The sequence below is a fragment of the Thamnophis elegans genome, chromosome 2 (genome assembly GCF_009769535.1).
Source record: "Thamnophis elegans isolate rThaEle1 chromosome 2, rThaEle1.pri, whole genome shotgun sequence".
Lineage (NCBI taxonomy): Eukaryota > Metazoa > Chordata > Lepidosauria > Squamata > Colubridae > Thamnophis > Thamnophis elegans.
The window spans coordinates 60492520-60636698 of record NC_045542.1 but is presented as its reverse complement, the minus strand read 5'-3'; the positions used below and the strand labels follow the sequence as shown (position 1 = coordinate 60636698).

The following is a 144179-nucleotide window of genomic DNA, read 5'->3' as shown; positions in this document are numbered from 1 at the left end:
AGAAGAAATCTTCAAATAATGGTCTGTCACAGAATATGAATATCACATGAATGCTGTTAGAGATTTGTATTTTCCCTTTCAAGGATTAAGAGGAGCCCTGGTGTTCATTCCACAAAAACAAAATTATCAATAGATAACTGGCTCTGATGATATCTTTATCTAGTTACCCAAATTCTAAATTCTGTGCAAAACAGGAATGGAGAGGCATAGATTTGATTGACATGTTAATGTGGAGTTTTAATGTGTCTTCGAAAAGACAAATTTTGCAACACTTTTTTTTAAAAAAGGAAATGGAAATGTATGTATTCAAGAAAATGTGCAAAGCAATGCTTATTTTGATGAAAATAATATATGAAATGTGTTGTATCAGGGAAACTGCTTCTCAAAATATGCATAAGGAAATGTGCAAATGAAAATGCAGGTGCACAAAATTATGTATGAACCTTTTTTTAAGTGACAGAAATTGAGCAAAGAACAGAAAAACCTTAAAGTTGGAAAATTTGGGGGGGAAAAACCAAAAAAGAAAAGAAAGAAAATTTGTACATTTGTAAATACAGTATTCATAGTAAAACATTTTTGAAAAATTTTCATAATAAATTGGAGGAAACCTGTCTGTAGTTTCTTTAAAATGCTTCTTTCTTAATGACCAGGGAACACAAGAGGATGGAGCAATGATGAACTGTGACATGATACAAGTAAGAAGAACAGATCTGAGAGGTAGAGAGATTTAAGCACTTTAAGGCAAGCGAAAGCTATAGGAAGACTTAGCATTTTTTCTTCTTAGTTTTGCTGTCTGATTTCACAAGGAATCAGAGAGTCAGTGTGGGGTCATTTGCTTGTAGAAAATTTGAGGGGCTTTGGTGGATTCACTTATGAGTCCAGAGGGACACCCAAAGCAAGAACTGGCTAAACTAATACATCACCAATTTCAGTGTTAATTTCATTTCTTTCTTGCTGACCCACTGGAGAAAGCGAAGAAAGGAAACTGGAAACTGTAGCTAGTTTCTTTCCAATTGACAATAACCTCTCCCTGAGTCCAGTTCTATTTTGTAGGAAATAAGAGCAGGTTGATATGACAGCTGTTTCCACCAGGTATATTTCAGCCATGGGGCCAGATTATTTGTCTTCCCCCCCTTCCCCGGAAGCATCACGGCCGGAGTCGATTATAGCATTGAAGGGGGCAGTGTATGTTCTGCAGAGCATATCGCTGTTACAAATATCATGAGCAAAACAGCAAACAGATGTCATCCAAGGGAGTTCATAAATTTTGGATGGTGAGCCATGAGCCATGCAGGGAAAGAAAGACATGGCAGTTGCCTGATGGAGCTACTCATTGGAGCTAATTGACTTGCCAAGAAATACAATAACATTACTGACAGTGGGGCACAGCACAGTTCTTAATGCTATCGTTAGTTTCCTAGTGGGGACCTTCAGCTTTTAACTCCCCCCCCACCTCACTCAAGAAACATGGGCAGACAGTATAACTCAAACCTGTTTTTGCTTGCCTGCCTCTCCTTATTTGCTGAGAGTACTTATTTTATAAACATGAATATTCTAATTTTTCCACATCGATGATCTCCCAGGCTGCTTTTGATGGCCAGATTGAAAACAAAAAACATCAGGACATGTGGATGAAATATGTGATGCAGACTTCTATTAAGCGGCTTCTGCTTTTGAAAGGGTCTGGATGCAGGGTAAACTTTCTTTCAAATGTATTCCTCTATGATATAACCTGTATCCGGAACGTATCTTAAAATCAACCCATTTGGACATCTTGTGTTTAACGTTCCTGTGTGTGTACTTGTAGGGAAGATTCATTGATAGCTACAATGGCAGAAGGAACCGACAGAAGGTTGTAAGAAATCTCTTCCTACTTGCTTGTTAGAAATGCTAAAATATCTTCACTGTCCTCAGATGGGACAGTGCAATAAGTATGTTTGAGATGCCAAAATCATAAAGGGATGTCCCTTGGAAAACCTTGCTAACTATCATTCATATGATTTTGAGGGGTTGAAGAGGATGGCTTTCATTTAACCAGGTTATTGGGTTTTTTTTTCTTTTTGATTCTAAATTACTTTGAAAGTTCACTAAGCTAGAAGTGAGATTCCTATTCACAATCCACCCATCCTAGTGGTGGATTAAGGCTCACTGGTGCCCTAAGCACTGACAAATCTTGGTGCCCCCCCCCTCCATTGTACATACTGTACAAATGAAGCCAAGCTTCATTGGGTTCCCCCCCCCCTCAACTTTGTGGTACTCCCTTTGGGCCTGGTGCCCTAAGTATGTGCTTAGTCTGCTTAATGGTTAATACACCACTGATCCATCCATCCATCCATTCTTTCACATAATCAGGAATGGATAAAGAAAGAAGCCTTTTTAAAACCTGAAAAGTGTGTGGGTAGGCGGGAATGGAGGACCCCTTTATTCTCATGAGCAAAATGTTTGGGGGGGTTTGCCTCTTGTTAACCCATTTTAAAATCTAGAGTGGTTCCGAAGCACTCTAAATCAGCTGTGGGATTTGTTTTCCCAAACTGTTGTGAGGCAAAAAAAAAAAAATACATGCAACATTTCCTCTCAGAAGAAGTTCCAAGATCCAATAATAATATTAATTGGGTGCATGAGCTTTTCAGGGGTTTTTGGGTGCACCAGGCAGGGTGGAGAGGGGGAAAGAGAATGTTTGCTAGAGCCCCACTGCCTCTCCAACATAGCAAAGGCAACATACTTGAAGCATGCTGTAAGCTTTTTCTCTGCTGCTTGAGTAAACCATTTAAGTGCTGTTAAGAATTGCTTTATAAACTCAGGACAGGAAAGGGATGATTGATTATTCCCCGCTGGACATGACACGGCTCTCACACTTCCCTGTATTTATAATATCTCTGTGCGTGCTGTACCTAGATCCTGCTATTACCAGTCCCACTTTACAGGGCTAAGATTTTGGCACAGGCTGACATAGACTTCATTGTTCTGGGCCACCAAGGGAGAAAGCCATTGTTCTTTCTCGTATTTCTTCCCCCTTCTGCCCACCAACATGTCCCCTACTTACATTATTTCTTTACAAGCCAACTAGAACGGGACAAAATGTTTCACATCTGTTCACATCACCCATCTATTTGCATGAGAATCAATGGCCACAGCTCACTAGTTGAGGGGGGAGAGCTGAAACTAGTTGAGGATGGTTCCTCATTCCTATGCCAGATGTGACCACTTTTTAAATACATGCACATTCAGAGTTGGATGTGGTCTTATTCAGAATAGATTCATTGAGAACAATGAAATGCTAGGTTTTCTGATTAACATGACTAAGGCAAGTCCCTGCAGATTTCATGAGGCATATAAGATAAATTTTAGAAATTCTTTGGTGGGTTATTTATTTGAAGCTACTGTGTATGGATGTTTGTGTATATGTACGAATACACACACACACACAAACACACACACACACACACACACACACATTGCCTACCAATCTCTGGTACAAATATTTTAATACTAGATTTTGCTTCCTTCCCTTCTCTCCCCTTCCCTCCCCTCCTCTTTCTTTCTTTCTTTCTTTCTTTCTTTCTTTCTTTCTTCTTTCTTTCTTTCATGTTTTCCACTTTTGCTCTATGGATGTAATTCAATGACACCCTCAAAAGTTAACAGGACAATGTAATTAATCACCAAAGTTCATTTCAATAGTCTAGAACCATGATGGCAAAACTATGCCACGCATTGCCACAGGTGACACGTGGAACCATATTTGCTGGCACATGAGCTGTCAGATCCAGCACACATGAATGTGCCGGCCAGCTGATTTTCAGCCTTCCGGAGGGCCAGGGGAGGCTGTTTTCGCCCTCCCCAGGCTTCAGGAAAGCCTCCAATGCCTGGGAAGGGTGAAAACTCCCCCCAATGGGGGGCGTGCACACGTGCGCAGGTGGGTGAGGTGCATTGAATTGTAGATGTGGACACACACCAGTGGTGGGTTTCAATTTTTTTTAGAACCTATTCTCTAGGTGTGGCCTGTTTTGTGGGAGTGGCTTGGCAGTTATGTGACCGGGTGGGAGTAGCTTGGCAGTCATGTGACTGAGTGGGAGTGGCTTGACAGTGATGTGACTGGGTGGGAATGGCCAAGTCAATGTCACTGAATTCTTTGCCCCAAAGAATGACCTACAAAAAGAAGATATAAAAAAAGGAAATGTATTATTTTGTGCACTTACTACTTAAATAAGAATAAAATAAGTACACAAAACAATAAAACAGCTACTTACAGAGAAAATATGGCTGTTCCTTGCCTGTCTTCAACATTACTGACCACCTTACACACACAATTCCAGCCCCTCTGCCTCTTCCCTCTTCCTGGATTCACTCAGACGTTTTTAAGACTCACAACCTGTGCACACACATACACACTTCCAATACCTCTGCCTCTTCCCTCTTCCTGGATTCCTGGACATTTTTAAAAGAGTGGAAGAGTGTGTGCATGTGCAAAGGCTGTGAATTTTAAAAACATCTGAATGAATCCAGGAAGAGGGAAGAGGCAGAGGGGCTGGAAGTGTGTGTCCCTATAGCATCTTCCAGCCCCTCTGCCTCTTCCCTCTTCCTGGCTTCACTCAGACGTTTTTTAAAACCCACAGCCTGTGCACACCCACACACTCTTCCAGCAGCCCCTCTGCCTCTTCCTTCTTCCTGGCTTCACTCAGACATTTTTTAAAACCCACAGCCTGTGCACATGCACACACTCTTCCCTTTTCCACAACATCTACCCACCCAACCCCAGCCACTCACCAGTTCTTTCTTCTTCTGGTTTTTCTTCTGAGAACTTTTCAGCAGCATGGTGTGGATGGGCGGGGTGAGCGAAAGAGCGAATGAGGGGAGGGAGTGTTCCGGTACAGGGCCTCCTGACCAATGGGTATGGGAAGGCATGCTAAATTTCACCATCCTGTATGGCCGTACCGGTCTGTACCGGTTGAAACCCACCTCTGACATGCATGCATGAACACACACAATTTTGGCACACCTTTATAAAAAGTTTGCCATCACTGGCCTAGAATAGATATGATTGGGAAGATGTTTGTTGAACTCAGATTCTAAACTCTAAAAATCTGATTGTAACAATAAAGTAACAGTGCCAACAGATGAATCCCCAAGGTGTCTTAATATTCAAGATTTTCCAAGGCACCTGAGGGTAGAACAAGAAGCAATGGGTGGAAACTAATCAAGGAGAGAAGCAACTTAGAACTGAGGAGAAACATACAATTCAATTTGAATGAAGTATATGTAACAATTGTGGAAGAAACGCACGAAATGTATTTGTTACCAATCGACATGCTTTCTACAAGATGTAATGAAAGATGATTCTTTTTTGTGTTTTTGTTTAATTAAAACAATCAAACTTTTTTTAAAAAAAAGGAACTACGGAGAAATTTCTTGACAGTTAGAACAATTAATCAGTGGAACAGCTTGCCCCCAGAAATTGTGAACACTTGAAGTTTTTAAAAAGATGTTGGATAGCCATTTGTCTGAAACGGTATAGGGTTCCTGCCTAGGCAGGGGGTTGGACTAGAAGACCTCCAAGGACACTTCCAACTCTGCTATTGTATTGTATTGTATTGTATTGTAAGATGGCACACATGATCAGGTGACCAAAGTATGCAACACAAGGAGTGAGGCTTTAATTGTATAGTTGCAGCAGACATCTGGAATTTTTGTATGTCCCTGAATGCAAAAAGTAATGATTCAGCATTATATCATTCATATATATATATAAAACCCTGTAATCTCTTTTATTGGGGTGGAGTCAGGACAACTGAATGGAGCTGAGCATTTACTGGTTGGATGCCCTTCCTGATGCCTACGTAGAGTTTGCAGCAAATATTTTCTCTTTGTGCCCTGATAAACATCAGTCACTATCTACTAGGATTGATTTCTCAACTTTCTGAGTGGTAGGTGACTGCCTTCATCTCTCGTCCCTTATATAATACTTTATAGTGTTAAAACATCCCACACTGCACAAAATCCCATTCTAATTTCAAATCTATGGATGCTCTAGATGCTACTTCAATAAATGCTAAGGCTCCAAAAATCTTATATGAAATACTAGTACTATCCCAATCTTTACTAGTTATCCCCTCCCCATAAACATCTTTTCTTTAATTCACTAGAATCAACAAGGCTGGATCAAGATTTTTGTAGACACTGTTTATTCTCCTAGTCAGTGACCTTCAAGCCTCTATGGGCATGATCAACCTAAAGTCCAACCTAACCTTAATGGATCCCACTGACTTCAGAAGGTCCTTACTATCTTAAATTAAACTGTTGTAATCTTAAATAACTCAATTTCAATGAATTATTAAGCCATGTTTAAACTTTCTCCAGAGATGTAAACAGAATGCTAACAATGCTTAACATTGGCTAAGTTGTGGACCATTAATCATAAAGCTATTCACATCTCATCTTGATCATACCGGTATTATCTAGTGTATCTCCTGTATGATTTAGTGTGTCTCTAAATATGTATTTAGCGTGTATCTCCTGTATGATTTCCCTTAACGGCATTGTTTGAGATATGCATGATATAAAATTAATGGCAAACATGTTCCCTTCTCTAAAAATGTATGTATTATTAATTTTTTTAAATAGTTGGATAAAACTCAGGACTTTTGTCAATCAAAGAATAGCTTGCACATATTCAGCCGAAATTTTGTCAGAACAGCTGGACACAAAATGATCAGATGGGGTGAAAATGAAACATTTAGTCTTCATGACTCATTGGACGGGGCGAAAGAAACAGCTTTGAGTGTAGTGATGTTCTCTATAGTTATGTCACCATAGTTCTAGTACTTTATTTTAATTTTCAATTCACCACAGAGATGTGATGTTGGTTTAGGATTTGTTCCCCTTCTCTTTTATTTTTACAATCAGTAAAAAAACATAATGGGAAGCAGTAGCTCAGTGGCTAAGATGCTGAGATTGTCGATCAGAAGAGTCAGCAGTTCAGCAGTTCGAATCTCTAGCGCCACGTAATGGATTGAGCTCCCATTACATGTCCCAGCTTCTGCCAACCTAGCAGTTTGAAAGCATGTAAAAATGCAAGTAGAAAAATAGGAACCACCTTTGGAAGGTAACTGTCTTCGGACAGTGCTGGCTCTTTGGCTTTGAAATGGAGATGAGCACTGCCCCCTAGAATTAGGGACAACTAGCACATATGTGCAAGGGGAACCTTTACCTTAAAAAATAAGAGATCCAAATAGGCAAGAAGTGAAAGTGCCTGTCCTTCTACCTGTATTCTCTCAGTCAGTGGTCTTGTCAAGGTGGCTCTTTGCAAAGGATATTGAATATTCTCTTCTATTGGGACAATTTAAATCTTTGTAGGTCAGAGCTCCAGAGCCCCAGTCTGCCCCATCTCAGATCTGACATGTCCGGTCTTTAGAAGTGTTACTTGACTCTTGTGTGGTTGATCAAAGGGTTGTTGTTTGCAAGAGCTGGTAAACTCTCTCTCAGACGTTTTGGCTGGGATGAAACAACAGTGGGAGGTTTTAATCTTCTATTTACATCTACTGTATGTTTCAGTTTATATGGTGCTTGAGTTTGTTGTTAACTATTTCAGCAACAGCATCTCGTTTCCCCTGAAAAGAGGATTGCCCAGCTGCAACCTTCAGTTCTTCCTTGTCTTTTCAGACACAGATATATAAAATCCTTCCAGGTCCTACTTTGTACAAAGTGTTATTGGCACCGAGAAAACAAGGCAAAGTGGGACATTGGAGAAACTCTGAGCTCTGTTCTAAGATTAGTTCAGATTTTGAAGACACTCCCAAATGGGTGCATCTTTGTATCAAATTTCCACCTCTGCTAACACTTACTTGATTGCTGAAGTGGTGGCAGGGAAGTTAGAAAATGAATTTGATCAGAGTGTCTAATGTCAAAGGGTCTTCGTTCAACAAAAGCTAACTTACAACCATTCATGAAGTGACTGTTCAATGTTACAATGGTGCTGGAAAAAGTGGTTTATGACCAGTCCTTGCCCTTATAACTGTCAAAGCATCCTACAATCATGTGATCAAAATTCAGGTGTTCAGAAACCAATATGTATTAATGATGGTTGCAGTGTCCTGGGTCACATGATCATCCTTTGTGACCTTCTGATAAGAAAAATCAATGGGGGAAGCCGGATTCACTTAATGACTGTGTGCGTTACTGAACACATGCAGTGATTCGCTCAGCAATGTTGCAAAAAAAGGCTGTAAAATCAGGTGCAACTTACTTAACAACCGTCTTGCTTAGTGATGGAAATTCTGGCCCTAATTGTGATCCTAAGCTTACCCTCCTCACAGTGTAATGCAGCATTCCATAATCAATAGGTGTGATAAGCAACCCATGGGCTGCTTTAAGAGTACTGCTCATTTATTGGAGCCCTCGTGGCACAGTGGTTAGAATGCAATATTGTAGGCTAACTCTGCCCACAACCTGGAGTTCAATCCTGAGGGGACTGAAGGTTGACTCAGCCATCCATTTTTCCAAAATTGGTAAAATGAGGGCCCAGATTGTTGGGGGCAATATACTGACTCTATCAACCACTTGGGCAGTGCTGTAAAACATATAAATCTAAGTGCTATTGTTATTGCTATTGTCTCCCCACTCCAGCAAGGATTTTTATCCTTTTTTGATGATCATCTGAACAAGCTAATCTTATTTTTCAGTAAACTGATTCTGTCTGCGTTCAGAAGAAGGAAGGGGGGAAGGGAGGGAGGGAGGGAGGGATAAAGGAAGGAAGGTGGGAAGGATGGAGGGAGGGAGGAAGGAGGGAGGGATGGAGGAAAGAAGAAGGGAAGGAGGGAAGGAAGGAGGGAGGGAGGAAAGAAGGAAGGGAAGGAGGGAAGGAAGGAGGGAGGGAGGAAAGAAGGAAGGAAAGAAGGGAGGGAGGGAGGAAGGGAGGGAAGGGGGGAGGAAGGAATAAGGGAGAGAGGGAGGGACAGAGGAAAGAAGGAAGGAAGGAAGGAAGTGGGGAAAGAAGGAAGGAGGGAGGAAAGAAGGAAGGAAAAGGCAAAAATAATTTTTGGGAAAATTCCGTGCAATGCTTCTTAAGGAAAAAAGAAAGATAGAAGCATGTTCTCCTCTCCTTTTTTTCCTGCTCTGTATCTGTGGACCAAGTAACAGAGAAGGATGGGTGGACAGGGCATCTGCCACATACAGGCTTTAGCTACAGGATGCGCTTCCAACCAGCTTTTTCAGTATCCTAAAGCAGGGAGCTGTGAGCTCTTTAGCGCTATGGCACTGGGACTCTCAGTAGAATTAATTATGCTTAAATTGCAGCCCGATAGCAATCCGCTAATCGGCTTCACCAGAAGGATAATGATGTCTGACAAAAATCGAGCTGCCAAAAGAGAAGGCTGGGGGTGGACGGGTGGCGGCGAGAAATGTAGCTTATTAAGTTGGAACAAAAGAAAGTGCTTTTTAAAAACAAACATTTAAGTGCTGTGCTGCTTCATTACTCAATGAATGGGAGAGTCCGGCTCCCTCCTCCTCCTGCTGAAGAAGCATCAGTGCCTCTCGGGGTCTCCGCAAACAGCCAGCAGCTGCTACAAGATCCAGAGCTAACAGCCTTGCATTATTAGTTCTTCTGCTCTTTGAGGGGTTATGCTAATTAAGGACTGAAAGCTCCTTGAAGTGCTGGGCAAACGCTGCAATTAAGCTGCCCACCAAAACCTGGTCCCTTCTAGATGGCTTGGCCTGCCACTGCCATCATTCTCAGCTGTTGGAGATTTGCAAATGGATGATGGGACTTTCAGAACTACGCAACTGAAAAAGGCTGGGGGAAGATTGGTCTGTAACTTTTCCAAAACTGTGTTGAAATGTCAGCATATTTCAAATGTTGGGCAGAAAGAAGCACAGGTTCCAAGAGGTTTCTTACGTTTCCCTCTATCATGTTGCAGAATACATTCCTCTTGTCCCTGAATCTGATGAGTTCTGATTCCAAAGTTCCCTTATTTGTATCCTATAGGTCTCTGTTACTCTAACTTCTTTGTGGTAGGGAGGTCAATGCAGCTATCATACAAAAATACAGATTGGCAAACAGTACCATTTGATTATGGTACCATACTGATCAGTCTATTACACACGTTTTGTAAATTAACTCAGATTTCAATATTAGAGGAGTAAGGAAATGCATCTATTTTCTCAATAATTCAGAAATAATGTTAACTACATATGCAATAGATTTGATTTCTGCCCCAATTTGCCTTTCACCCCCTTCCTTCAAATTATTGCAACTTTTCTTCCTAGGGGATGGCATTACCATCTTAAAATTATTTTGATTGTCCTTTCCAACATTTTATGAAGAGTGGTGATTTAAAGTAGTTGTGAAGAATAAATGTGTACCTTAATGTGTATAAAGGCACTATCATTCTAATCATTTATTTGCTATCTTTTCCAGATTATTTCTCACCATCCCATGGATTTTGTTTTGTTTATAGCTGCTGTTCATCGATTTAATTTTTGCATTTTGTCTTCTGCTACAATCCCAGAATCTTTTCCTGATTAGTCCTTGCTAGTTCAAATGCCATCGTATATGAAAATAGGTCTTTTTGTTCTATCATGCATGTTTGCTCTTTTTTTCCTTAATCCAACATTTTAATACACGCTCTCTTTGAAAATTTTCATTTTTCATTTTTCGTTTAAACACTTCAAATAATTTTGCATTATTAGCAAACTTAGGAACTTTTCATCAGATCACTCCGGAGGTGGGTTGCTCCTGATTTGATCTGGTTCGGCTGAACCAGTAGTGACAATCTGGTCTGGGTCACAAAACCAGCAACGACCCAGGCTGCCCACGCCCCTGAACTCATTTATTACCTTTTAATGGTCTTTGCACAACTATTTAAAGCGAACTGCGCATACGCAAGCAATATGTCGCCAGTGCGTGTGTGAGCGAGCATCCTCCATCATTTTTGAATAATAAAGTTATCTTAATAAAACCACATAAATAGAACAAAGTAGAAAAACAGGAATCTCCCTGAGAGGAGAAGTATTCATGGTGTAAAGCAATATGCTTCATCAATTCAATTTTATCCATTGCACATTGACATATTATTTAATTTTGTTAAATTTACTCATGAGTCCTGCTGAGGATCAGATCCCCTTTTGGCCTTCTGGCTAAAATCAAGCACATATGAGCAAACTAAGTCAGTTGGTCTGTAGGCCAACAGAGAGACTCCATAGGCTGCATTTGGTGCATGGTCACTAGATCCTCACTTCAACATAAAATGTACAAGGCAATTTAAGTGATACGTTTCCAATGCCTTCAATTCAGTGGTGGGTTCCGGATCCCGTTGCAACCGGTATGGTACAACGGGGCCCGGCGTTTCCCACATGCACGTGCTCACACGCGCACAGCACACACATGCATTTTTACCTCTGCGATGCCTCTGTGATGCTCCAGCTGCTCGGCAGAGCATCACGCAGGTGGCGTATGCTCTGTGCATGTGCGCAGAAGTGCTGAAGAACTCAAATACAGGTAAGGAGCTCGGGCAGGTGGATGGGCCCTCCAGAGCACCATACTGGAAGGGTACCCGGTGTTCCCAGCAGGCACCAGTATGCCCGGGGCGTACCGGGGCGTAACACCTGCAGCCCACCACTCCTTCAATTGTTTTGGTTAAATGAAAACAACTTTCCTGATGAGACTTCTAATATTACATTTATAAAAATGGAAATGGAAAACAAGAGGTTCAATTGTTCCAAAGGTGCTTTTTTCAAGAAGCAACTGAACTTCCTGATTTTTATTGAAAGATATTTTGCTTCTCATCCAAGAAGCTTCTTCAGCTCTGTTAAATTATTTAGAGGTTACATTATTTTAGGAACATTTGAAAATAATAACATGAGCTATAGTTCCTGCATAATACTAACATTTGTCCAAACATTGTCCTTACAGTCTATGCATGCCTACTAAAAAGACCCATTGAATTTACTAGATCTGATGCTCAGCTAAATGTGTTAAGAACCACCACTGTAATAATTGTTGCAAAACTATGTGCAGCTGAAGAAATGCAAGATAGGAGCTTCTAATCTCTGATGAAATAATATGAGAATGCTCACTTTTAAGAAGGGGGCAAAGGCAGGAGATTGGAAAGCGGAAAGATGGGAAAGCAAATCTTGTGATATGGAAGATTGGGAACAGCTGGAGAAATCATTTGCTACCCAGCCATTCAGCTAAATGCTTGCCCATCCATATAGACACATTATGATTATTGTGATTTTATTTTGTGAAGCAATAAGGGCCAGATTTTCAAAACATTCCAGTGTGCAATTGCCTGCACAAATCGACCAATTGAACACAAAGTCATGGGTGCTGCATATGCAAATCAGGCGTGAAATTGCATCGACATTTTGTTGCCCTAAACTGTTGAACTACTGGCTGCAGCAGACACCCAGTCCCTGGAAAAGACCATTTAATCTTGGCATATGTGTGTTTTCTCTATTGGCAACGATCAGGAAATCTCATTGCCCTAAGGGGGAAAAAAGAGATTTGCAGGTTTCGAGACAGAGAAATAAACATAGTTCCTCTTTTGCTCTGTTTTTTCTCTCTCTCATAGCTAGTCATATATTAAAAAAATATTTATTTGTTAGATTCCCCCCCCCCATCTTTATTACAGGTAGTCCTCAACCTATGACCACAAGTGAACCCAAAATTTTCATTGCTATGTGAGAAATTTGTTATGTGAGTTTCACCCCATTTTATCACTTTTCTTGCCACAGTTGTTAAGTGAATCACTGCAGTTGCTAGTAGCCTGGTTGTTAAGTGAATCTAATTTCCTCATTGATTTTAATGGTCAAGTGGTTGAAAAAAGGGGATCACATGATCCTGAGACACTGAAGCCGTTATAAATATGAGTCGGTTGCCAATAGCCTGGGTGCAAATCACATGACCATGGGGATGCTGCAATGGTCATAAGTGTGAAAAATGATCACAAGCCACTATTTTTAGTGCCACTATTGTAACTTTGAACGGTCACTAAATGAACTGCTGTAAGTTGAGGACTATCTGTACTTTCATAACTAACTCAAGGCAGTAAACAGACATAATACATTTTTTCCTCCTGCTGTTTTTCTCCTCCTATTTTTCCCACAACAACAACAATGCTGTGAGATAGACTAAGCCAAGAGAGAGTAACTGGTTCAAGGTTGTTCAGATGACTCTCATACTTAAGGCAGGACTAATCTCATAATTTCTAGGCCAGCACTTTCACCATTACACCATTCTGGGTTTCATACATAACCTTTCCTTAGGAAAAAATTATAAATATCAAGATTAGAATGTACATTGAGATAGATGATAGATAGATGGATAGATAGATAGATATAGATTATAGATTGATAGATAGATATAGATTATAGATAGATCTATATATCTATATCTATCTATCTATCTATCTATCTATCTATCTATCTATCTATCTATATATATATATATATATATATATATATATATATATATATATATATATATATATATATATATGTCTCTAGTTGTTCGGGTTTTCTCCCGCGTAGAATTGGAGATGTCTTGGCGACGTTTCGACGAAGTCACATTCGTCATCTTCAGGCTGCTGCTGACTACTTCAGGTTTGGTGTTTCCAGGAGTAGTGTGGGATCTTGGCTGGCTGTTTGTTCCTTATAACTGCTGGTAGGGGATTAAATTTTAACTGCCAGTAGGGGATTAAGTTTTAACTGCCAGTAGGGGATGAAAACTGATTGAATGGGGGCTGGGTGTGTCTTGATTAGGTGGAAGTGTGTCCTTATTTGGTGGAGGGGTGTTCTGTTCTGATTGTTTGGGGGGTTGTGTTTCCTGTGAGGGTGGGAGGGGTTTTGAAGAGGCTGATTGTGCTTTAGCAGTCTGGCTTCTGGTTCTGGGTCGTGCCTCCTCATCAGTTTGTGTTTTTGGTTGTTTTCTTTGTGGATGTTTTTTGGTAGTATTCTGTGTGGCTATTGTGAGTGTGGGCCTGGTCTCATTCTTCATGTTTGGGATTCGTTTGTTAATGAGGGCGGGTTTCCAAAGGGCTGGCAGGCGGGAGGTGTCGTCTCGCCTGTTCATGCTATGTGGGTGTTTTTCTATTTCGATTGCTTCCCTGATTATACGGTTGTTGAAGTGTTCGGCCTTGGCGATGGTTCTGGTCTTATTGAAGTCAATTTTATGTCCTGTGGCTTTGAGGTGTTGGACCAGGGAAGAAGTTGGTTCTTCTTTTTTTATTGCATTTTTGTGTTCTTCAATGCGTGCACTTATTCTTCTGTTGGTCTGTCCGATGTATGTGGCGGGGCAAGTAGTGCATGGGATTTCATATACTCCTTGATTTTCTAATTCAATTTTGTCTTTGGGGTTTCTTAGGATGGTGGATATTTTCCGGTCTGTGCAGAATGCTGTCTTGATGTTGTGTTTGCGGAGGATTTTGCTGATTTTGTCTGTGGTGCCTTTTATGTATGGGAGGAGGGCTTTTCCATTTTCTTGTTCTCTGTCCTGGACTTTAGTGGGGGTTTCTTTTTGGATTAGGTTGGTGATCTTATTTCTTTGGAATCCATTGGATGTCAGTACGTTGGTGAGAGTGTGTAGTTCGGTTTTTAGGTGTTGTTCATCAGCTAGGCGTTTTGTTCTGGAGATGAGTGTCTTGGCTACGGAATTGATCTGGGCTGGGTGGTGGTGTGAGAGTGCGTGCAGATAGCGGTTGGTGTGTGTTTTCTTCTGGTAGATGGTGTGTCCTAGGGAGCCGTTAGATTTCCTGTAGACTAAGACGTCCAGGAAGGGGAGTTGGTTGTTTGCTTCTGTTTCCATGGTGAACTGTATTTTGGGGTGTAGGTTGTTGAGGTGTGTAAGGAAGATGTCCAGTTGTTCTTTCCCATGTGGCCAGATTATGAAACTGTCGTCTACATATCTGAGCCAGAGTTTAGGAATGTGACTTCGTCGAAACGTCGCCAAGACATCTCCAATTCTACGCGGGAGAAAACCCGAACAACTAGAGACCTACATACTAACACCCGCGAAAACCTCAGAAAACATATATATATATAGATATAGATATAGATATAGATATAGATATAGATATAGATATAGATATAGATATAGATATAGATATAGATATAGAGATAGATATAGAGATAGAGATATATATATATATATATATATATATATATATATATAGATAGATAGATAGATAGATAGATAGATAGATAGACAGACAGACAGACAGACACAGAGACAGACAGAGACAGACAGAGACAGACAGAGACAGAGAGCAATTAATATGTTTTAAACAGCATAGAACAAATAAAATGCATCAGAATAATAACAATCCAGTGCTAAACACATACCAGACAGAAGATTTTGGCTGCCATTGTTTGGGAGAATGAACAGAAGTGCAATTTTTCCTATATTTTTTCTTAACCTATAGCCAAGTTTTTGCAAAGAAAATCCAAAGTCATTAGAAAAGGAAAACAGATTTTTTTTATATTTTTTAAAACAAATCAGCTTCAAATAAACAAATAAGAGAAGGAAGATTAGTTTCCTCAAGAGTCAAAGAATTGGTGGGCTTTTCCTTTCTAAGATCAGAGGAAAAATGGTGTTAGAGGGGAAAGTCAACATCAAATTCTTCCTCCTCTCCTTCCTGCCTGTGGTCACTAAATCCTTCCAAAAGATAGAATGAAAGCAGGAGGGGGAAACCAACAGATCCAATAAATCTCTTCTGCCCCATCTCATCGTCCACTTGGAAAAATTGATACAAATACTTTCTTTCCCATTATATGCAGTGTGAGAGAAACAGCTTAATAAATTACATCAGCAAGAGGATCAGAAGATGCAGACGTCTTCTTGGCCTTAAATTCTTCTTTGTTGGTCTTTTGCTGCCAGATCCTGGGAACTATTGAAGCATCCTAGTGTCAGACCATTCCAGATGAAGAATAGGTTGCTCTGCCCAAGCTGCAATCAGGGGGAAAAAACCCACAAGAAAAAGAAAATGCCTTTGAATCTTTGCTGTCACTATGGCTAAAGTTGGGCTGAACAAGACAATCATGGCAAAATGAACACCAGCACCGAAGGACCACTGGGTCTTGAGGATTTTCATCACAATTCAGATGTCTAAGAAATATGGGGTCATACATCAGATATTACGAGATGATAGAGCATGGGTGTCAAACTTGCTGTGCCACGTTGCTGTCATATGATGTTTCGTGATGTTTTCCCCATTCGCGGAGCTGGGGTGGGCGTGGCCAGCACGCATCCAGGCCTCAGGCCGCCAGTTTGATACCCCTGTTAGAGGGAGGTTCATGTTGAAGATTGCTCCAGAACATCTTTCATCCAGAAGGTTCATGAGTCAATGAACAGGAGAGTTAAATTGAAACCACTGATTTAGAAGTGGGGTTGCAATGTCATAGGCAAAAGGACAAACAATGGTTGGAAGCAAAGTTCATGCAGTTCTCAGCAGCAAAAATGGAAGATTGTGAGAATGTAGAATGTGACAAACTTAATTAAAATTAAATGTTAGCTATTTTGCACAGTCCTGGAATGTGTAAAATAGTTTCAAAGGTAAAATGGCTTCAGAATAAATCAAATTGTTTTCTCTTTCTATTGCTTAACCCATATCAAAATATAGTTATAGGTTTAATTATAATAACTATTGGCAATTATAAACTTACATTCAGCCAATTTAAAATGACATAATTTCTTTCCAGATGTTAAAGACAATAAACGAGTGCTTGTTAACCACTTATCGAAAACAGCTAATTACATCTTCTCTCAAGGTTGTGCATCTGTTGTGAGAGAAGTGTACAATGAATGCGTTCTCCTTTATTTCTGGGAAAACATTCAGAAACCAAACAGTTCTTCTTGGTGCCATTTCGGGATGTACTTAACTTTCATGCTCACTTAGCTTTATTTTCAAAAATAAAAAGTAAATGAGAATTTCTTCTGCCACAGCAGTGCCGTGATATGACCGGTATGCCCCGGTATGGGCGCACTGGTGCCTGCTGGGAGCACCAGGTACTGTTCCAATATGGTGCTCCGGAGTGCTCACCTGCCCACCTGCCATCCTTACCTATATTTGAGTCTATCGGGGCATTTGCGCATGTGCATGGGGCATATGGTGCCTGTGCAACACGCCGCCGAGCAGCTGGAGCAGCGCGGGTAGTGTGTGTGCATGGGCGCATTGTGTGTGTGCACGTGGTGGATGCCCGGCCCCATTGCAGCATACCGGTTGCAACGGGAGCCTCAACCCACCACTGTGCCATAGCTTATTTTTCTGTAATCCTTTGAAAACTGTTTATTTGCCTTCTTCAGAAGAGCTAGAATTTATTTGGCTTCCAAAAGTAATGTACATAACATTTTATAATACATGTATTAATGCAATTATAATGATCACAACATAATATTTTTCTAACTAAATCACAACATAATATTTTTCTAACTAAACTAAATCAGCTAGCTGTATCTGATCACACTTGTAAGTGGATCATAAGCTTCCTAACAGACAGGAAGCAGCAAGTGAAGCTAGGCAAAATCACATCAGATACCTGTACACTTAGCACAGGAGTCCCCCAGGGCTGTGTGCTCTCTCTCCATTTCTCTTCTCTCTATATACCAATGGCTGCATCTCAAACAATCCATCTGTTAAACTACTGAAGATGAGACAACAGCGATTGATCTCATTCTAGACAATGATGAATCTGTATACAGATAGGAGGTTGAACAACTAGCCTTGTGGTGCAACCAGAACAATCTTGAACTAAATACACTCAAAACCATAGAAATGGTGGTAGATTTTAGGAGGAACTCTCCTATACTTCCACCTCTTACAGTACTAGACAACACAGTAAAGGCCTTCAAGTTTCTAGGTTCTATCCTATCTCAAGTCTTGTTCATGATTGTCTTGTTCATTTTTTTCAGTTCTCAAGAACTGAAAAAAATGGACACCTAATAATAAAGAATTCTTTTCTATTCTAAATAATTAATATCTTGATTGTTGTTAATTAGTAGGAGTTGAATTAGAAAAGAGTACTATTACTATCCCATAATTAAACCTAAGTATGGACTATATATGTAGTCCTTGACTTATGACCACAATTGAACTCAGAATTTCTGTTGCTAAGTCAGACATTTTATGTGAGTTTTGCCCCATTTTATGACTTTTCTTGCCACAGTTGTTAAGTGAATCACTGCAGTTGTTAAGTTAATAGCATGGTTGTTGTGAATCTCATTTCTCCATTAACTTTGCTTGTAAGAAGTTGCAAAAAGGGCTCACATGACCCCAAAACACTGCAACTGTCTTAAATATGAATCAGTTGCCAAGTGGCCAAATTTCGATGACATGACTATAGAGATGCTGCAATGATCATAAGTGTGAAAAAAGTCAGAAATCACTTTTTCAGTGCTGTTGTAACTTTGAATGGTCACTAAATGAATTGCTATAAGTTGAGGACTGCCTGTATTGATTTTTGGTTTTTAAATCACAAGTGCATGTACATGGGGAAAGGGGAGTAGAAATTCAAAGCAGGATTCATCTACTGTACTGTGCAAACGCCCTAATGCAAATTATGGAGATCAGAACTACATCATTCTTCAAACAAGGCTGTAATTTGAATTTTATTTTAACTCTGGAATATTTGTTCACATCTCATTTTTCCTTCTCATTTTCTAAGCTAGAAAAGCTTTATGTTATTGAAAAAGACAGGGGCAAGGAATATAATGGTAGAAGTTTCATAAACTGCAGTACTTGAAAAAAATTCCTTTAAAAATTGGATTTCCAAAGGGATTTGTAGCAGGACCACCAATCTAATCAAGCAAATGGCAAATGATATGAGAAGCATCAGTGTTCATCAAAAAAAAAACCCTTGGGAATTTAATTGTTTTAAGTACCTGGTAAGAAAGAATGTTCAATAATATGTTCTTACTGCCATCAAGATAACCTTGCTTTCTCAAGGTACAATCTTGCTTGTATTTTGCTTTTATTATTTGGAGAAGTTATTAAGCAGTACATAGAGATTTTATTTATTTATTCATTTTTAGGATGAGATAGAGGGCAATTGCTTAATCCCAAATATTTGTTATTAACTGTGGCAACGGTTCATATGTTGTGAGATCTTCATTGACTGCTCTCTATGGCTTGGGAGAGATAGTCTCCTATTCTTTCGACATAATTTAGAACAACATAAACTATCACAATTCATTACAAGTTTCTTCCATCAATGAAATGAATGGGAAGATAAGCAAGAATCAAGAGGATCCATTAATTTAAATGGGAATGCATAATAGATACACTATTCTGTTGGATAGCACCCAATATCAAGCAAGTCTTATATAACCAGAATATACTGTACCATCTTCTTTCTTTATTCTGATTGATTTCCAAATTTGTGGAATTATGCCTTCATAATTAGAAACTGGGCACTTTAATACAAGGTTGTTGGTCTGGGAAAGTGTCAAGTTATATGTAAAAGAAACATAGTCTTTAGATGACACTGGAAATATTCAGGATATTAGACTATAAATCTTCCTGGTTTATATGTCAGAGGGAGTGATTTTCTTGTTTGGTGCATTAGTTTATTAGCACCATAAATTCTTGGTGTTGACTTGTTATGAGAAATTGCACCAAGAGATAGAAAAATAATTGGCCAGAAGCCAAACACAGATGCTTAACATGAAATGGAATGCTCCAGAAACAGAAAGAGTGGCACAGGGAACCAAACTAACCTTAAGATAGCCCTTTAAAAATGGGATTGATATGAATCTATATTGCATTTCAAGTCTTCTTCAGATATTTTCCACTATTTTCAAAGAATGCATGGAATCAAACGACACACTTCATCATCAATACCTTTTGTCTTCACCATCTTCCATTCCGATTGTTCCTTGGGACATAAGGTTTCATTTTTAATATAAAGAGTTCAAAATCACTAACTGCATAAAAATATATTACAAGATATAATTGTCCAGCATAATAATATGGACTCTATACCAGTCCTGGATTGTTGAATGCTGACAGAATGAAAGCTATGTTCCAGAATAATGTTGCAAGATGCAATCTGAGTTGGTCATGGCACCAGAGATTAATTCTTCCAAGCTTTTGGACGCATGTTGAAGCCCATCGTCAGGGAACTTCTCCCTCTCTATGTGTAGAGAGAAATATTCCCTGAGGATGGGTTCCAATTCTGGAAACTTGGAAGACTAAATCTCTGGCCCCAATGTCTGACTTGGATTGGATCCTGTAATGCTGGCAGAATTGAGTGTGAGTCATTGAAAATGAAAAAATGCTATTAGCATGCTTAGGTGAACCCCAACATTTACAGGAAACAAAATCTTTGTGGAAAAGTCAAAAGGAGATCCACATTACAACCACTGTGATATCACAGTGAAATGCTCCCCAGAATGTGGAGTATCGGCAGGAGGAAAAATAAAGAAACGGAAAATGAAAATCTGAGGTGGTAATGAATTAGTACTTCAGAATAGTTTCATTCCTGAAGACTTGCTGGTGGTTGGGACACAGCACTGTGACATGATATACTGATACATCCCTCTTGTCCATGGATGATGGCAACTGGAATGCACATTCAATCAATGACACTCAAAGTTGATTATCACATATAAAAAGATTCATAATGGAGCCAAAGCCCTCTATTCTAGAGACAAATATGTTGCTTACCCAAAGTAAGGCAATCAAACTTGTAACCAGATCTGAAAGACATCCTGTTTTCATCGGGCGCACTGTTCTGACCTAGGATTCTAAAGAGCATGAAGCAAACTCCTGGTCCCAACAAAAAAACCTTTTATTAATTTACTGTGAATTCTGTTCAGTTTCTGAAGAGAAGGCATGGGGGGAGTAACAGTTGGGTATTAACCAAGCCTTCTTGCCTATTGGAGACTGAGGTAATCTTTTGAAGCCACACCTACGGACCTCCTCTGACTTCCCCAGATTAACCTCAGTCTACGGCCTGAAATGAGTGTTACTCTGACTCTCCCTTCTCTTCGAAGACTTAGGAGTTTTTCTTTCAGGAATTTTTAGCAGTGATTACCTTAGCAGAAAAGGATTTCTCTTCAGACCTTCTAATCTTCACCTCTCCTCCACTGTGCTCTGCGCAGCTGGGAAAAGCCTCGCCGCTGCCCAGTGTGTGCGTGCGCGCCCCGTGCAACCGGCTGGTCACGTAAGAAGGGGAAGTAGCCTCTGCGCTGCAAGAGTGATCGGAGTGACTGCGGAGCCTCAGGAAAGCAGAAGAGGACCTGCGAGGGCCGGGGATCCCTTGAGATTGTCCCTACGATCCCCAGCAACAGAGGATCGGACCGCAGGTCAGCGGGCTTTACCCCGCCGGCGATCCGGGGGGGGGGTATTCCAAAGCCGTGCCTGCTGGCAGCTAAGACCGCAGATCATCGCGGAAGGAAAAAAGAGCGGATTCAAGCCTCGGGAGAAGAATCCGCCCTCGCAGCCTAGGATTCTAAAGAGCATGAAGCAAACTCCTGGTCCCAACAAAAAACCCTTTTATTAATTTACTGTGAATTCTGCTCATTCACATCCAGCAAAGTCTTTCAAGGGAAGATTTACAGTCACAGACCTTATTTGGCATAGAGAGCTGCCAGGCCGTATCTGCAAAACTTGGCAAGGAGTCTCAGGGAGTCACAAACCAATTAAGTGAACTAATTGTCTCCTGCAAAGTCCACTCCCCTTTTGCTCCTCTTTTATTTCATCTGGGAGGAGCCATTCATTGGTTACTTCTCCCCTTATTCCCAAGTCGACCCTTGTTCTTTAGCTGTTCCCTTCATCTGGCAACTCTGCACATGCACACACTGAGAACAGGCTCCAGCTGTTCATCTGCCTCACTGATGTCTGAGTCTGAAGGAAGCTGATAACTGGCATACGGCGCTGGCCCCCTCTCTGCCTCTAAAAAGAGAGCCCTCATCAGAGTCTTCCCCAGACTCCAGGACTGGCCCATGTTCCTCCCCAACCTCCTCACTGTCTTGACTCTGCTGCCAGCTCTGCTGGTAGGCTACAACATGTACACAGATTTCAGTAAAAAGCAAAATGGACAGGACTGATCCTACCATAAGGCTGAAGGAATGAAAGTTTAACTTAGCAAAGCTATGAAAGCTTTTTCTGACCATTGCATTTTTTTTTCTACCACAGAAAGGGCATTTTCTGCCTCATATCCTAAAAAATAACTGGGACAGCTTTCTTGATTGGGAAAGATGGATGCAGACCATTTGCTGTTTGGCATTAGGTAGCATAATGTTTCTTTGTTTTGTTTTGTTTTAATTTGGAGCTCCAAAAAGAGCCTTATTAAAAGAAAAACCAACTGCTGAGGACAAAATGCCTTCATTATTTGTGGCCTGAGCTTTTGAAATATAGTATTAGGTTGATAGTGGAAAGATACTGTAGTTGGGCTCTACCTTGGAATTTTTATGGTAAATAATAAAATTCTGCATTTCATAGCCTCACTGGGAAGAAAAAAGGGTAATGTGTTCCAACTGGCTGGCACTGAGGGAAGAATAAAAACCATCTGGTAACCATCCTCCACCTAGACAGCAGCACCTGATCATGAATAAATAAAATAGCAAGAAAAGAAAACCCGAATAGGACTCAAAGTCGTTTGTGATCCATGATAGGTTTTTTCTCCCCCTTGATAAATCTTGCTGAAGCACAGGGTGATGCTATTGATGTAAAGATCAGGGGACCATGTCTTTTGACAGGAAGAAATTCCTGAATTGTGGAGGCTCACACACATGACAGAAAATTTAGCTGCGTTTCTGAATTATGAGCCACTATATAACATGAGCAAATGGCTCAAAAGAATTGATTCCTGTAAAGAAAAGCCATAAAACGAAATCTACTTTAACAAACAAACATTGGGATGAAAAGAGAGATAAGGCCAGAAGAACAGCTAGTTCTTTTACAAGATGCATCAAATTTGAATGATTTACTCTTTAAAATATTTTATTTGAGGGAGAAGCAAGACAAAATAACAGGATGGAGCTACCAGGAATCTAATTTCTCCATTTTTGGTGATTTCCCTTATCTTATAGGCTATTGAAAATTAAACTGGTGGAATGTGGAGCTTCATTGGTTCCTTTAGTCCTTTTTCTCTATAATTTGAGAATTGGGAAGAAGTCAACAGAATAAAACTGCAGGGAAAAAACCCTGCTCAACTGCACTTGAAAATGTCAAATTTGGCTCAGGCGCTCATATTTAAAGCCCAGAGAGATTAGTATCCTCTTTATTTTGTTTTAGAATATTCATCAATTATGTTGCAGATCTATGTCAAAATAAAACATAACAAAAGAAACTATAAAACTGCTATGTAAGCCCGTCAAGCTATTGCTTGGTTTCTGCTAGCAACCAGAACTGGAAGTGGCTAATCCCAAGAACGTATTTTCCAAGTTCTGATTAGCAAGATTAATTAACAAGTTTGAAGTAAGAACATAAGAATTCCAGTATGTATTCTACTTATAAAAGAAAAATCTCTATATAAGCAATTCAAGGTTGCTGGTTGTCACCTTGAAAGCCTTTCATGACTTGGGATCAGGTTATCTGAGGGGCTGTCATTTCTGGTTACATCTACCTGACCCACTAGAGCAGGTAGGCAAGGAATGTTGTGGGTCCCATCCCCATTGCAGATACATCTGGCTGGACTCAGAAAAAAGGCCTTCTCCAAAGCGGTTCCCTCTCTCTGGAACATCATCCCCCCCCATAGATTAGACTGCCCCCCCCCCCACTCTAACACTCTTTTAGAAAATGTGGTTCTGTCAGCCGGCCTGAGGAACCCAGAGTAAGATACAACTGATTAAATGGCTAGTATGATTGTGTTGTCGTGGGAGCATGGGTTATTATTTTATTATTTTCCTTTTTATTATTTTTATTTCTTTTATATGCTGTTTTTATATCCTTGTAAGCTGCCTTGAGTCGACATGTGCAAGTAAGCGGCAATATAAAATTTATAAATAAATAAAAGAAAGGATTTGAACTTTTAAGAATCAGCTCCAAATCAGGAGACTTCAATCAAAAATAGTATTCCCATTTTCTCTTGCTTATCTAGATATTTGCCCTATTTCAGAGACAGTGAAATCATCTTTATCCACATCATCCCAAATGTAGAAAGTAAAATGGACAGATGTATGGGAAGTAGTAAATTCTTCCCTACGTATCCAAATTCCTGAAATCTGTTCTCCCAGATTTTTTTCTCTCGCAGTACAATTGTAAGGGAAGAAGGCAGCTAAGAATATGAGAATTATCTAGAAACTTGACTTTTTTTAAAAAAAAATTGGTTGCTATTTGTAGTTTCCTAAGCAGGGTGTGGATATGATTGGCCTCTGTTACTTTATTCTCTAGAAACTGGTATGCAAAGACATGTTCTCTTTCATCTGAAACAGCATTAAAAAAATAGTATTTTTGGTGGGAAATAAAAATATTAGATTCAATGATTGACAGACACATCTGCCTATATTAGAGCAATCATTGGTCATATTATTTACAATCTTTTTCATAGACAGTGAGAACAGGTAGGGTCAAACAATGGGTTTATGTATTCAGAGTCAAAGTCTTGAATGATATGGGCAGCCATAGAAATTAATTGAATGAATGAATGAATAAACAAACAAACAAACAAACAAACAAGCAAACATTAACTTTTGTTGCAATCATCCCAGTTGCTTAGCTTCTCCCTCCAATGTGTGGTTTCTGTACAAAATGGTGCCTAAAATCTTGCTACTGTTTTTTTTTAAACTGTCCTTGAATTGGTTTGTTTATCTAAACTTCATTATCACTTATTTTTTTCCCTTCTTGCAGTTTTTTTTCTTTTGTTTTAAGTCAATACACTTTCAGAAGTACTACCGGTAGTTTATGTAGTGTTTCCCATCCTTAAATATCATGTATTTTGAATTTACTGCATGAAAAATTAATAGTCTAATTTTGTTTATTCTCTTCTGTCTTTTTGTCATGCCAGCAGTATTGATTTTAATCTTACCCCTAGATGTATTTGTGTTGGTGTATTATGTAGTGTGATGAGGGCAGTTAAGGAAGGATGTGGAGGCTGAAGATTAGTCATAGGAAACAGGGACTTGCAGAACCTAGATGCCTAGGGAATCTAGGTGATGTGATTGCAAGGGATTAGCAGACTGCAAGTGAAACTGAAAAATCACAACTCTTTATCTTGCTATTCTTTGTCATCCTTCGTTGCTTTAGCAAAATCATAGAACTTTAGTTACAGGTAATGACTAGACTAGCACCATCTAGTCTAGTTTAATCAGCTGGTCTTTCTAATGATCAAGAAGCTGCCCAGAGTCACTTTTTAGAGTGAGATGGGCAACATATAAATGAATCTGGTTTAAATTCGGATAATTTTCATCGTCATTTCTAGTGTATATAAATCAATCCCTTTATCTTTTCCTTATTATAACACAATAAACTTATTTTGGATTCCTACATTTGGACTCTGCAATGGTAGAAGTTAAGTGGCTGTGAAACAGGATTCTGATAATATTCCTCCATGTGACAACTGATCAGTCCTCTTAAATGCTTTCCCCCCTTTCATTGTTTTAATTTCTAAGATAGTAGAATCTGCCAACTGTACCAAATATTTTTTTTTCCAAAAAGGAAGCTCTAGCATTGCTTGTCCCACCTCGAACAAAACCAACTCTCTTATTTCAGATTGGAGGAAGCACTATTAGAGTGATTTAATCTTTTCACAGAAGGAGAGAGTTTAACAAGATCGCCCACCATTTATTAATTAACAAATTGGCTACATTGTACAGTCAGTTTCCAAAGGTGTCTCTTCGAGTTTTGTTTCACCTCTAGAACCTTCTCACACATGTTAAAAATAACACTAGAGAACTTCTCACGTGTATTTGGTGATGAAGTTTTGAACCTGATTTTTCTTAGGAAATGCCATTGTAAAAGGTGGCTATGAATCTTCACTGACTCTTTTGCTGTAGACATTTGTGTACTTGTGTTGCTCTTGGATCTTCTCATTTGCTGCTGTTGTTCCCATTTGATTTGAACAGCAAAGGAGCTTTTGTTGCATAAACATTAATGGATCAGATAAGCCTCTTGCTGATCAATCTCCTTTTTCTGCCCCCTCTCTGTAATTTCACTTTCTTCTCCTTTTTACTGCCGCATGAAAACAATACCATGTTTTCTTCTGGTTCTTTTTTCAAATAGAGGTGACTGCCTTTGGCTTTTAACCTTGTAATTGGTTATAAGGAAGTGTTAGCCTAAATGCCCTCTCAGCGAGTTTCACTTTCAACCTTTAGGGCAGTGTTTCTAAACCTTGGCAGCCAAAAGCTGTGGGGATTTCAGGCTTCAGAATTCCCAAGTCAGCAATGCTGGCTGGAGAATTCTGAGAGGTGAGAATTGAATTCCACCAGTGGTGAAATGCAATTTTTTTCCCTATGGGTTCTGTGGCTTGGTGGGGGGAGGTCATGTGACTGTGTGGGCGTGGCCAACTGTAGTTTTTTAACTTTTTAAAGCATTTTTAACTACCGGTTCAGATGAACCGGTAGCATTTTTACTATCAGTTCGGGTGAACTGACCTGAACCAGTAGCATTTCACCCCTGAATTCCACGCAGATTTTAGCTACCAAGGTTACAAACACTATTCTAGATTCCTCTAAAGAATCACTAACTCCAAGAATACAGTCAGCAAGCCTTGCAGTTTCCAGAGGAATAGGTAAGTATCCAGAACATTTGCACAGGTTTTTTTTTTGCCTAAAGGTCCTGACACTGTAGGGAAAGGAATAAGGACCACATTGCTTTACCACTTCTGTAGCAAGGCTCTCTTCTGAGCAAAATAATCAGTGCAACGAATGCCATAAATTGAACATCTCATTTTTTCCTCTCTTTTGTGGCATCCAGGGATTTGGCTCTTCTAAATATTCCAAACTCATATGCAGAGCTTAAACTGGTATCCTCCATTCGGGGAAAAGCTGCCAAAATGATAAACTGCCTTTGGGTTAAACAGATTCAGTACATTGATTTTTAATAAAGGGGCCCCCAAGTACAAATAGTTCGGTTTAATAGAAATGCATACAGAGTTTAAAACAACTTGTAGCTGTGCAATCCATTGGGTTAATAGTGGGTCAGGCAGCGAAGTGTGCAAGAGCAAGCGGTACAGAATTTTTGCATGGGAAAATCCCAAATTCTCAAAATAATTAGTGAATTCCATAATTAGAGGAATATGTTATACAAATATGGAAATATGAGTTTAATTCACAGGCAGCATTGCCTGGGTTAATCAGTGCTTGCTTTTCAATTAAAATTCACATTTATAAAAGAATGAACTTGGAGAGGTGACTAACTACAGCCACAGGTGAATTTGCCCCAAGATCTTTCTAGTTGATAAAAAGTGCCAGAAATGATTTGAGAAGTCAAGAATAGTGGCAAATGTCTTATTTGGAGAATACACTATATAGCAATAGCACTTAGACTTGTATACCACTTCACAGTTCTTTACAGCCCTCTCTAAATGGTTTACAGAGTTAGCATGTTGCCCCCAATACTCTGGGTCATCATTTTACTGACCTCGGAAGGATGGAAAACTGAGTCAACTTCGAGCCTGGTAAGATTTGAACCTTCAAATTGCTGGCAACTAGCAGTCAGCAGAAAAGTAGTCTGTAGTACTGCATTCTAACCACTGTGCCACCACAGCTCACTATACCATACAAAGTTGAATATTTTTACTCTTGGGGGCATTTTGTCTCCAAATTTTCCACGAAGTATATGAATTATCCAGATTAGAAAGATAAGGCCACAATCCAACACATTTTGCTCTCTGAGTCTTCAGTACCACCCTCAAAGTTTCTACAAAAGCTGCTCTTAAACTGTAATTTTAAAACTACTAAATCCACGTGCAGTTATCATACTATTTATATTTATTTAGAATAGACTAACAGAGTTGGAAGGGACTTTGAAGGTCTTCTAGTCCAACCCCCTGATTAGGCAGAAAACCCTACACCACTTCAGACAAAAGAATTTACTTCTGGAGGACTACACATTGAGAGTGGTTGGTGGGCCAGTTACAAATCCATCTGGTGATGATGCTATCTAACCCACATTTTTCTACTTTATCTAATAGTAGGTTATGGTCTACTTTATCAAATGCCTTACTGAAGTCCAAGTAAATTATATCAACAGCATTCCTCTGGTCCACTGATCTATTTTTGACATTTAGTTATCATTTTCACTAAAGTGTGTCCTGACCACTCTCACTTTAGGAAATTCAGTAGTCTGTACAAATTACTAAAAAAGCAAGTGTAGTACTCAGCGTGAAGTAAATTGTGTGTTCCTAAGCTAGATTAACTTCAATCTGGCTTTGATTTAAATTATATACTTGGTGGTTCTGCTAGTGTTCAGCAACTCTTGATACCACCAACTTTGGCATTTTTCTGGTCTCCTTTAGTTGAAATGGGAATTCCAATCCATCATAGTAGGAAAAGGAATTCAGTAGTAGAACCACTGAAAAAGTGAGAGAGTGAACATCTTTTCACTGATATGTAGGAGCAGAAACTGGACGTCTATCTACAGGGGATTCTTTCAAGTCAATCCTGAACTGATGAGACCCAGGGACCTAAATGACAGGTCTCAATGAATCAGGCAAAATCAGATAAAAATAGTTTCATTTCGGAACAGCAATTTTATTGCATGACTTAATAATTTCACTTGGGAAAATGATTTGATTTAATTAGAATTTAATTTAAAATACTAATTTCTACATATGTGCAGAATTAATTTAGACAAATCTGATTCAACTTGACAATTCAATTCAACTTTCTAACTAACTGGAGATTTGGTCGTGTAACATTCAAAACTGCAACAAATATGTAGTCTGGTTCTTTCAAACTTATTGATTCAATGGTTGTATAACCATAATCAAAATCAGAAAAGAAAATGGAGGGAGATTTCTATTCCTTCTCTTAAATGTTGGCCTACAACAGGGTGGAGGAGCTATTTTGGTCCAGAGACAAGAAACAACTCTGGACAAGCAATGTCAAGGACATCTATCATCTATCTATCTATCTATCTATCTATCTATCTATCTATCTATCTATCTATCTATCTATCTATCTCCTTTAACACTGTGTGTGTTTATGTGTGTGTGTATGTGTGTCTGTCTGTCTATCTATCTATCTATCTATATCTATATCTATATCTACATCTACATCTACATCTACATCTACATCTACATCTACATCTACATCTACATCTACATCCATCCATCCATCCATCCATCCATCCATCCATCCATCTATCATCTATCTATCTATCTATCTATCTATCTATCTATCTATCTATCTATCTATCTATCTATCTATCTATATCTTCTTTAACACTGTGTGTGTTTATGTGTGTATCTATCTATCTATCTATCTATCATCTATCTATCTATCTATCTATCTATCATCTATCTATCTATCTATCTATCTATCTATCTATCTATCTATCTATCATCTATCTATCTATCTATCTATCTATCTATCTATCTATCTATCTAATCTGTTTATTTACTATATATTGGACAGATATAGGTGTTGTTGTTTATAAGAGCATGCTGTTTGCTAAATTGTCCTGATCTGGTCAATGCAATCATGTTTCTAAATTGGCCATTCATCCCTCTACAAAATGTGTTCCAAATAATTCCAGATTCTGGAGGAGGGCATAAGACTATTCCCTGACCTTGCAGCTTGTTGTCATCCAGATTGTCACCATGGTAGCTGTATAATTGAGTGACATCATCTACTCAGTACTGCCATTATGAAATCACTAGTCCCACATGCAAGAACCTTGTCATGTCCTCCTGTGGCTTAGCCTGTACATGTGACAAAAAATGTGGGTAAAGCCCTTTAGGAGAGAAAGAAGAAAACAGAGAGCATAGTTATAGGTCTGTGTAGGATATTTATAGATATTTACAGTTTATAGAAATAGTAGTTTGGGATTTATAGTTTGTAGTAGTAGTAGTAGTAGTAGTAGTAGTAGCAGTAGTTTGGAATTTGGCTGGTGGGTTGTAGAAGATTGAAGTCAAGAGTTATTATCTGTAACATATCATTTCCATTGTCAAATTCTCATTTTAGTATCCTTATGAATGGCCTTTTTTATCTTGGCAGTATTTTATTTTTCAAAAAGTATTTAAGTGTTTTATGCCTGAATCTTGCTAATTTTACACAATATTTTAATTCCCAGACTCCTGAACAGATCAAATTAAGCTCTTTACTTTTCTAAAATGGCATTTTAATTCAAAAAGCATATAAGTGCTGCAGGCAAGAGCCTTGATCATCCAAACTATTATTTAGTTAGAAGGCTTGCTTCAGAACTGAAATCTCTCTTTTGTATTTGAAACATTTTGTTTTTAATTTTTTATTTGATCCATTATGTCCAAGCAGAAATCCAATACAAAAACAAATGACAAAACTATATTTACTTTTTTACATTCTGAAGAGGGAAGGCCAGACTTTATAAAGCCATTGGGGAAAAAAGAAGCACATGTATGCCTTTCATGAAACATGGACTTTTGATTTCTCACTACGTGTGAAAGATTGCATGAACTGAAGAGTCTTAGTAGGGTGAGGCATAGGGCAAATGCAGAAAAGCAAAGCAATGTAAAATACTCTAGGATGCTTGTAAGCATGTGGTCCGAGTAACAAAACTCACTGATTATTTTTTTTACTGAAGTACAATGGGCTATTTGCTACAAATGGCAAGTTCAGTAAACTGGAAGGCAGAATGTTTCCAGAAACATGAAACAACAAAGAAAAATGAATGGAGATGCACAAAAGCCAATCATCCCATCCATTCTAATGGGAAAAGAACACAGATGCAACCCCAAATTTAACATTACCGAATTTGGGTGATCTAAGTTTCTGACAAGAATTTTTTAGCCTGCAGCAGAGGAAAAAATAAGTCCCATATAACAAGAACAGAATAGCAAAATAACAGCATTGGAAGGGACCTTAGAGATCTTCTAGTCCAACCCCCTGCCCAAGGAGAGGACCCTATGCCATTTCAGAGAAATGGTTTTCCAATCTCTTAATTAAAACCTGGAACATTTGCAACTTCTAGAGGCAAGTCATTCCACTGATTGTTCTAACTGTCAATTTCTCCTTAGTTTTACATTAATTCTCTCCATGATAGGTTTCCATCTGTTGCTTCTTGTCCTGCCTTCAGATGCTTTGGAGAATTCCCAAACACAATTTCAGCCATAGCCAAAACTTGACCAAAAGCTAAAAATGTGTTTCATCTGTTTCATTAGCACCTGAAAAACAAAATATGTTTTTTTTTGGGGGGGGGGGGAATTAATAAATTAACTGTTGCATTACACGCAGCAAGGTTTGCCCCTCCTTCTGATCCTGATATATTGCAGAGCTGAGAATCACTTTGACAGAGAAAGGATGTTTAGCCTTTCCCTTCTGAGCAGTTTAAAAAAAAAGAAAGAAAGAAACCTCTCAAAAATTGCTCCCTGTGTAGCAATGAAGCATTCAAATAGCCTCTTTTGACAACAACTGAGGCTATTTTAAAGAATTGCAGGTCAGGGGAAAATTCCACTTTAATATCATGCTGAAAGGAAATAAGAATATCCCTTCCTCTTTTGTGGGACAACAAGTTTGGCTAAGAGGCAGAGTTTCAGGGAAAAGGACAGACCTGAATTTTGGTCATTCTCTTGGCTTTATAGGCTTGTGGGCAAAAGGTTCTTCAGGCTGGGATGAGGATGTCCCAGAGAATTCTATCTTGTTGTACTTGCTATTTAACAACTGTGTGAACCATACTGGCATTGGAGCGGAAGATTGCCAAAAGGTTTAGAGTCACTTCCCTTACTGGCCCGCTTCAAGGAGATCATTTGGAAACTGAGGTGTACTTGAGGTGTGCAGTGGAGAAACTGAAACTGAGATTGAGAAACTGAAGTTGAATGCAGAATTTTGGATGGAGTAGTGCACTACATTGAAGAAAAATATAATCAGGGATTCCTTTTGGATCTTTGTTTCTGGAACTGATAACAATGAAATGTTCTTCAAAGGAGATAAAGGTTCCCCTCACACATATGTGCTAGTCGTTTTTGAGTCTAGGGAGCAGTGCTCATCTTCATTTCAAAGCCGAAGAGCAAGCGCTGTCCAAAGACGTCTCTGTTGTCATGTGGCTGGCATGACTAAACACTGAAGGCTCTTAGATTCCCACCAAAGGTGGTTCCTATTTTTGTACTTGTATTTTTACCTGCTTTCAAACTGCTAGGTTGGCAGCAGCTGGGACAAGTAAAGGGAGCTCACTCCATTACGTGGTGCTAGGAATTCGAACCGCCAAACTGCCAACCTTTCTGATCAGCAAACTCAGCGTCTTAAGCTACTGAGCCACCGCATCCCCTTCAAAGAAGATAGATCTCTACAATCTTGACTCTAGGCACATGCTTAAGTCTTCACTAACATCTGCTGGACTTTGACAGGGCCTCCTTTGGACTTGTTTAATAAAGGAGTAGAAGGTATGTCATCCTGTATATTTTTTATACTGATAAAAAGCCTGCTAAATTTAAATTGCAAGTTAAACATGAGAGAATCTGAGTAAAAAAAAAATTCATAAATATCATTTGTCTAATATTCCAGAAATTATTAGAACCATTTCAAGTGACGTTTTTGTTGGTTTTGCTACACTTAATATCAGGAGTCTGAATCTAAAATGCAGTTAAACGTAATAGATCATTCAGTCTCCAAGAAGAATAGTGGAACAATAAGAAAAATCTAAAGACTAAGTGTATGAGCATGCGTGTACTGCTGTAGGAACTTACTCATAGGTGAAATGATTTATCTGTATTTTTACACGTTTTTATAAATATAATCCTATAATTTTTTTGGAGCCGAACAATTTATGCAAAAGATTGTTGGAGAAAAGATTAAGAAAATGGTGTCAGCTTTAATAAATGCTACTCTGTTGCAGAGATTAAGAATGAAATCCTGGTATGTGCAGGGAATCTACAATGAACTACTTTATGAAAATATAATGATATTATATTGTATGTGCATATATATATATATATATATATATATATATATATATATATATATATATATACATACATACATACATACATACATACATACATACACACACACACACACAATATCATATCATATATATATAGATTATATAATAATATATAATCTATGAATACTGTATATACTCGAGTATAAGCCTAGTTTTTCAGCCCACTTTTTGGGCTGAAAAAAGCCGCCTCGGCTTATACTCGAGTCAGTGAAAAATTTGCCCAAAATGGAGGAGAAAAAGGGGCGGGGCCATGCCGCTGGGTGACACTCGTGAATGGCCCAGTGCCCCTGTGAGTTTCCCCTCCCTCTGTGTCAGTTTGCCGCGCAGCGCGCACCGCACCATCCCCCCTCCTCACGTTCTAATGTAATGCAGGGCTGTCTTACGATTCCCCTTCCTCCCCCTCCTGCCGCTCTGCAACGATGTCCCACCTCCTCCTTGTTATGGCAAGCAGCCACATAGCGATGTCCCACCTCCTCTGGTACAGTGATCCAATGATAGGAATCACTGTGCCGTGTGTCATAGGAGGCGGACATCGCTCCCGCGGCTGCACGGGACATCATCATCACAGCGGGACATCAGCATCATGAGGTGAATGAAGTATTTCATTGAATACACCACTAGTTTACTGTTTTTCTTTGAAATAAATATTCAAAAACATTATTGGTATCTATTTTTATTTTTGAAATTTACCGGTAGCTGCTGCATTTCCCACCCTAGGCTTATACTCGAGTCAATAACTTTTCCAGTTTTTTGTGGTAAAATTAGGTGCCTCGGCTTATATTCGGGTCGGCCTATACTCGAGTATATACGGTATGTATAGATTCACTTAAGGATTTTTAACCACAGCAAAAGGATTCTGCTACATTTTACTTGCAAAATTTTATTTTCATCTTGAAGAACAACACTGCTTTGGAGGAAAATGTGTGAGATGTTTTGTGTCACTGTTTACACAAGCATCTGCTTCCATCTGCAGTGCAAACTGTGTTGAAGTGCCCGTTGCTATTTTGTCTTTCTGGCTGGGCTGTTCTATGATAGCCCTTTAGCTAAGATGCCAAAAGCTTTCCCTGTTGACTTACCAGCATCTGGTACCCTACAAAATATTAAAGAGACAGGACTCCTGCCTGGAAGTATAATCCTAACCTGGAAAAATATTATTATTATTTTTTTAAAAAAAATCCTTTGTAGACGTTGTGGGCATAGTTTTGATTCTAAATATTTGTGGTTACTTTACTGTGGAAATGTGTTGTACCCTTTGTTTAAATATTTCTGTTGGCTGTGTCCATTTCTCACTGGTTTTATTTTTCTTTCTTTCAAGGCGGTAGACTTTAATTTCTCTTGACTATCCATATAGTCCCCACAAATGGCCAACATTAAAGGAGAATCTTTATTAGATGTGTGTAGATCAGGGTAATTTTAATAAGATTGCATTCCTGTCTGGCAAGCTGGGAGCAAAGAATTCTCTTCTCAGCAACCACCAGAAGTAAAAATTCTTTACTCATCACTGCATTTAGTCAACCTCAAAGAGGGTTCCATGCACACGAGTCTACTGGGCAGCCCCCCTCCCCCCCCCACAGAGGCTTTGCTTCCCCTCCACCTTTTCTAAACAGTTTCGGTATCAGACTCAGAGCCAGCTTTATTCCAAGCCGTCACCCACAGCGCTTCCCATCTCTGAAATCGGATTCACCCTCAAAGATGCGGGGCGCCCAGATGTGTGCCTATCCCGGCATACATCTGAGCAAGTTTTTTGTTTTGGTGAGACTGCACAAGAAGATCCAGAAACCTTCACAGAAGCTACATTCAACCTTAACGAAACCTCCCTTCCTTCTGAACCGCAAAAGCAAAAACTCCGGAACCTGGCGAAGGGGCGTGTTCTTATTAGTTCTGGCCCCGCCTCCAGCCGAATCCCCTCAGAAAGGGAGACCCGCCTCTCTGTCTCTTTTCTCAAGCTCTTATTGGTTTCCGGGCACGTCGTTAAACAGCCCGGGGGGGTGCGTGGGGGGGGGGTGTTTGCCATTCGGAGAAGTTTGAGCTACAATCGAGAAGCTCCACGTGTGGCAGCTGCCAGAGCAGCCGGGAAGAGAGAATCCCTCAAGGAAGGTGACAGACGAACGCTCGCGAAGGACTTTCCGCCAGGCTGCCACGGCGTTCGCGCCAGGTGAGGACCTCTTTCCAACCGTACCCTTGGGCGGAGAAACCTGTTCCTGGAACCGACCGCCGTCGAGTCTTTCCATCTGGTTCTTCCTCCCACAGAAATCCAGAAAACTCCGCCGGCGCTGGTCCTGGAGACAGAGTCCCAAACCTGTGCTCAGTCCCACATCCCAAGCTTGGACTTCAAGCTTCAAGTATGCAGAGATCGTCCCGGCAGCCCAGATCTCCGCCTAGCTAGCCCGGAGAAGGGAGGGGATGTCTCAGCTGAAGACCCTCGCCCGGGTAGCGAAGTGCGTTCCGCCGGCTTCTCCGGATCCAGCGGCTTCTTAACTTCCCGGGTTCTCCTCCGTCTGGCTGCGATTTCAGTAGGGCAGAAGAGCAGTTTGGAAGGCGGCCGCCGATTTTTACCACCTATTAGATGCGCTGCTTCTTGGCTTAGCTTGGCTTAGTTTCCAGGCGGCCAACTCGACCGGCTGCCGAGACCTTCCCACCGTCCCCAGGAGCCGGGGGCGCGATGCTCCCGTCGCTGCCGGGCCCTTGCTTTAATCCCCCAAAGGCAGCCTTCTCCTTTCCTTCCCTTCCCTTCCCTTCGGCCCTTTTTACGCCGCTGGAGCAGAAGGCTTCCCGCTAGCGCGCGGGAATGAGGCGCCTGTGAACCCCACTTCCCGTTGGAGGAGGGGGGCGACCACAGCTCTCCTTCGCCATCCTTAAAGGCGACGGGTCCGGCTCCAGATCGCCCGTCCATGGGGCTGTCCGCTCCCCGCCGAGTGCCAAGCGGCTGAGAGGAGGGGGCGATGGCCCCTGCGCGGGGGGCCGCCTAGCATGGCCCGGGGAGGGACGCCCCCCGCCTCCTCGCCTGGCCCCGAACCCCTGCCCCGCCGCGCCTTGCGGAAGCTGCTGCTGGTCCTGGGCTCCGTGCTGATGTCGCTCTACGCCAGCTACTGCTTAGCGGGGGCAGCGCGCGTCCTCACCCGGGACCCGGCCCCGATTCCCGTCGCGCAGGGCGAAGAGACGCCCGGCACGCCCCGGGATCCCTTGCTGCAAGCCCAGCCGGGGGGAGAAGGCAACAAGCGGCTGCCGCAAGCGGTGATCATCGGCGTGAAGAAGGGCGGCACCCGAGCGCTGCTCGAGTTTCTGCGGGTGCATCCGGATGTGAGGGCGGCGGGCGCCGAGCCGCACTTCTTCGATCGCAACTACGGCCGGGGACTCGCCTGGTACCGGTATGTATGTGGCTCCGCTGCTCTCGAACGGCGCCAGCAAGGCAGGGCTCCAGCCTCCTTGGGTGTGTCAGGCGCGGCACGAAGAGAGGCCGGGAGCCCCTTCCTCCCCCTACCCGGGTGGGTCGGGGAGCTGGGAAAACTCGCTGGGAAACCAGTGGGCTCCCTTTTTTTGCACGTCTGAGTTTCCCAGATCTAAATTTAAAGCTTCGTTGACAGCCAGCCTCCCTCATCCAGTAGAGAGAAGAAGCAGCCAGCATACACATCTGGGAGGAATACTCAAATTAATATCTGGATTAAACTTGCACACCTTGGTATTTGTTGGCTTCTTGGGATGCGAAACCAAGCAGGGGGCCGAGAGGGAAGTGTTGGAAGTGCGGTTGTTTCGGAGCATGTGCAAAGCATCTTTGGTCTCACTCAGAATCTTAGGTATCTGTTCCTGGATTGAAATAAACTTGGTATTCAGGGACAAAAGGGCACCTGGATCTTTAAATATCTTAGGTTTATGTATGTGTCTTTGGGACTCTTATTGGGTGTATTTTCAAGTAATCCAATAGAAATCTGTCTCTTAAAACTGGGTCCTAGCAAGTCCCACTCCCTCCTATTTTGCATATTTATCACCTCCTTTTTCCTTGTAGGGTTATTAAATCTGTAATCCTTCCTTTCCTATAGTTCAAGGCAGCCTCTGCATTGAGAAGATATCTTATCCACTTGGATATGAAGTGGATAAGAAATCATCCCAATTATCAAGATCCAGTTGAGGACCTTGATTTCTAACAACCCCCCCAACCCCCCATGTATAACTTAATTAATTCTTCCCTTAAGTTCAACTCCCTCCAGTCCAGTTCTCTTTGTTCTTTTGTCTTCTGTCCCATAAGCAGTAACCCTCTCCTACCACTGTAATGATCTGGCACCCATTCTTAAACTCACCTATGTTTTTCTATCTAGCCAGCTCCTTTATAAAAATATTAGAAGAGGAAATTTTTTGCAACATTTACCCCAAACCTCTCATTTCAAGCCTGCTATTCAGTCCATGTTATTCTACAGGAAGAGAAAGAAGCTGCAGGCAGTATTTATTTTACTTTATTGAATGAATTAGGCAAGAGTATATTTAGAACTTTGTTTCTCCAATCTGTAATACCACCCTCATACTTGTCTGTGAACTCTTCAATTTAGGGCTCTTAGTTCATTGTTGCGTCCAGCATGGCATTCCCTACATGGGGAAAGGGAGGGAGGGAGGAAGGGAGGGAGGGAGGAAGGGAGAGAGAGAGAGAGAGAGAGAAAGAGAGAGAGAGAGAAAGAGAGAGAGAGACTCCACATATCTTTCAAAACCATTGCTTGAAATTAGGGTTACCAAACCTGGGCTGTGAAAATCTGACCTTGAGATGGCATTAAAGAGAGATGGGGCCTTTTTATATATATCTTTATTGCTCTTTACTGGAGATTTGGGTTTTTGGGCCCCAGAGCTAATAAAAAAAGCCCATGGTTCATAAATTCCTTGTGTAAAGTCATTGATCTGCTCTAAGTCCTGCTCTAGCACTTTTCATTTTATTGTAGCAGCTGCTTGTTTTACACACAATTTTACACCCTTTGCATCTATTTGGAAATGAAACAAACTGTATAGATTCCAATATAAGTTTTACCAGTTGAAGTGGTCCAACTGGTTTCAGATTGCCAGCTTGGCTCTTTCACCTACTCTGATCCTCTTGTATAAATACTGCAGACAAATTAAATTGACCCACAGACTTGTCCATTCCAGTAAATAAATCCTTAAGTAAACTACATTCCTTCCATGAATCTACTTTCCCCAACCCGACCAGCCATCAACCCTCTTCAAATCTGACCTTTTTCAGGCTCAGCATTGGAAATAACCTTGCATGGCATCTGTCCTAAAGTGCCTTCACCCTTATCTTCAGAAGTAAAGAGTGTATGAGCATGAACAACAGAATCAATCAAGGTCTCCATTTGGATGAGGAGGGAACAGACAGAAAAAGAAATAGGTACTTAACAAAATTTCAGAGCAGGAAGTTTTCACTAACAGTACAATGAGTGCCTGTATGAAATGGCTTAGCACTCCAGGAGGAGATAGAAGAGAGAGGCTTTAAATCTGCATGTGTATTCTAAATCAACCAATGTTTGTCCATATATCTTTACATTTGAGAAGCAGGCACTATAGAAATCTGACTTTACAGCAATAATATACAGGCTATATAAAGGTGAAACTCAAAAAAATAGAATATCGTGCAAAAGTTCATTTATTTCAGTAATGCAACTTAAAAGGTGAAACTAATATATGAGCTAAGACTCATTACATGCAAAGCAAGATAGTTCAAGCCTTGATTTGTCATAATTGTGATAATTATGGCGTACAGCTCATGAAAACCCCAAATCCACCATCTCAGAAAATTAGAACATTACATGCAATCAATAAAACAAGGATTGTACATAGAACAATATCAGACCTCTGAAAAGTATAAGCATGCATATGTACTCAGTACTTGGTTTGGGCCCCTTTTGCAGCAATTACTGCCTCAATGCTGCATGACATGGAAGCTATCAGCCTGTGGCACTGCTGAGGTGTTATGGAAGACAAGGATGCTTCAATAGCGGCCTTCAGCTCTTCTGCATTGTTCGGTCTCATGTCTCTCATCTTTCTCTTGGCAATGCCCCATAGATTCTCTATGGGGTTCAGGTCAGGTGAGTTTGCTGGCCAATCAAGCACAGTAATCCCACAGTCATTGAACCAGATTTTGGTGCTTTTGGCAAAAGTTGCTGTCATCAGAAAAGAGGACTTTGGACCACTGAGCAACAGGACTTTGGACTACTGTGCTTCATTAAGACCAGGGTCATCGCAGCCATCTACCAGGAAATTTTGGAGCACTTCATGCTTCCTTCCACAGGCGAGCTTTATGGGGGTGCTGACTTCATTTTCCAGCTGCCCACACTGCCAAAAGTCTTAGCTCATATATTAGTTTCACCTTTTAAGTTGCATTACTGAAATAAATGAACTTTTGCACGATATTCTAATTTTTTCAGTTTCACCTGTACATATCCCACAAATTACCCATAGTTTGCTCAATTAGACCAATTTTATGAATCATGCACTCAGCTAAAATGTGATTTGTATTTCATGAGACTTTTTTGTGTAAATACAGCCAGTGTCCTCTACAAGAAAGATACTGTTAGTGACTGACTCCTTCCTTCCTTCCTTCCTTCCTTCCTTCCTTCCTTCCTTCCTTCCTTCCTTCCTTCCTTCTTTCCTTCCTTCCTTCCTTCCTTCCTTCCTTCCTCCCTCCCTCCCTCCCTCCCTTCCCATTAACAGAATAGCAAAATTTTATATATATGACTTTTATTTATGCATGACTTTTACTCCTACATTTAAAAATTCAAAGTTAGGAATGGTAAGTGTAAAAAACCCTGGTTTATACTTTCAAGTATATGTGCCTGATATCCCACCTCTCTGGAGCTTTGGACAACATTTGGACAGATGGTAAGAAATTAGTGCAATTAAATGCCTTTCCTCTTCTGTAAATATTTCAGCTATTTGGTGAAATATACTGAAGAGTACTGCAGAAAATGTCTGCTACTTCCCAAACTAACTTTCTAAAAATTGTAAAGCCCAGTTTAGAAAATTTCATTCAAATTAGTAAAATTTAAATGAATCATTTGTCTCAGTAAAAACCAAACACTGTTAACTTTCCTTGGGTTGGGACATATGGTTTTCAATCAATAATTGATAGTTGAGTCAGATGTTCATTTTACAAAGAGCCAGATGTCTTAAGAGCCTAGGAAACTGTTTTATAGTCTGGTTATTGGTCTAGTTAGCTCAGTTCCAGCTCCTCTACATTAACTAAAAGGAGTTCAGATATCAGTATTTCCTAGCCTTCTATGGAAATGTCTGTCCATTTCCCCCTCCTCTCTCACTCTCTGTGTGTGTGAAACCTGGGAATTCAAGTGTGTAAAAGACTTGCTTTATCACTATCCAATAGTTCTTTATTTCAATTTCTATTCATTCAAGTGCCAATATTTTTTGCCTGAATAAAAGTATTATAATTGGGAATAGGTGTTTGTAGGCTACAATTGTAGAAGGGTTGCAGTCCCACTGGGAAAAAGAAGATGGATAGCCCTGTCTCCATCTCTCATTTCTCATTAAGATTGTTCAGACCAAACTTCTCTCTGTACTCTGAAGCAGCAACTTATGAGCACTCCGTTCCACTTTACTCCACAGGTTGTCCTCGTAGATGTCCACATTGTGCTTTGTGTTCTTGTGTTCCCACAGGTGTGTTAGTTTTCAGGTGCTTCCCTGCAGCTGAACTGATCAATTTATTTATTTATTTATTAGACTTATATACCGCTTCATAGGGCTTTCAGCCCTCTCTAAGTGGTTTACAGATTTTTAGCAAATTGAGTCAGCAAATTGCCCCCACAGTCCAGGTCCTCATTTCACCCACCTCGGAAGGATGGAAGGCTGAGTCAACCTTGAGCCGGTGAGATTTGAACCGCTGAACTGCAGATAACAGTCAGCTAAAGTGGCCTGCAGTACTGCACCCTAACCACTGCGCCACCTCGGCTCCATGTCTGACTCCATCTCCTGAGCTGCACAGACAGTTTGTAATGTTAATTACTAGAGTGGCAGCAGGTGCTTTCTCATTGGTACATCCTCACTCAGTAACTCTTCCTGCTCTGGACTAAAGTCAAGGCACTGTGTTGTTTGCTATCACTTTGGTAGGGCTGACTTTGTGTTCAAGAAAATACGATGCAGATTTAAGGCTGCAGTCCACTTTTACACTGATCTGTTAGTCATCTGGCAAAAGCCATAGTTGGATCATGGGAAATACAATCATAGAATTATGGAGCTTGAAGGGACTACAAAGCCACTCCAATCCTCTGCAACTTGGAGAAAAAAAGGTTAATCCACCTATGAAGGATGGCCTAGGTAGATACTCCCAGTGTTGTGCTAACATTACTGTCACAATGTCTTTCCTTTTATTAACATAAATCTGATAACTGCAACTTATGGCCATTATTTCTGTGCATTGTGTAGCATAGACACTGACAAGGTAAAGGTTTATAGGGATGATCTGTAGGTGTCCTAAACTTGTTATTGTTGTGTGTCTGTGTGTTGAAAAGATTCTTGTCATAAATGTCTATCTGCCTTGTACTTTCTAAAAATTACTTGTTGGAAAAGCTGGCATATGCCAGGATGGTATGACATAATGTGGTACAGAACAGTTAACAGCCTTGCTGATAGAGAGTCATAGTCTCAACTTTTGGGAGTTCTAATTTCCACACATCTGGGTGACTCTAGGCTAGAGCAGACTGCTATAGTGTCTAGGTTAAGTGGACAGAACAGTTAACAGCCTTGATGATAGAAAGTTGCAGTCTCAACTTTTGGGAGTTCTAGTTTCAACACATCTGGGTGGTTCTAGGCTGGAGAAGACTGGTATAGTGTCTAGATTAACTGGACTTCCCTGGGAATGGACATACATATTTCCATCCATATTTTGAAGGTAAAGGATAATGTAAACTAGGCATCTGTTAATGCTGAGCTAAAAGAGAATGCTTTGAATCAATATTTTGATAGCATTAGAAAATGTCTTCCCCCCAGGGTTTTTCTTAAACAGGCACAAGTGATTTGAATACTACTTTTAAAAAAATTACTAACAGCATGAGAGCTTGATTAATTTGCCTTGTTCTCAGGAACATCACCATGCAGCTTAAACATATTACCTGCAAATTATTAGACTGCTTTCCTGTTCCCTGATAATTGATTCAGAACACTGTGATTAAATGAAATCTTAGAGACACCAAGAACTTGTCAGAACTTTGACTTACGGTGACTAAGCAACTGGTTGGAGTTTATCACTTGGGCTTCTTCTATAAGAGGCAGTGGCTAAACAAACCATGGAAGTACTTTCCATGGTTTGTTTAACCTCTTCTAGCTTGTTCTTCTCCTAACAAGCTTGTTTGTTAGGAAGTAACACTATAGTCTTTCTGCTTTTGATGGCATGTTAAACAAACCGCAGAAGGAGCTTCTTAGGAGAAGCCAAGTGGAAACAATGGAGTTGTTCACAGCAGGCGGAAATGTTGGCTTAGTATCATATGTGAATGTAGCCAATACTGAATAATGCCAAGTAGCCTGAATGTATATTCACTCACTCTCCCATCACCTGCACAGAATTATCCTTTATAGTGTTTTGTGGAATTGTATGAACATCATGTTTTCTTGCTTTTGTTTTTGAACGATTTGGTGAAAGATTTGGAAAACTGCCTCCCTCTCCAACAGCTGATATATTTGTTGCGCTATGATCGGTCTTACATACCATGGTAAGTCATAAGGTAGTTGATTTGATATTGGCTTAGTGTAGTGTATGAATGCAGCTAATGAAAATAAGTTCAGCAAACCATGGTTAAGCAATTCACAATTCATTTTGAGCCAGTCACAGTGAGTAAACCCCTAGTTTACCATTTAGCATGTAATATAAACTCATACAATTATGTTTATTAATGCAGTAATCCTTTAATTAAAGATATCACTGTGTCACGGTGTAAACCAAGTTCAGCAAATGCGTTCATTCTGATATAGCCTATTTCGATAAAATGCTTAAAGCCAGTTTGATTCACAGGTTCACAATGGTGGGTTTCCTAGAGCAGATCAAGGCTTACTTTGGAACTGAAGCCATAATACTGGCTGCAGATTTAAATCCATGTTCTGCTTGGGAGAGAAAGTGACGAATTCTAAGAAAAACGTACTTGTGCTTTTAGTGTTTCTGGAGATATTATTGACCATATCTCTATCACTGTCTACACTGGAATTGCCAGCAAACTGATTACAGAATGTGCAATTGTTCACGTCCCAATTTGCTGCTTTGATTCCACTTCACACCAGGTACATGACCAACAGCAACCTTAGTACTCCCATTCCCAGAGTACAGAAGCATCTCTGCATGCTATTCATGCCTCTTGTTTCATTTTTAGCAAAACATTAATACTGGATAGGCCAGCCCATAAGTTTTAAGATCCATGTAGCTCAGCATAAAGCATACCTGGGCAGGTTACCATTGATGAAAATGTTGTTTTTTTTACAAGAAACCATGGACTTGCAAAACTGTCATAAATGCCCTGACAAAAGCAATCCCTGATGGTTCTCTGGAGTCAGAATGGAAGTATAGAACTTTGAGTCCACCGAGGAAGAATATTCCCAATTTTTATTAACAAATCACACTGGAGAGAAAAGAGTGACTGTTCCCAAATCTTCAGCATACTTTGCAAAGTCCAAAGAGCAGGACTCTAATTACTGCACCACATTAGCAGATGGGAAGTAGAAACATCCTAGGACTTTCATCTCTTACCTTCCCCAATACATAGCCATGGAAGCCAGGGGCTAGCAAAGGAGCCCTAACTGGAAGGGAGAGCTTTATGTTTTACATGCATGGACCTTTGACCTATGCTAGGAAAGGAGACAATACTCAACTTTCTGGGCATACAAAAATATAAACGTTCTCTCACTGACGCTATACAATATCCAAGTAGTTCTACAGGGAACAATGCAGAAACGGTAGCCATTGTTGTTTTCAATTTCTAATCTATTCTACACTTCTGGGATTATCTGATGGCTTTGTTTGTTTTTGAGATAAACCATGATCATCTAAATGCTTCCACCTGCTGCAATCTGTGACCCCCACTTAGATCTACTTACACGGACCAAGTGTGCCCTGACTAGTAGTGCATGTGTCCTTTCCAAGATCCACTTTGTGGCACTGAAAATTGGAATATATGTGTCTTGGACTAGTTGTAGATCAACTGCATTATTCCTGTGAACACTGGAAAAGAAAGCAATACAGTATGTTAATCTACTTCAGCCCTTCCTCCCCATCAGATTATCCCATCATAGTCATGAGATGGGCTTCCTTTCTGGCCTACATAGAAAACAGACAACATGGGGCCTAAGTCAGTGGAAGAACAGTCTGTGAATGGAACAGACAACAAGGATAAAATAGCAGGAGGTAACAGTAGTGCACACGTGCAATTGGTTATCATGGAGTGGAAGGCCAAAAGAATTGGGCCAATGTTAAGGTCTCAATCCCCCATTACAAGACATGGAGAAAGCATGGCTACATACAGTAGTGAGATTCTAAAATATTAGCAACTGGTTCTCTGCCTGGTTGCTGGGTGAGCGTGGCCTACTTGGCGTCCTGCACCACTAGCTCTGGAGGCTTCCCCGGGCCTCCAGGAGGACAAAAACAGCCACCTCCGAGCTCCAGAAGCCCCCCGGAAGCTGGAAACAAGCCTGTTTTGGGACTTCTGGAAGGCCTGGTTTTTGCCCTTCCAGAACCTCCGCACGGCCCCTGCATTTACCTGGCATACAAAATGTGTTGTGTGGAGACTCCTGGGAAGGGAGGGAGGTCCAAATCAGTGCAAACCAGCTGAATCCCACCACTGACTACATAACTAAAATAGATGGAAAATATTTATTTTGGACAGGTCTTCCTCAAGTTCCACCTCAAAGTCTTTCCAATTCTTTCTTCCTTTTTTAAAATCTGAGCCCCGCTCTGCAATTCCACTGGTATAGTGAGCCTCTACTTCTTCTGAATAGGACTGTTCTTCCATTTTCTGCAGCTGGGATACCAGCAAGTCTGTAGTTGTGACCAATTGAGTCATTGATTTAAACAAACCACTTTTCAGAATGGGAGAGTTTAAATTTTTTAAATAAGGCTTGGGTATAAAAGTTACCTGAAAAGATAGCTTTAATCAAGTCCAATCAAATATTTTTAATGGGCTTCATTTTTCATTCCCCAGGAAAGAAAAAAAGGAGCCACAATGAGGAAGTAAACATGAAAGCTATAGGGCAATTGCCTTATTTGCAATTTGCAGATGCTGCTCCCACATGCTTCTGTCATTTGAAGTTAATAAAGTTGTGTCCTCTGGCAAGTTAATATGAAAATAGCTTGTTGGCTCAGCAAGAAATTTGTCTTTGTTGCATGGCAAAAAATGTTTTGTTTCCCATCCAGCACAAAGGAGTAAAACAAAAGGGCTCCTGAGCTGGGATCAGTGTATATTTAGCAATGAAAGCTCCATGTTATCATCAGAAATCTTTTCCATTAGAAGGTCAGGACAGGAATGTTAAGGTTGCAGTTGTAGGGTTACTAGCTGTGGGAATCAAACTTGGTGGAATGCATGTCCAAGTGAAAATGGGCAACAATTTTTCCCCATAGAAATATATCCAATTTGCATCTACGAAATAATAGGTCAACCAAAAACATGTGAATGCTGAAACTCATTCCCCCCCAGATTTCTTCATGTTTCATTGATATATAAAATAATGTGAATATTGAAAAAAGGTCCTACAAGAACTAGAGTAATTATATTAAAATATTCACACAAACACATTACATTATATGGAAAACTCAGTGAAGTGTGGATTAAGAAAAATGTGTGCAAAGATGTATACGAATGTCCTTCTCCAATACCAAGGTGAAAATGGAGCCCAAACTAGATTTTAGAAATTGGGCAACATTTGGGGAAAAGTAAGAGAATGATAGTGAGCATACTAGCAAATAATCTAAATATTAATTTTGCTTTTTTTACATTCAGTTTTCTCTAAACCTCTGTTATAGAATGTATAATGATGGAGGCAAGAATAAAGTACATTATGGGGAGCACTATATCTTCGTTCTCTGAAGTTAGCACTTTTGGGTCCAGTGGGACATCACAATTGGACTATTAAGTTCAATGTGATTGCAGATATAATCACCTAGCTAATAGAAGGTTCCTGCAATGAAAAATGGGAGAAGATTGTATGAGTGGATGTCAATTTAAGTCCCTTTAATCCTACAGAGGCTGTGATATAGAGATGATTTTTAGAGAATATTTTTTTTTTATTCCTGAAACCTGAGCTTGTCTGTGGAACGGTATTTTCTTAACTGTGCAGTTATCCAATTTTACACGCTTTGAAAGATGATAAAAAAGGAAGCATTTAAAGTTCTGAGGCTTTTCACATGTATTTAAGTACTTTTTTTCCCTAGACTTGGAAAATAAACACCTGATTCTGGAGACACTGCATGGACATAATTTCTGGCAGCTATTCAGTGAAATTACTTATCTTCTGATCCTAAAGAAACATGGCATATATTCCATTGCCTTCAATGCAATATCTTAGAGAGGAAATAATTTTTGCATGCATCCCCAGAAATGTGCCAGTATAAGAATGCAGAAGCCAATACACATTTAGCAAAAAATAATAATTTTTGAAGTTTTCATGATTTTTAGATAGATGGATTGATCTTGAAAAACATTTCAGTGTGTGGGCAGTTTCACTGTATCCATCGTACATTAAAGGGAAACTCAGACAATAACCCTTTTGTTAGAGTACACCTCCATTCTTCTTTTTCATAGGCTATTGAACTCATCTTGAGAGAAGATGTTGTGTAACAATGTGGTTTAATTTGTTACCAACACTACTACACATCAGGAATGTACATGTACTTCATATGTTCCTTTTCAGGTTGTACTACAAGAGGAACAAAATGTGAAGGCTGGCTTTTGGCTGCATTTGAAAGTGCATTGGGAAATGTATTTTTTCAAGAGCATTGGTTTATTGCTTAAACATTCATTTATTCATCGTTCAGGTTTCTTTTGGTCATGATCTTCTTTGTTGGCTGTTGGTACAAATAAATTGAGAACCAGTTAGGTCAAGGCACAGGCTAGAAAGCAAGAGACTGTGAGTTCAAAGTTCCATGAAAGCCAGCTGGATGATTATGGGTCAATCACTCTCTCTCAGCCCTAGGAAGAAGACAGAGCAAACCACTTCTGTAAATCTTGCCATGAAAACTGTAATGACTCAGTCATGAAGTCACTGGAGTCAAGAATGGCTCATAGAGAAAATGGTAGGTTCTCTGATACCTGCAAAATTTGAATAAGTAGATAAGTTGGGAGACTACCAGTTCAGTGTGTGTTAATGTAAGATGGACATGCCATTTTCCTTAGTAAATTCTGGATTGACCCTAATGACTATAAAGAGGTAAAAAAAACCAAGAACCAGCCATACATCAAAGCATTTGCTTAACAGAATTCATGAAAGAACTCAGAATTCTGATGCTGGGAAATTCTAGGCATATATCTGTATCTGTATTCTCAGTCATCCAGGTCATAGTTGTCCCTAAGGTGCTTTTTCAGGAGGCAACTGGACTTTCCAGGTTTTTTTTAAGACACTTTAGTTATCATCTAAGAAGCTTCTTTGATGAGAAGTGAAATGTCTTCAAAGAAAAATCAGAAAGTTCAGTTGCCTCTTGAAAAAGCACCTTTGGGACAACTGTATCTTCAGTTAAACTGCAGACTTTGTAGAATGCCCATATGGAAAATGTAGCAATTGCTATCAACCTGGATCACTTTGAAAGGATTTAAACAAATCCAGAGTGAATATACATATAGGTGGCCATCAGTTATATTGGCTATGAATTCTTTAATATCAGAGGCAGTATCCTCCACAGTATATTTTTGGGAGTATAAGATGCACCTTTTCCCTCAAAAAAAGACGCTGAAAATCTGGGTGCAGTTTATACACTGAATACAGCATTTTTTTGCCTCATGTAACCCCGCCGTTTTGCAAGAATGGCCATGTATAGCCTTTAGGAGACTTCCAGAGTGCTTTTGGGGGCTGGGGAGGGCAAAAATGAGCCTTTTTTGCCTCCGGCCCCCAGGAGCACTCTGGAAGTCTCCTAAAGGCTATGCATGCTCCTTTTTTGAAATAAAGGACCCATTTTCATGAAAACAGGCCATTTTTTGCTTATTTCTGCTCCCCTCAAGCCCCCAGGAGCACTCTACAAGCCTCCTAAAGGTTATGCCTGCCCTTTTTTTGACACAAAGGACCCATTTTTGCAAAATTGGGCTGTTTTGGGGAGGTCTGCAGAATGCAAAAACTTTTTTTAAAAATTTGCCTCTTCAAAATCTTGGTGTCCAAACCGCCTCGATTAAAGCTTTCGCCGCCGGAATAATAAATGTTAAAGCTAGTTGAATGGCTAGAGGTAAACAGTACGTTCCCCTTGATTGGGGAGTCTGGTTTCGGTAATAGTCGCTAAATCAATATCAAATTTGTTGAGTTCATCGGCCAATAAGTCCATTTTGCTGGTTTGGCTACCTGAATGTATGTTCCAGGTGGCAATGTTCATGATTTTCTTTGCATTAAGAATTTTGTTCGCTGCTGCTGGTAGCATATTTTTCGAAGGGAGCCCAGATACCCCCAACGCATCGGTTCGGCCATGTGCGCTAGTTGTTGTTACATTATCCGTGTGTTGTCCTGCCATTGGGTTCTCAGCTTGTTTCACGGTTCCGTCGCCACGGGAACCAACACTCCCCATTTATCCGGGCTTGTGACCGGCTATGGTTTCTCATAGGCTGGGTTTGGACACGTTTGCCGTATGGACAATAGCCTTACCGATCGATTAACTTTCTGCGACCGGATGGGTGGAAAATCGCACGAAATGCCCCAAAGAAAACGTGGATATCCCAAGTGGCTCACGATCTTCAACCACTCCATTTCTCGATAAATGATGCCCAACAAGCCGCCCTAAATCGGAATCAATGGCGTGCTGTAATCCATGACGTTCTGCCCCTGGCCTTCACAATGCAACGGTCACTGCCTTATGGACGTTGACATTTACGAAGATTAAGTCCAAGTCCAAGTCCAAAATCTTGGTGCGTCTTATACTCTGGTGCGCTTTATACTCTGAAAAATACTACAGAAGATAATCTGTAGAGATTATGAGCGGGAAAGCACTGCTGAACTCCTGTCCTGTTTACGAGCTTCTTATTTCATTCTGGCCATCTGGAGAACATAATAATTGATCATTCTTTTTTTTTAAGTAAAAAAATATTTTTTCTTTTTAAAATATCAGCTAAAATATGGAGCACATCAGCATCAATTAAACTTATCAACCTACTTTTTAAGGATTCCCCCACCCTCAAAATAAAATTATTTCCTTTTTTTTTAAAAAAAAAAGAAATGATATCTTGTGGACAATTGAGTTTCTGCATGTTCTTGAGTCGTACAGTATAGATGTATTCTATTCATTTAGAACTTTTTTTCATATAGATAGGCCTTTAATACACCGTGACTTTAGTTTTGACTTGGTCTGATGTTAAAAGAAGGTACCTGCAAGTAGATCATCCACATTTCCTCTCTGTTGTTGGCAGGAGGCAACATCACTCCAACATCAACATCTTTTTGGGGGATCTGGTTTAACACGTATACCTGTAAGCAAATATACAGGGTATTTTTTAAAGTTTTAAATCAGGTTTAGCTACAGAGGTGTATATTCAGACTGAGCTTTTTTTTTTTAATATAAAAAATTTACCCGAAATTCAACTTGATACTTATTGCAAATGGAACTCTATACTTATGATTTGGGGCAGGTGTTCATTCAGCAATAGACATGACAGATTCTATTCCCCTATTGGGAAAAATATCTGTATTGATATACTAACTTAACATATTAAAAAGCAGATACAGTGCATTATTCATAAACGTGGCCACAGCATAGCTCTTGTGTATGGAGAGAGGGAGCAAGCACAGAGGGGCTTCTAAACAAAGGGGTGCCAGAATAAATTCTCTCTCAGATTAGAAAGGCTGTTCCACTGAGCCATCTGGATGCTTTTACTGCTTAGCTGAAGATCGTTTCACTCCATTATCAACTCTGGAGTTATTTGAATTCATAATGATGTCAGGTTATGGCAACTATATTCCTTGATTCAAACATGCCATGATAAGGAGTTCTCAACATGCTACCACAATTGAGCCCAAGATTTCTGCTGCTAAGTGAGACCTATGTTAAGTGAATTTTGCCCCCTTTTACACCCTTTCTTATAGCAGTAGATAGCAATAGCAGTAGACTTATATACCGCTTCATAGGCCTTTCAGGCCTCTCTAAGCGGTTTACAGAGAGTCAGCATATTGCCCCCAACAATCTGGGTCCTCATTTTACCCACCTCGGAAGGATGGAAGGCTGAGTCAACCCTGAGCCGGTGAGATTTGAACCGCTAACCTGCTGATCTAGCAGTAGCCTGCAGTGCTGCATTTAACCACTGCGCCACCTTGGCTCTTGCCACTGTTGTTAAGTGAATCAGTGCAGTTGTTAAGTTAGTGACATGATTGTTCAGTGAATCTGGTTTCCCCATTGACTTTACTCGTCAGGAGGTTGCAAAAGGGGATCACATGACCCTAGGACACTGCAACTGTCATAAATATGAGTCAGTTGCCAAGTGTCTTAATTTTAATCACATGTCCATGGGAATGCTGCAAGGTTGTAAGTGTGAAATACACTTTTTTCAATGCAATTGTAACTTTGAACAGTCACTAAATGAACTGTTGTATATCCAGGACTACCTGTATTCACTTTCATCTGTTCTTGAAGCTTGTATCTTTTTGGTAGATTTTTAGAGATTGTCTTCCAGTTCCCCAATGTAGCCACTATAGTAACATCCAACTGCAATAGCAGCTACTGGGAAGAATATCTGCTTACAAGATTACAATTACTTTACAATTCTACTTCCACAACTCAGAGAAGCTTTAAAATTCAAAGAAGAATAGCAGCTTAGTAACTGGAAATTTCAGTTCTATTTATACAGTACTCAATCTTCCTTTGTATAACAAAGTTTTATCTTTTGTTTCTGCAAATCAGAATGCTCATAAATAAATGTATTGGAAACATGGAGGGAGTAATTAGCATTTTGTTGCATGCCCCTTAGTTATGGGGTAGGATTACTGTTACTAAACCATTGATGATAGCTCCCAAGGCTACATCCCAAGGTTGGATGACTATTTTTGCCATTTTCTTCATCTGATCAGATGAAAGATAAGAATGTGATAACTTGTTTTTTTCTGCGTGTTGGCTACATTTTGGGGTTCACAAGAAGACCTTAGATCAATTTCAAACTTCTTTGTCAAGGTTTTAGGGAGTGGCAACTAAGGTTCTCTGGAAGAAACCTGATTTATCAGTATTTTTAAAGTCTCTTCTGCAATACATTTTGAGAATTGGAATTACAAAATGTGTTTTTTCCCCTTCTTCAAAGTCTAAAGCAATGTTTCCCAATGTGAGGCCCATACCCCACAGGGGAGCAATTTGATTTTTAATGGAGGCAATTTGAAACCTTGTTTAAACCAAGTTAATGACCTTCTAGGCTTCCTCCATGTGAGTAGAGTTCACTTTTTGGGTAAAGTGAGAATCATATGTCGTACACGGTGGCATCAGGATTTTAGAGATGCTTAGGTGGGGCATGGCCAAGAAAAGGTTGGAACCATTGGTCTAAAGGTAAAGGTTCCCCTCACATATGTGCTAGTCATTCCCGACTCTATGGGATGGTGTACATCTCCATTTCAAAGCCAAAGAGCCAGCACTGTTCAAAGACATCTCTCGGGTCACATGGCTGGCATGACTAAACACCAAAGGTGTATGGAACACTGTTATGGTCCCTATTTTTCTACTTGCCTTTTTATGTGCTTTTGAACTGCTAGGTTGGCAGAAGCTGTGACAAGTAACAGGAGCTCACTCCATTACGTGGTGCTAGGGATTCGAATCACTGAGCTGCCAACCTTCTGATCCACCCTGTCCCTTACCACTGGTCCAAAGGCTGTTATATTCATAGTAGTTAGATCTTTGTAATAGTACAAAGGAAAGGATATTTCCAAATTATAACTTGGAGATCAACCCCTATTTTATTTGGTATATTTGGTATATTTCCTAGGATGATGATGATGATGATGATGATGATGATGATGATGATGATGATTGATTGATTGATTGATTATTATTATTATGCCTGCTCCCTCCAATGGACTCTTGGCAGCAATTCCAATTACATAGTTAAAACAGTTAAAAACATAACATAAAATGTGGCAGCCAATCCTAAAGAGAACTCTTAACAATAAAACACGATAGAAGCCTCACAAACATACTAACTGTGAACAGAGCCAGAAGGACCTTCTGGAACACCAAGAAAGTAGAAAACTTATTTATCTTGGGGTACAAAATGTAGTTCCAGAGCTTTGTGTGGGAGCAGCTACAGGGAAGGTCCATTTCCTCTGTCATACAAGATGACAATGTTCAGTTGAAGGGACCTGAAGCATACCCACTCTGACAAAATAGAATGAGCTAAGCCAGCCTAAAGGTTTTGCTTATTGTGCGTGTCTCTTTCCCAACTTTCTGATAGTCAGCACAAAAGACCCCGTTTGTAATGAGGCTCAACACAATTAAACCAGACGAATGCGGTCTATGCATATTTATGCTAAAATATATTAGCAGAACCCAGTGTTAGGAATGTGCAATTAGAAGACAGCAGAGTCTTTAACATCAGCCTCTACTTCGCTTTTCCTTTTAATTAACAGAAGAAGACAACAGTGACCCCTACAGTTTTAAGCAGATTATGAGTGATAGCTAGTACAGTAAAGAAAGATGAAAGAAAAGTTTTTTAAGGGAAAAAAAACCAGAAAGATTTCCAGGTTGCTTTTTCTATGGAAGATTATAGTAACACTGAGGCAAAGTCTAAGTAAATATGATTAAACTCTTTTCAGCAGCAACAACAGCAGCAAATCTGCCTGTTAGTCAGTTAAGGCCTCTCTTATTTGCTTACGGATCAGGATAAGAAATGCAACACATGTTGACTCAAGGGGAACAAAGTCTCTGGCAGGTCACTTACAAACACACTTCTTTAAATCCCCGACTTGTGATTTAGAAGCTGCAACACCTAGGAGGACAGTTCCTTATGTGGGTTGAATATTAGAGGGAATGTGGAAACCTGCAGCAGTTTTCTTGGTTTCATGGCTGTGAGTTCCCAGGTTCACAAGGGAGTTGCCAGGAGGGAGAGGGAGAGGGGGACGGGAGCCATGCACAATGGTCTCATTGATTTAAAAATTGAACAAGTCTATTGAGCAGACAGAGTTCAGTAGCAGGTGAAGTCTTCCCCAATCCTTTCTGTGCACGTAATGTGACTTTGTTCAAAACCTGGAGGGGGGAGAGAATGAGAAAATCTTATTCAGGTTGTGTTAAAGTGCATGAGAACAACACAGTACTCTGGTGGTGGCGGCGGGTAGAGAAATTGCCTCAATAAAGTATATTAGAGGAAAGGACTGTTTCAAAAGGAACTGCTTTGTTCCTGTTCCTTTGTTGAATCAGCCATGGAACGGTTGCTTACTAGAATTCCACGATCCTATGAGTCAAGCCATAATATCTATTTTGTATACAGGTATTTACATTTTGCCTTTCTTTTTTTTTCTTTTTTTTTAAGGCCGCCACTATTTATTAAAGGAACAAATTATTCCAGCTTACAGGCAGTGTGAACAACTGAAAGATGGATCTTTGCACTGCTTCCATCTGAAACTTTGTGGGGGGTTAATGATTGCATTTGTTGGACCTGGGAATTTGCATTATAAATGCTAATTTGTCCACGAATAAAACTGGGATGGAAAGAATATGGAGAATGGTTGCAGGAATTGGGTATGTCTAGTCTAGGGAAAAGAAGGACTAGGGGTGACATGATAGTAGGGCTCCTACAAAGAAGAGAGGGTCAACCTATTTTCCAAAGTACCAGAAGGCAATACAAGAAGCAATAGTTGGAAACTAACCAAGAAGAGAAGCAACCTAGAACTAAAGAGAAATTTACTGACAGTGAGAACAATAAACCAGTGGAATAGCTTGCCTCTCAGAAGTTGTGGGTTTTCCATCCCTGGGAGCTTTTAAAAAGAGACTGGACAGCCATTTGAAATAGTATAGAGTATCTTTTTGAGCAAGACGATTGGATTAGAAGATCTCCAAAGTTTCTTCTAACTCTGTTATTGTGTAATTTTGTTATTCTGAATGTAAACCAAAGGAAAATTTTTGGTTTCCTAAAAGGACTGGGAGGAAAGCCTATTCCAGCAGCTGGAGGCAGCTGTGGAATATTGCTTCCTGTGTGTGGCTCCCCATCCATGATACTTCATGCTCTTACTTATGTAGAAAATTGAGACGGGACTTAAATTTTTGGACCTTGTCATAGGTCACACATACGGCAGCTGACAGGACTTGGCAGCAGTCATATCCTGAAGACCATAATTATAGGCATTATGGTTTTGGATGAAACAATCATGTGAGATTGTACTTGACGTGCCACAGAAGGAAACGATAATGTGCATTGCATTATTAAGAAAGGGATGTTGGTTCATTGGCCTATGGATTGCACTGAGTGGAAAGAGGACTGTGTTGTCCACATTTAGTTGGAGTTGGAGTTTATTCAATTTGTAGGCCGCCCTATTCCCCGAAGGGACTCAAGACGGCTGAACAAAAGCCAAGGGAGGGGAAATTACAAAAAGTAAGACAAAAACAATCAGACAATACGAACAACTTAAAAGCACAACAGACACAGCAAATTTGAGTAGGGGGATTTTATTTAATCTTAACACATAGGAAAGTCAATATGATGCTCTCAGGATGCTTTGCAGCAATTCCCATCAATGCTGCATAGTAGGATTGTGGGAATTATCATTCAGTCTGGTGAGACCAGACTGGTGTGACTGCCTTAAGGAATCTTTGAATGTTTATCATCATTTCATTACTCTCCTCATACTCTTGATAGAAATCTTACTTTTCATGCTCCAGATTCAGTTGAAATTCTGCATTCAGCCAGCTGTTGGATTTTCCACTCAGACTGACTCCCCCCCCCAACTTGGATAGGTGATTTTTTTATCAACTCATTTCCCCCCCCCGAGAATATAATTGGTTCCCCTTAAATGTATATGCTTAATATTTTAAATACTTGGTTTAATCCAAGAGGTGGTCTTATATTTTTCCTATCTGTATTATTTTTCCTTTCTTTCCATCTCTCTCTCTCTCTCCCTCTCTCTCTGTAAAATACAGATAGAAAATCTGTGTACATGACTTCTTGTGCTTGATCTAAATATCTTTACATCCAGATATCCCTGCATAGAATTTGTTAGAAGCAGTTGCTGAATTCTCGCAAATGGTATTAGAAATGCTGCTTTCTCGCAACTGAGTTTATGCCAGTATCTTCCAGAAGAGGATCATCAGCCTATGCATGTAAGATATCTTCCTTCAGCCAGATGGTGAACTCTTCGCCAATAGCCCTGATTTCAAACCACAGCACCCTATAAAAGCAGCTGTCGGTTCCTTGATGAGCTTTTGAACTGTGACCTGCATTTGCAGGGGTCGGGCTTTTCACAGGCCGGCGGTTGAGATGGTAGCATCCTTCAAATCGGACTGTAACCAGGACTTGCTGCAGCTGCAAGGTAACTCTGAGGGAATGATTCTGAGACTGCTACATAATACATCTTTAGAAGTCATTTAATTAGTTTATGGCAGGAATGAAAGGAGGTCCCAGCCCAGATGAATGCGACATCTGGGAATAAAACAGAGAAGGTAACAGGAGGTCAGATTTCAGTAGAAAACATTTGTGTTCAGGGTTTGGGGACCTTTGAATATTTGAGTGTCTTATCATGTATTTACATACATACATAATATAATAATATACAATATACAATATACAATATACAATATACAATATACAATATACAATATACAATATACAATATACAATATACAATATACAATATACAATATACAATATACAATATACAATATACAATATACAATATACAATATACAATATACAATATACAATATACAATATACAATATACAATATAATATAATAATGGTTTTTGTTATAGTACAGAACAGGGTGAATCATTTTCTCTTATAATGTCAGAAATCTAATAATCTCTCCAATTTCAGATGAAAGCAAAAGTCACCTTTTTGTAATTGGAAACCTCAAGATATTTTAAATTGACTCTCAGATCACTGTTGGCTTTCAGCATCAACTCTCATTTTACACAAGACTAGTGTGAAAAAAAGATTGGATTGAAATTTAAGGTGTTCCTTACTTAACAAGCACTCATCAGCCATTCAAAGTTATGACAGTGTAGAACAAAGATACTTATGACCGGTCTTCATATTTACGACTGCTTCAGTATCCCTACAGTCACAAGGTTTGCCTTTTGCGACCTTGAGTGCTAACTTCCAACAAACAAAAGGAAGCTGACAGGAAATTGTAAATGATGACTACGTGATGTCCTTGCTTAATGAATATGGTAATTCGCTTAACGACCATAATCAGGAGTGCCAGAACTGCTGTCATTAAGCAGCATGGCCATGTGTAGTTAGACTTTACTATTGCATTGCTTGAAATTCCAGTCCCAATTACCAGTGTTAAGCGTGAATTCCTTCCTTTATTGCTAATTCCATATTGACTAACCATTTAGATAGTCAATATTGCACAAGCTATTGAATCTTAATATATTGTTAGGTCACCCATCACTCACTCTTTTTGTTCTAGGTGGAGTAAACCTTCCTTGGCCAATAAAGGAAAGCTTTCTGGTTTGCTGATGTGTTTAGATATCTCAATAATCGAGATATGTGGCATCTTCTCCTTCATTTGACATTAGTTAACCCAGAATTATCATGGCTGACTCCTCTTCTCCTTTGCCCGTTTGTTTGTTTCCATATCATTTCTGACTCATATCAAAGGGGTCCCCTGAGGCCATTCGTATCTTTACAACTTGAAAAACCACATATGAACTTCTACATTTGAGAGGTGGCTGCCTTGCAGACATGGATCTATGTTAAAAGCCAAGAGCTTGGCTGGAAAATCCTGTTGAAAGGGGTGCTTATCATGTGAGAACAGGGCTTGGTTGAGTGGGATCTTAGTGACCCCCCCAGGGCTGTCATCTCTGTAGTAAGATTTTGGTATTTGTCATTCTGCCAGGTGAGTTTGAGTGCCATCTAGTGCTTATGCTTTGGGGGTGGGGGGTAGATAAAAACCAAAAATTCAGCACACTGTAAATTCTGCTGGAGCTTACAAGTCATCTGAGATAAAAGGCAAAAACAAAACCCACTTTTGAATAAATAATGCTGGTGCTCTTAAATTATGAAGGTGTTATTTAGAGATAAATAAACCTCGGGGTAGTTTCTGCAGTTGCTTTATGTATTCAAAGTCTGTCTGGAATTAACTCACTGAGCATTTCAATTTTTTTTTCTTTTGGAACTCTGCAATTGCATGGAGTTGTGTTGTTCAGAATAAGGAAGTTTCAGTTTTTCCTCCTCACTTGGTCTCCTTTCCAGAAATCTATATCCCAACATTACAACACACATACTGTATAAAACTCAGAATACTATCAGAATATGATACGCTTTGCAATCTGACCTACAATAACTAATGTTAAGAGTCTTCTACTAATATATAGCCTGTCTGAAAAATTCTGACCTGTATGAATTGTTATTCTGTCCCTTTTTTGTTTTATTTCAAGTAAAATACAATAAAATGCACATTTGGGCCATTCAAATAAACATTGTGCAAGCAAACCATAGCTGGAGGGAAATACTTCATTAAAAAAAAGCCTTTCTTTTTTGGCCTTGTTGTAAATCAGTGCGATATACTGTACATTTTTATTATAGGGAATTTTGAAAGTATGTATACATATTTCATGTTTATTGCGTTTATTGCTCTAAAATTCCATTGAAATAGCCACACGGGACATCATAACATAGAACAAGGGGGAAAAATGGGACCATACAAATTCACCTCATTGAATTCAGCCTTATCTACACTGTCAATGAGTTTCCAGTATTTCTGCATGAGAAACATCCTACTCTACCAAAAATTGCCAGGAATCTCATCTGGGACCTTCAGTAAAGAAAGCATTTCCAGCAGAGGTGGATTCCTCTTATTTCGAACCAATTCGGCTGAACCGGTAGTAACTTGGCGGCCTGGATCGCTGGAACTGGCAGTGACCCATGCCTGTCACCCCCCTGAACCAGTTCTCCTATGGGGCCACTATTTTGTTTTTTGGTTCTGCGCATACGCAGAACAATTTTCAGTGGAAAAATGTTTTTTTTTTCATTTTTAAAGTTTTTGCGCATTCACAGATCTTTTTATTTGCAAATGTGCATGCATGCGTAGCGCAAAATCTTTGAGGCACCGAACCGGCAGAAATGCTGGCAGCAACCCACCCCTGATTTACAGGTAATCCTTGATTTACAATCATTTGTTTAATGGCCATTCAAAGTTACAACGGTACTGAAAAAAATGGCTGATGACTGTTTTTCACACTTACGAGCATTGCAGGATTCCTGCGGTCACCTGATCAAAATTCAGGCGCTTGGCAACTGACTCATATTTATGATGCTTGCAGGGTCCCAGGGTCATATGATCACCCTTTGCAATCTTCTGAAAAGCAAAGGAAATCTGATTCAGCAAAGAGTTGTGTTACTCACTTAACAACTGCAGTGATTCACAAGTATGGCAAGAACAATTGTAAAATGGGGTAAAACTCACTTAGTAAGTGTCTTGTTTAGCAACAGAAATGTTGGGCTCAATTGTGGTGGTAAGACGAGGGCTACCTGTATTTGCAGAGCCTCTCAGGTACTAAGAGGATGTGAGCAAAAGAAGTGTTATCTGTTTGTAGGAGTTTAACTGTCAGAGAGCCATCAACCAATCAGTTCCTGCTCTTTCTGGCCAAAAGTTGGGCACCAAGAACAGTGAGTTAGTAATCTCTTCGCAGAGTTCCCTTCCCCATAAACATGGGAGGGAAAAGAACTTCCAGACCTCTATACATCCTATACTTGCATAAAAAGAGAAAGGAATCGAGTTTGTGGAGTTTAACTATTCTAGTTGAATGACTATCCCCTAGCTTCTTCCCTGAATTATAGTCCATTAGTTCACAAATTGCAACAGCAGGTAACAACGCTGAAAACTTGAGACCCATTAGTGTAATTGAAATACCCTTATCTCTTTGCCTCACACTGTAAAAGCTCTGTTCTTAAGATTCATCCACTTCAATAACAATTTTTACAGAGTGGTATCTTTCTCTTGTGAAATGCTCCTTCTGGAAGTCCCAGAGTTGGTTGGCAATTGCGACATAATTGACAAAAGGAAACTATGATACCATGGATGTAGCATGTCGGAGATCTTCCAGCAGTCAAGGAGCTACTCCTTCCTTCGCCCTTTTATATCAGAGAGGTTTTTAATTGTGACCGTTAGTATCGAAATTTATGCACACATCCACACCCTGGGTCTTTTGGAAGTTTTTATATGCTGCTACAGGGTCCCCCGAGGGAGATTTAAGGGACTTGCTCTTTTAAATAGGACTTTACCTGTGTGTAAAGATGCACAGCCCTCTCAAGGTCTGCCTTGTCAAAAGTATAATAAAATAGTGCCTGCAGGTAACATTTGCAGCAGTTGTAAGGACTGGTTTTTTTTTTTTTTTTGCTTACATTCATCATTGCTGTGCCAGTATTTCTGTTTTTGAAAATGAGCAGAGGAGGGGATGTCATTTTGACTTTTCACTTCAGGCATGGAATTGTTTAAGGCCAGCGCTGAGTCTTTCTACTCTGATAAATGTGCTCCTGGGCTTTAACTGCTCATTTTCAATCTGCAAGGGAAAGCCCACACAGAAGCATGTTTTGTAAAAAAAAAAAAAAAAAAAAAGGTAGAGGGAATAGCAATAGCACTTAGACTTATATACTGTAGAGGTGGGTTCCTATCAGTTTGGACTGATTCAACCGAACCAGTAGTGGTTTGCCAGCATGGGTCGCTAGAACCGATAGTGACCCAAGCCTGTCACACCTCCGAACCAGTTCCCTGGTCGGTGCAGCATGGTTTCCCCCCCCCCCATTTTTTAATGTTTTGCACATGCAGAGATCTATTTATGGGCAACTGCGCACACGCGTGGAGCGCACGTCTGATGCACACATGAGTGAAGTAAGCAAAATTATGCATGCACTGAACCGGCAGTAATGCCAGCAGCAACCCACCCCTGGGTTGCTAGAACTGCTTCATAATGCTTCACAGCCTCTCTAAGCAGTTTACAGAGTCAGCATATTTGTCCCCAACAATCTGGGTCCTCATTTTATCAAACTTGAAAGGATGGAAGGCTGAGTCAACCTTGAGCCGGTCAAGATCGAACTGCTGAAGAGGCAGCCAGCAGTCAGCAGAATTAGCCTGCAATACTGCGCTCTAATCTCTGCGCCACCATGGCTCATGGTAAGATGTTGTGACTTTGCAAACATTGTTGGCATTATTTATAGGGCTACCAGATCTCGATTCCTCTACCAGGCAGTCTGAAAACTCTTAACTCTTTGCTGATATCTAATGGTCACCTGGATGTTTCCAGCCTCAATTTTGCTAGAGAATTCTAACTCTATTGCTTCTTTCATCCTGCTGAATTTCTGATCATGAATATGACATTTTAAGAAATGTTTCTTCTATTTTGTGTTGCTGGGGAAAATAGCAATAGATTTAAAGGTGAGACCATAGCTTTGCAGGCAGAATCCTCAGCATCCCTGGGAAGAGTTATGTTTGGGAGAGTCTGCATCTCTTCCAAACATAATCTGCACTGAAAATATCCAGGTCTTTCAAAAATCAATAGTTCCGTTTTGCCCAGTAGTCTAGCTCAACATTTGGGAGTTTATACTATGCACGCAACAACTGTTTGCGAGTGATTTAAGTTGCAATATAAATCTACACTTGAATAAGCAATTAACTAGGTATTTGGAATTGTGTGGAACTGTTCAGATATTATAAGGATAAAGAAACATGAATTAATAGGATGGGAACTATATATGTAAGCTTCATATCCTAACTACTCCCCCACTTCTTTATCATAAGATCCAAAATGAACTCTTACCATTTATACAGTTGGACACCAGGGAAAGCCTCATGCATCCAGAAACCTCACTTGTTTCTCCGGTTTCTAATACGATTCTGAGTGCAATTCACCTTAATGGTTTAAAACCTTACATAACATAGGACCAGGTTACTTGTGGGACTGCTTCTCCTTAATAGTTTATGCCCATCCCATCAGATTGGGCATGTTCCAGGTCCCATCAGTGAAGCAGCATTGCTTGGTGGGTCCTTGGAAATGCACCTCTTTGTCATGTACAGCTTCAACCCTGAGATATGGATGAACCCAATCCTGAAAGTCATGGAGATCTGTCTATTTACTTAGACTGTAGTGCTAATAGAACTCAGATGTGAATCCAGGTGTATCTTGTTAGTGCGATTTATTCCATTAGGGTCCTACATTTGTTATACTACAGACTGTGATTTGGTTTTTATCTTTGCCACCAAGAATGGCTTTTAGAGAGTGGTGGCCATTGTAAATAAATGTATTCAAGTTAATGCAGGCAAATGTCTTCTGCAGGATTACAGTATGTGTTATGTATAGCTCTGGCAAAAATATTCTAAAGTGTAAGTGTGTGTGTGTGTGTGTGTGTGTGTGTGTGTGTGTGTGTGTGTGAGATAAATCCAAAGGGAATAGGGATAGAAGTCAGAGCATATAGTATAATTATAATCTTCATTGTCATTGTACTTAAATACAATGAAATTGGTTTTAACCTCACTGGTGCAAAAAAGCATATACAATAGTTCAAATATTTTCAGCAGCTGAGGAATTTATGTTATGTAAGGTTTATGCATCTTCCTATGTGGAGTCAATCTGGAACTTTTAGGAGAATCCAAGATTAATTGAGCCGAACTGCTCCCATAAGTATTGATTTTGGAAAGACACTATGGGTGAGCAGCTGGAGATTTAGTAGTGAATACCTTGGGGAGAGAGAGAGAGGAAGACAAAAAGAAAGAAAGATATAATCCCAGTATTCTGGTTACATCTCAGCTCAGATAAGCCTATCCTTTCTCATGAAACTAACACTGTAATTTCCAGAAGCATTCTCTTTCCCTCTCCCCTTCTTTGCTTATAGTATTCCCTTGTTCTAAGAGCTGCAAAAGGGCACAAAAGGGCAGTTGGGATCTAGCCCAGGGGTAGCCAAATTTCAGTCCTTACCTTCTGAACTAGGGAAATTGTGAAAAGAGGGGCATGGGAGAGAATACTAAAGCAAGTGGAATAAGAATAACACAGTTGGAAAGGACCTTGGAAAGAGGGGTCCAACCACTTCCTCAGACAGGAAACCCTATACTAGTTCAGACAAAGGGTTATCCAACATCTTCTTTAAAAAGTGTTGGAGCATTCACAACTTCTGGAGGCAAGTTGTTCCGCTGATTATTTGTTCTAACTGTCAGGAAATTTCTCGTGAATTCTTAGCTCCTTAGAATTTTCTTCTTCATGTTGGGAGCAAGAAGCACTAGCCTGAGGAATGCTCAGTGAACCTAAGGACGCCATCAATGATATTTGAGAGAGTTGAAGGCTCATGGCCTTTGGTGACAACCACCTGTGATGGCAAGAAAATTGAACAGCTAGAGTTCTTGCAGCTGAATCTGTATGCACACAGCTCTTTCTTCACAGAAGGACTGAATGCACTGATGAAGGATATCATCAGAGGGATTTGATTTGTTGGTGTGATTTGCTTCTCTCACTATCTATGGGGAGATTTATCTGATTGGCCCCAGGGATGAGCTGAACTCTCCCTTACCAGAGACCTCTTCATTAATTTGAGCTGAATTTTTAAGAAGCAACATTTGTTTATGTTTTAAGAGATTTTATTTATTTCTTCTGCTGATGTCTTTCTGTGTCTGGTTTTAGGGATTGGGGTGGAGTTCATTATAGATTGATCAGATTGATTGATCAGAAATTTGGATTTCTCTAACTGAGAAATGCATGCAACAAGCTGTAGATATACTGTACAACTAATTGGCTGTGAGGATGTTTGTGTGTTTACCCATGGCTGGTACTTAATTGTGAGGACCCAGAATGTAGAAGAAGTTTACTAGAGAGAAATAAGCTTAGAAAAAAACAAACAAAACATCACCAAAGAAAATCCCACATCTATAGGAACAACACAACTGAGATATTTATAGCTCACACCATTGGATACTCAGAAATATTGCAGTCATCCAGATTCTCTTCTGAGCACTAGGAGAACATGTTTGGTGAAAAGGGTCATGGAGTCTTCTCTTTGCCAGTGGCCCAAAGGAGCAGATGTGGCTGGAGTCAGGGGATGCTTGACAAAATTTAGTAACATTGTTCACTTTTCTGTGGGTTCAATTACAATTAATTTTCACCAACCTGCTTCCATTCCCACTGCCATCCAGGATGGGTGTTTGAAAACCTCCAGCATAGAGGATTGGCATACCCAGATCACTATTGCCATTACTGCTTGACAGCACTGGACAAACTGGAGCAGCCATCATTGCTGCAGCCCCCTGGCAACATCTGCTATCGCTAATCTGCTTTCCTAAACTTTCATTGCATCTTCTCTGGCTAAAAGTTAAGATGTTAGTTAATATCAAATGACAAGATTTACAAGATGCAGCCTCCATTCATTCCTCTTTGTACTTCTTTTCCTCTTCCTAATTAGCATGTCGTCTGATATTAGTTGGGTCAGTAAAACCAGAGAAGCATCTAAAGTACCACCATGACCATGTAGAATACTGTGCTTTAAACAGCGCTGTCATTAGAACACGTCTCTTCCTTTGCTGGTACTTGCTTTCACAGATAATCACTGCTTTCAGGGCTTGTGCTATAAAGCTGAATGTTCAGCCTACTTATTTTGCTGCAAACATCATGACCTCCCCCTCATTCTCATGCCCAGCGTGATAGTTCCTGAGCCGATACTTTTGGGGAGAGGATGACAGAGTAATTTGGGACTATGGAGAGTGGCAGCATGCCCCTTGGTGACCTGCATCTCCAGAGATGTTTGTCATTAGGTGCCTCCCTGGCTCTCCTGAGCACTTGAGTAATGGCCCATTATCCCCTTTAATCCTTACAATAACAGAGTCAAAATGTCAATGGGGTCTCTCTTACACAGACCATTGAGCAGGGGGAGGTAGCAAACAACAATCCATATGACTTTAGTGTTTGAAAGGCCAAAGGAAAGTGAGAGCTACCAGCTGTCCTGGGACAACTATATCAGGCAGATCAAGTAGGTATATTGTAACCCAGATGTAGATTTAAGGAAATCAGTGCAGCAGTGAAGATGCTGGCTTGGATTTGAATGGCTCCAAACTAGTGCACTTCAGATAGATGCGTTGTAATATCAGCACATCTGGAAGCCTTCATATTAGGGAAGGTTGAGTTTCAGATGCCGTCTTTTGCATGAGGTACTAAAGCCATAGATATTTTTCCACTGCCCCAAATTGTCTCTAGACTTAATTTAGCTTCAGTATTGGCCCTACCATTTCCCCTTCTGGTCTGGTGGTGGAATGATTTTTTCACACATCTGAAAATTGAACAGGTGCAGTTACACCTCTCTAGCACAATTTGTCATGATTATTCCTTACTAACTTACAAGTAGAATAGAAATTCTGAGCATGCCGCTGCAGTGGAGATTACCTTCTGTTAAGGAACGAGTTCGGACATTAAATTCATTTAGTTCCAATCTGATATTTACTTTGTGGAGTCAGCTGTAACCAAATTTGAATTGAATTTGAGTTCTGAAGCTTGGGAAATCAAATTATGAAAAAGGCTCAGAAATACTGCTCTCTGCTCCAGGATTAAAAAATAAATAACAAGTAATGGATGCATGGCTGAAATCTTTTAGATATCTTTATGGGGCAGTTTCTTGCACACACCTGACTTCAATTAGCTCTAAAATTTAGCTGTATGGTCTAAGTGATTGTCCCCACTATTTGTCTGCAAAGCTTCCTGTACATGCGTGGGATGGCCCCAAATCACTATTTTTTGCAATCTTTTGGTTAAAAAAAATTAGAACTACAGTGCCAAAGTGGAATAAACAAAGGATGCAATTTTAGATCCCTCTCTCCCCCAAATATCAACAACACAGAAAAATTCATGTCTTGTCTACTTGTGTGATATAGCCTTTATCAAAATCTATGAACTTGAACTTCATTGTTTATTATAGATGATTCACCTTATATTTATCTTTGCAGCATCTTAACAAGCCCTAAATATCTCTTGGAACCTGAACCAAAAGGAAGAGCATGTAGTTTTACAGCAGAATGGCCCAACCTTTTTGAGATTCAGTATGGCTGAGTTCACAAAATATTCCAAGCCTTAAACCTGAATTTATATCTAAGTTCTCCCAATATTTGTTGCCCCACAAAATAATGTAATAGCTTGATCATATATCATACTAAGACAATGCATGGTCCACAAGATCAAGAGGATCTCTTAGCTTGGACTATTGCAGGAGTTCTCAGATTTTGTATCACAACCCCCTAAAATGATGTACAAATTTGTGCAATAGCCACTTCCCTAAATATGACTAAGTAATGCATTAGGATTAGAGTGGGCAAGAAATAAAAGTGCCATTACTTAATAATTACAATTGAATGTGTGTTACATGTTAAAATGAAATCTTAAATGTATACACATTTCATCTGCTTATTACAGTGGCACTCACATTTGAAATATCACACTCAATCACTATAGATTTGCAAGACAAAATGGGAAGCAAATCCAAGATTGGGCTTTGATGAATCATTTGCTTGCAAACGAGAGTGCTGTCAAAACTCAGTCTTGGTTTTTTTGCTGTATAAACCTGCAGCCCAGCCTGCATATAGTGGAGAGCAAAATCCAAACTGAGTTTCACCAGTGCTCCTTTTTTAATCTATGGAAGCCCAATCAATTGTTATTAAACAAAAAAGTGATTCTTCTTTAAGTTGTCAGAGTTTGAAAAGTCTGGCCAATTGTTATGTGTAGATTTACCACTATGAATCTACAATTTTGATCAGGAAAATAGGAACATTGTACTGTACACACCTCATTTGTGCAGTATGGCCCAATTTTGCAATATATCCTATAGAGCAGGAGCGTGACCCAGTAACTTTCCAATTGCTACTGCATTACAACTCCTAGCTTCCACCTCCAATAGCCTTCTGGTGGGGGCTGCTGGGAGTTGTAGTTTGACAATGCAAAGAGGAGGAAGAGATATTTCTCTCCTACTGTATTAGAGCTTGAGTTGACAACAATCTTGCAAAATTTCAATCTGAAGATTTAATGGGGCATACTATGACATAGGTGAGTTGCAAAAGGCTGATTGACAATACATGTGTGTGTGTTGCGGACCTATCGAGAATGTAAAAGTCTCCTTTGAACAATTGTCATGAATGACCTAGCTAGACAGCTCTCCAATCAGTCAAGATTGCTGCCTTGCCTTTTAAATATGAATAATGGCTTTCTTTTGCCAATCTAGTGATGTTTCCTGTCCTCTGTCCTCTCATTAGTAACTTTGAAGCCATTGTGTGGCTTCAGGAGGAGTACAAGAGGGAAGGAGTTTTATCCTGATATTCAGAATCTGTTAGGATAGCTTCAGTCTGACAAGTCTGACAAACCTCAAGTCTCACACGCTTTGGTATTCAGAAGCGAAAGATTAAATGGAAAACTTCTTGGAGGAACCCAAGGTGAGAATGCCGACTCATTCACGATGCAACCATTTAACTGAATTTCATGAGTTCAAATGCCTCAAGTGAAAAGAAGTCACATAGTCCTATATCTCTGTCTAGTATAGGGAGGCAAGCCAGGATAAAACTGAGATACGGCTTCTGTTGACGTGTGAAAAATTATCCAGCATGGCTCAGGAATGCCTTGACATGGCAGCAAGATCACTAGCAGATGTTTCCTGCTGATTTTGAAAGTGAAAGCTTTGGGATTTAATTAGAACAGGTTCATGTTGAACCCTGAGTGTGAACTACAGTTATATTCTCATTTGCCCCCAGAGTCTTCCATTCATATAAATTAATAGATGAAATAGCATGCCTATTTTACTTTTAGAGATAAATATTTACCTGAGCTGAATATAGGAAGATTTAGGAATGAGCTGATGTGTTTAAGAGAAAAAAAAGAATTATCAAGGGTCACAGTTATTCCCTAATATAGACCTTTTTAGAAAAGTATTAAATCCTTATAAAAACCATAAGTTTATAATTATGATAAATGTGAAAAATACTGTCAAAAAAGGGCTGCTAAATACCTGAGAACCTAAAATGAAATTTGAATAATTTCATTATTTATTGATATTCTGTGATAAATTAATGATGATGATAATTTAAAAGCTTTAAAACCCTTGTGAAATTCAGGGGAAAAATACATTACATTTTGGGCAAAAATCTAAGGGAAAAAATATGCAATGATTTAATTAGCCATTTGGAAAAGGTAGGGCTTTTGACAGAAGATGAAATTTTGTAATAATGCACTGTTGCCCACTTACTGTTTGTGTGATTTCTCAATCTAGCACTCCTGTGATGAGAATACATTATCAGAATTGTGTAATGTTATAAATATGCACAACTTGGCCTAATTACTAGAATAGTTGTAAAGAATTTTAGCAAGAGCTGAAAAAGAGCAGAAGTGGCCAATAGAAGTCTATGAGCAGTTCTTTTGAATTATGAATTTGATTTCTTCCTGAATCAGTGTAAGCATGGATTGAAAGCAAGATTTGTAGTAAATTCCAAAGAGGGAGTTTAACACCTTGGACCCAAGTTTTTCTGGTGTTTGGAATCAATTGCTTTCCGAAAAGCTAGTCATGCACCTCCCATGGTGCTCAATCCCTCAGTCTGGGTAGCCACTAATATAGGTCAGTGATCACCAACTTTTCTGGCTTCGTGGACCGGTGAGAAGGGGAAGGGAGAAGGAATCAGACGTGGGTTCCTACTGGTTCGGACTGGTTCGGCTGAACCAGTTGTAACTTGACAACCTGGGTCGTTGGAACCGGCAATGATCCAGGCTTGCCATGCCCCCAAACCGGTTCTCCTCTGGGGCCATTTTTCAGTTCTGTGCATGCGCAGAACAATTTCAGTGCAAAAATACCCCCCCCACATTTTTAAAAGGTTTTGCGCATGTGCAGACCTTTTTATTTGCGAATGCTCATGCATGTATAGCGCGTGCCTGGTGTGTGCGTTAGTGAAGCGAGCGCATGTGCACAAAATTTTTGAGGCACCTAATTGGCAGTAATGCCGGCAGCAACCCACCCCTGCAGGGAATAGTTACAGACAAGCAGCCAGTGTGTGTGCATATAGCTCCCACAAGTGGAGCTGAGTGCATGTGCACGGGCTCACCCGTTGCTTCTGCAGCCCGGTTCCGAATGGCCCAAGGTCCAGTAGTGGGCCGCAGTCCAGGGGTTGGGGACCTCTCTACTAGGCTATCCTTCTGGGTTTCATTCCCTCCCTAATTGACTTGGCTTGGCTCCATTATTTGCGGTTTCTCAATTTGGACCAATGCACACAGATACGAGTTTCTGACAAAAAGCTGAGAAAAGCAAAGGCAAGGTGAGGGATAGAAGGCATAATCATGCAAAGCAGCTCAAATAACCATATGTTTGGTCAGCTGGACATGGTACATTAGGGATTACCACCCACCTGCCCCCATCCGTGAATTGTTAATGGAACTTAATAGCTAATTTACATTGTATTCAGAACATGGCATATTTTTACTTTCAGCCGTATTAGAAAGCTGTGGGGAAAATGATTTGAATCAACATCGCAGGAACACAATAATCATGCAATTTCTGTTTATTGCATTGGAAATGTGCACTCATCACACTGGTTTGGTCATGTAAATCGCCCCAAAACATTTGAATATACTACTTCTTTCTGTGCGATTCTGGCATAGACCCATAAACTGCATCAAATTTAAATGGAGGACTGCATAAAAAGATTATGTCATCTAATGAAGTTTATTTTCCATAGCTTTGATTGCCAATGGACGTATTATTCTCATTCCCATTTCAACTTTTATTCTTATTCTTCTTGTTTTTCCATATATATATATATATATAAAGAAGAAATAGTAGCAGTAGGAGCCATAAACAAGGAGCATAGGAACTGGTGTCTTAAGTGCACAATATTTTTTTCCCTATGTGTTTGGCTCCTTTTTTTCCCTTACTATTTTTCCATCAGTGCAAAATATTTGAACTTCTGTCTCGTAAATCTTAAGATCTTGCCCATGGGGAGTTATGGGAGCATGAAGTGAAGAGGAAGTAAAAGTCAAAGAAAGTTTTGAGTATCTTAAGGTCTCACATCAGGATTGGGTTTCTTTGGGGTCTGCCTTTCACACTGGACATTTTTATAGAGCCATTCAATCCCAGGATGTAAGAGAGATGACAAGGAGGCAGGGCAGGGCTATAATGTCAGGAATTGGATCAAATTCCTCTTTTTCCCCCTCCTCCTGGGTCCTTTTGCACAGCCGTGTTTGGTGACAGGATACCCTGTGTCTAACTGAATACGTTCAGTTGTCCTTAATGGGCAAAACTGTTTTGAGTCCTGCTGTGTTTCTGGAGCACATTTCCTGCACCCTCGAAGGAGAGAGGAATGGATGATCCCTTTGGTCAGACTATGCCTAATTGTCTTCTGGTTAGGTCATGCTCATTTGGAATAGGATACTTCATTCCATCATTCTCTTTGCTTAACTGTTTTCAGAGCCATTCCTGGATAGCGCTGTGTCCTTCTTCTTCAGCAGGTTTGCCGTCAGTGACAGCTAGATCAGATTCCAGAAGAAGCCTGTGTTTCAGTCCTTTTTGACTAGAGCTGGGCTTCTCCTACAAATGAAATATGTGTCTGGGATTATGATTACCACTATGTTTATGGTGAGACAGCTCCTAAAAGGAAGAAATAATTTATCTTGATACATGAAACTTTGCTCTTCCTCTCCCTTGAGTATCTGTATACTCTTAACCTCCTAATTACAACCATTTGAACTGAAAAACGAGTCAAATGATGCATTTAAAGTTATTGAAAATTGATTACATTTGTTATTGTGACGCTATGGTATGTATATGTGGTGCTTCCGGCCTCAAACATGGAATTTTACAGAGGCTTTCAATGATGTAATTCTCTCTTGGTTCCTTCTGTACTTCTCCCCCCACCAACTCACAATCCTTTTAATTGTTAGCACTAGGCACAATACAGCACCCACACAATGTGGTGTAAGCATTGGTTTAGCCACAAATAGCTAAAATATAACATCATGTTTGAAATGGTTTTGGAAAGCATGATTACATTTTCCGTTGCTAGGTGGCTAATCATGGTTTAAGTACATTTTCTAAGAAGTGAATTAATTAAAATTGTGTTTACTGATAAATTTATTGGGGTTTACTGATAAATTTTGTATAAACAGCTAAATGCAATGTAGAGGTCAACTATAATTGGCAGAGATCTGGAAGATTAGTTATGAGCTTGTGATTGACAGGGGGAGCCCTGATAAGGCTGGATGAGGTTCCACAATGCTCCAGGGACATATCAATGGCACTAAACTGAAGCGCTGCTCCAAGGTGTCACCAGCTTGACTTTAATGAGCATTTTTGTATGACTACATCTGGATCATATTTTTGTTAATACTCTCCTCACCTTATAACCAAACCTAGTTGGCCCTGAGATTATGTCATCAGTCCTTTTATTACACAGCTGTCAATTAGATGGATGGTTAAAATCTAAAAAAAAAAGTGGCACAAAATCACAATTGCAGGGAACTGTATGCAATCACAGAAATGCAAATGGTAGAAAACATGGAAGCGGTCATCCTTTCAGAGTTTCTATTGAAAGGACACATGAGCATTGAAACAGAGGGAGAAAAACAGACATTAGGCTGGTGGAAATGCTTAGTAATGCGAGCAAAGCAGTTGTAGGCTTAATTCATTAAAACATAATTGTCATACTTGGACAGGAAAAGGGATTCAATGTCATCGTATTCTTGATCTTCAAACAACAAAGCACCAGTAACAGAAAACGAAGCCAGCTGCTCAGACATCATGTACCAGAATGCTACCAATAGGGTAGTGTTTTTATCCCTTTAAAGCTGCCTTTAAAAATATATAAAAACTATGCAATGTAGGTAGAAGGCAAATTGCTGTAGTATCAAAAGAAAACAAAACTCTAATCTTCCAAGGGCAGACATTTTTTGAAAGGAAGCTAAGGAAGTGATGAGACATTTTTTCAGCCTTAATTTGCTATTTAAGGAAAACTTCTTGCTCATTTGTGAGGTTCTTGATCTTTTGTGTGTTATGAAAAACTACAGAAGATATATTAGCCACAGACCCAATAAACTGACTACGTGGTTACTTTAAGGCTATCAACAATTTAAGGAGTCTTCTTCTCAAGTTCTTGTTTGATATCTACTGTAATTGGCTAAGGAGCTCTGCCTGCTGCGACATTGTGACAAATCCAGATTTCCCTTCCCTGAGACTGTACGGCTAAACCAAGAGCATGTTCAGAAGGAAACGTAGCTGAATCTCCATTCTAGGCTAATTTTCCCATAATTTAATAAGCAATGACTGCATGTCTGCCTCTGAATGGTATATCAAGTGGAGTCTGGCAGCCTCTTCTCTTTGCACAATCAGAGATGTAGATGCTACTGGGACTGTCACATCTACCTTACAGGATAGTTTTAAGGATTGCTGAATTCAGTCAAGAACTTACGTGCATAATGTGAAATATAAACTCCTCCCTTGCAGTAGTCAGCAATGGCTGGGATTCTAGGTTGTACCAAAATTGTAATACTTAATATAATGTTTAATTTAAATATGGAAACTGGTAATAGACGTGAAAAATTCAGGATGGAGTAGGCTGAATGGGCAGGGGACATGAATAAATAAAGGGAACATTTAGTCATTGAGAAAGGGGAAACTAGACAGGTTTGAGAGAAAGCACAGAGGGAACAGGAAATTCTTTGTGAAAGGATTAGCTGTGTTTTGTTTTGTTGGGTCCTTAAAGCCAGGTGGAAGAGAGGAACATGAAGGATCTAGTTGAGAAACATGGTGTCCAAAGGAAAAAAAAAGATGAAGAGACAATGGGCAGGTGGTAAAGAAATAAAAAGTTAAGGAGACAGTTGGCTGGTGACACACAATTCTCACTCTGTACAACAGCCAGTCCATTTTAGATTTACTTGAGATGTTCTCTTTTGACTGTGCTGTGTTATCTGGCAGAAATAATTACTGGAGTAAACAATAGCTACTTTTATTCCCCGATGGATTTGTGTCAATTAAAATGCCTCTTTGTGTTTTCTAAGTCAGAAAGTACCTGACTTTTATTACTCCTCTTTTTCAATGCCTTTTGTGCTTCTAATGTTGGAACATTTTGTTCCCAGGGTCTTAGTCACCAAGACTTTGGCTTTCAACAAGACTTGTAGCTGAATATACTGTATATTAAGACAACTTTTTTCATCTTTAGCATTAAATGCTTCTTGCCTCTGTTCGAAGGCAGAATGCTTGTGCAGCCATGCAGTTTTGGCATGCTGGCTTCATGGCTATTTCTGGGTTGCCCAGGCAATCCACCTATTATACAGAAAGCTGATTCATATTGAGCTGGTAACGTACGTAAGCTCAGAACTTTTTTTCCATTTAAATATATTGCAGAGATATCAGCAGGAGTCAGAGGCACACTGCTATCAAATGCCAAACTTACTAGGATTCTGTCTTTCCCAACTTGTAAATTCTTCACTCCTGTGGTGCAGGCTTTAATTTCTCATTATTATTGCTTTAAAAATACCGATATTTACTGTACGTTGCTCATTTGCTACTAAAACTAGAAGCATTAGAGCAGCAACTGCCAATTACCTCCCAGGCAGGGCAGCACACAAATCCTTCCATTAGCTTCTCTGAAGCCAAGGTTCAGAGCAAAGCGCTAAATGGGCTGTAATCGAAGAATGCAGCAGGGGTGGATCGCTATTCACAGCTTCTAGGTTGATGGCTGCTGTCTGAAGCCTGGGGATTAAAGTTGTCATGCTCAAAGTTTGAGTTCCAGTGGTTGTGCCATGACATAAATGGACAACTGCCTCACTTTACGAATGGAGAAGGGGTTCAGATCAAAGCATGTGCATTTCCAAACTACATTCTAATGAATATATGGCCAGATCTCTGGAACAATGTTTCTGCCTAAAAGGTGTGGCCCTCAGGATCATAAATGCCTCTTTCGTGGTTTTCAGAGTTCCTCTTAAGTGGATTAAGTCACAAAGCACCTTTCTGGGGGAGAGTTTTTGGATGTGGAAAATTGAAGAGGAAATTTTAAGGCACTCTTAAGCTTTAATCTTCACCAACTCTACCATTGGGACAGGGAGTTGAATTTCAGCCTTGGGGATCTTGCTCTGTGCCTGTAGATTGTCCCTGATTCTTTATATGGAAGAGGAAACAAGTTGCCTAATATAATTTCTAGTAAGCATAGTCCTAGCAAGGCGTACTAGAGATATGCTATATACTAGGGAGAGAACATCACTGCATAGTGGCGCAGGAGTTAGAAGGCGGTAGTGCAGGCTACTTCTGCTGACTGCCAGCTGTCAGTAGTTTGGCAGTTTAAGTCTTACCGGTTCAAGGTTTACTCAGCCTTCCATCCTTCTGAGGTCGGTAAAATGGGGACCCAGATTGTTGATGGAGATATATTGACTCTGTAAACTGCTTAGAGAGGGCTGTAAAGCACTGTAAAGTATATAAGTCTAAGTGCTATTGCTATTCAGTATATTCTAGCTATTTCCCCTAATGTGCTGAGAAGTAAGAAACATAGCAACCATTAAATATTGTTATAGATAGTCCTCAGCTTACAACTGTATTGGAGCCTGCCCATTATGATTGTAAGTCAAGGTGGTTATAAGTGGCTCATCATCAATTTTACAACCTTTTTTTGCAGCAATTGTTAAGTGAATGCCTGATACGTTAAGTGGTAAGGAAACCTTTTTTTGCTACGGGTGATTTTGCCAAAGCTGAGAAGTAATTGCCAGTTTTCAGCAAAATCATATAAATATCAGGTTAAGGGACTTTGGGATGCTGCAAATGGCCACAATTGCAGGCTGGTTGCCAAGTGCCTGATTCCAAAATCCCAATTGTTGGAATTGCCAAGGCCACCTCTATCCCCACATGACTGTAGTTGAGATGGCCTCCAGAACCGGTCATAACTATCTTTGAGAGGGATCCATTATAACTTTGAATGGTCATTAAATGACTGGTCAGAAGTGGAGGACTACCTATAGTCTAGTTGGGGGTTGGTAATTTTCTTTTTCTCCAAGGCCAGAATCTACTGGTTGGCAGATCTGCAGGCTGAGAGCATGGCAGCCAGCAAGACCACTGCCCAAAAGATCCCATCCCATCCACTCCTTCACCCAACCCCTTAGGTATAGGATATGTTGCTCTCCTTTAATTAATTTGTAAGAATAATAAAGTTAGAATACAAATAAGTAAATAAATAATGAGGAACCTGGAGTCTGACTGTCTTTTCATAAAAGTCTTTCATGGTTTGTTTAAATGTGTTTTATGGCATAAACTACAGTTAGCTACATTGTTACACCTTCAGTTATAAATCACAATTTACAGGCCCCAGTGAGTAGATTCACTGAATGTTGTCATTCAAAGCTAAGCCAACCATGTATAGCATCCCTTCTTCAAACCTGATAGGAAACAGAGCAATTATTCCAATAGTAAAGGAGCAGTCTGTTGTGGTTAGACACTTCTATAGCCCCGCACACTACCATGGTTTTGAAAACAGTAGTGGATGTGGGATAAATACATGATGTTAGTTACCTCCCAGGGCTGTGATAGGGCTCTGTGGCTCTGCCTAGCATTATCACCGCAGAGTGCCTAATTGTTCATTAGATTGGTCTATTGAAGTAGAGCACACCTGCTGGGGATGAGTAAATCCAGCTCTATTTGTAGACACAGTACCCTAAATAAGCTAGCGAAGCTTAGGTAAATAGATGCCAAGATGGTAAATAAGCCTCTTAACTTCAGTGGCTGTTTGCTGGTGGAACAAAAACACAGGGTAATTCGAAAAACAAAGTCTGTGCCTCCAGCTCTCCTGGGGAAAAGAGCAGCAGGCCTGATAGCATCTCTGGATTGATGCTCTGGTAGAAAAGAGAGAGGCTGACTCTGGGAAGCAGATGGCTGGGGTGAAGAAGAGCCAGGAAGGATTCAGTATGCAGAATGGCAAGAAAAGTCTCCTTGCCTGTGTCATGCATAACATTAAGCCGTGCAGTAGTTTGTTTGCCTTTGTCTTGGCATTGTGTACAAATTCATCCATGTTGTTAATAATGGGTTGTCAGTGAAAATTTCTAGTCTGGGTTTGCTGACATCTCCCACTTCATTTTGAGAGAAAGAATATCTGACAAATATCTCCGTGGCCAGCAGCACTTCCATCAATAGGCATTTCGGCTTCCACCAGAGGGTTCATGGTCCATCCCCTCAATTCCAATGCTGTGAGCCCCAGATATTGCCAGTGGAAGGAAGATGTTCCTGCTAGGATACTAAGATTAAACTTGGTCCTAGGAATCACTACAGAGCTAAATGCACAATATTTAGACCTGATATGTGGACCCCCGTTTCTAGATTGCTCCAGTAGAGCACACAAACTATTGCCAGCTATAAAAAATCAACTTCAGACTTTCCTTGTTCTCACAATACCAACTGTGTTCTGGAACTGTGTCAATTTTATTACTGGTTTTTCCCTTATGTCCTCCTGCAATGATCAAAGGATTGGACCCAAAAGTTTAGAGCCTGCCCATTGTAGGAAAGGTGAGTATGGCTTTAGGTGTTGGATTGCCCGCTGTTGTCTTTGAAGACACAAATATGCTAATGCTGCTTCCCAACTTTTGCAGATGGTAGATGGTTTCCCACTGCTTGAGGCATGGTTGCCAGACAATTGCAAATGTTCCTGAGATAACATTGCAAATGTTCCTGAGATAACATTGCAAATGTTCCTGAGATAACATGAAGTGATTTGAACAAACAAAGGTGATAGGTTAGGATGCCAAGTGAATTCACACAATTAGACTCAGTCATCTAGCAACCTCTGTGGAAGATGAATCTGGGGAACTATCACCAAAATATCTTCAACTATCCTTTTGCACTTACATTGAATATATGGTATTAGCTCATCTGATGCAATCAAACTTTGACGAAACATGGAATGGTTCCTTTTCACAGTGCCCCCAGTGGTAATGAACTTACATACATTCTTTGATTTTTGTTGGGTAAATGAATGAGAATGAATCCTCTGCCCCACCATACAAAAATGTTTATTGTTCCAGAGTATTATGCTTGGTGAGCTGATCTAATCTTGTATCCAAGAAGATACCTTGAGGTTATTGGATTTGGATCTTCTTCAAGGGCAGTGATGTATCCCTTAGATGAGAAAATAATCATGGGAAAAAGGTTGACTTCTGTGCAAAAGGCAATATATGGTACTGTTGTAGAGAAGAGATTGTTTTGCTGCTGTCTGAAAAACTAGTTTTACTCCTTGACTGGACATCAGGAAGCACCATGCAGAGTTGATTTGCAAGTCATGCATGGAGAACATAAAGGTGCTAAAGGGCCTTTTTTTGTGAGAAATCGGTGAGCCTTCCCACAATGGCCTGGTGTTCTCATTCATTATGCACATCTCTTTCCCCTGGCCTTCATTACTCACCTGCTATCTTATGTCATTAAGATATCAAGTTCATTTAGGTACATCCACATTGGCAGTTTAATTATGTCTGAGCATCAGTCCGTATTTTATTCATAGGCTAACCCATGGTGGTTGTCAGACATCAGGCTAAGGAGATAAAGGCAGAGTGGCTGCAGAATGCTAATGCCCTGCTAGGTCCTCTCTGCCAAGTCACGTCCTGGTTATTATTGCCCACCTGATTATTTCATTCATTAACACCACATACACCAGCTCTCTTTGGATTATTGTGTACATCCGTCTTTCGATAAACAATTACATGACAAGGTTGAGACAGGAGGGGGCAGGGGAAAAGAATGGCCTGATGGGATTTGCCTGCTTTGGGTCAGGAACAACGTGCTGAGTACAGAATACCCTGACACAATTGGTTCATTAATCAAATGAGGGACTGTGCAGCATCACATGTGCCATGGGTCCCTAAACAATGCTGGGCCAGGTTTTATTGTGTTGGGCTGGTGGCTTAGTTGAGATGGAAGGGAGGATATTTGCAATTTGTTGACACTTGGAACTAAGGGAGGAGATCCCAGTGGCAAGCCTTTGTAAAATATTCCCTATGGGGAAAAAAGGACACAATTTCTTGCATTTCTATTCCCTCTCCCCCACCATAATTGGAGAGGGAATTCTTTAAGAAAAAAAGGGCTGATTTACTTCACATCAACCAATTTGTTTTGATTTTTGTTTAAAAATATAGGTTTTAAGGGCTGTCTGCCTGCCTGCCTGCCTGCCTGCCTGCCCGCCCGCCCGCCCATCCATCCATCCATCCATCCATCCATCCATCCATCCATCCATCCATCCATCCATCCATCCATCCATCCATCCATCTATCTATCTATCTATCTATCTATCTATCTATCTATCTCTTTCTTAATGGAGAAAAGGTAATTAGTTCTTCCATGTCATTTGTGATTTGGGATGAGTAAATCTATCCATTTCAATTCATTCACGTTCTCATTTTATCAGCGACCAAGTTTCTGCTTAATCTATTTACCATGCCAGTTTAGATCTTTCCAAACATTCACAGGCATTTTCGTGAATGCTTGTAACATATGCACTCAGCAGCCATGCTTCCTAATTTTTCAGGAAGGAGGGCTGAATTTTTCACCCCCAGTACATTTTTGTATGCATGCTAACTCTTCATGTATGTGTGAAGTAACCATCCTCTGCTACCAAATGTGATGTTCCCGTGGGTCGTCCATGAGGCCAATGTTGAGAAAAGACAGGAGACACATTTTCTCGGGATGGAGCGACCCAGATTGGGGGTCTGGTAGCCCCTTTTATTGGGATAGAACAAAGGCAGGAGGAGCAATAGCATGTGAGTAAAAACAGCCTGTAAAAGTACAATTTCTAATCTACTGCTCAGTCTATATATGGTCAAATCCTGGGCGTCATTGGTAGGGCACATCTCAGGATGTTATGTTATTCACTATCAGGATGTTATGGCTTTCTAGGAGCCAGTTGTCTCCTGTGTGATTCAGCGTGACCCTACAGGCCCTAGTATGAACTAGGCCATGGAGGACACACACCTGCACAAGGAACTATATTACAACATCTCCTACTTTTTTATTTTCTTTTTGTCAAAAAGACTTTCCCTCTTCATCTGACAGGGCTAATCACAGCATTCTACACATAAACCAATAAAAAATCACATCATGGCAAAGAGTGGGCAAAGGGGGAGTAGAAGGTTACAAGCTGCATGGCATAGGGAGGGGAAAGGGCATGTGTGGGAGTAGCTGGCTCACATAGTTCATGTTACATGAGGCTGCATAGTGAGTCCTGGCCGTTTTAGGCCGGAAAGATGTTTCTGGTGCGATGTTTTTCATCCCTGTGTATGTGTGTTTCAGACAGCAGAAACTGCCCTGCACACACACACCCGGAATGGATTCCAACACTGTTTTTGTTTTTTAAAAGGCAGTGTCTCCTTCTTCGTAGCTGGGCATGCAGAAGGGAGCTTTCCCCATGAAGGGGGTTGACTGTTCATGTAACTCCATGTGGTTGACAATGTGAATATTCTTCTGTGGAGCCAAGCTAGAGAGTATATTCTTACACATAGTTAATAAAGAGGATACACATTGAATACAGCAACACAACAGTATCAGCAAAGCAACAAGGGTTATAACGGTCTTGGAAACATTTCCCAACCAGCTAAAATTTGGTAACCAAGAGGTCATCCAATCCCACCAGGAATCCAAGGCTTTGTATGTTTGTCCAACTGTTTGAACGGTATCATGTAATATGTCCACACTGGTTTCAATTTGTCCGGACTGGTTCAGATAATGACAACAGGTAGCATTCAACCAAACACATAGTAGGGGGATCTGCGGCGAAAGATGGGGCAGCCGGTCGGGGGAGTGTAGCGTGGAGGGTGCTCTGCTCTGTTCTCCAGGTCAGAGACAGAGACAGCCTCAAGCTGTGGTTCCTGCTGGTTGGTCATGGTCAGGCTGCTTCTGTGTTTGTGTAGGTGGTTGTATAGGTGGTTTTGGCAAATATGGTCTTACGTGCAGTCCTGGAATCCAAAGAACTTTGTCTTTTAGTTGGGTTGCAGCATAGTTCCTTTCGCAGGTAATCAGGTCAGCAGGTCCTCGCCACATCAAGTCAGGCAAGCAGCGATAGTAGACAGGTGGACGGGAGGTGTCTGCAGTAGGTGGAGCTGCAAAATGACGAGTCGCTGCCGAGGATGGTGGGCTGCCCGTAAGATTTCAAAAATCCAGGGCATAAAGACAAAGGTTAAGCGTGTGTTGCACTGCTGGGAGGCCAGGGGGCATTTTCCCCTATTGCCAATATATCTGTCCAGGGCATGTTTTAATGTCTGGTTGGCGCGCTCAGCCAACACCTGACCCTGGTAAGGAATGCCAAATTTATACACAATGCTCCATTGGTTACAAAAGGCAGCAAAGGTTGCACCTTGTCTGTTTTTAAATTCTTTTGGGTGTCCCAGCGATGCAAAGGTCCGAATACAATGATTAGTAACATGTTTGGTGGCTTCACCCCTTTGTGGGGATGCCATAATATAGCCTGAATACGTATCAATGGAAACATGTAAATATTTCCAAGGGGCAAATGGAGGATATTGGGTAACATGCATTTGCCAAATTTGGCAACACTCTGTCCCCCTGGGGTTTACCCCCATAGGGAGAGGGTTTGCCTGCTGGCTACAGGTGGGGCACTGCTGAACAATAGCAGATGCCTCATTTGCAGTAATGCCAAATTGTTTTTTGAGCGCTTTTTTATTCTGGTGAAAGTAAGAGTGGCTATCCCAAGGTGTGATAGCAGAACAAACATTGACATGGGGTGGGGGGGCTGATGCCGCAGCGTCAGAAACATCATTGCCCTCCTGGAGAGGCCCAGGGAAAGGCTAATGACTTCAGATATGGGAGACATGGAAAAAATAACAGCGAGAGGAGACAAGACCTTGTAAAGTGAGAAACAGAGACAAAAGTTGTGAATCAATAGAAGAAGAGAGATAAGACTCATACAAAGAGGTTATAATCTGAGTCACATAAAGATTAAACGGTTGTTTGTCAAATAACTGAAAGGCCAAGATGAAAGCGGCCAATTCATCTGTTTGAGAGGATTTTTGTGGCTCTGTGAGCTGGGTGTGCCATGTACCATCCTCCTGCCAGGCACATGCTCCCTGATGTTCCCATCGGCAAAGACAGTTATAGCGTCTTTGATAGAAAAAAGCTGTTGCAGGGGGCTTCCACTGGAGCGGAAGGGCTTTTGTAATTAGGGCTGCAAAAAGGGAGGGTGTCTGAGAGATAGTGGACAAGTGTCATGAGATCACATTCTTGGGGAATCAAATTTGGATTGGGGAGGCCGCAGCGCTCCCACGGGTTGGAGAATTTTATTAACAGCCCGCAAATCATGCAAAAAATGCCATTTACCAGATTTCCTTCTCTTTCCCTCTCTTCACGTTCTCTTTCCCTCTTTTCACTTTCTTCTGTCACTTTCTCCTTCCTTCTCTCACTCTTTTTCTCTCTTCCTCTCTCCCACTCTTTCATCACTTTCTCTGTACTCTCTACTGCCCAACCTGTCCCCATAATTTACCTACTAAATAGGCGCAGTTCCCTTACTGGATCCTTCGCTCACTCAAACACATACACACACAAACTTACACATGCACAAAACCATTTTTCTCCATTCCAATTCGGATCCTATAAATCAATTGCTCTGTGAAACATCTGTGAAAAGAATTCCAAGGGCTTCCCGGGGGAGGGGGGGCTTGCAGAGGCCCCATATCAAACCCATCCCCTCCCCTTAGCTGAGGGGCGGTAACATTGTTGTACAGACCCTTGGCAATTGCCTTGTTAATCTCTCTAAGGTATTCTGAGGTCCAAATGGCATACTGAGAGGGGGTAAGAAGCATGCCTGACAAAAGGGTTTGGAACAGTCCCTTGCAGTATGGGGATTGCACCCCATAGGTGGAAATTGCTTGCTTAAGATCCTTAAGAGCCCTATAGGGGATTGAGTTATGAGTGGGCACAACCCCCCCAGCCGCATTGGTTTGAAAAGTTACGGGGAAACAATCCTCTGCCAATTCCATGTCCCCTTGATTGTAAGCATCGCGCAGAGCGTCTTGGAGAGTGCTACGCCACACTTGTGGGGCGGGGGAAGGGGCGGAAGGGAGAGGGAAAACCTTCTCTTCCGGAGGGGCCGGGGGAGGTGGAGGAGTTTTGGAGAGGGCCCCAGGAGGGGCGATCTCCTAGTAGCGCGGGGGAGATGTTGCCGAAGGCTTAAAAGCAGCCCCCTGCATATCTTCCTCATGAATTTGAAGGCATTTTACAAGAAGTCTCCAAGTAGTGAGAACTTCCGGCAGGGCTCGAGGTTACTTTAAGAGAGCCCTTCTCAGGGTAAATGGGACAATTCTTAGATGTAAGCCAATAGAGAGAGGAAATGTTTTTTCGGGGGAATGGGAAGGGGATGGCCTGTCGCTTGAGAGATTGCAACAGACGATTTAACGATTTCCCGAAGCTCCTGCAGGTGTGCAGTCTGAGCCTTCGAGAAACCTGAGCCCATACTCACGATTGGGAGGGTGCTCCGTTCGCTAACGGCAGGCCCTGGTTGCGAGACTTTGCCAAGTCGGGGATGAGTGAAAGGCTGGCGACACAGGTCATCACGTCGATCACGTTGCATCACGTCGGGGTCACCAAATGTGAAGTAACCATCCTCTGCTACCAAATGTGATGTTCCCGTGGGTCGTCCATGAGGCCAATGTTGAGAAAAGACAGGAGACACATTTTCTCGGGATGGAGCGACCCAGATTGGGGGTCTGGTAGCCCCTTTTATTGGGATAGAACAAAGGCAGGAGGAGCAATAGCATGTGAGTAAAAACAGCCTGTAAAAGTACAATTTCTAATCTACTGCTCAGTCTATATATGGTCAAATCCTGGGCGTCATTGGTAGGGCACATCTCAGGATGTTATGTTATTCACTATCAGGATGTTATGGCTTTCTAGGAGCCAGTTGTCTCCTGTGTGATTCAGCGTGACCCTGCAGGCCCTAGTATGAACTAGGCCATGGAGGACACACACCTGCACAAGGAACTATATTACAACATGTATGCATTTTTATTTAAACATTTTTGTAATACATGTGCAGTTGAGAAATGCATGGGTGGCATTTGGATGGCATTGTACTGCAGCATTCTGAAAACACAGGATTTCACAAGTCTGTATATTCTAATCCTTTTCATTCAGTACTGTATGCACGTTTGTTTCAAAGCCTCTGCTCTTTTGGGTTTAAGGTGTTCCTATTCATTCCAATAAACCAACAAACAAATAAATAAACAAACAAACAATAAACAAACAATAAACAATAAAAAACAACCATACATACACACACACACACACACACACACACACGCCTCCATCCTGGTACTCCTTGACCTCTCGGCGGCTTTCGATACCATCGACCATGGTATCCTTCTGCGACGACTGCGGGAGGTGGGGGTGGGAGGCACTGTCTTACGGTGGTTCTCCTCTTACCTCTCGGACAGGTCGCAGTCGATGTTAGTCGGAGGGCAGAGATCGACCCCTAGGCCCCTAACGTATGGGGTGCCGCAGGGTTCGGTCCTGTCCCCCCTTCTTTTTAATATCTACATGAAACCGCTGGGAGAGATCATCCGACGGCACGGGATAAAATACCACCAATATGCGGACGATACACAGCTGTATCTGTCCGCCCCGTGCCAACTCAATGAAGCGATGGACGTGATGAGCCAGGGCCTTGAAGCTGTTAGAGACTGGATGGGGGTTAACAAGCTTGTACTCAATCCAGATAAGACCGAGTGGCTGTTGTGCTTCCCTCCCACTAATTGGCCAAGTGTTCCATCTCTCAGGCTGGGGGGTCAAATTGTACGCCCCTCAGACAGGGTCCGCAACTTGGGAGTCCTCCTGGACCCACAGCTGACTTTTGAACACCATTTGTCAGCTGTGACCAGGGGGGCATTTGCCCAGGTCCGCCTGGTGCACCAGTTGCGCCTCTACCTGAACCGGGAGGCTCTCACAACAGTCACTCGTGCCCTTGTGACCTCTAGGCTGGAGTACTGCAATGTGCTCTACATGGGGCTGCCCTTGAAGAGCATTCGGCGACTTCAGCTGGTCCAGAATGCGGCCGCGCAAGCTAACGTGGGTGCACCTCGTTTCACCCACGTAACACCTATCCTCCGCGAGCTGCACTGGCTGCCTGTTGATCTCCGGGTGCGCTTCAAGGTGCTGGTTGTCACCTACAAAGCCCTTCATGGTATTGGATCTGGGTACGTGAGAGACCGCCTACTGCCAATTACCTCCACTAGACCAATAAGATCGCATAGATTAGGCCTCCTCCGAATTCCATCAGCCAGCCAATGTTGACTGGCAACTACCCGGAGGAGAGCCTTCTCAGTGGCTGCTCCGACCCTCTGGAACGAACTCCCCGTGGAGATCCAGACCCTCACCACCCTCCAGACCTTCCGCGCTGCCCTTAAAATCTGGCTGTCCCAGCAGGCCTGGGGCTAATGACTTTAACCCCACCCGAATGGTATGACTGTTGTGCTTTTTTTAACAATGTACTGTCTTCATGTTGTAACTTGTTTGTCTTCCCCTCCCCCTGAATTGTGAGCCGTCCTGAGTCCCCTCAGGGAAAAGGGTGGCATACAAATAAAGTATACAATACAATACAATACAATACACACAAACAAACAAACATGGACACACAGAGATGAAATTACAGGAACAAAGGTATGAAGAATTACTTCAGGAATATGAATGAGCCTCATATTTGTAGCCCAGGGTCAGAGGCTGTAATACAAATAAAGATTTTTGTTTTTGCCTTACAATACTAGAATATATAACATACAACATTCTATAAAGAAGTTGTATTTGAGAATAATGATCTTCTCTAAGGGGGTCTCCTTCCCTGTAAATATGTCCTTTTTAATGAGACGGAGGGAACAAATGGCAAATATCTGGCAATAAACAGTGAGGTTAAAATTATATTTTGGAGGAGGAAGAAGAGGAGGAGGAGGAGGAGGAGGAGGAGGAGGAGGTGTTTTGGGTGGTCTAAGGAGTCTGAATATCAACAAAGCAAACACTCTGAATCATTTTTACAAAATAAAAATGGATGAAAGATGACTAATAATAATCTGTGGCTTCCATGTCATCTTTATACAACTCTAGAGCGAACCCAAGCCCACCCAGAACTTCTTGGCACAGTACATAAGAGAAATGTGGCAGGATCACAACACACTTTTAAAACTTTTATTTCTCTAAATATTCATTCACCAAGAAAATAGGACACTTGGCTCTATTTCCCCACCCTACCCCTCCTTTTTAAAATGTGGATTTGGGTACATTGATATAGATTCAGATTAATTTTGCATCTGGTAGTAGTCTCTTTGTCTCAGTCCTATGAAAAAGAAATAAAGCTATTCAAACTTTATCAGCATTATGTGTGGGACAATAAAAGCCCTGCTATGTCTTGGTTTTGTTGTTGTTGTTGTTGTTGTTGTTATCGCAACAACAGAATTGTATCACAGCAGTCAGTTGTTTCACTGGATTTGGCATTGATTACTAGTCGGGCCCCACCCAGGGGCCTAGGACGTCATAACGTATTTTCGTAATATGCGTGCAGATCCAAGCAGTGCGGCTTTTTGCATTTGACTGATGGTTATTTTGTCAATTTTTAACTGTTTTAAATGTAATTCCAGTGCTTTTGGAATAGCACACAGTGTGCCAATTACTACTGCAATTACCACTGCTGGTTTGTGCCATAATCATTGAATTTCAATTTTTAAGTCCTTTTATTTCACAATTTTTTCATATTCCTTCTCGTTGACCCTGCTATCAACTGGTATTGCGATGTCTATGATTGTAACCTTATTTTTCTCAACCAGTGTGATTTCTGGTGCATTATGTATTATCAGTATTTTGTCTGTTTGTATGCGAAAATCCCACAAGATCTTGACCATCTGATTTTCGGTGACTTTTTCAGGCTTATGTTCCCACCAGTTTGTTGCTGTTTTAGTATTATAATTTTTGCACAAATTCCAATGGATCATTTCTGCTACTGAATTGTGCCACAATTTATAATCAGTCTGCGTGATTTTTTTACAGCAGCTGAGTATGTGATCAACAGTTTCATCAGCTTCTTTGCAAAGTCTGCATTTGGCATCATCAGAGGATTTTTCGATTTTGGCCTTTTTTTAAAAAATATACTTTTTTATTTTCCATTTTCATAACATACAATCACATGTATACTATACATAGCCAGTATCCTATTGTATTAAGTAGTAATTACATCAGTTCCTCTTGTAATCAACGCCCAAAAAGATGACAACCCATTATTAGCTCTTCTGCTCTCCATACACCTCTTTCTTCTACCTCTCTCCTACCTCCTTTCTTCCCTCCATCATCCTTTCCTACTCTACTTCCCCTTTCTTTCTCCTTCTCCTCTCTCTACATTCCACTCCTCCTTATCCTCCTCATCTTCCCCCCTTACCCTCTCCTATCCCTCTCTTCCCATCTTTCTTCTCCCTTCTGTTTCCCACTCTTCCTCTCATTGGTGTATTTCCGCTTCTGAGCAAACTCCAATCTATGTTGATGGTATTTATGCTTCCATATCAATATACTTAACATATCTTAGTTTTAAAGAAAAAATAAGAGAAAACAGTATACATGTGCAATCATATTACATTAAAATCTAACACCCCTCGTCAAACCTAATATACATCCCTCCCTCCTCCCCTCCCCCCAACCCCCGTAGCCTTCCCTCCCCTGACTTCCCAGAACCCATACACGGTATAAATCTTTAACAAAAACAGTCTAAAATATATTGAAAAAAAGAACAGAAAATTGATAACATCTTTACCTTGAACTTAGCTCCTCCTTGCTAATCTAACTTTAAACAATTTATAGCATTCCTGATCTTAATCATAAGGTATCTGAAATTTCTTAGACCTGTATTTATTTCATTCTTTAATTGTAGGCAAGTCTTCCTTCTTCCAGTATTGCGCCACCAACAATCTAACTGCAGTTATTAAGTGCAAAATCAAATTAATCTCTACAGCTGTACAATCAGTAATAATACCTAACAAAAATAACTGAGGAGTAAACTTTATCCTTTTTTTAAGAACATTTTGCATAATCCTAATTTCATCTTCCAGTTCTGTTGACTTTCCCCCTTGTTTACGTCCATGTAATCTATTTAAATTTATCAAACCTCCTCTCATATACGCTTTACTTGCATCCCATACAATTTCCATAGATGTACCCTTATTCATATTAAAAACAAAGTATTCTGCTAACAATTTTTTACATTCATTAGTATATTTCTCATATCTAAATAAATTTTCATTCAATCTCCAAGACCTTCTTGCTTGCGTCACCCCTCCCAACTCCATCCAAACTGGATTATGATCTGATAAAACTCTGGCACATATCTTTGTCTTCTTCACCCTAGAAAACAAATCATTGGTAATTAGTTGATTGTTGTTTTTTTAATTGTTGATCCATTCGTCTGGTAATCACATGGTTTTGTCTTAGTTCCTTGGCTTCTTGTACTTCTGAGAGAGAAAGATGATCCATCCTTGTTGATAATTGTATAGTTTGCTGTCTATCTTGTCCTTCTTGTTCTCTTTCTCTAGGTCCAGGTGGGGCGGGATGTCCAGCCTTCAAGATATTATGGTAAAAATCCCGAGCTTTCCATACTGATTTAAAATGGTATCTTTGCCCCTCAAAAATGAGCGATAGCCCAACTGGTGCCTCCCATCTGAACTGTAGTTGATGATTTTTAAGCTCTTCGACTAAAAAGGCATAGTCTTTCCTGGATCTTAGCATTTGAGGTGGTATCTCTTTCAGAACAGTCACTTGCTGACCCCCAATTTGAAGCTTGATTTTATAGGACTCTTGCAATATCATATTCTTCATGTCTCTTGTAGTAAAGTAGATTACAATATCCCATGGAAGCTGCTTCTGTCTCACCAGCCAGGAGTTAGCACGATAAACCTTATCAATTTGCCAATCAAAATTCCCCCCTGGCCTTCCCATCAGACTATCGAAAGCTTCTGAAAGAATCTGTTTCAAATTCTCCTGATTGTTTTCACGCAAACCTCTTATTCTTAGTGCAAGTTCCATTTGTCTATACTGTAACATAATAATTTCTTTTTCAGCATTTCCGACTTTTTGTTGCACCACGTCGATTTTCGATACCAAATTAGTGTTGGCATCATTAAGATCTTCTAATCTGTCTTCAATTCCCGAGACATATTCTGTTAACAAATTAACAACCCCCCACATATCATCCCTGATCTTCTGAACCCAGGTCTTAAGTTTATCAGACAGTTCTTTATGCACAATGGATATCTCCTCCTTAAATTTTGTTTCCATCGTAACTACATGATTTTTAAATGCTTCAGCCAATTCCTTCTGAAAAATTTCTTTAGTTAATGGCTCCCCTATGGGGGGAGGAAGTAATGACTATAGTTTTGTGCCAGGGGCAGGAGAGCTTTTGGAAACCGGGGGGGGGGGGGACCTTTTGAATAGGGTTTTGCTTAGAAGCCATTCCAAGTTTTAATCTTCTTCAATCAATTAATAAGTCTGTGCTGGTCAATTGTGCAGCTGTTACTGTCTAATTTAGTATTAAATCACTCCTTCCCTTTGAAGTTTTAAACTCCGTAGAAATTCAAAGCTCAAACAGTGTTACGAAGCTGCTCGGTGCCATTTTGAATGTCTCTTTAGCAAGTAAGATATCAGAAGGAATTCTTGTAAAAAATGAAGCTAAGGATTAATACAAACAATTAAAAGTTCACATGTACAGGGTCCACTTGTCTTGGTTTCAATAAATCAAATTTTGTTCGGAGGCTTTGAGGTTTGCTTTGTGCTGCAAATCGCAGCAGGAATTCCTGGCACGGAGACATTTCTGCCGTCAGCTAGCCTCCCCCCCTCCCAGAGACGATCTGTGAGAGTTAGTTGGCACATTGCCCGGCACAATCAGCTCACCTTATCTTCTTGGCCTGAAGAAAAGGTAAACAAGCTGTCAGATGGCTGATGGATTGCTCATCCGACAGTAAACGCGACCATGATTCTGGAGCTGTAACGACCAGCTCCCACCAGCAAGCCCCCCCAAACCGGAAGTGAGCTGAGTATGTGATCAACAGTTTCATCAGCTTCTTTGCAAAGTCTGCATTTGGCATCATCAGAGGATTTTTTGATTTTGGCCTTAATGGCATTTGTACGGATAGCTTGTTCTTGCGCAGCCAGGATTAGTGACTCTGTTTCTTTCTTTAACGTACCTGCTGTTAACCATAACCAAGTTTTTTCACTGTCCACTTTATCTTTTATTTTTTCCAGAAATTGGCCATGCAATGCTTTGTTCTGCCAACTCTCCATTCTTGATTTTATCACATCTTTTCTGTATGCTTATTTCGTCTGTTGGACCTTCAATAGATTTTTGTTCTTTACTTCGATTAATAGATGTTCTTGACTTTCTTTTAAATAATCAGCCAGTGCATGTTTTTCTTCTTCAACTATTTGCTTCACTTGTAATAATCCTCTGCCACCTGATTTTCGGGGCAGGTACAGTCTATCAGTATCACCACGTGGATGTAAACTGTAGTGCATTGTCATTAGTTTCCTGGTTTTTCGGTCCAAAATGTCCAAATCAGCTTGTGTCCAGTTAACTATACCAGCTGTGTATCTTATAACTGGTATTGCCCAGGTATTTATGCCCTTGATCGTATTTCCACCATTCAATTTAGATTTCAAAATTTTCCTAACTCTGTTGGTGTACCCTCGCCTGACAATAGCTTTTACTTATCCATGCTTGATGTTATCCAACTGCAGAATGCCTAAGTATTTGTAGGCTTCATTTTCATTGCATTTAATTAGTTGGCCATTGGGCATTTCAATTCCCTCACATGCAGTGATTTTGCCCCTTTTTATGGATACAGTGGCGCATTTTTCCATGCCAAACTGCATTGAAATATCAGTGCTGAATACTCGGACTGTGTTTGTCAGTGATTGGATTTCTATTTCTGACTTTCCATAGAGTTTCAAATCATCCATATATAGTAAATGCGAAATTTTTTCAGCTTCTTTGGCTGTTTGGTAGCCTAATTTCATTTTTTTTAAGATTACTGATAGTGGGATCATTGCGATGATGAAGAGAAGAGGTGAAAGTGAATCAGCCTGGAAAATTCCTTGCTTGATATTAACCATTCCGTAGATCTCATTCCCCACTGCCAACTCAGTTCTCCATTGTTTCATCGCCTTTTCAGTAAAGGATGTAATATTTTTGCTAATGCCAGTTGTTTCTAAGCATTTTATGATCCAACTATGTGGCAGTGAGTCAAATGCCTTTTTGTAATCAATCCAGACCATATTCAAGTTCGTTTTTCTGTTCTTACAATTTTCTAATATCATTTTATCAATTAGGAGCTGATCTTTTGTGCCCCTGCTCCTTCTTTTGTTGCCTTTTTGCTCTAATGGCAAGATGTTGTTTGTTTCCAAATAATCCATCATGTTATCTGCAACAATGCCTGTGAGTAATTTCAAGGTTGTTGGCAAGCATGTTATTGGTCTGTAGTTTTCAGGTGTTGTTCCTTTAGTTGCATCTTTCTGAATCAAGTATGTTTTTCCAGTTGTCAACCATTCATCAATTTGGCCCTTTTGTAAAATTTCATTCAGTTGCCTGGCCAATATTGCATGTAAACTGGTCAGATATTTGAGCCAGAAACCATGTAATTGGTCCTTTCCAGGTGATGTCCAATTCTTTACCTTTTTAACTCGATTTTTGACCATCTCAGTTGTTATTTCTAATACTTGCATTTGTTTGTTGCCAATGCTTTTCTCATCCACTTTGCTTCCTTGTTGTAGTCCTTTGCATTTTCCCACAATTCTTTCCAGAATTCAACTGTGGCCTGTTTTTCTGGTTTTTCACTTTTGGTGTCACCATTCACATTAAGACTTTGATAAAAACGCCGTTGGTCTGATCGAAATTGCTGATTTTGTTTATATTGGATGATTCGTGCCTCATATCTTTCAATTTTTCTAGCTGTTGCTGTTATCTGCTGTTTTACAATCTCTACAGCTTCATTGATGTTTCTTGTATCCAATCTATATCTTCTGATTAGCCGATCTATGATTTTGTTGTTTTTAAGCCGTTGCTCATGCATGTTCTTTAAGTTACTAGCATCTGCCCTTAATTTTTGGATTTTTTGTTCTAAACGGATTTTCCACTTTGGCTTTGATGATTTTTCTGTTGAGTGACTAGGTACTTTGATTTTAATGCCTAGTTCATTAGTGACTATTACAGCTGCGCTGTACATTAACTGGTTTGTTTCCAAGATGGATCCCGGTTCAATTGTTGAAAACACTGCATTTACCATTTTCATGATAAAGGCCAAAATTTTCTTAGGCACAGTTTTTAGTGATGGTAAACATTGCCTTTCCTCATTAAGCAGAAAATGCTCCATGATCTTATCCTTCAATTCTTTTTGTTTTTGAGTTAGTTCATCAGTTGGTTCAGTGATAACTGGTTCTAGTGGTGGTGATGTTATTTCCTCCCCGAGAGCTTCTTCTGGGAGTTCTACTATAATGTCTTTAGTTGTGTCTTCAATATCAGTTATTTCCGCTTGTGATATTGTTTTTTGGGTTTTGCAATTTGCCTGAATTTCCTCATGTTCAACTTCACTAAACACTTTATTCTGTATAATAAATCGCCTTTGATCTGCTAGTCGTTGTTCACTAACATTTGAATCTGGATATTGTTGTTTCCATAATTCATACATTCGCTTTAAATAGCCTCTTTTTTCTGGCTCTGAGTTGTAGTAACAGGCCATTATGACATGGTTTTCATCTGCATTATATTTTTGTCGTTTTGTTGGCTGGTCCACTTGTAGCCCACTTGTCGACGGATGTCCAGGGACCCCAACATCCGCCGCGGCCCTTGTTAACCCGCGCAATGACTGATGCGGTATGGAATTCTTATTTGTTTTTTTCACCATATTGTATGGGTTGGCGGGTTTTTTTTTACAGGACCAGATGCCAACCTGACCCCAACCCTCCTCCTTTCTCATCCGGGCTTGGGACCGGCAACGGCGGAGTTGTTGTTGTTGTTGTTGTTGTTACTACTACTACTACTACTACTACTACTACTACTACTACTACATTGAGTGCTGGGATCTTTCATCTACAATATTGCATTCTTTGAAGAATCTTATTGAAAACTCCCCAAAGCCTGATTAGGAATCATCATTTGGATCCTTTCAGGACAGATTGAAGAATTCTTTGTGAGCCACTTGGTGCTTGAAATCTGTGTTACATTTTCCTCTGTGTAAGATATCTCCATATTCCAGGAAGGCCCCAGTTGTCTTTAGCACCTGGAGGGAAAAAATCAAAGGAAAAGCTTCAATTACTTGCATGAAAAATGAGTTGCCTAAGAGGAGGCCTCTCCACCAGCCAGCAGGGCTTGTTTTTAAAACTGAATTATAGAGGCAATTCTGTCCTCTTAGCCTCCCCACCCCTCCTCATTTCTTTGCAGAGACAAATGCATTAATTTTTCTCAAAATAGACAAGAGGGAAATAAAGGGAAAATAAGATAATAAGAGTTCCCGAAGTGATTTATATGCCTTAAGGAAAAATAATGTGGACTAGAATGGCCAACATTTCAGTACCTTTTTGGAGACCTTGGGAGAAAACAGGGAAGTTTACCACTTTATAATGCCTTGATAAGGCCACACTTGGAATACTGCATTCAGTTTTGGACACCATGATGTAAAAAGGATGTTGAGACTCTAGAAAGAGTACAGAGAAGAGCAACAAAGATGATTAGGGGACTGGGGGCTAAAACATATGAAGAAGGGTTGCAGGAACTGGGTATGTCTAGTTTAATGAAAAAAGGGACTAGGGGAGACATGATAGCAGTCTTCCAATATCTCAGGGGTTGCCACAAAGAAGAGGTAGTCCAGCTATTCTCCAAAGCACCTAAGGGCAGGACAAGGAGTAATGGGTGGAAGCTAATCAAGAAGAAAAGCAACTTAGAACTGAGGATAAATTTCCTGACAGAACAATTAAGCAGTGGAACATTTTGCCTTCAGAAGTTGTGAATGCTCCAACAATGGAAGTTTTTAAGAAGATATTGGATAATCATTTGTCTGAAGTAGTGTAGGTTTTCCTGCCTAGGCAGGGGGTTGGACTAGAAGACCTCCAAGGTCCCTTCCAACTCTGTTATTCTATTCTAAGTATGGAAAACCACCTAAATAACATTGTTGTTCTGAATATAGGCTTCACTGTGTAATGCACTTCCCCTTCCCCCATACTCTTTGGGTAAATACAGTTATTACAGGCATCCAATAAACATGTGTTTTCATTAATTAGCATACTTTGCTTTGCATTCATTTACTGTTTTGATACTAATAATATCTGGAGTTTGCAGATAATTTCTGGATGAACAAGGAACAACTCAACACATTAAACAGAAGGTAGAAGAAGACAGTCAACAATCACCACATGTTCATTATGAGATAAGATCCCTTTGATGTGAAAGGTGGTTAATAGTAAAGGATAAAAAAATTGATAGGAAAAAGTGGCATCTTCAGACCACCATAACGTAGTTAGACATGGCTTCTCATCAGCTCAGATGAAATGCCCACTGAAAAAGAAGAGGAAACTAGCAGCCCTGATTTCTGGGGATTCTGGATAATGTCAAGACAACAGCAGACAAGGACTGGGTATTTTTTTTTTAAAAAAACCTCATGTCCTTTTTATGTCTTACAGTTAAGGGAACTTTAAAAAACTCTCTCTTGTTGCAATTATGGAATGCAGAATCATTTCAGTTAGACAGTCCCTAATCTAATCTGTGCTGTACCATATAGAACTTTATAAATAACTAGCCAATAACCTGGCATTGCCCGGGTATTTATTTATAGGGGGAAAAGGTCTAGACCAAATATAATTTATAATGTTGGATTTCCCCCCTTACCCGAGGGAGCCCCCTTGTGGAGTACTGTGTAGTCGTTACCATGGCAACTCCACTGTGCTGTACATTTTATGACAGTACAGTTGAAGCCATTTTAAGGCACAACAGGCTGTATCATAACAGAACACATTGCCCGAGGGGTTTTATGGGTGTCTTCCCCCCATATTTGTTTCCAGAGAGTATGTCATCTGTGTACCAAGTTTGGTTGAAATTGTTCAAGGCGTTCCAGAGTGATACTGGAATATATATACACACAGAGAGAGCCATATATATATATAAACCGTACTCAGAGAAGAGCAGTCACCATAAATATTGCCAACAAACCACAGCTTCTCCAAGAGAGGCATACTACTACCTCTTTAAAATGCCAGGGATTGACTACCTTTGTAATCTACCTACATGTCAACTCCTTGTTTCCAGTCACCTGAAAAAGCCAGATTGGGCATATATCACATCAGTCTGTAGGCATTTCATTAGTCTGATTCTTTTCCCAAAGGTGACCATGAACAATGCTTCAGGGAATCTGTGGACCTGAGCACATCTGTGAACCTGGGCTTTGTCATATTTACCATAAAGCTTTGACCACCAATCCCCTAGGCATAATTTCTCTCACTTCATTCTTCATTGATACTGAAGCCATCCAGTATCAGCAAGTGACATAAGTTTCAGAGGAATATTCTTTTCTAGCCTTTAGGAACCCTAGTGGTTAGAATGTAGTATTGCAGGCTAGCTCTGCCCACTAACCAAGAGTTCGATCCTGACTGGCTCAAGGTTGACTAGTCTTCCAGCCTTCTAAGATCAGTAAAATTAGGACATTGTTGGGGGCAATATGCTGACACTGTAAACTCCTTAGGAGACTCAAAAGCATTATAAAGCAGTATAGTTATTGTGTTATTTACTCGTTCTATCCTTTCTAGCTGTTTTCCAAAGATAATATGCTTCAGTGTGGGAGCCTTTTATGCCTCCTATTTTGCACTACTTCCACCTGTATGATTATTGTTTTTCTTTTGAAGAAGCGGACAGATATACATTTCAATGTACAGATATAGCACCTACATGGATTACCTAAAACCATAACAATATAGCCTTCCCCAATTAAAACTTGTTGAGTTTGATTTTTTTCCTACTCATTTAATTTTAATTATTTAAAAAATTAATGTAGCACATTCAATGTGGCAATTGCTAATTAGTTTGGGTAATAAATGTTTTTTAAATAGCTATGTTCAGATAATCACATTATTTTAATGAGTAAATAAAAGGGGATTTTAAGTTACTACAAATGGGAATAAAAAATATCCCCTTGAGAATTTGGCAAACAGATTAGTGTGATGGGAAGATCCTGAGAGCAACTGAATGGAAGTTGAGCATGTAGGACTCTGAATGTAGACACAGGAGAAAAAAGGGGAGAAGAAGAATCATGGACATTCTGGACTGTGGTTAGGATGATGGTCATATCACAGGAATGTACTTAGACATTTTTTCCTTCCACAAATTAGGACAGGTCCTATTCAGGTCACCTTTGACTTATTGAGTTCAATTGAGTCCAAGATTTCTATTGTTAAGCAAGACAGCTCTTAAATGAGCTTTGCTCTACTTTACAACCTTTCTTGCAATCTTTGTTAAGCGAATCATTGCATTTGTTAAGTTAGTTAGATGGTTATTAAGTGAATCTGGCTTCACCATTGACGTTTGCTTGTCAGAAGGTTTCAAAAAGTGATCACAGAGCCCTGGGATACTGCAACCATCATAAATACGAACCAGTTGCCATGGCATCTGAATTTGGATCACATGACCATGGGGATGCTGCAATGGTGGTAAGTGTGGAAAACTGTCATAAGTCACTTTTTTCATCGCTGTTGTAACTTTGAGCGGTCGCTAAACAAATGGTTGTAAGTTGGGGACAACCTGTACATCATTCCACTGAGCACACTGAGAGTTTAGTGAGCAAAGGAGGGGAGCCTTGCTCTTTTTGCTTAGTGAAGCTTATTTATGATGGTTGCATTGTCCCCTTTTGCGACCTTTCCAAGGGATAGTCAGTTTCACTTAAAAACCATGTTACTAACTTAACAGCTGCATGATTTATTTAACAACTGTAGCAAGAAAGACTGTAAATGGGATGAAACTCAGTTAACAACTGTTTCACTTAGCAGCAGAAATTTTGGGCTCAATTGTGGCTTTAAATTGAGGACTACCTGTATATGACTTCTATTCCAAATCATTTTTTATTTGCTCCTCTTCTCTTCCCTTCTCCTCCTCTGCCCTTCTCTCCTCTCCTCCCCTGCCCTTCTCTCCTCCCCTCCCCTCTCCTGCCCTTCTCTCCTCTCCTCTCCTCCCCTGCCCTTCTCCCCTCCCTCCCCTTCTCTCCTCTCCTCCTCTTCTCTGCCCTTCTCTCCTCTCATCTCCTCCCCCTCCCTTCTATAGCATTTGCAGCAAAACAACAACAACAACACCCTATGTATTCGGTGACATCATATAAATCCAGCATTTTGTCTTTTTGCCTGGAACTCTTACCTAAAAATATAGGTTGTGGCATTTGGGTAATCAAGCCATCATGCCTAGGGCATCATTTGCCTCCCTTTCTCCTCCATAGATGCCCATCTGTCCTCTTCTTTCCACTCCCAACTTTGTATGGCGAATGCTACTGACGCATCCGATCACAGAAACGGTTACTCAAGTGCTGATTCATAAAGCTTGTTGAATAGGAAAACGTCTGATTGAACAGACCAACTTCCTGAATGGACATAATTAAAACCTAAGGAGATTTTTTGTTCACAGATTCATGGGTTTTCAGAAGCTAAAATTTGCATATTAATAAGAGCCTGTTCAAACTGATTGGCTTAATGTGTTTGGAGTAAGTATAATTAAATGTCATGGGAGATATATTATAAAGTAATGAAGCTGGAAGTAATTTATCAGAAATTGAGCCAGGACAAAGGCATTTCACACAATAAACAGGTTTTTTTAACCTTTTTTAAAAATAATAATAATAATAATAATAATTTGCTTAATCTGTACTTGGACATGCATTTTTTATTTCATTGCCAAATAAACAAAGCCACTGTGATGTTGTTTTTATTATCTCCAGGATAGGGATTTTTTTTTATAAAAAAATATTATTTTCTCAAGGATAAAAGTTTCAATCCATCAACCTTAGAATGAAAAGGGCACCACCAATCATATTTGATACCGCAGCATATCATGCCCTTATTGCTCTCTCCTTGTCCACTTTAGAAGCCGTTCATTCCCCAAATGTTACTGAGGTTTAATGAAAACTTCCAAACTGAGATTTGTTGTTGTTGTTGACCATTCTTTCCCTTGTAATATCTGTCAGATAGTTCGTCCTGTTCTTCCTTTGTCTTCTTCTGTTTTAGCTTTTTTTTTAAAAACTCAAGGATATGTTCTGACATTCTGCATTATTATTTTTTAGTAGTAGTTTATGCTTTCATTTCAGCAAGTTGGAACCAGCTTTTATTTTGCCAATGGGGGCACCAGATGTGTTCTTTGCCAGTTCCTTCTACCTTTATAATACCCAGGACCTTTTCTTCTGTTCTGGAAGGACCTACAACATTGCCCTGAGGGTTTCCTGAAAGACAAAGAGGATTGCACAAGAATGAGCACACAGGTGTGCATGTACAAACACACACAGACACAGACACACACACACACACACACACACACACACACACAGACAGAGAGACAGAGGGACAGAGAGACAGAGAAGAGAAGGAGAGAAAGAAGGAGAGAGAGAAAAGGAGAGAGAGAAAGAGAGGAGAGAGATAGAAAGAAAGAGAGAGAGAGAGGAGAGAGAGAGGAGAAAGAAGGAGAGAGAGAAGAGAGAGAGAAAAAAGGAGACAGAAAGGAGGAGAGAGGGAGGGGGAGAAAGAGAGAAAGGGAAGGAAAGAGAGAGAAAAGAAAAGAGAAGGAGGGAGGGAGGGAAACACTTTTCATTTTGTCAGGATTCCTCTACTGGATCAGAAGCCTCATAGGGCGAAGTAAGGTTTTCTATATATTGGAAGCTTTGTGTAACCAACAAAAACTTCATAAAATAGTTTACAGATAAAATCCAATTAAAATATCTTAAAAACTAAACTCCACTTTTCTCTTTAAGCTATAGTGAGTACATCATTACACCAAACTTTTTTCTCACCAATTTTCTAGCAGAAATGAAAAGCTAATATCGACACTTCATAATTTCAAAAAGTCTGTTTCGCTTTCTTTATATAATGTATCATATACATTTATCCTCGTACTTCTTTCCAAATAAATTGTGAATTCAACTTGGAATCCATCCATGAGTATTAGCTGGCTCAATCATTGGATCTAATCCATTGTTTTATTTTCTATTTCTGCTCTGTTTTATGTATCTAAAAATAAGGAAAAAATGGCTTACATACAATCATTTTATTCTTAGAAAGAGGTGAGAAATGTTGCAAAATGTTTGTTGGTCTAGGCGTTGCACTGATACCAGAACAGGTGCATCTGTTTACCCAAAGAAACAGATGGAGCGATTTTCTACATTGTACAAGAGGATGTTTGCTTGCATAATTGGATTTACACTTCCTCCCCCAACAAACTCATAAAATCCTCTTCAAAAGTGGTTTATCCAGAACATATTTGGACAGCACAAGGGAGGACTAGGGAAAGCACAAAGAATCTCTTCCCAACCCATCTACTCATGGGAATATTTCTACCAATGGAAATATATTACCGAACTTCCTTTTTTCCTTTATATGCAGGCTCACCAATACACCCATCAAATAAAGTGAATTTATGTGAAGAAGTGGGAACCACTGTATCCATGCCAATCACCCCTTTAATTTTTCAAAAAAGTATACACAGTTAACATTTCCAAAAATCCTCATAATTAAACTTCTCCCAAGTATGGAAAGCACATCAGACTAGTAAACATGGGTAGGGCCAAGAAACAAGAATAAATTAGGAAGTTAATTAGCCTTAAATTCCCACCACCACCAAAAACAAGCAAAGAAAACACTAAACAGCTTCTTTAAAATCAAAATATCAAGCTGGTCCAGCTGCCATGTTTTGATCCAAAGTGTCAGGAAAAAAATGCTCAGGGTTAACACGAAAGCATGAAAGCATCTGTATCAGGGGTGTCAAACTCAAGGCCCATGGGCTGGATTCAGCCTATGGGGTGCTTAGATCTGGCCCGTGGGGCTGCCCTGGAAATAGTGAAGCACAGGCCAGTGAAAACAGAGTTTGGGAGCCCTCCCAAGCCTCTTGTTGGCTGTGATAGCCTCCTGCAGCCCTCTGCCAGTGAAAATGGAGCTCCATTTTCACTGGCAGAGGACTGATGGAGGCTGTCATGGCTAAAAACAGGGCCCAGGGGGGAATTCATGGCCCACCCAAGCTCCATTTTTGCTGGCAGAGAGATGCAGGAGACAATCACTCCATTTTTGCTGCCAGAGCGCTTGGGCTGCCACTGGTGCCCCAACACAAGTGATGTCAAGCTGGCTATGCCTACCCTGGCCCTCGAGGTCAAACAGAACCCTGATGTGGCCCTCAAATGAAATTGAGTTTGACACACCTAATCTATATTGTTATCATTTTTTTGTTAACGTTATTGATATGGTGACATAAAATAAAAAGGTGTTACAGAAAATAACGTTCAAGTATCCTCATCTGTTTTTACTCTTTCCCTTTTTGCTCTTCTTTTTCCCTCCAACCAGTGACTATTAAACATTTTTACATTCTGCTTTAAGCTTCTTTAATTATTGCTCATTTCTATTTGAGTAATTTTCATTCTTGTTTTTAAACAGTGCCTCTTTTACTTCGAAATCCAAAATCTAAGTGTCTTAGCTTCTCTGTGTTTCCTTTATATTGAGTTTGTACCCAGAAAAGCAACTGAAACCTTTGATTACTTTAATTAACTGATACACGGTTTGTGGTGCATAATTGTTGGTACTACATTGTCTGTATAGCATTTCAATTGGTGTTCCTCTCTTTGAATGTTGAACCCAATTATCTGCTTGGTTTGATGTTGTTGTTTTGGACCTTGTTGGTCAAAACATTTAGGGGGGTAACAAACAGTAAAAAGAGAGTAGGCACCTTATCTTTTCCCTTTGGTAACTGAATTGCAGAGAGTATTCCATTCACTGCCTTCTTTTCTGTTTGATGTTGATATCTACCCTTCACCCAGGTTTTTAATTTTTCTCTAGGATTAATTTTGTTTAATATGGGTTGTAAGAAAAGTCCACTCCAAATTATCAAAAGCTTTTTCCACATCTTGGAAGGTTTCCACCTATTTTCCATTTTCTTAATAATGATGGATTCTTACGGATTTATAATAAATCTGTGGTTTATTTATGGAATATTACCTGTCTGGTACATGTGTATAATTTAGGGCACAAACTTCCCCATTTCCTAATCTCTTTAATAAAGAATTGATCTAATATGACTGGGTTTTCTTCAGCTCATTCACTTCTTTGTAGATTGTCATCTTCTTTGTATATTGTTGACTCATCTCACTCATCTTTGATATTGTTCTCACTGTAATTTCTAAGAATCCATTATGATGATATTTATTTGCAAAACCTGGGTATAATTATGCATGTTTTGCTTGCAATTTTGCCTATCTTTGGAGACATAGGCTTGGAGATGGGTATCTTGGGGCCCACTTTTTGCCAGTGATTGCTGCTCATCCAGTTAGTTTAGGGATGAAGGGCTCCCTTTAAATCCCTTTTCGGGCAGAGGGCAGTTCTTTAAGTCCATAATCTGTCCACAAGGATGGTTCTGTGTTTTCTATGCTGTCCCTGCTTTTGAATGGCATTTCCCTTGTATTTGGACTATCACTACTCTATTAAGACTCAAGAAAGACATTAAAACTTGGCACTTCCAAGTCTTTGGCAGGCTGATATGATTGAGTTCCCTCCTTCAGTAAGACTATTGGTTAATATTGTCTTGGTTTACTGTAGTTGGGGGGATAAGCTGCTTAGAGTTAGTCAAGACTGAAGCAGCATATGAGCATAAATAAATGTCAAAATACATGAAAAATTTAGTGCAAACTTTTAAAAAAGATTCTCAAATTCAGTGAACTGCTTCTTATAATTCTAGACAAATAAAAAACCCAACAATCCCTGACCCGCCCTGTAAAAGAAACATGATGAGATGTATTTGTTAGCTACTCCCTTTTACCAACACACATACATCCCCGGCACACAAAGAACATGCAACCACAATGTTGTAAGGTCAGGCAATTTGCTAGCCTGAAACTGGAGCTCATTAAAGCTGTAAGGCAAACAATGAGGCAGCACTTTTCTCCAGTTTTATTTTCTGGTTGTGCCTCCTGAGCACAGGAATGAAGAGAAGACTGCAGGAAAAAGTAACAGCCTAGCACAGGAGCTAATACTCCTGGCAGCGGGAAGCCCTTTCTTTGCAATCAAGTCCTGACTGAAACAAACAGAGCAGACAGTCCCTAGAGATGTTTCAGAATGAAAGGTTGTTGTGTGTCAATTTTCATTAAGAAGAGTCAGAGTTGAGGGGAGAGGAGCCCAACTTAGATTAATTTAAGTAGAGCTCACCTGGGAATTGAGAAATCTCTTCTAATTTGGGAGCTGCAATGGCAGCATTAAGTAAGCATCCTGTGATGGCCATTGCTTTATTGACAAGAACTTTCCATCACCACCAGGGATGAGCATGGTAATCTTCGGTACCTATCAGAGTATGGTATTTTAAACACTGAAGTTAGTCTAAGCAGATTTTTAGTGAAGGTTTAGGATTAATGTAGGCTTGGGAATTCCATTTAACTTATTCGATTTTGATGCTTATGACTCCAAATGACTCTGAAGGGCTCATAGCCTAACCCTCCCTCCCAAATACAGGACAATTCAAAAAACAAAACCCCCAAAACAGGTAAGATAAAAAACAGAATAACAAATAAGCAAACAACACCAGATGCCAATGACCAGGTTCAGACTTTCCCATCATATTTCTAGCAATTTTGCTACCTTATCTGCCTTCCTGTTCTTGAATGAAGTATACAATGACCCACACAAATCATAACAACTTGCAAAGTTTGTTTAATATACCAAATCTTCTCAGAATGTCCATTGGTGATGATGTCACCAATTCAAAGTTTATCTTCCTTCTCTTTGAGTATAAAGATGAAGAGAGATGGTCAAGGGAGACATTTCTAGCTCAATGTGAAAGCATGTTGGCATATGAGAAACGTGACTTGATTGAGGCAACTTACAGCCCAGAATGAGATGCTCTTGGTTTCTTTTACCTTTACTGATGGAATATTGGAAGAGAAATCCAACCTAGCGTTAAGGAAAATGTCCTGCCACTGAGAAAAATTGATCAGTGGAATTGCTTGCCACCAGAAGTTGTGGATGCTCTTTCATTGGAGGTTTTCAAGCAAAAGTTAGACAATCTTTTGTCCAGAAAGGTGCATCAGATTGTCTGTTTGAGAAGGAGGTTGAAGTAGAGGATCTCCAAGATTCCTTCCAACTCTGTTATACTACGCTCTATCACCAGGATGTTTGAGATAATATGATGAAGTTCTTCATTGGAGCAAGATACATGAATAGTGTTCCAAACTATTTGGAGATAGGATCCAAAAGCAGCAGCTGCTTTAAAGTAGCTGCACCCCACCTCAAATGCATAAGAAATAAAGAACTGGTGTCTGCTTTGAGCTTTACAGGATTACACAGTGAAATGAAATTCCTAAGCTGCCTTTTTTTTCCTTTTTTTTTTTTTTTTAGTGTATGGCATATATTAGCCAGGGATCACCGAAGTGGCTGGCTGCCTCTGTGAAAGGAATTTTTTTCGGGCAGTGTTATCTTTCCTGTGGGATACCTAAATGCCAGTAGGCAATCGGGGGAGGCTCTTTCCTGTCCCTACGTGGTTTGTTCGCTCACAGGAATTGAGCCGCCGAGCTCCCAACCTCAGCAGAGTGCAGATTCAGCATCTTATCACGTGAGCCTCCTGCCCCTCCCACAAGCTGCTACTGTCTATGCATACAAAGGGGTGGGTTATTTTGCACTTTTTGTGCAAAATGGAATTCTGTACTAACCACAACTAAGAGGTGTATGGATTAGAGGCAGCTCAACTCCTCTCTGCTTTTGAGTATGTGCAAGGCCAGTATAAACTTATTGCAGCAACTGTCTTGCTTGTGTTAATATTTATCCTATTAGGGATCAGCTCAGAGTGGAAAATCATTCAGGAGGAAGGTGAGTGTTCTGCCAGCTAAGTGCACAATACTGACTGCAAAAACAGAAATTGGAAAGAGTTAAAGACTTGAGTATTCAGGTTGTATAAACTGTAATGATTTCCTTGTTAAAACAAAGAAAATCAATGAGGTGCACAGCTAATGGCATCAAAGGGATCCCTCTTGTCAATAACACTTAAGGAACTGACAGCCTCCGGGAGAGTTGCAGATGTGCTTTTCGGAATCTCTTCCATCTGGGATATTCATAGGTAGGACAGTCTATGGAAGGATTTTGCTGCACTGCTTCTTCCCTTACCAGAGTTAATTGGTAATTGCCCCCTCCAAAAAAAAAAAAGGATTAGATAAGCCCTTCTGATACAGACCTACTTAGGCCTGGAGCTCTCACCTCACATGGTATCCTAAAAAGAAATATCTTCTCACATCAATAATTTATCAGGACAATTAGGAGAAGGCTTGCACGTTGCAATTAGCTGTGATCTGTGTTGATTTCACCCTGTGCCCTGCGGTCCAGCTGGTCTTTTTGACTCAACACCTCTGAAAGCCAACTGGCAGCAATTCAGAAGCTAAAAACATCACATCTATTAAGCAGGAAATAGCAAAGGAAGGCAAATTTCTTCTGCTACTCTATTCATATCATAAGGTATCCATTGCCATCATCTTATATAGACAGATGGCATAATGTTGTGCAAAAAAAAGATAGAAAGATTCTGATTTGGCCACAAATCTATTGGAATCGATACCAGGCCAATTGGGTTGATAGGCAAGGGAAAGCAGGTAGTGATACCTAGCGTTATTTCTGATACACTTATACACAATATTTTTAGTGATTGTAGATGAGCAAGGTAGCCTTTGAACAGGGTGTGTAACAGATTCCAAAGCTGACAATATGTTTCTGAAGTTGTAATGGTTTCAAACACAGTATGAATTTGTTCAGCTCATATTATTTGGTCGTGTTACAAATGGAGCATCATTTCCCTCCCAAAGTTCTTGTTTAGAAAGTAAAGCAGTATGCTGTATTTGGCCAGTCAGTGATCAGACCAACCAAGCTATTATGTACAAGCACACATCAAAAAGACAAACATCATCTTCATCTCTTACTTCAGTGTCTGGTAACATATTACTGATACACTCAAATTGAACACAGTAGGGAACAAATAGCTTTCTTAAAAAAACAACCCACATATATACCTAAAAATCAAGACTGATAGAATCATGTCACTTTTAGAAGAAGACAACAACCAAGAGCAAAGCCCTTACTATCTACCCTGGTCCACTCCAATGAAACCTTTCTGGAATTGAACAGTTGCTTCCACAGCCTGCTCCTGGAAGAAAATATGCATAGTTTCTAAAAAAGAGACACAACCCAGTATTCCTGCAACAGGAAGAAAAGTATCCCCAACTTCCCTAAGGAAAAAAAGGTAAATATTGATGATAAAAGAACAAATTCTTAGGGGAACAGAAACTATAATCTGCAGAATAGGCAGTCAATCTAGGGTGGTATATTGTCTCCCTGGAGCAAAAATCAAAGAGATAACTGAGTACCTTACTAAACTCATGGATTACTACTCCTTTTTATTTCTTCTTCTTCTACACATGGGGAATAATGATACAACAATGAATCAATCAACAATGACAAGAGATTACGAACAGATAATAAAGCAAGTTAAAGAATTAGGAGCACAAATGGTGCTTTCATCTACACTTTCAACTAAAAGCCAACATCAATGAGGGAGCAAAGGATTTGAGAAATAAACCATTGGCTTAAAAACTGGTGCTGTCAACAGAACTTTGGCTTCCTAGACCATGGGCTGGATTACCTACATGAAAAGCTACTGGTAAGGGATGGACTGCAGCTCACGAGAACTGGAAAGAATATATTCAGAAAACAACTTATTTGTCTTATCAAAAGGGCTTTAAACTTTAATTGAGGGGTGAGGGGAGCAATCTTCATGACCTTTAGAACCTAATTCCAAGATAAAACCACTATATAGACAATCACATAAGGAGGTAGGGAGTAAAGAGAAAGAAGAAATAGAAAAGAAAAACATAATGAAATAGAGAGTTATGGGAAGGATGGAAACCCCAGTTACAAAGTAGGAGTTACCCAAGACCCATAAAGGACTCAAATGCCTATACACTAATGCTCACAGTTTAGGGAACAAACAGGATGAACTTCCAGTAGTAGTACATGAAGGCAGATATGATATAGTTTGCCATTACTGAAACTTGGTGGAATGTACTGATGGAAGGATACAAACTATTCAAAAGAAACAGACCTAACAAAAGAGGGAGTGGAGTTGCATTATATATAAAAGATCATTACATCTCTACAGAAATAAATCTCTACAGAGATTTATCTCTACAGATAAAACTAAGGGTAAAAACCTCCTAGAATCCTTATAGGTCAATATAAAAGGGGAAAAAATGACCTGTCTGATCTCGATTAATATAAATTACCAGGACCTGATAGTTACATTCCAGAGTTCTGAAGAAGGTGGCAATTGTTATCTCAGAACCATTGTACCATATCTTTTTTAAAAAAATCCTGGAGCACTAGGGAACTGCCATAATATTGGAAAAGAGCTGATGTGGTTCCCATCTTCAAAAAAGGAGAGAGAAAAAACAGGCCCAGGAAACTACAGTCCAATCAGCCTAACATCAATAACTAGGAAGATACTAGAATAGATAATAAAAAAACAGATCTGTGAACATCTAGAAACAAATAAAGTTATAACTAGAAGTCAGCATGTGTTTGTTAAAGATTGATCATGCCAAACTAATCTTATTTCATTCTTTCACAAAGTGACTAAATTAGTAGACCAGCGAAATGCTGTGGACATAGTATATTTAGACTTCGGCAAGATATTCAACAGAGTAGACCACAACCTACCTTTTGGTAAACTAAAAAAAAAAGTGGGATAGATAGCATCTGGCTAACAAACTGTACTCAACAAGTAATCCTTATTGATACTACATATACATGGAAGGAAGGAAACAGTGTTGGCACCATAAGGTTCTGTCTCGCGCCCAATACTCTTCAATATTTTCATAATTGACTTAGATGAGGAAATAGAAGGGGAAATTTGCAGATGACACTAAGCTGGCAGAAATAGTCAATATGCCAGAAGACAAGCTCAGGATCCAAAAAGATCTTAACAGACATGAATAGGCCCTATCCAACAACATGACATTTAATGTGGAGAAAATCAGGATTTTAGCCTAAGCAGGAAAAACCAAAGATACATGTACAGATTAGGCAAAACCTGGCTCAAAAACAGTAACTGGGAGAGGGACCTTGCAGTCCTAGTGGGTGATCAGTTAAACATAAGCCAGAAGCATGTGGCAGCAACCAAAAAAGCTAATATAATCCTTGGTTGTATAAACAGAAGCATAGAATCAAAATCACTTGAAGTATTAGTACCACTAGAGCCAGGAATGACTAGCACATATGTGGGAGGGGAACCTTTATCTTTACCTTTATCAAAGCTTAGTAAGACCACACCTGGAATACTGCATCCAGTTTAGTTCATTACATTACAAAAAAGATATTGAGACTTTGAAAAAAAGTGAAAAGAAGAGCAGCTAAGATAATTAATGGCCTGGAGACAAAAACATATGAAGAATGATTTCAGGAATTGTGCATGGCCATTCTAGAGAAAAGAAGGACAACTAGGGGTGACATGATAGCAGTATTCCAGTATTTCAGAGGCTGCCACAAAGAAGAGGAGATCAACTTTTTTTCCAAAGCACCAGAAGGCAAGAGAAAAAGCAATGGTTGGAAACTAATCAAAGAGAGAAGCAACCTGGAATTAAAGAGAAACTTCCTAACAGTGATGACAATTAACCAGTGGAACAGCTTGACCTTCAGAAGTTGTAGGTGCTTCATCACTGGAGGTTTTTAAGAAAAGACTGGACAGCCACCTATCTGAAATGGTATAGGGTGTCCTGCTTGAGCAGTTGATTGGACTAGAAAACCTCCAAGGTCCTTTCCAATTCTATTCTGATTGATATTCAGACATCCAATCACCCCTCCCCCCCATGCTTAAATTAAAATAACAAAATCTTGCTTACTGTCTCATAGGATAATGTGAAAAAAGTTGTTTTGCATGAAAATTGCTGAAGTCTCAGACAATTTTGATATAGTGCTCTAAAATCATGAGCCCCATGCAAGAACAATGAAATCTGATGAAGTTACGGTAGGTCATTTTGTATGATTTTGCAACACTTTTTCAGTCATTTAATGTTGGCATTCTGTGTATGTCATCTAGAGAGTTTGAACCATATTGGTGGTGTTGTCCTGCATTCTTCTCAAGGACATGCTTCTTAATTACTATGAATTGTGTGTTTGGTTTGCTCAACCAAGCAGCTTTTTGTTTTTGTTTGAATTCCATGTTTTTCTCTAGTTCTAAATGTCTACCTGTAATTGTCATCACCACTCTTTGTATTTGCTTTTACAGAGGTAAGGCAGGAATTGCAAAACATCTCCACTGTGACTGTTGCTAGAAACAGTTCCAGGATGGTTTATAATACTCAGCGTGCATTTAAAAACTGGGAGCAAAGTTTAGGAAACCTGTTGTGACTCAGCAGATGTCTGCTGTGACTCTTTTCGGGATACAAGATTCATTATGCAGCTGAGGCTTGTAGAGGCAGGTTTGGAGATAAAAGGACGGATGCTGCCACGCCCTAGTCACAGGAGTCAACATACATTCCTTCGTGTGTTCCTTGTTTGGTACAACATTGCTTGATTATTAATCGTGATTTATGGAAGATACACTTGGATAAGTGCATTCTGTTTCTTGTAACCCTGATTCAAGGCTACACTGGAGAAGTGCATTGCTTGTAAGAGTTTTTGTTTTGCATTCTTGTCGGAGACTTGTATTTATGTTATTTTTGGGCTCGAAGCCAGTTTGAACTGTGAACTGATAAAGAAAAGTTCCTTTTAAGTTTATTTGTCTGGCCGTTTGTTAAGAGCCTTGAAGGGGGGACAGAACAGAAACCAATGTGCTCCCTCCTGACAAAATATCATTAATCGGAAGGGAGTTATTATTCAGAATAATATGGTTGGGGACATTCCCATGAATGTCCCCAACCATATTATGCACAGTATGTGCACAGTATGTGCTGGATGCACAGTAGAGCTGGATGCACAGTATGTGCTGTGCCTATTCCAACGCATTGGCCCTTTGATTTACTTACGTGTGCTGTTATTGATCTTATATGCAGAATCAGAGCATGGATGGTGAAGGTCTCACTGAACAAGCGAGAAATACATTTGATTGCTTTTTAACTACTTCTTCAGAATATATTCTATATACATTCTCATTCACACAAATATACTATACCTCCATAAAGGGAAACATAAAAAGGAGAGATAAGTAAAGCAGAGAGAAAAGAAAAAAATATCTTACACTGATCCAGGCCAAGGAGATAAAAGAAAGTTGAGAGTTTCTAAAGAGGATCTCAACATCTGAACATCATATTTATGCATAATATCTGTGCTGATTCTCACAAGGCTTAGATTTTTACGCTGCATTCTGGCCTTATATCTTTTCATCTTGTTTTGATATGTATGTTGCTCATTGGGAGGGGTGGGTTGTTTTTTGGTCTTGACAGAAATCATGATTTTTAGCCAGCTTATGGATTCTAAGAAATGTCGCCTGTTGCTTGTAATCCACATTCTTCACTCTTTTAATGTCTCCCTTTTGAGCCATTTTGTGTAGCCCAAATAGAAGAATGCATATAGAAGCCACATGGAATAAAAGGATATTATACACCAAAAGAATGAGAAAATAAGGTATACTGTTATACACAAAAGAATATAAGCCTATGTTTTATATCAGTGCTAGGTTTTTTTACTCAGTTATAAAAGAGATGCACTTCATAATAATTGTGGCATTCAGGTTTATATTGCTAAGAAGAACAGTAGTGCTAGAGAAAGGACTATGTCATAGCCATTTGTTAAAGAAATTTTCAAGATTGAAGTATTTGCAGGATATTCACAAAGCTGTCGGCTCCAAAATTTGCAATAGTGAGCATCACAAACTATATTCCCACTCTCTCTAATGTAGCAATCTTAAGGTCCTGTCAAAAAGTTCTGTCTATAATTTCCCTTGGTAATTTCCTTCCTCTGCTGCTTTTTTTTTGCAATGAATTGTAGATAAATTAGCTGTTTCTGCACAATTCATTTACTAAATCATATACTTTTTTCAGATGAGATAAAATTTGCTTTGATATATTGTGATAATATTATGATTTATGTACAGTGCCAATCCTTTCCAGTGGTTGCGTAGGCAGCATCTGCCTAAAGGATGGGCAATTTGAGCAACTAACTTCTTTAGGGAGATGAGCTTTAAAAGATGCAAAACCTAATAGCATTTCCAGCAGAAGAGAAGCTAATGAAAGCTGCAATTTTTCTCCAGTAGTGGAGGAACATTCCCCTATTACTGGAGAACTATTAAAATTTGTAAACCACTCAAATTAAATATAAAACTATACCTAATTGTGGCATAGGCAATGAAAAATTTGTCTGATGATGAATAAAATAGTGATGGCTTGGTAATAGTGACATAAATATCACCCTAGTTTTATCCACCTTTCCCAGGGCAAAAATTTCCTGGAAAAAAATAGATTGTCCTTCCCATCCTTTCATCTCTGGTAAAAGTCTGAAGTTCATAAAACACATGATTGCTAAAACATTATCATTATCTTACACTGAAGCCAGCAAACTACCCTGAACTTCACTGGAATCAAGATTTATTTATTATCTATCAAAATTTAAAGCCACCCATTTCCATCACAGATGGATTCTGGGTGGTATACAATAAAATAGGGAAAACATAAAAGCAGTATATAAACTTTCAAAGAGGTAATGTTTAAAAAAATAGTTAAAAGGTGGGGAAGGGAGGACTTTCAGGGCCCATGGTTCAGTGGTGGGATTCACCCAGTATGCCAGATATGGGCATACCGGTGCCTGCTGGGAGCACCCTACCCGCCCTCCTTACCTATATTTGAGCCGATTGGAGCATATGGCACCTGCGTGATGCTCCGCCAAGCAGCTGGAGTGTCACAGGTGGTAAGTACGCATGCGCGATCTTTGTGCGTGCTGCGTACATGCATATGGTGGATGCCCAGCCCCGATGCACCATACCGGTTGCAACAGGATCTGGAACCCAGCAATGCCATGTCTGTGTGCTTGCTGCTGTGACTGAAACAAGGCAACTGAGCCATGTTTTTACACGTTTCCAGAATGCTAGAAGAGTGAGTGAGAGTCTACTTCACATCTGGGAGACAGGAATGTTCCATAGAGTAGGGCCAATGGCAGAGAAGGCTCTCTTTTTGCACTCCACAAGTCAGAATTCTTTGGCTAACAGGGTCCTCAACATATGTTCTGTGCCTGATCAGGTGGGATGGGCCGATGTAAAGGTATGAAGACGGTTCCATAGGTAACCTGTCCCCATGTCATATCTGGCTTTAAAAGTCCTAAACAACATCCTGAATTGGACCTGGAAGCAGACTGGGACCCAGTGCAGCAGAAGTGTCCTATGCACCATTCTGTACCAGTTGAAGCTTCCAGATACTTTTCAAGAGTATCCCCATGTAGAGCCATATAGAGACTGCATGTAGATTTATTTTTGGATACCTGGTAATTGAGAAATATATCTATCTTTCCAGCTCTTTATTTAGGGTAGGGATTGGGTCATTAATCAGTTGTTATGCATACTGATAAGCTAATAAGCTCCTTTCTTCTGTATACGAATCCATCCCTCCATTTTAAGAGAAACTCATGGCTTGATTGGTTTTGCAAACCACTACAGTTAATAGTTAATTCTGCCAACCTAGCAGTTCAAAAGCATGTAAAAAATGCAAGTAGAAAAATAGGCACCACCTTTGGTGGGAAGGTAACAGCGTTCCATGTGCCTTCAGCATTTAGTCATGCTGGCCACATGACCACAGAGACATCTTCAGACACCGCTGGCTCTTCAGCTTTGAGACAGAGATGAGCACACACACCCTCTGAGACAGGAATGACTAGCACATATGTTCGAGGAGAACCTTTACCTTTACTTTTACAGTTAATAAAGTTGTGTTTTTTGTTTACTTACTCATCAGATTTGTATACTAACATATTTATATATTTTACTTGTGGAAAACATAGTGCTAGACTAATAATTTCAAGTCTTAGTGAAACATTGATGGTATCATAGTGTGTGTGTGTGTGTGTGTGTGTTCTTTCATTCCTTCATTCTTTCTTTTTTACATATACATAAAACTTTACTTGACACAATCCAGCCTGTATTGGTTGGCTTATATGGCCATCAAACATCTTTACAAAGTTGTGAGGATGACTTTAGGATGGTGGACTGAGAGGAACTGGCAAAAAGACATTTGAGGAGAGGCCTTTGCAGTTTATTGGCTTTCCCTCAGATTCTTCTCTGCAGTTTTAGTTCAATATTAAAGTTCAAAACTGAGAGTGAAATACTGTTTCCCCCAAATAAACTAGCTGCAGAAGAGTCAACAAGGTTTCTTGAAGGGTCAGGAGTCAGAAGGTAATGGTTACAAAGAAGGCCATTGTGAATGACCTGCAAATAACACTGTAGGAGCATAATCAGCCATTTATAATCACCGGTTCCAAGATGGGTGGGTGGGGAATCATTTTGCTGATGGCATAACTACAACCTAATTTGGAAAGTTTGCTAGAAAAAAGGATGTTGACTAGTGCAAGAAGCTAAACAGTCTGTTATTAACAGACCAAAGCAATTGAGCTTCTAGTTCTGCCCTTGAGCAATGACTTGTCAATTTTACTCTAAATAAAGTTTTCCTGTGATTGAATTACAGGAAATACATAGGCACGGGAGCTATCCTCTTTATTGCATGGAATATAATCACATCTGCTGATGGGAAGGAGCAGAAATCTGGAGAGGGAATGTGGATACAATGAACTTCTGGCTCTCAGAAATGAAACTAGTTTGCTGGAGATCATGGTAGTTGATCTGGAGAGGGTGAGCCAGAAAGAAGGGTATTTAGATGAATCTGTCAAAAGCCGTCCCACTCTTGGATTTACAGTCACATTGCTGTTTTGAGGAAGGAAGGAAACATTCTAAGGATGAGGAAAATAGATTAGTATTTTCTTTAAAATGAAGCATATCTTGATAGAATTCTTTTGTGAAGTTAGTATGCTTTCTAGAGCAAGGAAGGATAGAAAGTGATTCATTAGGCATATAGAAAAGTTGATTTGTGATAAGCACTTTGACTCTCCAGTGATTTATTTGCCTGTGGGAAAGATTGCTAATAATAAATAGGCTGATAGATTGTGCACTGGGATTGGTAATTGTGTTGTCCTGAATCTAAAATGAAAGTGTCAGGGTAAGATACTAAACATCCAGGGATATCCAAGGTTGAATTCTCTTAAATGCTTTCCTGTTCTACATGCAAAAGTTAGGTTGGGGGGGGGGGTAGAGGAGAGGTTTCAATTCATGGGTAGGTAAGTGGCATCAGGAGATATAGACTTGCTAGTTCATGGAGGATGTTTTGAGAATAGGCAAGATGAACAAGAGGAGTAATCTTTGCTTGAGCCCAAGTGTGGCCTGAGTGCTAGTGCTTAAAATTCATTAGAACATGCAGTTCCAATGACTTGTAAGAAAAAAAATGAGTGAAATTAGAGAGCTTTTGATTCAGCTCAACCGATCTCTAAGGGATGAGGCTGTAAATATTCTGATACAACAAAAAAGTATATAGTGCAACAATATTGCTTAATCTGGTATGTTACTGCATAAGTGTTCCTGTACAGTGCTAGAGGTCTCTTGGCCAGATTAAAGAAACTGAAATGCCCCACAGAATGCAAGTGATGATCAGTGGTGGGTTCAGAATCCCGATGCAACTGGTACGGTGCAAAAGGGCCAGGCATCCACCATATGAACGCACGTAGTGCGCGCGCACACATGCACAGCGTGCACATGCGTACTTACCGCCCACGATGCTCCAGCTGCTCGGTGGAGTATTGCACAGGTGCCGTATGCTCCGTGCGCATGTGCGGAAGGCCCAAAAACTTTAAGTACATGTAAGGAGCGCAGGCGGGCAGGTGGGCCCTCCAGAGCACCATATCGGAACGGTATTTGGTGCTCCCGGCAGGCACCGGTATGCCCGTACCAGGGCGTACCAGTTGTAACCCACCACTGCTGATGACAGACAAAATATAACTAATATCCCGAGAGAACTGTATTTTAAAAGGTTTAACTAAAATAAAACATGCTTGTAATTTGTGATGAAAAGACTGAGAGTGAAGTTTACATGAATAAAGCCATCAGGAGAGATTTTAAAATCTGGCCCTATCAGGGGAGACATGATAGCAGTGTTTCAATATCTCAGGGGTTGCCACAAAGAAGAGGGAGTCAAACTATTCTCCAAAGCACCTGAGGGCAGAACAAGAAGCAATGGGTGGAAATTAATCAAGGAAAGAAGCAACTTAGAACTGAGAAGAAATTGCCTGACAGTTAGAACAATTAATCAGTAGAACAGCTTGCCTCCAGAAGTTGTGAATGCCCCAACACTGGAAGTCTTTAAGAAGATGTTGGATAGCCATTTGTCTGAAATGGTACAGGGTTTCCTGCCTAGGCAGGGGGTTGGACTAGAAGACCTCCAAGGTCCCTTACAACTCTGCTATTGTATTGTATTGTATTGGTGATGTTTACATATATTTGGCAAATATTGCAGTATATGGGTCATACCTGTTTTTCAAAAGGCTAACATCCTAATCTTGGGAAGATTCAAGGAAATCTTCTTCCTAGTCTTAATCCACCTAATCTCCAGAGGAAAGTGGATCAGAAACATGTTCTTCCAGGTTAAAGGTGCCAGGAGAAGACATTTCCAAAGGTAAAGTCACAAAATCCCCAACCCTTTGTATTGTACAAGGAAGCCTACTAAGAACCAATGTAGCCTCTGTAAATATATGTAATTCTGCCACAGAATTTTGCACCTTCTGAAACTTTCAAATAGTCTCCAGAAGCAGTAAATCAAAAGTGATGGGATAAGAACATGAGCAACTAGACCTGCAGCATGCTATTCCACAAAAAGTTTCATCTGGGGCAACAGTAAAAATTGGAGAAAGTTTATCCTGGCCATAGGCTTAATTTACAACTCAATCAGGAAACTCTGATTTTTTTAATGGTTTTAAGTCATGATGTATTTAGGCAAACACCTGAACAAATCTGTGGGATTTCTGTTTTATATCTGTTGATATAAAAAAGTATATACTGTACTGCAGTGTTTTTCAACCACTGTGCCGCGGCACACTAGTGTGCCGTGACATAGTGTAAGGTGTGCCGTGGGAAAATTACTTTATATATAATCAATATAGGCACAGAGTTAAATTTTTTTAACATTTTCTAATGGTGGTGTGCCTCGTGATTTTTTTTCATGAAAAAAGTGTGCCTTTGCACAAAAAAGGTTGAAAAACACTGCTGTACTGTATATACTGCTCTTTATTAGGATAGATTTATGGCATTTTTACATGAAAATAACCAGCACTTGGAACATCTCAGCTTTCCAAAACTAACCCAGTGGATTTTTGTTTTGGTTTTTCCTGCCTAAAAAGTAAAGGCCAAGCTGATGGATTCTATAATGCTAGATATGGGGAAGTCCAGGAATTTGTCAGCCGCTCAAAATTGTTTATTTGCTGTGAACATCCTGATTGTGATGCATTTCTTCACTAGAAAGGTCACCTTTGGAATGACAGCAGCTGGTTGGATTTCAAAGCAGCACTACTAAGCTACAGCACAGTATTGCTGCTTTATTAAAGTTAATGGGGACAAAATCACCATATGCTTGGCTTTCACATTTCACCCTCTCAGTAAAAGTGTGGCAATGCCTTTGACCTAAAGAGAAACTAGCAGGGCACTTTTTATTCTTGGGAGCTGACACTGTCTTGTCCTCAAAACAGTATTTCAAAAGCTTTATCACCCTTTACATAAGTTTGCATAATGTTTTTTCCTAATAAAGCATGAAGGGAGCCACTGGTGCAGCAGCTGTCTCCTGATGTTAAAGCCCAGTAGGTGGACTCTCAGGAATGCAGTGGAGGGGGTAGAGCCAAGCAGCTCAATTCTGCTGTCCTCCTCATATTCCACAGATCCATTTGCAAAGTGGGACTTATGAGCATATGCATGTCAAGTCTGCTCAAGGGTGAGTGAGTAAGGAGAGGTGGTTTTTGGTTACATGCTATTCCACCTTAAAAGAAGTGCCAGAAAAATAGTCATTTCATGACCTTGATATGCTAGAAACTGGGTTCAGTTTCTAACTTTGATCATGACTTTTATACATTCTCTAGTTACTTGGTCAGCAGAGAGGGATCATTTGCCCCATTCTTCAGGTTGAGGCAGGGGTGGATTCCTGCCAGTTCTAACCTCTTCCATAGAAGAGGTTCCACAAATCTACCATGCTGTTTAGAACTGGTTCTAGCTCCCTCCCCCCGCCCATCCGCACCACGCTTGCCCCGCCCACCACTCACTGATTGGTTGGCTCACCAATCGTCCCGCCCACCTCTAAGAGTCCTATCTAAACCCTAAAGTCTTAAAGCTGTCAAGTTTGAATATCCCTGGGGTTTTTTTCTAAAGGGTTAGGGGTGCAACTTTTAACTTGACAGCTTTAAGACTTGCACGCTTCAATGTTAGAGTTCCTGAGCCAGCATGTCTGGAGAAGGAATTCTGGGAGTTGAAGTCCACAAGTCTTAAAGCTGTCAAGTTTGAACACCCCTGGGTTTTTTTCTAAAGGCTTAGGGGTGCAAGAGTCTTGTAACCTGACAGCTTTAAGACTTGTGTGCTTTAAATGCCAGAGTTTCTGAGCCAACATTTTGGTTGCTAAGCACCAAGCCACTCGGCCATATGGCTGCCAAGCCACTCCCACCCAGTCACATGGCTGGCAAGCCACTCCCACAAAGCAGGCCACAGAAGAGGTTCTAAAAATTTTTGAAACCCACCACTGGGTTGAGGGGACATATGCAGATAACTCAGAAAAACATTTACAGATAAATAATTTTGAGAACCTATGTCTTATGATAGCCCCCACTGCATGATTTTCTTGTTTGCCATCCTATGTGTTCAATCCATCCTTCTGAATTTTCTTTTTGAAGGAAAGATGTATCAGGAAGGCTTTTCATTCCACTTCACTACAGGTGACATTCTAGAATTGCAGAGACCATGTACTCTAAAGATTGATTTCTTTTGGCATGTCAACCCCACTTGTTAAGAATTTCTGTGATTACAGGCGATGGGCAAAAGATAGGCTAAGCTAGGCCAGGCTAAAATAATCTAAACTTAGTTTAGATTAGTAAACTAAGATAAGATGAGCTAAACTAAGATAACCTAAGATAAGATAAAAGCTTTATTGTCATTTTTTACTGTAAGCACACTGGCACACATTAAAAATAAAATTGTGTTGTCTGCTCTCAAAAGAAAATATATATTTACCAATGGTGGATTTCAAAATTTTTTAGAATCTCTTCTGTAGGTATGGCCTGCTTTGTGGGAGTGGCTTGCTGGCCATGTGACTGGGTGGGAGTGGCTTGCCAGCCATGTGACTGGGTGGGAGTGGCTTGCCAGACATGTGACCGAGTGGGAGTGGCTTGGTGCTTAGCAACCAAAATGTTGGCTCAGAAACTCTGGCATTTGAAGCACGCAAGTCTTAAAGCTGTCAAATTACAAGACCCTTGCACCCCTAACACATTAGGAAAAAAAACCCAGGGGTGTTCAAACTTGACAGCTTTAAAACTTGTGAACTTCAACTTCCAGAATTCCTCCTCCCGATCTTCATCTTGATGACGTGTGGATGGGCGGCGGGGGGCGGGGAGGGATCTGGAACTGGTTCTAAATGGCACTGTAGATTTGTGGAACCTCTTCTATAGAAGGGGTTAGAACTGGCAGGAACCCACCCCTGATATCTACTCATACACATACATAACACACATTGATGCTATATGGAGCAAAACTATGACTGAATCTGGATGTTCTGCTTGGATACTACAAAGCCATTACTGTCCATACACACTCTCCATACATTCCAATATTATGCAACAGTTTTGCTTCTGTTTATACTGAGTATGTGGATCAGAGATCTCTAGCAGCTCATAGCACCCTTTCTTCTTCCTTTTCTAGCCTGCCCGCTTAGCTTTGTCTCTATCTTACTTTGTAATTTAAAAAGGGCTTATAATAGGCATCAGGTTACTTATCAGTAAGGTAAAAGGAGAAGCAAGATCGCAGAGCAGAAAAAGGGAGCGCTTCTGTGATAAGATGCAGCTTGATAGACAGAGCATAGAAACAGATGCCACAAGCTGCCGATGTAATGAGATATATAAACACTGAGACCTGCTGGAATAAACGGAGGCATCCTCTCCCATAAAAATAATGTCTGCTAGAGCTTCAGCCACATCAGTGGAATTTCAGCATCGGTGGTTAGATCTGTTTGATTTTAGAATCGGAAAAAGATGTTTTGCTTAGGAATTTTAATCAGTCAAGTTTTATTTTCCAGCACACACTGTGGCTTTTCAGTTTTTAGCAAGTATTTTAGTTGTTCAAGTCTGTGTGACTGGACAGAGACATTACTTGAGGAAGCTATACAGGCAGTCCACTTTATTCTCCCTCAAGTATTTCTCTAGGGCAGGGGTGTCAAACTGTGGCCCTTAGGGTGCTTAGATCTGGCCCATGGGGTCACTCTGGAAACTGTGAGGGACCAGCCCGTTGTGCCTCTGGTAGCAAAAATGGGCTCCTGAGCTCCATTTCTGGTTCTGATGGCCTCCTGCAATCCTCTGCCAGCAAAAACAGACTCCTGAACTCCGTTTCCAGCTGCATCAGCCTCCTGCAATCCTCTGCCACATGCGGCCCTCCCAAGCTCCATTTTTGCTAGCAGAGGGTTGCAGGAGGCTGATGCAGTTGGAAACGGAGCTTAGGAGCCTGTTTTTGCTGGCAGAGTACTTAGGCTGCCACAGGTGCCCCCAACATGAGTGACATCAAGCAGGCCATGCCAACTCTGGCCACAACCCACCTTGGCTCCTCAAGATTAAACACAACCCTGATGCGGCCCTCAATGAAATCAAATTTGAGACTCCTGCTCTAGGGAAACAAAAATATTTTCCTTTCTCTGTTCCATGTTTATCAAAAGAACCACAAGGTTCCAGGAGCTGTGTCACTATAATAGGCACCAAGGTTGGAAAACAACGCCTCCAAATTTCTTATTTCTCATTTTCTTCAGATTGCCTACAAAAGAACTGTGTAATGTAAACAAGATCCAAACTGGAATCCAGCTAGCTATCCACAGGATAGAAGGCTAGAGTCACACTTTTTATATATATTAGTTTTGTTAGAATATTTGACTGTTGTTTGTTGAAGTAAGATTTTCATGTGTTAGTAAGCACAGTCATGTTTGTGCAAGTCATGGAATAATGGACAAGTTGCAAAAAGGCAGATTCCCATTGGATATTGAGAACGGAAAGCCCACATCCATACAGGGCTTTATTGCTATTTTCTGAATCGGGGGAGAAGTGGCCATACATAATTGTCTTCCTTGAGCATTTAGAGTTAGGCTGAGCCATTTGCCTTTCAACACTCGATTTCTATGGACAATAAAATTTCCTTTTAAGGTGACCATCCAAATATTTGATTGCATCCTATCACTCCACTCTTGGAGATGAAACCTAAGAAAATCTTATTATTTCTTCTTAAAGTAAAATTTGTCTAAAGACCACAAGAAAGTACTTTAATATACTAAAGAGTTGTGCTCAGAACTAAAACCTCACACAGCATTGAAAAACAATGAGGTCTCCTAAGGTAACACTACCCAGAGTATTTATTTTATTTATTTAAAGCATTTATATAGCCACCTATCTTCTAATCAACTCTGGGTGGCTGCATCTGGGTGGCAATATCAATATATCAAAATAAATGAAATAATTAATTAGGAGTAAGTCCTATTGAATTAGGGAGTGCATATTTCTGAGTAGAGATGTATATGGGTTATTACTGTTAGAATGCAGTTCAGTTTAGCTATCATTTCTTCTTCTTGCCTGATTTCCCCCCTCTTTTAGCAGAACATTGAGGAGTTGATTCATATAAAACCCTTTCCACTTTTAAATAATAGCAAGGATGTTATTTTTCTGACAAGCATAGTTGATGTGACGTAAGAACTTGATTCTGATTCAAGCATGTATGCTGTAGACCTTGAGCATAAAGATGTTTTCATTAGAAAAGAGGGGAAAGCATTACTCACTGATGTGTCAAGAATAAGTTGAGCACTTCACTGCAATTCTGTTTTTCATTCAGTGAAAACCACTTTAATTGCTTTCTTCCCAACATATTGCACTATTCTTAAACTCACTCTATGCTCTCAAATAGATGTTTTATTGGCAAAATAGAGATGGGAGAAAAAGCTGAATTTGATTATCGCTCTTTCTTCCAATTTAAGCTAACAAGCTACCATGATCACTCATCAAACTCTCCTAAGAAGTCTGAAGCCAACCCAGAAGCATCCTTGCTTTTGCCAAACTCAGATTACTGAAAACATGCCAAGGCCATCATGAACCAATCAATGTTCCTTTCAGCTGACAAATTGGAGACACAAGGAATGGCATTCAATCAGCGCCCTGTCCCCTGAGCCATCAGAGGTCTGAGCATGGCAAACTCATTGTCTCACTTCTATTCCACACAAAATGGAAAGAAAATAAATTGCTAAGACCCAGACCCATCCACAAACCTGTTCATGTTGTGATCATTTGTCTGGTTTGTTTTCTGATAACAAGCCACCAAACTACAGAAACTAAAAGTGAGAAGCTCCTCAAAGTGAAAGCCCTGAAACTGTAAAGTCACATTTGCTCTGTTGCATTTACCTGTCCCTGTGAATAATGATTGGACCAGGTGTTTGCAACTTGTCACTTTTCTCAGTATCTGCAAGCATGGATGCATGTTGCAACATTGGGAGATGCTTAGGAGGCAGGAGAGATACTTTCCCCACAAATAGAACACTGAAGCTCAGAAGGCAGATTGACTTCAATTTAGGAAGTGGGGTGAGGAAAACACTCTCATTAGTTGGAAAACAAATTGACCTCAAGTTCCACAGAACTGCAATATTGGCATTGCTCAAATAAATCTCAGTAGAGGAAGAAAACTAGCAGGCTTTATGTGATCAAGGCAGCTTTTGAGCCAGTTTCAGACTTCAAGCACAGATTCCTTACACTGCATAGTTTTATTGCTGATAATAAATAAAAGATTGAGCTAAAGACTTGCTGACAATAGGTAAATCTTACGGGATGCTTTGCACAAAAGAGACAAGTACATAAGGTGACAGTTTATTCATTTCTTTTTAAAAGAAATGGGGCCAAGAAGCAAATATGTCTATAAAACCTGATGCTAATTTAGAAACAAAAAATATGATTTAAAAGGAAATGCATCTTGCCATAATGGAAAAACTATAAATATGTAATCTGCGTTGCTGGTGAAAGTAAGCATATTCAACACTTGCACTTCCCTTTTTATGGTTCTTTAAGTTTAAGTCAGATTTGAATGGGACAAATATGATTTTTTTTTAGGTGTAGGGGAATGTCTTAGAGCAACCTTTCAAATAAACAACAAGTTCCTGAAGCTTAGGACAGATATAGCAATAGCCCTTAGACTTTTATACCGCTTCATGGTACTTTACATCCCTCTCTAAGCAGTTTACAGAGTCAGCAGATTGTCCCCAACAATCTGTGTCCTCATTTTACCGATTTTGGAAGGAAAAAAGGTTGAGTCAACCTTGAGCCGGTGAGGATCAAACTCCTGGCAATCAGCAGAGTTAACCCATAATATTGCATTCTTACCACTGTGCCACCACAGTTCTTGCCATCATCTGTTTCACTTTATCCAGTTTCTTGCATGCACTAGTTAGTTTGCAAAGTTGGTGGAAGAGGAGGCAAGCATCCCCCTTCCCTAAGGAGGTTGGACTCTCTACCCCACAATAAAGATTATTGGGGATGGAGGAGAATCAAACAGAGTGTTCCAAAATCTTTCCCAACCTGCACACATTTCAAATAGAAACCAACCCCCTATTTTTCTGCAATAGCCACATTGGCTAGGAAATTTTAGAAGTTGAAATCCACTTTCAACTTCTAAAGTGTAGTGTGTAGCCAGATTTGAGAAAGCTATGTTACATGATATCTAGCCATGGTCCATTTTGCATTTCTAGCACTTCTATGCTGAATTGGATCGAATTAATCCTTTAATTAATCTTTGACCAACTACTTTGAATAATATGAGTCCCTCCACACACCTTTACCTCAGTGTCTGCTTTTGTTATTCAGTGCCTACTTGAATCATTCTAATAGAATACCAAATGAGATTGTGCCAGTTACTGGAACTAACACAGGGACCAGTTTGCAAATGCAAATGTAAATTCAAATCCCAGTTTGCACTTTACTCTGACCTGAGGGGAAAAAATGCTGTTAAAGAACTACTGTTGAATAGTACCCAGCAAGTGAGAGATCTAAATGGACTGCAAAGTCACTCAAGATGTGAAACCTCCCTGACTAAAAACCACAGGCATTTTGTGGAGTTGTGAGGAAGCCTAAAGAAACAGGCTGAAACTTCTTCCAGGGTATGGAAAAACACTGCAGTGACTGCTTGCCTGCTGGAAGCTCCAGCAAAGAAATCTGTATTGATCTTAACAAGGGATGTGATATATGAGCAAAGAGGTCAGAGGGAGCCATTTTGGCCATTTTCTTTCAGGGTAAACATGGGGCAACTCCAGGCATAAATGCTTTCTTCTTACAGCCCTGTTGCAAAATTGGATATGACTTTGGAAATCAATGCTCCACAAAGAAGAGATGTGGTTTTCCAAAAAAGCCGTTAGTTTTAATTTTACTTGTTCAGCATGCGACAGTTGACTGTATTGAACCAATTTCAGTTCACTCACTACCCACCAGAGAGATTGATTGGAACCACCAACAGCTGTTTTTAAAGATGGGTTTCCATACTGCTTGAAGCGTTGAATAGATTAAGATGGGGCCCTAATTTCCCTCAAATCATCACTTTAAGGCAGTGTTCCTGTGCACACACTTCCATTATATTTCTTCAGGAACTTTCAGCAAAGTGTGTTTAGAATGTGACAGTGGATTGTGGCCATAACCACCAGATGTGGTCAGTTCCACTAGGGTGGCAAGCTGACTTAAAAGCAAACCATGTTGCCATAAGAAACCTTCTCCTGGAGGCAATTTCCTGATTTAGGTCTTATTACTTTTGGAACTTTCTTTAGGCCAGTGTCTTGCTGTGCATTTTGGGATTCATCATAGCAAATGCCACATTTGCCCCAGCCTAGCCAAAAATTATCATATCAAGTTCTGTTCCTTTTACCAAATAGAGTGACAGTTGTCTTAATGCACAGTAAACTGTTTGTATGAAATTTTCAAACAGGAAGACACAATGTCATTAAATACCAGAGGTGAAAAGGCTGCAAAATTTATTACACAGAAATGGACTTTCATATCCCTCCCAATTAATCCTAAACCTGAGGAAACCAACATATATTTTTCTTTCATAAATTGTTTGAGTGGAGATACAGATTTGGTCAGGTTTATTCTGGAAAGCATATGATGCCGTTCAAAAAGAGAATAATTGGCTGGTTTTCTAGCCTTCATCTACATCACTCTCGGAGTACTTCCTTTTTTCCTTCTCTTTTTTTATCTGTGAATATTTTTATTTTGCTTTTACTGTCAATCAACTTGCCAGCTGTCAGTGTTGGAAAAAGCTTAATGAATACCAATAATTAATAACAAATTAATACTACTATTACTAATTATGATGAATAGAGTACATATGCAGTTAGTAACAGATTATAGTTGCAATGTTTCCTAATATTGGTTAGCGCACTCAGGAAACTGGATCAGGGATATAATTGTTAATTGCAAAGCTTAGGTTGTTCACTTGGATTCAGGCATTTCTCTGTGGAGGTAAACTGCCTTTTTAAAACAATCCTTTACAAATAATGATTTGGGATTCATTTGAAAAGGCTAATAAGATCAAAGCTAGGATACCATTGTCTTGGTGTTGCCATCCCATTTTTTTAAATCAGTTTTATTAAACTTTACAGATCGAATACAATACAAACTACAACAAATAAAAAAATAGAAAAAATTCAAAAGTACATAATAGAAAAAAGGAAGAAAAAGAACAATGTAAGTGAAAGAATAGAAAAGATTACAATATAACAAAAAATAAATATTCCCCCTTCATCTGAAAAAGAATTATCAGATCCTTAAATCCACATCACTCAGTCTGGGCTGATAAAGAAAATGTCAATTTAGTGATTATAGAATAACATCAACTATTTTAATCCTGATCAAATAAATCCACATTATATCCTCTCCCATTTTACAATTTTTATCTTTAATCTCTTCAAATAATGTCCTAAATCTTTATATCTATTCTTTTCACCAAGTCTTTCAAACTTTAACAGATCTCATTTGTATATCCAATATAGGAAAATTATCCAAGTCACTCTCCCTTTTAAGTATTACTGTGTCTAAGACAGAGTCTTATTTCCTTTTGCTCCCCGAAATAAGTGTTATTGGCTCATTGGCCTTGTTTTTGAGGAGGTTTTATTATTTTTGAGGTGCAGGAGGCAGTGAGTGTAGTCATCTCATGGCTGCTGGTGTGTTGCAATATTTTCAGGGAGGGCTTCTTTTCAGGGGGGGGGTTATTTTACCGCATGCGCTCAAATGCCTGATTGGGCTTACTATCCAGGGATGTCTTATTTTGGGGGGAACATGGTAAAATATCAGCCAATGTAAAGTTCTAACTTAAAAAAAACACAGCTATTTTTACAAGGGAAGGATCTATTCTATTAATTTAAAAATCCCATTTCAAGTCAATCCTTAGTATATTTATAACTGTTCAGAAATAACATTCTAATCACCCTTTTGCCATTTATTCCACATTTCTAAGTCCTTTAAGTGACACTTAATTTTTTTTGTTTAGGATTGAAGGAGATTCACCCAATAAATGCCATCAACTTTGTTATTGAAAATGTTAATATTTAAAAATCAATAAAAACTAATTCAAAAAGTGATTAAGAAATTAGGCTTAGCCATGCTTTATGTCCACATATGCCACATTACAATGCTGAGCAAAAATATAAATACCTCAACCCCAGCCACTCAATTTACCAGCGGCAATAAACTTCAGTTCTTGCAGTCTGCTCATGAGAGCTGTTTGGAGTATATGTGGGCAATCCCACAATCTCTCTTTCTCTGGACAGATTTTGACATCTAGGATCTGTCCTCTGGTCAGTGTTCTCACCTATAATACTGTCCTTTATTTAGCTCACCATGTCCTTACAGGTAGTCTAAGAGAACTTCTCTTTTTTCTAAGTGCTGTCATAAGTCATACTGACCATAATAATTGTAGGTTGACTCAATACAGATATCTTAGTTTCAGAAGTTTTCTCCCAAAATATCTGTAGAGTCCAGTAAAAACCAAGATGGAGATTGCATTGGTTTAATTGAAACTTCAGTATTTTTTATGTGTGTGGCACATGAAAAAAACAGATAGAACTTTCATTTCACTGAGTTATTTGTGAACTTGACTTTCTTTTTTAATCACACGCTATAAACACCGCTGCTTCCCTGAGACCTCAAATCTTGTTTCATTTGCCTTGGTACAGTCAGCTCAATGAATGTAATAGTATATAAAGGACCATACAGGTTGCATGATTTATCTTCTGATTTTCCTGGATTTTTCTTTAATGATGATGATGTACCATTAGCCCCATCAAAAGGGGAGGCAATAGGAACATAATAGTTTATAAAGGTGGAGGAGTGGAGATCAATGAGAAGATCCACACCCTCTACCTTGGCTGTGCAGAGCCCCAGTCGGATCAGTTCTTAGAAATACTTTTTTTTCCTTATCCACAGAGTTGAAATGGGAATAGAGTTTCAAATGAGATCACTGAATGAAATAATGTGACATCTGTGACATTTGTTTATGTTTAAACAAGGATAGAATTGCACTGTAATTATATATGTCTGTGGTTCTGTGTGGTTTTGTTTGCATGTCTATGCAAATGCTCTCTCTCCCTCTCCCCTCTCTCTCTCTCTCACACACACACTCTGAGAGAGAGAGAGAGAGGGAGAGAGAGAGGGGGGGGGAGAGAGAGGGAGAGAGAAACACATGGAATTTTCTAATGGTTAGTTTATATGCAACCAGCCATCATAATATGTGGGAATCATCTTCAGATATTTTCCCAGACAGCCATCTGCCTATCTATTTAGCAACTGAAAAATCCTTTGATTTCCTCTCCTAAATAGACACTATACTCTTGGCATTTATGTGTGTTACTTGCAATGTACATTACGCACAAATGAACAAATTCTGGAAGCAGCGAAGCCTGTGAGGTAATAGCAAAGGCACCGGGGAGCCATGATCCATAGTGAATTGAAGCTTTCATCAGACCTGCCCATCTCCGCCCCCTTTTTTTTCGTCCTTTTTGGAGCATTGTTGACTCACAGTGTTGGTTGGGAACATGTTTTCATTTTACTTCCTCCTGCCCACATATGCATAAAAATAACAATCCCACCACCTTCATAACTCTGCATTAACAAACAGCTTTCATATTTAACACACTGTCATCTGAGCAGCAAAGCATCTCCTGAAAAACCACACCTAACTAACTACATGATATCTGGTGAGGTTGCTTTCTGGAGAGTTCTGTTGTGTACACTTTCCTGGCAGAAAATGGAAACTGGAAGGATCAAAAAGAAGTTTTTTTAGTCAAAGAGTAACTAGCAATAATGTCATGCATGTCATAACTCGGTCTAATAATCATACTACTCAATCATTGTCTTGACTCTACGGTATAAAGCTCTAGCTGACTGAACTATATCTCATGAAATAAGGGGCTGGAGAAGAACCTTGCTTCATTGTCCTCCATGAAAATGTATACCCAGGAAATAAACTCTGCACTGTGGATGCCCTGCTCTTCTTTGCATTCCATAGGGCCATAATGGTGAACATATGGCATGTGTGCCACTTTGGGCACGCGGAGCCATGTCACCTGGCTCTCCTGTTTCTCTTCTGGGTTTCTGGCGTGCATGTGTGTGCGATGATCAGCTGGCCTTCTTGTGTGCAGCGGTGCTGGAAATTGAAGAGCTGGCTTTCTGCTTTTCCTGCATAAGCATGTGCACTGGGCAGCTGATCATTGTGCACGCATGTGTGCCAGAAACCTGGAAGACTAGTTGGCTGATGCGCATGCGCACATTGGAAACTAGAAGTTCATTCTTGGGTGCGTGCATGCACCCTGGGCAGCTCCTCTTCTGGGTTGCAGCCCAGATGAGCACGCGGGCTTGTTTTCGGCACTTGGTGCTGAAAAGGTTCGCCATCACTGCCATAGGGCAACCAAATGTTTAACCAGGCACACTAGCCAAAAAATCCTTGGAGCCTTTTGAGATGGATTACTCCACTCCTGCAGAAAACAATAGTCACTGCAAGCCTAAATCTCAGTGAAATGGTATGTCCAGAGAGCAGATGCAAAATTTCTCACTTTTGGAACATCGTCTTCTTGTCCAATGGACAAAATAAAATCCAGAGCTTGACCTGCCACATAAAATAAAATAAAATAAAATAAAACCTTATTCTGTGACTTACTAGCTTCTTTTCTCTATAGGATGGTTATAAGAAATACAAAAAGTCACAGTTGTCTTCTGCAAGAAGTTTAGTGTTAAGATGTCAAGAGCCACGACAGCCCCAGTATGCCAGGTATTACCTGTATGGTGATCTGAAAGTATACTGTCCTTGATTAGATTCTAAAATTGGACCAATGAATTTGCTTAACTTCCTTTAAAAATTTATTTTAAAAAATAAATTAATAAATCCATTCTAAAAATCTCACATATTTTTGTAAGAGTTAAGCTACCCAGGAACATTTGCAGAGTTTAGTATTTTGCATTTTTCTTTAGTCCCTTGGAGTACCAGGAAATAATTATTATGATGAATGTTTCCGAATTTATAGGGAGTAAATATTTCTAATTGTCTACTGTATTAACATAAATATTAAAAGGTAGTTAAAATGCTTATGCAACTTTGGGAAAGAAGCTGGAAAGAACAAAGGTTATTAAAATAAGAGTCATTCAAAGACTGCTACATATCTTGATTGATACATTTAAGTTTTTAAAATTCAAATTTCAAACAGTTAAACCATTTTATATATAAATGCACATCAGTCCTCCAGAGTTGACATTTTAGGGGTTTTTTTAATCTTGTCTTTCCACATTAACAGGTATTTGGCCCTACAGCACAGATTTATTGATGCAATGTTTTTACTAATCTGCGAACTAGTCCATGCTATGTTAGCTCTACTCCTAACAGTTATCATTCTTGGGTTTGTATATGGCCCCACACTTTTTCTACACAGTATTTGCTTGTGTCATTTCTACCTACTCATTCATGTCATCAAACAGAATTATTTCCCCTGGATTGCATACCTTCATTCTGCATACCTTCAGAATGCTGCACAATTTTCCACCAAATTCATATTTAGTTCATCTATTATTTATTTATATTTCATATTTCTAAACTGCTCATCTCCCTCATTATCATCATTTACTGCACCTTAACATGTAGATATCATCTACCTATGGGTTTGTACTTTTAAGTGCACCCACAGCAACCTAGTGGACATCAATTAATTCTTTCTAACATACTTTGTAGCTCTTTCATTGATAAGGAAACCTATAGCTTAATTTTCCTCTATCCCTCATGGCCACGCCACCTTCATTCAGTTCTATTGTTTCATTCCCTCTCATTTAGTTCCACAGACATATCCCTTTTTATTTTTATTTCATTAATTTCTTGACTTTTTAACTTATTCTTATTTATAATCCAAGTTACAATCTTCAGTATGAGGTGGTTGATACCAGATGCCCCCACTGATATTGACTTCCAGAGAAATGTGAAAAACTAAAGGATGATTGTGTTCCAGATCATGTGTTGGCTGTGAATGAGGATGTTTCTTGAAATGTGAATCAATAAACTTTTCCCTGCTCCTATTTCTAAACTGAATCTGTGTTAACATATAACATCTTTGGCTTGATAGCGACAGGCCAACAGCAAATGCTCCATAAGTACTATCCTTTTAATCAGCAAAACTGCAGAAATTAATATCTGAAAGTATGGTGTGGTTTATACATGTTGTTTGTTTTGTTTCCACAAATGAGACCTCAGCTGTTGGAACTTGGCAACTTGAACAGAGAACTGAGTGTCATTCTGTAGACGGCAACTTCTACCAGAAGAGTGTGTGTGTGTTTGTGTGTGTGTTGGCATTTACTCTGGCACATACTTAATGGCAAAAAACCCAACCACTGAGAATTGTGGCTAGGTTAAGGATAAAGCAACTAAAGATCAGAAAAACAACCACTATATATCCATTTCTGAGTGCATTCAAAAATGGGCCTGCTGCTGCACCAGTATGCGATGATATGTCATTCTTTGTTCAGTGTGCCCAAGGGCATCCACATGGAAGCTAAATCTGTGCTGTTTACAAGCTTGCCTAATGCTGCTCTTTTCTTCGTCAGCTGAAAAGTCTATAGACAATTTTCCATTCAGTAAATCACCATCAGCCACTGCAGAACAACAAACAAATAAAAAGTCCCCAGCATCGGGAAGAGAAATGGAAGGTGTTAAGTTAAGAGGAACTATCATATTGTATGCTGCTGCTGTGTGTGTATATACTACACCTAGCTGTGTGTGTATATACTACACCTAGCTTGCTGAATGTGTGCCCTTGGGTATTAATGGGTAATACCCATTCCAGAACTAAACTATACATACTGTATGCCCTGGATAACAAATCCATAATCCATTGGGAAGATACATAAATTTGCTATTTCCATGAAGTTCGTCCTTGTGGAATGAAGATGGTCAGGTTGGTCATCAATATCTTTTAGTGCCAGGTTAGTAAACAAGTTCATTGGATGTGACTGATGGACCAACTCAAAGCTTTCACTTTTTTTTTTTTTTTGGCCCTAGAAGTTGTCCAGATCAGGAAATAGATTTCACAAGAAAACTAGTACTATACTTTATTGTGAAAGGCTATGGTAACAAAATTCTACAAGTGATTCTATTTTCTCTTCCTTTCCTCTTATACCCTAGGGCTGGGAAGATGAATCTACAGCACATGTGCCCAAAGTGGCACGCGGAGCCATGTTGCCTGGCACACGCAGCATCATCCGTTCCTCTTTTGGGTTTCTGGTGTGCATGTGCGCATGATGATCAGCTGGCCATCGTGTGTGCGGCAGTGCTGGAAACTGGAAGAGCTGGTCTTCTGTTTTCCGGCATGAACATGGGCGCTGGCCAGTTGATCATTGCATGTGCATACGCACCAGTAACTGAAAAGACTAGCTGGCTGGCATGCATGCTCACACTGGAAACCAGAAGTTCATTTTCCGGTGCACGCATGCCCCCTGGGCAGCTTCTCTTCTAAATTGCGGCCCAAATGAATGTGCATGCACGTGTGCTCCCTTTTCGGCACTCAGTGCCGAAAAGGTTTGCCATGAATGCCCTAGTTACTCAGGAGGATAGCCAGCCTAAGTCTGTTTCTAATACTTTTCTCCATGCTTTGGACCCAAAGCATGCTTATGTACCTGTTTAATGGATTCTAGATAGTTTTTCCAAGGTCATCTCCATGGCTTCCCACAGTCTCATGTAGAAGCTTCAGATGCCTGCTGGTCTCACATCTAACTATTTAAAGAACACCTAGTGCTTAATACACAATCAACAGTTTATACACAGTTACATTATATAGTGAAAGCTCTGTATAATGTAATTGTGTATAAATCTATTCAACATATAAGTATGTCATTACATTGTTTGAAAGTAGTGCTTGTAGGACAGACTCTTGTCAAATAGGGGATGATCCTCACTATGTGAAATATTGGTGCAAGCTTCAATATTATAAGTTGAGTTTTGAAAGACCCAAGTGAACATGGATTTCAACATTGAATGCTGAATTAATAGATGCAGTCCAAAAAAACACTCCTCTTTAAGGAGTTGTCTTCCTTAAATAAGTAATTAAGCCAATGCATCCTCCACTGGACTACAAACATTAAAATAACAAACGCCCATTTGTTTGGGCAAATAGCATTTCAAAATTGCTTTTGCCGAAATATTTTTGTAGCCCTGATCATTTTTAGTGGCATTTTTCCCCAATTAAATCCAGATGTCACCAGTCCACACAGCCTTATGTCTATGGAAGATGCCCAAGTCATTAGTCAATCTCTCCAGGGTTGTGGCATAACATTCCTAGTGGCTCCCAACAATATAGAGTCAGTGGTTTCAGTCTGCCAACAAGCCGAATGTTCATTTCTTCAGAGTGTGAAACAGATCATCGTACAGCCAAAATGACAGCTAGAACGTTCAATTCTTCACGTAAATCCACTTGTAAACATAACCCTTCTTTGCTATTTACTATGTAAATAGTTCTTATTCATAAGAGTACATAATATTCAACCTCCTGTATCTGACCTTAGGGTAAATTTTCTGGGGAAATCTGATTTGGAGGAGCTGAATTATGGTGAACCTATTTGGGGGGGGGGGGTGAACTTTATTTTTAACAGGTGACAGTTGTAGATCTTTCTCTTAAACAAATGGTCCTACCAATGCTTAGCCTCATGAGTTTATGAAACCAATGCTAGATAGCATGGTGAGATAAAGGCATTGCCTGTATAATCTTATATAATTTTGAAATGAGATGGGACCTTTTGATATAGTAATGTATAATTGAATAGTAAATATAGGAAAATAATAACTCACAAGACTCTTGCACTAGAATAATTTTCATATGCACTTTTTTTCTAGAGATCATTTAAATGTTTTAAAAGTCCTTCCTTCTATTCTCTCAAATTTGTAAACTAATGAATGTGATGTGGAAGTGTCCAGAATGCTGAATTTGGATGTTATTCTCAAAGGCACATTCAATTAGAAAAACCATTTAGTGTTCCTGACTTAGGCCTAATCTATATAGATACCAATTGGTCTGCCATTTACCAATATTTCCATGTTACAGAACAAATAAGAATTCCAACTTTCCATGTATTATCTTGTCTGATACAATATTTGTTGATAAGATATTGTATCACTCACTAACTTTTGGTTGGTTGAACTCAAAAAGCTAAGTGGAATCTGACCTAAGACACCATCAGAATGTACTGGGCTTTAAGAATTAATCTCAACTCAAAAGACACCTTATGCATTAAAAAAAAAACCCTTGTGCTCAAATATTTTAAAATTTCTCCCATAGATGACATCCCGTTTATGAGTTCCATTATTTTCTATGATTGAGCTGAAGATAGACATGTACAAATGTGCAGCTCTGCAAATTTTCTCTTCTATTTTTCATTAGGGAACTGATGCCAAGGACTCTTGATGGTCAGATCACCATGGAGAAGACGCCCAGCTACTTTGTCACTAAGGAAGCACCAGCTCGCATCTCCTCTATGTCAAAGGACACCAAGCTCATTGTGGTGGTGAGAGACCCGGTCACCCGAGCCATTTCTGACTACACACAAACCCTTTCCAAGAAGCCAGACATCCCGTCCTTTGAGAGCCTGACCTTCAAAAACAGGACTACGGGCCTGATTGATACCTCCTGGAGTGCCATCCAGATTGGCATTTATGCCAAGCACCTAGAAAATTGGCTCCTGTACTTCCCGCTTGGGCAAATCCTTTTTGTCAGTGGGGAGAGACTTATCAGTGATCCAGCAGGCGAGTTGGGCCGCGTCCAGGACTTTCTGGGCCTCAAGAGGATCATCACAGATAAACATTTCTACTTCAACAAAACCAAGGGGTTCCCATGCCTGAAAAAGGCTGAAGGCAGCAGCAAGCCCCACTGCCTGGGCAAGACGAAAGGACGGACCCATCCCGACATTGACCAGAAAGTAATACAAAGACTGCGAGAATTCTATCGGCCCTTCAACATGAAGTTCTACCAGATGACTGGCCATGACTTTGGCTGGGATTAAGGCTGGAAAAATAGTAATTTAATCATATTAAAAGGAAAAATATATTTTTGTACATATCAATAGAGATGGAAATCTAATATTTGTGCTAAAGTCTAGTGATTCCAATTAATATTTTTGTTTTAATGCAAACATATACTTACTTCTTTTGTTAATCAAGATTTATAATATCCAGTTCCACAAATCCAGAAGACTGCCACTTAACTTATGGATAGGACTGTTGACTATGAGACCTCACAGAGACAGAGACGATTATTTTCAATATGTTATTTTTGGAGTTTTTATAAAATAATTTGGTGCCTCAGTCTGTGGATTCTAGTATCAGTGCCCAGATGTTTTTTTAAAATCAGCTTTAGTTGGTCATGTTGGTAACAAAATAATCAGGATTGAAAGACATTTTTTCCCAATTTGATCTATTCTACTTGGTCAATTCATATAAGTTAGATTTAGACTTCTGCATTGCTAGTGGCTGAAAGCCACTTTTAAATGAATTTCAGGGTTTAAAAAAGTCACTAAACATTTCAATTCTTTGTACACATTACAAAATTATTTTTGCACTTGATCCTCATCTGACTTAATAAGGACATTAGGACAGCAGCCTCTGTCTGGCATGAAATCAGATTTTATTCAAAGCTGCGAGGAACAGAAGATAACATTTTAGCTCTGCTGAAACTTTCTCATTTCCTACTAAGTAAGGATGCTTTTTATGTTTGTATTACTAAAGCTAATATACACCCTTGAGATCGGGTCATTAGGCATTTACTGAAGAGTGATGGGAGGCCTTGTCCAAACATGTGACCCCCCCAAATCTAGATGTTTTCTCAAAGAAGATCCAATATCCAATTAAGATAAAATATCTTCATTATAGTTTGAAAGGCATTTCAAAGCCTTATTCGTCCACCCCCGACTCACCCACCTGTTGTCTTCATAAAGCCTTATATTGGCTCAGATTTCCCTGCCCACAGTCGAGTGACAGATGGGCTGAGTTGATGAGTCAACAGTAGGGGAAAAAAAGAAAGCCAAGTCATTTCCCCTGTCATCTCTCCCACTTAAACTCAAGAGGTCATTGGGTCATCAGTCACTACCTCCAACCAACCAGGATAGCTTTCCCTGTTGGCTCAGAATGTCCAACTCTCATTTTTTTCCTGAAATTGTGCCATACAACATTTGAGTAAATATTTTATAGCTACCCCAACAAAGAAGGCAAAATATTTTGTTGTATCTCCAACTTTTATGTCTTAGGTATTTCTGAGTTCATGATTCATTCCAAATACAGTTATCGCCTACTGGAACAGCTGTTGTGCCTGTGACTCTAAAAGACAGAACACTAGCAGCAGCAATATGGACACAACCTCTATTATGTTGGATTTTTTGAGCTCAAACGTCTCTAAAATATATGCCACACTGCAACCATTCTAAGCATTAGGAACCACAACACTGTTTAATCTATGGTTCATCCTACAGTGTCCTCTCCCCCCCCCCCTCAATCCCCACCACCATCACCATTGGAGCAATGAAATTATTCTCAATTAAAATGTATGCCATACAAGAAATAATATGAGTTTGCAATTGATCTGGCACTTCTATACCAAATCCTAGACAATTTTTTGCTGACATGACAATCTACAGTAATTACAGATCTAGAATAATTTATTGTCTCATTGTCTCTGTGAATATTTGTACCATTGCACCTTTCCAAATAGAATGGTGCATCATTTGATATTTCTGTCAGGTTCATAGTTGCACTTGTAAAGCCAAACTAGAAGTGACAGTGGCTGATACATGTCTTATTCCATTTCTATCACTTCACTGCTAAAGTAAATGCTGAAGAAACACTCTAAATATTCCTGTCTCCAACACCTTATTTCTCACCAGTCTATTGCTCCAGACTGTTTTCTTTCACTTCATAGTTGAAACTGGAAATGCTTATAAGTTGATGGAAAGAACTTGCAGCAAAGTAAAGTGCAGATTACACTATTTGATTATTTGATTATTAAAATAACATGTACCACATTCTGAAAGCAAATGACCAACAGACACTCCACTTCATCTAGCTTAGCCTTAATTTTTTTTCAAGTGTGTCTCACTTTTGTTAAAAATTCAAAGTGATGTGTATCAAGTGAGCATGTGTAGCTCTCATGCTTGCATAGCATATCTCAGCAAAACAATTTAGTGTCATAATGAAATATTATATGAGTCAGAAATTATATCTTACAGCAAATGAATGCCTGTTGTCCTTTCAGAGTCTGGGGCAAAGCAATTTATAATATCTGAATAAATCTTGTGAGTTTATTTCCTCTCTTGAATTTCCTGGAATTTGGGTGAAGATTTCCAGATGAAAACATGATATTTTTGAGGGGGGGGGACAGTGTCTGCATCTCTGTAGATGACATCAAACTGAAATGTTCTAACATGGAAGATATATTTTACAAATTGTGATGATCAGCTCTTAGAGAATCAGTAAGAGAATCAGAAAATGTTGTCAAAGGTAATACACTCATTCACTCACCAACATTTACGCCTGAAGGATCATCTTTATCTAAAATGTCATCAGATGAATTAAGGACAAATATTGATTTGTAAATGGCAAAATTCTATATTGTTGTTTTTCTGTAATGGCTAAATCAAGGCCTTGTTCCACCACTGGAGATTGCAATGTCTTTTTTTCCAAATGTAAACCTACAACTTTCTTGCTGAAAAGATAAAAGGATGCAGCTTTTGAATATTATTCCAAAATTATTACTTTTTACCATGGCAGGATATACAATATACTCACAAGTTGGTTACTAAATAAAATTTTAAGTCAGGTTGTCAAGAGGTCTGGTGAACGAATGTCATACTCTTCAGAACAACTGGTACAATAAATGCGAACAGATGCAATATCATTTTATATTTTGTGAATTTTGCAGCTCCTTTTCAAGAACGTATCTTATGCAGTTTATTTATTTTAGATAGTTACTGCTTTATTTTTCTTTTTGTTCCAGCACTATAGGGTAAACTATCTAAAGTAGGGGTGTCAAACTCACGGCCCATGGCCCAGATGCATCATGCGCTGTCCACGCCTTCCCCCATTTTAGCAAAGGGAGGGAGTTGTGATACATCATATGATAATGTGTCATCATGAGTTCTACACCCTTGATCTAAAGCCTGCCAAGAGAGAGATCCATAGCTTTATTTAATTGATGGGGCAGGGGGAATTTCTTTCCTTTGTATGTGCTATTTTATGTTACTTCTTTGCATTGTAATCCTCTCATTTCCTTACTTTGATGCTATTTCTGTAAGAGTCAAAATACTTTTAAAATTTAATTTAAGGCTGAAGAAGCACATATTTTAATAAAGTTTACGGGTACAAAGAAATGTTGCTTTGTTTGTGGCAAAAAACCACAAGCAAAAAATCTGGTACACATCAGAGCTGTTTCATATAAGTAATCATTTAAATCAACTTTCCTGCCTCTGTTTTTAATATATGAATGTTAAAATGAAATTGCATGGACCCTTAAGTCCATGAGCACCAATGGGTTCGGAACAATGATCTGATGGCCAATTCACCCTACACCCAACCTTATTTTAATGGTTTAAAATTATTATAATTTGCCAAGAGAGATAAATGGGACGCTATCATGATATAGTACCAAAAGCAGTTTGAATCATCACCATAAATTCTAAAATTGCCTCTAGGCAATATATAAAGACTCCTTGGGAAAATTGGAAATAAGAAATTGAATATTTTGTTAAACATGACCAGCTTTTTTGATCATAGACTCCCCCATTTTCATTCAGGAATTGGGGAAAAATTTGATAAAGTTTTTGAACTCCAAAGACCGAGTCAATCACACAGCTATGCTTCCTGACAAATGAAACAAAGTGACATAATAACATTTCCCCCCATCAGTTGATGCATACATTTTTTAGGTTAGAACCTACAAAAATATTCTGTTACGGTCTTGTCTAAATGTGCTATAAAGATGAAATAAGTGACATGTCCTAGGTTCATGTGCCAAGATGTCAAGTGGTGTCTAGGATGCAGGGTAAACATATCTAGGAATAAGTAACAGATCTGCAAACCTAGTGAAACCCAGGAAGCTGCCCTATTGTGTCAGAACATCCAGCCAGGTCCTTTTACCTTAATATTATCAATTGTGACTATCAGCAGCTCTCTGGGGGATCTTATATAAAACTTTCTGCTTGCAAAGCACATCTTCTTCCATAAACCACAGTGCTTGTTGCCCCAGGAAAGAAGATGATCATCCTTCAAAAATGTTCCAATAACAATCCTGCTAAGTGCCTTGGCAGCAGGATGTCCAGTTGTCTGTGCAGTCAAAATAAAACAAGATGTCTATTTATTTGTATGCATATACACAGGGATTAAATTCTATGAAAATATACTCCTGGACTTCCAAGAATGATGTTCAAATCATATCATGAAATAGATTTTTTTATATTTATTCCTAGATTGAATGATTTTTTTAAAATGTTACCCGGAGTTAATTATGCAAGCACTGCATTCCTCTTAGATAATATTTAACCAGATTCTAACTAAAAGATTTTATACTATATTCCATACATAGACGATGCATTTTAAATGGACAGGCATTCACATTTTTTAAAAAAAAACATAACTGAATGAAACTTACAGGATATTTCTCAGGCTATGGAATCTGGTGAAGAGATGGAGAAAACTTTTGGGACATGGAAGAATGTAAAAATAATAATTGGATACTTTTTTCTTTAGATAGCATATATATTCTATCAATGTCGGGAGTGCATGTTTCTTGATTAAAATTTTCCGAAAAGAAGTAAACACTTGAGGAAGAAACATGACTACACATTTTGCTTTGCATTTCAGTTTCTTGAAAAACTAGAAAATAAATATTTTTAAAAATAAATGCCTGGACTGTGGACGCTATAAACTCCCTGAGGAGAGAACTAACAAGTTGAATGAAATGGAATAAATGTTATTCACAAAAATGAAAAGGAAAAATAGAGGCAGCAACTATAGTACATCTACCTGAGTTATTCCAGTGCCAGAGATGTTGATTATTACATGATTATCTGTTTCTTACTTTTTATCCATAAAATATATCAAGCCATTTACAGTGCAGCCCTTCTACTCTCCCCTTCTTTTCGATAACACTGTTATAGAGTTTCCTAAATCTCTGTGCTGCTTCTCATGGTCATCTGGATTTTTGCAGTCCAGATCTAGGAGCTGTAAGAATTATTGAAGTGAAATCACCCTCCATATTTCTTGATTTACCAGAATGATTCGTTTGCAGGGTCTATTTTTCCTATTTTCTTGGTTAATCTTCCTTCCTTCCTTTCACATTTCCATGGCAGAAAGCATATTTGCTACATTTGCCATTATAATCCATATCAAAGGGACATATTTAAAACCCAGATCTTTGATCAAGCATGTTTTGTTTTCAGTGACATACAGACCTAATATACATTCAAATACATATCTTCATATAGAAAAGAAATGCACATTTCCTAATGCATCTGAAGACAGAAACCATGCAAAGCAGCAAGCCTTACCTGCTACAGGGTCATCTACAGAATAAGTCAAGATGGTGACTATATGGTGATGTCCCATGTATGTAACTGACAGCTTTTGAAAAAGAAAAAAAATGAGTTCTAAGCTAGCAGAGGATCTTCTTTTTAAGTTAGGTTCTGAATGGAGCAAAACCTCCTTTCTTCAGTTTGCATGTCATTTTGCATAAAAAATATCTGGGGCTTCTTGAGCTGGTAGAAAGAGAAAAAAACACAATCATTTAGAAAAGAAGACTGAAACCCTTAAGTCAAGCTCAACTTCTGAGTATTTGCAGACAGCCATATACTTTTCTTAGCAACACTGGAGCTAGTTTTCAACTATCATCTTGTAGAATATTTTTCAATTTCCTCAAGGAGTATAAAGCCCTGGAATGTCCTAATTTTTCCCCACCAATGTACTAATCAGGTCCAATCCTAACTTCTAGCATTCAAACTCAAAGGTCAGTTGCTACTTGCTAAGATACCTTTCAAGCTCTTATTGAAGCTGGAAGCCATACTTTTCCATGTGGCCATACAGGGAGGAAGAGGTAGTGGTGAAACTCCTCAGATGCCAGAAATTCCATAAGAAGCTTGGAGCTACAAGCAGATACCATAGCGTGGCAACAATTCTCAGCCTGCTCCTCCTATTCTCTAGTCTACACTCTGTGGCATAAAGCTAGAGTCTTGACTTGTTATGGAAATGAAAGATTTGTAAGTGAAATTATTGATACAGGAAATATGACTACCTTTTGCACTTTCAGCCTCCTAAGGAGACTAACAGCTTGATCATTGGGAATCTTGGACAATCTAATGGATGGTACCAACAGATGTCCCAATGTATAGAATAGCCTTATATACAATATCATAGTGCTTTACATCATTCTCTAAGCAGTCTTATAGAGTCAGCATTTTGTTCCCAACAATCTGGGCTCTTATTTTACTGACCTTGGAAGGATGGGAGGTTGAATCAACTTGAGCCATTCAGGATCAAACTCCTGGTAGTGGGCAGAGTCAGCTTGCAATACTGCATTCTGACCATTCTGACACCATGGTTCTAGAAGTCTTACATTGGTCTTGATCAAAGCCAGACAGCTTGGTGTAGTGGTTGAGGAACCAGAGTAGAAATCGGAGGGCCATCACATCGATCCTGCACAAAGCTGGTCTGAGTATGTTTTGGCCTCTCCCTCTGCCCTAGGAGGAACAAACTACTGCAAAAAGCCTTGCCAATAATACTGGAAGGACTAGTGCAGTCAGATATCAAGAGTAACAAATTTACAGGAAGGAAGGAAGGAAGGAAGGAAGGAAGGAAGGAAGGAAGGAAGGAAGGAAGGAAGGAAGGAAGGATGGATGGATTGCATTATTATTATCATCATTCCTCTTGAAAGTCTTGGAGGCTAACCTCTTCATTGTCCAAAGTTTCAGGATTCTTCAGGCTCCAGGGGATTCTTTTTAACAACAAAATACTTTTAGAAACTTCATGTTTTTCAACATTGGCAGTGTAGCAGTTTAATGAAATGGAACAATTCCCCTACCCTTTTTATTATTTTTAAAGGGGGAAAAGCTGTACAACAATCCCAAAGAGTCTTACAAAAAATCTGAGTTTTATAATCCCAGAATTACCCTTCTACCTTTTTATTTCTTTACAATTTGCTATCATAAAGCCCCATCTGTTTCCCTTGGCAGTTTCCTTGCACCATAAAAGTACAGAGTTGTGGTGCCTGTAGCTTCTGGCTTGAAAGCCAGGCTCTTAAAGGAGAAAGAAAATGGGAGCACAGTAAAGATTGTTTTGGAGAAAGAGCATGGACACAATGTTTGATGAGGTCCATAAAAATAGTTGGAGAAATTGCCTAGCACATGGAGTTGCTATCTGTCAACAAAGTGTTTTGTGACACTTTTAGGGTTTGCTGTTTGATGCATATGCAAGCTAGAGGGCTTCAAACAAGACTATTGGGCCAAGTAATTTTTCAATGACTTCTGCATCATAAAATTTGTGACAGAGTTCTATGTGCAAAACTCTTTGCATTGGGTAGTCCATAAAATACAGTGCAGTTTGCACAATTGGGAAAAAGCAAATTAACTGCATGGCTCTCTCCTCTTTCCATTTTTTTCTCTTTTCTTTTTCTTTCATTTGTTTTCAGTGCATTAGATTTACATACTGTCTTTTCTCTAGGAGTTCAAAACATTATAAATTGCACTCCATGTTTCTTAGGGGAATATGGGTTGAGGGAAAGTTAGTAGTTCAGAATCATCCAGTCTGTAATGGGCTATCTGAACTTAGATATCCTCTGCCCCTTGTCCATAACTATTCACCAGCTAACCATCGCTTTTCTGTTTCCTTTTTTTTTTTTAGTCATCTCTCTGTTTGACAAAACACTGGAAGTAAGACATGGGCAGGTTGTGTCTATCTAGGTAATAAACCCTAAAAGTAAGAGCTGTGTTAGCAAGTCAAAGAAAGATGGGTGACAAACAAACCAATCAAACTATCAATCAAACAAATAAAGGCAATGTGCCAGTTGGTATCACCCTTAGGGCAGCTTTCCTTCCCGGTCTGATATTTAAAATTTCCTCACAGAATCTATGTAAAGCATCCTGGGAAGCCAAAGGCATCTGAATAAATATGGGTCTGAATGGAGTAGAAAACATGTTTTGCTTTAACTCAGAGCAAGCACATCGTACTTCCAAAGCTCTGCCAAACCATTCTGGATGGCCATGGTTTGGAAGAAACGAATCCTGAAATTTTTTTTCTTCCCAGATTTGGGCCAAAACTCAGCCAAAGGGGATCTTGGAATGATTTTATGAGGTGAGTAGAGCAAAGATGATCCATATCACTGTTCTCCGCCTTCAATCCTTTCCCCCCTTCCTTTTATCACAGCATTTCCTACCATCTTGCTTGCACACTTAATCTTCTCTATTCCTTCCCTCTTCTCAGGAACAACCAATATCCTTAGCTCCCTCACTTCCCCCTCTCAGTTTGAGTCAAAATGAATATGTAGCTTGCTTTTATGTGCTGTTCCCATCATAGTCTCCACTTTCTGAAAACATAAATGATAGTTTATGAGGTTATAAATCAGAGGTATGCCAAAATTTGAATGCAAAGCATTTTGAGCATAGAATATTTGTGGCATTCCAAATGGGCTGTTTCGACCTAATCAGAATTATTCTGATCATTTTGAATATTTTGAACTCCTTGTTTCTGGTCAGATGTAATTGTTTTGAAAGTGAAATGGAACCATCGGAAGACTTCCAAAATGGCCTGAACTCCAAATGAAACATTTCAAACTTCAAATGGAATGTTTTAAGATGAAAAAGTTTCAGTTTCAAAACACTTTGTGCATCACCATTATCAACATGCAAAATGTATCCACTGGCCTTAAACTAAGCTTAATCATGAATGTTTACGGAGATGTAATTGCTGAGCAAGGGTTTGAACAGTGGAAGAGAAAGGTTAATCCACCATACACAATATAAGCTTATTTCAAGGCTTTGATTTTTATGAGATTGAGATAAAATGAAGAGCTAAGGAAGGGAAACAACTAAAGGTGAATTGGGAGGAACAGAAAAATATTATGCCAGAAAAGTAAGCAAGAGGAGAAAGAGAAAGACAGTGGGAAAAGAAGGAAAGATGAAGATGAAGCATGAATAGGGAAACATCAAATGTTCATTTTCTTTGCAGCACCCATTCTTTGAAATATTCTTCCTCTAGAAATAAACCATACATTAACTTTGCTACTATCAGGCAAGTATTGACAATTGCATTTAAAAGCTCATGAATGTGTGCTTAACTACTCCATTGTTTTATTGCTATTATTTTATTATTACTTTGTTTTCCTTGCTTCAAGAAACATTGTTTGATGGGCACTACATGCATGTTTTAAAGTGTATGCTTGCTATGTTTTGCTGGGTAAATATTACGTGTCTGTGTGTTTGTGCTGTACCTACATAAAAAAGAAATAAATAAACAAGGATAGAGAATTGAAGGGAGAGACAACAAGAAAAAAGAAAAGACAGGTTATCAATAAAGAAATGGGGAGGACAAGAAAAAAAGATGAAATAGATATATTTGTTTTGTTTTGTTTTGTCTTTGCTTCAATCTCAGCAACTGTTGGCATACCATTCTCTAATTTGATCCTGAAGTTGTATTTACTTGAAAGATCATAACAGCCTAAAGTTTGGAAAAAGGCAGAAAAGTGTATGGCCCGCCAACAACCATTCTATCAAATTGGGTGGAGCCTGCCAGACTGAACCTCACACCTAAGATATATCAACCCATGAATTATTTTTCTAAATAATTAATAAAATAATAAATTGTAAGGAAGATGTTTGTCATCTACTGTCAAAAGTTTCCTCTTGCACTGATCCCAAATACAAATTCTGAAGAAGGCAACATATTTCCACACTAACTATAAGCATTCAGTCACCTTTCTTTAAACTGCAATTGTGAGTCAAACCATGATAGAGAGGAGGTGTTGCAAGGAACTGAATTAAGAAAAAAAATGACAGGATAGTATGGCCTCCAGCCAAAGTATGATTGTGGAGAGAATAATAGTTAGGATCAGACATGAATTTTATTCCTAAGAAAGAGTACCTGGAATAAATTGGAAACCAGAGCAGAATATAAATTCATTAAAATAGAAAGACAGCATAAGATGGCGTAGCACTTTTTGTTGTTGTTATTGTTTGTTACATTGTGTTCACTTTTCCGTTGCAGTTTACCCCTGTGCATCTAGGGTATATTCTTGTGGTTTAATTACCTGCAGTTTACCAAATAAGAGTGTTATCATCATCATCTGTTCAGACTTAAGGGAAGTATTCAATGAGACCTCAGCGAGAGGAGTTGCATAAGTCTGGTGGAGTTGAGCTGAGATTACTCTCCAATTCCAGAGCCCACTTGACCACCATTGTAATTGGATATGGAAATTTAACACAGGATATACCCACAAATATACAAAATTAGAGCAATGCAAGATTATTAAATAATATACTGGAGTTACAAGAATAGGTTTGTATAAGAAGAATAAGACTCAATTTTAAATACAAACATATATCTGCCATTTTGTGACGTAAAACACAGAGACATTGGGTTTTACTTCAAATATGTATTGTGTCAGCGTAAGGTTGATAATGAATTATCATTCCTTGAATAATCAAAATTGTGCAATTGAGACCAAGTGTCAATTCTGAACCTCCATGAAACACCCTGAATTGAAGTGTTGAAGAGAACTGGTCCCTTCTCCTGTTTTTTATTTGATTTATATGGCTCACTCTATTTAATGATAGATTATAGTTTCAAGCCACTAGCTGGGCAAAGTGTTGAGGAAAATAAATCAGAGCTAAACTCATGTGGGAAATGTTCACCACTTCAAACCCTCCATGACAAACAAATTTCCAGTGAATGATCTTCAATGTAATGCAAGCAAGATACTGTGGTGATTGGGAAGTTGGGTTTGCTGCAGAGCTGTGGTCTGCACACTCACACAGAACACAAACAATTTTCGTGGAAGGAATATAAAGGCCCCCATTGTCCCTTTCAAGCCAGTTGGATACCCAATCATTCCAACTCCCTTGGAAAAATGGGGGCATAGTATTTGCCACTCCCCAACTCGTTCCAATGACAGGGAAACATTCTCCAGGCTTGCTGTTTTCTGTGTTTCGACTCACTTCACCCTGACATGTGCCGACACAAAACAGCAGTGTCAGAAGGCCATGAAGAAAAGCTTTCATCAGCTGTCACTTCTCATTACAGTGGGTATGACATGGAAATGCACTTGCAGTGGCATTGATGGCTTGGGAGTTTGGTCAGGGCCCTGAAAAGAGACGCTCTCATTGCTTACAAGGAAACAAAGTAATTGGCTTTCAACCCCCATCTCCATTGATTGTTTCCCATTTAATTCATCCTGTTGCCTTCTGGGGAGGTCAAGATTTCTGGCATAGGTTTATCTGACTTCTGTTCTGCTGGGTAGACATTTTTGCCAAAGAAGCAATAGCAATAGCAATAGCAGTAGACTTATATACCGCTTCATAGGCCTTTCAGGCCTCTCTAAGCGGTTTACAGAGCGTCAGCATATTGCCCCCAACAATCTGGGTCCTCATTTTACCCACCTCGGAAGGATGGAAGGCTGAGTCAACCCTGAGCCGGTGAGATTTGAACCGCTGACCTGCTGATCTAGCAGTAGCCTGCAGTGCTGCATTTAACCACTGCGCCACCTTGGCTCTAGAAGGTTAGGGAGGCATCTGTGATGCTTGAGACAGCTCCATCAATGCCAATTCCTATGGGCTCAATGATGAACTTGCTTCCAATTTAAATATTATGCAGTTCTATTTTCCATAGAACATGCTACAGTTGAAGTCCTGTCCATTTAACATGAGGGGAAAAAATCCTGGTACTGTTAGAACATTAATTGACCTCTTATCTCCACTTGGGCTAATATATTTTGTGTAATGTAGGTAGCCTCTGTCACTTTATAGAGCACCTCTGTAGAAATAGCAAATATAAATAATATTTAGAATACCTGGCTGGCTATTTTCCTATCTGCATTAAAATATTAGTTTTCTTTTACTACTAACTACTTCCTCATATACATAAAAAATATTCAGAGAAAATATGAAGTATAGTTTAGTTTCACATGAACAATTTATTGAAGAAAGAATTAGGTCATTGTAAGGATGAAGAACTGCTTGCATAATCCATACACACCCACATACATTCACAAATAGATACAAACTACAACATCTACAATGTAGGTCAAAGGTGGGTACACCAAAGTGAAAGGCACAATTCCTAAAAATTAGTGGGTTTTGGATATTGGTTATTGGACAAGAAGCAGATGAAAACTTCAAACTTTAAACAGGCTTGATAATGCTTTAGCCTTTTTTTTTTTTTAAAAAGACCAATAAAAATGCAGAACTCCCTTATATACACAAAACATTTCATGCAATCTACCCCTGCTATAGATAATCAGAGAACATTTTGTAGAGACTCAAACAGCACATTTTACGATTCAGTATCTAAATCTTCACATAAACATCAGAAATAGACATTTCCATCTAAACATTATCACTTCATCAAAAAGTTGACTTCGTTGATTCACATTTATTTTATTAGATTTTTCCCATTCTGGTTTTTTTTTGGGGGGGGGGGGTCTTAGGAAATACAATGCCCTAGAAATAAAGAATGTACACATTTATTTCCAATTTATGTACATTTTGAAGCTCAATTTTATTCACTTCTATATTTGACATCTTATGACAATAGTGTTCTACTACTTTTTGTTT

General features: G+C 39.7%; 1 protein-coding gene across 1 annotated transcript; it reads left to right on the top strand.

The window, feature by feature from the left end:
* Window positions 1-35960: 35960 nt before the first annotated feature.
* On the top strand, window positions 35961-131452 carry LOC116505062 (heparan sulfate glucosamine 3-O-sulfotransferase 3A1-like). The gene is made up of 2 exons (XM_032212373.1): window positions 35961-36373; window positions 130766-131452. Exons 1-2 carry the CDS (start codon window positions 35976-35978, stop codon window positions 131382-131384), a joined length of 1017 nt encoding a protein of 338 aa, XP_032068264.1. The 5' UTR covers window positions 35961-35975; the 3' UTR covers window positions 131385-131452.
* The last annotated feature ends 12727 nt before the right edge of the window (window positions 131453-144179 follow it).

Bases quoted from the DNA above. Each gene is read 5' to 3' on its own strand.
- LOC116505062 (XM_032212373.1), top strand. From the start codon at position 35,976: ATGGCCCGGGGAGGGACGCCCCCCGCCTCCTCGCCTGGCCCCGAACCC. The intron at 36,374-130,765 runs GTATGTATGTGG...ATTTTTCATTAG, and splicing joins CGGGGACTCGCCTGGTACCG to GGAACTGATGCCAAGGACTC.